This window comes from Medicago truncatula, chromosome 8 (genome assembly GCF_003473485.1).
Source record: "Medicago truncatula cultivar Jemalong A17 chromosome 8, MtrunA17r5.0-ANR, whole genome shotgun sequence".
Lineage (NCBI taxonomy): Eukaryota > Viridiplantae > Streptophyta > Magnoliopsida > Fabales > Fabaceae > Medicago > Medicago truncatula.
This window is the reverse complement of record NC_053049.1, coordinates 39,954,634-40,072,765: the sequence shown is the minus strand read 5'-3', so window position 1 is coordinate 40,072,765 and position 118,132 is coordinate 39,954,634. Positions and strand designations below refer to the sequence as shown.

Sequence of the window (118,132 nt, the reverse complement as noted above, 5' to 3'; positions counted from 1 at the left end):
TTAGATTCATTATCAAGTTCTTAAAAAATTATAATTGTATAATTCAATCAGTGTTTGGATGTATTTATTAAGTACACCAACAAGTAATTAAGTTCCAGAGATACAGACGTCTAGTATAAAAATATATCCATAGTTTATGCAGAAACTCTTGTTTGATAAAGCTATAATTCTTTATTAAAAGGAAAGAGTAAGATTTGTGCAGGATTGCTCACTAATAAACAGTACATTATAGAAATTCTAATTGCTAGATAAAGCTTCAGTGTTTTGGTTAACTTCATCACTGAAATTTCAATATAGTGCATTCTTCTTATGGCTTCGTTGGACAATCTTTTGGCTCTTCAGTCTGCATATGACACACAATCTTCAAAATATCTATGTGCAATGTCATGAAGGGAAAGCCATTAGTAACAAAGTAGAAAGAAACTAAATGAAGTTAATTATATCTGGATGCCACAAGTAAGGGACGCGCGTGTCACGGACCGGAAATGGAAAACAAAAAGAAAGTAATTAATATGATGTGTTAGTCTTAATCAAAAGCTGTCAAAAATGGCAGGGCAAATCTCCTTTGGCAAACCAGAAGCATGCATGTCCAAGCTTTCTACTTCGTTCTGCTAATAGAGATTTGCTCTATCATTCCTTAACAGCAGCACGAATATATCACACTTGAAGCTCTATATCTGTTTGAACAAAATGCATGTCTTATATATTGATAGCTCTGAGCACCTAACTTGGATATGCCACTTAAAAGGAGTAGCATGCAGCAGCATATGCTACCACAATTCCAATGTGAGAGGTTCTTGTTATTTACTTTTTTGTCAATTCCTTTCAAAAAAACCAAGGACTTGTCTACATCGTGATTTCTTTTTTCCTAGTAAATCAAATTCTTTTTCCTTTTGGTAGAGGGTGGGAAGCATGGTCATAAAGATAATACTTTTTGCTATAGACATGCATGAAATATAACTATTTCTTTGTAGTTTTTGTACGTAGAAGTAGAATTCCTTTTCATGATATACATGTAAATTACTCTAAAAGAAATTTCTTAGTGAACCTTTTTATCGCTAGAATTTAACGAGTAACGAATATTGCATAGAAACTCAAGTCACACATTGGTTAGAGTCTTACAGATAGTGTTTTAATAGAGCTTATAAAGTTTTGCAATCTTCATCTTACAAACTGATTTCAATTCACAACATCACTATAACAACCAAATGAAAATTTTGTTGCTGTTAATTTTTTTTAAGGTTCTTTGACATTCTTGATGGCTTTATTTTTCTATGAAACTTATCTGTCACCATAGATAGAATTAAGAAATGAATTGATTGCTAATTTACTATAGGTATGGCTATGAACATTAAATTAACAATTAGCAACATTTCTCTATCAATGTTGTCAAAATCACATGGTGAAACATAAAGACACCCGATTTTACATTTCTAGGTGTGAATTTCGTGTTAAATCGGTGGTAAAATAAATTTGAGTGAGGAATTCAACCTGATTTTGAGCGATTTAACTAGTGGTGAAATCGGTAATATTGAGTTAATTTATTTCGATTTTACTCGATTTCACCCAAATTGTCATTTAAAATTTGAAAGCATATTTCTTGTGAAATCAAGAAGAGGAGTTTGAAAGTTCAACTATTATTTTAAAGGAATTGACCACATGTTAAGGCCAGCCCAACATATATACGTGGAGACTCAAAGCTAACTAAAAAATAAAACAATTAAATTTGTGTCCCTTTAGTAAAATTTGAGCCATGACTGAAATGGAGAAGACACTAGTAGTATCCACCAGCATATTCTTGCATGCATGAGATCAAACAGAGGAAACTAGAAAAGGAATGGAAAAGAATTATGCCTTCCATATGAATGGAATTTACTTTTGTTATAAACCCTTTTGTAGAAAGTTGCAAGGATTCTCAAAGTAAATATATATAAAAGTACTAAAAGTGAAAGCGGTAAGAGGGATACCAAAGGCACAAGATGGACCACTTTATTTGTAAGAATTACTAGTTGCTCAACGTAGGATGTGCTTGGAATATCCCTTGGCTTATTATGCATATGTGTGCATGCATGTCTGTGTAAGTTTTTAGTTATAATCACATCACCAAAAAATATTATATATACACATATGGACACCCAGAAATTGTTCATCATCAATCAATCAACTAATCAAGCTTGTTAAGGATTTGTGATACTCATGTGTAGGTGCATTACTGGGCAATGACTTCTTTGGCAGTAGTTGACTTGATCATTCAGATGATGCAAACAAACTCACCGCCAAAGAAGATTTGCCCCGCAATTCACTCCTTCATCTATTTTAGCAACAAATTAAGGTATATATGTGTGCGCTTATTATTAATTAACATTAATTCTGGGCGTTAAGAGTCTCACATTGAAAGTGATATGAGTTGAACAAGTGTTTATAATTTCAACTCATATGTTTTTTGACCTACAAAACTTTGTTTTTCATCCTTATAAAAAAAATTGCATTTTTAAGTTGTCAAAACTATTATCTTCTACATGGTGTCTGCTCTGAGGTCAATGTTATTTCAACTTTTAAATTTTAAATGATTTTTTGCTTGGTAAATTCTTAGGTATCTTAGAGTTTGATCATATATTAGTATTTTGTCAGCAAAATTATTCCAAAAAAAACAAATTCTTTTTAAAATAAACTAGATTAAAATCAGGGGTGGATCTAGACATTAGATACATGTGGAACTAAAATTTCAAATGAAATAATAATATAAACTATTTTGTATTAATCGACAAATATTGTTTGATACAATACATAACAATGAAAATCGTCTCCTATCTATTTGTTAAATATATTTTTTGGATTTCGTCCTTGTAATTTGATGCTTTTTAGTTTTGGATCTTCATGAATTTTGACAGTACAAAATCGAAAATATGATAGGGGGTAAACCGAAATTTGCTCAAATTAACAGGGGGTAAACCGAAATTTTCTCAAATTACAAGGAGTGAAATTTTCCATGAAGGTCCAAAACCAAAAAATCTTTCAAATTACAAGCATGAAATTAAAAAAAAAAAAAAAATTACAAGGAAACCGAAAATGACCTATATTATATTACAGGGTAAAGCACTGTTATCCCTATTTTTTACAAGTTGGTTTAAAAGATGTGTCGCCTTCCTCTTGGAGGTGGTGACGGTTTAGGTTGTTAAGTTATGTGAAATCGGTTGTGTTGGGGAATATTGATATTTGACTCTTTGATGTTTTAACCGGTTGAGATCTGTACATTTGAAGAGAGTTTTTCCTTCACTTTGGTACTGTTTGTCAGCTATGATGTTGTCTCCTCATATGGTGCCATCGAACTGTTTTGGGAGCTCATATTTATCGTTTCATCCATCCCTCGATCTAGATTTACGATTGTTTCTAGGTTCGGGGCTTCATTGTCGATCTAGTGCATATGTTTGATTCTAGACTGTAACGCTCAAAAGGGCTTGAAGGTTTGTTGTCGTTGTGGCAGGAAGTTGATGGTATGTGGATCAAATTATATGTTGGTGGTCGGTCCATTCGCCAGCTTTTGAACCCTGTTTGAGACTCTCAAATGATCGCTCTTCATCTTTTTTTGCATCTTGGTTTCATGTCTGTACGCGGGTGCGCTAGGCTGCGCTTGTGTAGAGTGTTTGTTTCTTATGATTAACCATGGTTGAGTCTATTCGTGTTGTTTCATCACTTGTATTACCCGTTTGGATTGATTACAATTTTTTTTAGGGACTAACTGGGTCAGGTATGATACCACCCAATCTTTGTACTTCTCTGTTTTTTATTTAATACAACTTCTGTTTGCTTTAAAAAAAAACTACACATCATAGGATCATTTTGTTCAGTTCATTCCTAAAATATCTCCAAAGTTATCTACACAATATGATTTAATTGGAAGTATGTGTAAACAAGTTTTATATTGTGGGTGTCTCCAAACTTTTTTTTATGCTAAAGGAAATATAATAAATAAAAAAAGAAAGTACAAAGGAGTTGGGGGAGATAAACCTGACCCCAGCAAACATAGTTCAACCCTAAACGGGTAATACAACAATGAATAACAAAAGTGGTATATTAGAAACCAACTGGACAAAAATCCAGTTAAGAACCAAATGCTTAGTAGATAGATACACACCTAAGCACAACCCGGTCAACCCAATGCGGGGTTCGAAACCAGATTGCAAAAGAAACGTACCTAAAAAGCCGCAAGCATTCTAAATAAAAGAGACGGGATTGAATAAGCATACCAGTCTTGTTGATTTTGAGGGTTTGAATTCTCAACAATTCTCAACAAGCGAACTCACAACAAGGTTATTTCCAGTTTAGTTCTATTCTGTCACCAAGCAAACCTTGTGAAAATGTGTTTTCAAATTTATTTTTTTTGTGAGCACTTTATCAAATAATTATTATCACTTAACTCATTATTAACCAATGTGAAACTTTATCACTTCATACTTGCACTTCCAAACTACTTGCAAGGTTATATAAGGACCATTTAAGATTTTGGATGAAAATGTGTTTTCAGTTCTTTGTTAATATTAATTATGTCCTAAATAGTGCCTGCTTATCAATATCGTAATAGTCCGTGCTTATTATCTTCAGCAAGTCTACGCCAGTGAATTAATGTTCTAAATATTTGCTTCCCTTGCTTTGAAACTACATTCATTATGTATCAAGTGCTTGAAATATTTTAATTACATAATTCGGTTTTCGCGTTTGGATGTATTTATTAATTACACCAGAAAGTAATTAAGTTCCAGAGATGCAAATCTGTGATATCAGATCAGGCAAGCCTTTGTTTGAGATTATTTGATTTCGTCACTTTTACAGCATATATAATTGAACAGAAATACATACTAGTACAAATTATATGCATTGTTTATGCAGCATCATAAATCTAGAATTCTTTATGAATAGGTAATAATCAAATTTGTGCACTAATAAACAGTATATTACCAATTCTGGCTTACTGCAAACAGAATTGCTAGATTAAGCTTCAGTATATTATGGTTTCCTGACCCTGATGAATGATGCTAAATAATCTGTACAGATTCTTTTTACGGAATGACAATTAGTCTTGAACAATCTTTTTGCTCTTCAGTCTTCATATGATATATGACAAAATTAACATTCTTCAAAATATCCATCTGCAATGTATTGAAAGGAAAACTATTAGTAAACCAGAAAGAAACTAGCTAAAAAACAAAAAGAAAAAGAGATTAATATGATGTTTTAGTGTTAAGTTAATTAAAAGCTGTCAAAAATGGCAGGGCAAATCTTCTTTGGCAAACTAGAAGCAAGCATGTTCAAGCTCTCTAGCTACTCCTCTCTGCCAAAAGAGATTTCCCCTATCATTCCTCAACAGCAGCACAAATATCACACTTTCAGCTCTAATTCTGTTTGAACAAAATGTGTGTCTTATATATTGATAGCTTTGAGCACCTAACTTGGATATGCCATTCAAAAGGAGTAGCATGCAGCAGCATATGCTAGCACAATTCCAATTTCAGGTTCTTAATTGTTATTTACTTCAATGTCAATTCCTATCAAAAATATCAAGGACTTGTCTACATCATGATTTCCTCTTTCCTAGTAAATCTGATTCTTTTTCCTTTTTGATGGAGGTGGGAAGCATGGTCATAAAGACATACTTTTTACTATATACATGCATGAAATATCAATATTTATGTGTAGTTTTTGCATGTAAAACATTCATGCATGTAGAAGTAGACTTCCTTTCAAGTCCATATAACTCTCCATTGTCATGATGTTGTTACATGCTGATTTCAATTTACAACATTATTATAGCAACCAAATAAACTTTTTCGAACTGTTATAATTTTTTAAGTTTGTTACTAGCTTTCTTTTTCTATGAAACTTCTCTATCACCATAGACTTAAGAAATGAATTGATTACTAAATTCTTTTTTCTATGAACATTGAATTTACAGATAGCAACAAGACAGAAAATTACTATATCTACCAAAATTAATATATGTATACATCTAATAGCAACTACTTTTTTTGAAAGGAGCAACTACTTGAAAAGCTATATATATTCCTCTATTATCTCTTTCTATCCCAGGACCATACTAATTATCTTCCTACTGGTGATCCACATCGTAGCTTATCATTTAAGATCAACTGAATTTCCTTAGACAACCAAAATTTCCCAAGAAAACACGGTATGAGTAAAGAATATCAGGGAGAAAATTATTTAAAAAAAGAAAGCTAAGAGAGATGAATGATTAGATTGATTGAAATGGTTATTATAAAAGGAATGTCAATATTTGGTTTGGTATGATTTCAGAAATACAACCAAGTTTCAACTTTACTGTCATTCAGTAATACACAATCCATATGATATATATCAGTAACCACTGATCCTCTAACCCAAAATCTTAAGACATTGGTTATGGATCACCTCACTAGTATATTGTTCAACATCAACTTTTCCACCTAATTTAGGACTTCTAACTACTAACTATTAAAAAAATTATACACTGCTTTTGTCAAGTAAGTCTAAAATTAAATAAACTTAAATTAATTAAAGTGAAAAAACACCAGTTACCTTTGAGCTTCCTGATTTATGAACTATTGAGATCACCATTTAATTTTATCTTTCTGTACAAGGTTTGGTGAAACGAATATCCTCCATGCAACTCTTTTGTTTGAATACATGGATTCCACTGTCTATAAGGATTGAGTTCTTGTCTTTACCATTATATGTAATCTCAACGTGGTTCCATTCATTTTCTACAAGTTCTTCATCCAAATTAGCTTTGAATTTCACTTTATGTAGATAAAAATATATGTATGATCCGGTTCCATCCAGAAACTGGGAGCATATCTACAATGAAGGAAATTTATATAGCAATTGATGATCACATTGGGTGTGATTGTTGATTCCTTTAACATTGATCTAGCAGCAAAGCAAAGAGCAATAGCTGGAAATTTGTTACGAAACCAAAGAGAAATTGACTGTCCACTACTACGATGTTCGAACCAATTCAAGATTCTTGCACCTGGCAAATAGAACATTGTATTTCTATTACCATGCAATTCCTGTTACAAATTAACAATGTGATCACAACGAGTAGGATATCTGTCATTTATCAAACTTTATTAAATAATAGAAGGATTTAATTGATTTGGACCGACAGTGTAACTTTTTTTACACTGTTACTCAATTAAAATTATTCGTATCTACTTTAAGAGTTATACAAATGATGATGATTTGCCTTAAAAAAAATAATGATGATTTGTGATTGATTGATGGTGTAAGAAATTTTATACTAACAGTGCATCAAAATTAAACTTGGTAGAAAAAACAAAACCTGATTCAGTAACATGTCTATACAAGTCCAAGATCTGCAATGGCTGGCGGAAAAAATTTCCAAGTTTGGTACAATTCCTCTAACTTCTTGAAGATATTGGCAATAATCCAAATTAAGGTCTGTCAAAAAATGACATTCTTGGATGCATTCCGGAAGAATTGTGAAATTATTATGCGCCAAGCTTAATTCTTTCACGTTTCTAAACCATGTTAGTCCTGATGGAAAAAAGTCATCTGATAGGATGCAAAATATGAGATGAAGACGTTCTACATTTGAAGACACGATTGAAATATCTCTTTGTTCACCCTCGTCCTGTTTTGGCAATATCCACCCTTGCGACTTCCAAGCAGTAATGTTAACCAAATTTGGCATCATGAAAATGTTATTTGGTAACCTAAACGTTCCACAATAATGTAGTTGTAATGTTTGAAGACGAGTAAGACTTTGAAATGAACATGGAAATTCTTTTATTGGAGTTTCTTCTAACCCAAGCTCTGTTATATTTTCCTTCTTCCATAATATTTGTGGAAAATTTTTGAGACTTTTGCAAAATGAAAGATTAAGTTGCTCAAGGGATTTCAATTTGATAGGCGGAAACCTTCTAAGCTTACTACAACCTTTGGCACTCAAGACTTTAAGTTTATCCAAGAATCCAACTGACTCATGAATTGTAATTAATTTCTCACAATATTCAAATGAGAATGTTTCTAAATTTAAGAGAGAAGACACGTCAGGTATTTCTGTCAAACAATCTGCATCATCAAAATTCAATATCTTCATATTTATGAACTTTTGCAAAATAAATAAAGAAATGAGAACCAAATGGATAATGTGAAAAATGAAGTTATGGTTAACTTGCATTGCATACCAAGGCAACGAAGATTAGACTAATTACCTTCAATAAATCGGTCAACTTGAGTGACGTTAAGCAACTTTTTGGTAACTTGATTATGGCAGGTTTCTTTGGATGAAAATCATATGGCAAATATTCTGAAGGATATCTCCACCATTCAACCGCTCTTAAACTATTTGGAAGATGTTTGGGTCCTTTGGAAAAATGGCCACCTTTGATTGTAAGAGTTTTTAGGGTTTTCATCTTCTTGAAGACCATTTCATCCAATTCTACCTCATCTTCACACATCAGGTATATGGTTTTGATCGCACTAGTTCCCTTTTAACATAAAGAACGAATGATCAATTACATATAATATTTAACACGTAAATTCAAAATAAATGTACATAATATATAGGAAAAAGATAAAAAAAAAAAAAAAAAAAAAACAAATATGAGGCAAGCTTTTAATAGTTTAAAAAGAACATTTTAAGGTTGTAGAAGAAAAATAAATTATCCACATGAATCATACTCACTGTATTCTCTTCTAAAACTTGAATTATATCTTCATGAGACCATAACCGACTACGCTTTCCAGGTTCTTCTGGTGATTCCAGTCGAACAATTTCCTTACCCATGTCCTCTATCAAGGCATGTAGAGTCAATTTACTATGCGAACTAATCTTTATGAGAGATTTTTCAACCAATACTCCAATATGATATTTCATGCAAGCATCATAATGAGCATGAAGCATATTTTCTACATCTGCCAATTTATCATTTGTTCCTCCGTAGAAACAAGCAATGTCAAGAAAAACACTTTGCTCATCTTCCTCTAAAGCATCAAAACTTACTTTAAGTATCTTTTGGATGTCTTTATTAGGAATGGTTTCATACCGGTGTAATGCAGATTCCCACTCTTGTACTGTCTTTCCAAATAAATTGGAACCTATTACTATCAAAGCCAATGGAAGTCCAGAAGCATATGCTACTGCACGCTTCAAGACATTCAAGTAACTAGGATGAAATTTTTCTGTTTTAAAAGATTTCCAAGTAAGCAATTGAAGAGCGTATTTCTAATTTAAAACCTGTAATTCATATGTTATATTAACCCCATGACTTTCCAACAAATGTTTGTCCCGAGTTGTAATGATAACTCTGCTGCCAGAACCAAGCCAATCAAACCCTCCAACCAAGGCCTCTAGCTGTTCTATTTTGTCAACATCATCTAGAATCAAAAGAACTTTTTTTTGCTGGAGTCTATGCTTTATCACTGAAATTCCTTGTTTGACATTTGTTAACTTAATTTTCTTCTCTCCAAGTGTTTCTGAGAGAAGAATCTTTTGGAGATGTTGTAACCCGTGTTTGTCTGAATTTTCTCTCACGTTTTCAAGAAAACATAAACCTTCAAAGCTGTCTGCAATCAAATTATAAACAGCCAGATCAAGTGTTGTTTTACCTATCCCGCCGATTCCATGGATCCCAATCATGCTGACCTCATCATTCGACCCAACATCAAGAAGTGAATTTATTTCCGGTGAAACCATAGCTAGTGTCTAGACCTTGAAAGCTAAGGAAAACATCGTAGGTGAATCCATAACTGAAGGATGAAGAGGATGTAGACACAGCCATTAGCAGATTAAGGTCAGAACAAAGTGGAAATGGAGTTTTTGGTTTCCAATTCCAAAGTCAAAGAATAGAAATAGTTGAAATATGGTGAGTGAGAAAGAGTAAGTGCATTATTGAAATTAAAAAGGAAAATATTTTTTTTTTATTTTCAAGTGGTGTTGTCTGAAGTTATCCAATCAATTTTTAAGGATAAAAAAAGTCAACCAACCATGTCTAAATTCATGTGGATTTGGATCATCTACTGCGTCTGTATCCCTTAAATAATTTATATTTATAGGACTAGTTGTAGTTTTTTATTCAAAAATATATAGATATAATGGAATAGCAATACAAGAGTGATTTATCTATATGTTGTAGTCACATCTCGGTGGTCCTTCGATCAAGAGAAACATAGAACCCTTAAAATTGCAGTTCGGAAAAATATCAAATTTGACTAGTGCTTCTTTAATTTAAAGGATTAAAATGTTGATTTATTCATGACATACCACCAAAAATAGTATGTTGAAAATACATGTGTGAAGTGAGAAAGTTTCACATTGGTTAATAATGATGTAAGTGATAATAATATAAATGTAAAGACTTGCATAGTTGTCGTCATAGATTTCTATAGATTGCTTTAAGACTCGGAGTCAGAATATGTTGTAAGTCCGTCAATGGACTACAACAGCAACCACAACCGATCCTTATCTCGCTAAGTGAGGTCGGCATATCTGTCAAAGGACTAATGTTCTAAATAGTGTCTGCTTATCCTAAATTTTTTTGGCTTATTATCTTCAGCATGTCTTTGTCAGTGGATTAATGTTCTAAATATTTACATCCTTTGGTCTGAAATTAGATTCATTATTAAGTGCTTAAAAGATTATAACTGTATTATTTGGTTTCAGTGTTGGATATATTTATTAAGTATACCAACAAGTATGCAAATGCTTGATGTGAGCCTCTGTGTTCAGAGATTATTTGCTGTAATTGAACAGAAATACATACTAGTATAAAACTACATGCATAGTTTATCAATGCATCACTTTTTTGATAAAGCTAGAATTCTTTATTGATAGCAAAGAATAAGATTCGTGCAGTGATGATCACAAAGTACATTAGCAATTCTGGCATACAGTAAACAGAAATTTTGTTAACTTCTTCAGTCACCACAAGATGGTGCATTTTTCTTTTGGCTCTTCAGTCTTCATATAACACACAATTAGCATTCCTCAAAATATCTATCTGGAATGTCATGAAAGGAAAACCATCATTAATAAAAAAGAAAGAAACTAAATAAAGTTAATTAACTATATCAGGATACCACAAGAATCGAACTTGTTTCGCCGATAGAAGATGGAAAACAAAAAGTGAGTAAATAACATGAATTGTTATTGTTAACCAATAGCTGTCAAAAATGGCAGGGCAAATCTCCTTTGGCAAACCAGAAACATTCCTGTTTAAGATTTTTACTCCTCTCTGCCAAAAGAGATTTTCCCTATCATTCCTCAACAGCAGAACAAATACCACACTTTCAAGCTCCAAGTATGTTTGAACAAAACGTAGGTCTTATATATTGATAGCTCTAAGCACCTAACTTGGATATGCCACTCAAAAGAAGCAGTATGAAGCAGCATATGCTAGCACAATTCCAATTTCAGGTTTTTGTTATTTACTTCATTGTCAATTCCTTTCAAAAAAATCAAGGACTTGTCTACATCATGATTTCCTCTTTCCTAGTAAATCAGATTCTTTTTCCTTTTTGGTGGAGTGTGAGAAGCATGGTCATAAAGACAAATACTTTTTGCTAAATAGTACTGTGTGCAGTTTTTGCATAATATTGGTTAGAGTCTTGGAGATATTTTCTAAATATAGCTTATAAACTTTCGTCAATCCTCGACTTACAAGCTGGTTTAAATTCGCAGCATTATTGTAACAATCAAATGAAAATTTTCTAGCTGTTATAATAATTTTTTTTAAGAAACTTCTGTGTCACCGCAGATAAATGAAATGAATGGATTACTAACTAATTCACTATAGGTATGACTATGAACATTAAATTAACAGATAGCAACATTTATCTATAATCATTTAGTAGCAACTCGGTTGAAAAGCTTTATTCCTCAACTAACTCTTTCTTTCCAGGACCATACTTATTAAAAAAGGGAGAGAGAATAAAAACAAATTCTCTGTAGAACCTTGGTCTTTCAACTACAAAAAAGTTAGTAATGCCTCAACCCGCGGAATACTAATCATGTTCGTTATAGTGATTAGTGTCAAATTTCGTAGTAATACATAACATAGTTTGACGCTTATGGACATTTTACATTATAACTGTCCTCAAATAAACATACACGGGGAGACAAAATGTGGTGACCCGGGTTTGAACCCGAGATTCCATATAAAATGTCTTCACAGCCAAACCACTAGACTATAACGGACTGTGCTGGTCATTCAGTAATACACAATCTATATGATATCAGTAGCTAATATACTTAATCACTTGAATGGAAAGATCATGATTTTCTTTTTCAATTTTAAAGCAGAAAAATATCACTAGTCTTTTCATTTAAAATTTGGAAGGATTACTTGTGAAATAAGGAAAAGGGGTTTGAAAATTCAACCATTTAGGAATTGACCACAAGTTAAGCTAACTAAAAAATAAAACAATTAAATGTGTGTCCCTTTCAAGATGAGGAGTGAGGTATAGAACAAGGACTTAAGTGACTTCATGCCATTTCATAAGTATAAGAGCCGTGACTGAAATGGAAAAGATACTATTATTCAACTATTAAATCTAGAATAGGTTTTAACCATTAATTAGCATATTCTTCTATGAAGAAACTAGAAGAGGAACGGAAAAGAATTATGCCTTCCATGTGAGTGGAATTAACTTTTTCCACAAACCATTTATGTAGAAAACTTCAATCCAAGGATTCTCAAAATAAATATATAACAGTAAAAGATGGACCACTTAGTTTGTAAGAATTACTAGTTGCTCAACATAGGATGTACTTGGAATATCCTTTGGCTTAATATGTGCTAGTTGCTGCATGCATGTCTGTGTTTTTATTTATCAATCACATCACCAACAAATACTATAAATACACATAAGAACACCGTGAAATTGTTCATCATCAACCAATCAATAAAGCTTGTTAAGGAGTATAGTACTCATGTGTAAGTGCATTACTGGGCAATGACTTTTTTGGCAGTAGTTCACTTGATCTTTCAGATGATGCAAACAAACTCACTGCCAAAGAAGATTTGCCCCGCAATTCACTCTTGTGCACATTCATATACTTTATCAAGAAGAAATTAAGGTATATATATATATCATATATGTGCTTGTAAATATTACATGGGGGGTATAGTATAGTGGCCATGTAACATGTCCATAGAGGCGCGCAGACACATAATGAATGAAAGCATGATAATTTCTCAATCCGTTCCTCTATATTGTTCAAATCTATCAAAAATACACTATTGAAAACGTGTTTTCGATCGATAACATGAGAGGGTGGAATGAGAAATTATCATGAAGCTTTTTATGTGGTCATTGTTGTGGTGTGGTCTGTGGAGTATATACAGTACCTTCAAGCACCTCAATATGTGTACAAGAGAAGTTTGTACATGATTTTGGTAATCTGATTTCTGTTTGTTCACGATTAATTTTTAACGTTCTTTCATAAAATTACTATATTATACTAAATTTAATTTTTAATATGATGACATTTTACTTTTTTCTTTCCAGATTTTGATTGTTTTCGAAAATAATCTGAAGAAACTTGTCTTATTTTAATAAATCTGAAAATAATTTATAATCTAGATTTGATTGGGATGAAATATGGGAATTTGTTTTGAATTTCTAATTCCACCTATGTATTTATGGTTACATCCTAAAATGACAAAATTACTCTTAAATAAAATTTAATTTTCATATTCACCTCTTCCAAAATCATACTTCTCCAAAACCCAGGAAACTCTTCCTTCTTTCCTCTTCCAAAATCATACTTCTCCAAGCAAGATGTCTCCTTTTGATGGAGAAGACTTGATTCTACTTTAATTGAAATTGAGTGAAACGAAATCTAAAGGAAAAAAGGACTTGCTTTAACAATGGAGTAGACTTGATTCTATTGTAATTTAATTTTAAATTCATTTTAAGTAGATCATGTAAACTTAGTTTAAGTAGGTCATGTAAACGGGGTTTAAGTGTACATACTAAAAGTTAAATTTTGCTTTAAACACTTCAACCTTATTTAATGATTCTACATAATTTTATTAACGTTAAGGCATGCGTGTTGCACCATCAAATAGCCTTGATTGTAGAGTTCATAACATATCAACGTTGAACAACAAGAAAAAAAAATAGAAATTATCATTGAACAAAAAGAAGAAATTCACTTACTTATATGCAACATAGTATGGATGAAAGATATTTTGATTCAGTCTTTAATCTTTTTTAGAGATTGATTGAACATCCATGATTATTTGTGGGTGTAAAAGGGTGAAATTTTAGAGCAACAATGAATGAAATCAAGGTTTTAAAAAAATTTATATAAAAGAATAATTTTAGTATTATTGTAAAATTTAAGTAAATTTTGGGTTTTCTCAAAAAAAAAAAAAAGTAAATTTTAGGTGTAACCATAAATATGTGAGTAAAAAAATTCATTTGTTTTTAATAAACTAACACAAAATGAAAATAATATAGGATGGTGATATATAAAATTCAAGAGAGTTTAATACATTTTTCCACTAAAATAACTAAATTTTGATTTTTTTTTTCCTAATTTCATGTTACACCCCTGTTACGAAAATACCTTTGGGTGTGTTTGGATGGAGGAATGTTTTGAGGGAATGTAATCTTAAGAGGGAATTCAAATACTTTGAGGTGAATTCCATTGTTTGGATAATAATTTGAAATTTTAAAATGATGGGAATTTATGAAGTATTTTGTTCAAGTTAAATTCTTCATTGTTATAATCTTTCAAATTTTACATTTTGATCCTTAATTTTTTCAAAATTTTCAATTTGACCCCAATAAATTTCCAATATATTATAAATTGACCCCTCAATTTTTTCAAAAATTATAATTTGACCCCCCAAAAATTTTGAAATTTACAAATTGATCCCTAATTTCAATTTTCAAATTTGGCCAAAAATTTATAAAATTTCCCCAAAAATGGTGACATTGAAATTTTTTATTACTCCACCCAAACAAAAGTATTGAGAAATGAAAGGAATTTAATTGAATCATTTAAATTGACTAGAATTTTAAATTCTTTAAAATTTCTCAATTGCCTCATCCAAACACACTCTTAATCTTTCTTCAAATTTTCAACTATTACCATTGTACTCTTCGCTGCTATTTCTTCCTTCTCTACCATAGTCTTCATCTTTCTCTCATTTTTCTTTTCATTTGACTTTCTCTTCCTCGCATTTTCTTTCTCTTCCTCTCATTGTTGCATATTTTCAAAATAATGAGAATCTGAAAAGAAAATAAAAGTTTAAAAACCACTGGGAAGTTGCTTTGAGTAAGTTCTCCATAAAAAAAATAGTTTTCATTATATATTTTTTATATGAGAAAGTTTAGATGAGTTGGACTCTTGGGATCATTAAGATGAGTGTAGGTCTTAAGGTTCAAAGAGCACATACAAAGGTACTTACAAATCATCCATCAAAGAGGTTATTGTACGGGCAGTGGATTTAAACTCATGATCTTAAGGATGAGTCAACTCCTTACCAACCGAGTGAACCTTAATTGGCAATGATTTTCATTATATTAAACAAACATAAAACAACCGCCGCTTCTTTTAAAAATCTCTAAAATTTATTCTTTAAACTATTGAATATCAAAATCACTTTTTTAAATAATTCGTAACAAATAAGACCTTGGAGCAATTTCAGAAGAGATTTTGAAGATTGCTTTTTCACCAAAAACCTCAACACATATGGAACTTATATGTTGATAAACGTCTCATTTTTTATCAAATATGTGACTCTTTCTCATACTTGATATATCAACAATTTTTTATACGTCTCACGTGGGGGTCCATTCAACCATCTAGGTATACTCTATCTCAAACGAAAGTTTTTTCATCAACATACACATGCAATGATGTTGGCATACAACATCAACAAAACATGTTGCCTGACCACAATTGTTATAACAACATCCGATACAAGAATTTGTCGTATTTTGTCAAACATCTTTGATAACAATGTTTGGACATGAGAAAACCTAAAACATACATTGAAAGATTATCACACTCGACTAAGAACAATCACACAAATGAATTTGAACATCACATCTTCATCCAAAATTTTAAGACATTTGATATATAAATTATTTTTTTTATATATTACTCAACACCCATTTTTTTAATCCTATATAAGTTTTTGCTTGCATTTAACATACCATCGATCGATAATACTATGAAAGAGTGGCCTTTTTTAAATAAATAAAACCATTAAGTAGATTGTATTGATAGCTGCATTGGCCCTTGAGGTACTCAGGCACAGGTGTTGCGGACAATTTTGCAAACCATTGTCGATTTGCTTATAAGGGAAGAGTGAACAAATTCACAGAGAAATGTTCCGTGGACATCAATATTGATGTCTAATGTACCATATTTTTGTACAACTTTTGCTTTTTACATAATTCTTACTCTCATCTCGAGTCCAACATTAACAATTATTTCATGTGTATTTTCAGTTCCTTCTACTGCATTAAAATTTCATATGTGTAGGGCTGAAAATGAGTCGAGTCGAGTCGAATGCCCTTCTGAACTTTGTTTAGGAATGTTTAGCAAGTATTATAATTTGAATTTGACTAGTTGACTACCCATCCGCGTCTGAATTACGGGTGGCAAAATGGATGGATTTGGATCCTACTGGATGGATCAAAAAAGGTTCATTAGTTCATTACAATCCACTATTATTTTTTTTAAATAAAAATTATCCGGTCCATCCATTTAGAATAAAGTCCATCCAATCCATCCATTGTTAGATTTTAATGGATGGATAATCCATCCGATCCATAAATCAAAGTGTATAATTTTTTTTAAAGTGTATTTTTTTTTTATAGGTGAATTATTTTTTTTAAAGTGTATTATTTTTTTTGATAGGTGTATTATCAAAAAAATTTATCTTATACAAAAAAACTTATTACGATCTCTTTTTAAAAAAACAGCTTATTTATGCAAAACAACTTATTAGGATCTCTTTTGAAAAACAGATTATTCATGCAAAACAACTTATTTATGCAAACAACTTATTATGATGTCATTTTCAAAAACAGCTTATTCAAAACAGCTCATTTAAGCAAAACAACTTATTCTGATCTCATTTTCAAAAACAGCTTATTCAAAACAGCTTATTTATGCAAAATAGATTATTTCGATCTCATTTTCAGAAACAGCTTATTCAAAACAGCTTATTTATTAAAAATTGCTTATTATGATCTCATTTTCAAAAATAGCTTATTCATGCAAAACAACTTATTTATGCAAAATAGCTTATTTCGATCTCATTTTCAGTAACAGCTTATTCAAAACAGCTTAATTGTGCAAAATAGCTTATTATGATCTCATTTTCAAAAACAGCTTATTTATGCAAAACAACTTATTTTGATCTCATTTCAGAAACAGCTTATTCAAAACACCTTATTTATGCAAAATAGCTTATTATGATCTCATTTTCAAAAACTGCTTATTCAAAACAGCTTAATTATGCAAAACAGCTTATTATGATCTCATTTTCAAAAACAGCTTATTCAAAGCAACTTATTTATGCAAAACAGCTTATTTCGATCTCATTTTCAGAAACAGCTTATTCAAAACAGCTTATTTATGCAAAATATCTTATTATGATCTCATTTTCAAAAACAGCTTATTCAAAACAGCTTATTTATGCAAAACAGCTTATTATAAGTTGTTTCGAATAAGCTGTTTTTGAAAATGAGATCGTAATAAGATGTTTTTTATAAATAAGTTGTTTTGAAAATGAGATCGTAATAAGCTGTTTTGCATAAATAAGCTGTTTTGAATAAGCTGTTTTTGAAAATGAGATCATAATAAGCTATTTTGCATAAATAAGCTGTTTTGAATAAGCTGTTTCTGAAAATGAGATCTTAATAAGTTGTTTTGAATAAGCTGTTTTTGAAAATGAGATCATAATAAGCTATTTTGCATAATTAAGCTGTTTTGAATAAGATGTTACTGAAAATGATATCGAAATAAGTTATTTTGCATAAATAAGTTGTTTTTGAAAATGAGATATTAATAAGCTGTTTTGCATAAATAAGTTGTTTCGAATAAGTTGTTTTTGAAAATGAGATCATACTAAGCTGTTTTGCATAAATAAGCTGTTTTGCATGAATAAATTGTTTTTGAAAATGAGATCATACTAAGCTGTTTTGCATAAATAAGCTGTTTTGCATGAATAAATTGTTTTTGAAAATAAGATCATACTAAGCTGTTTTGCATGAATAAACTGTTTTTGAAAATAAGATCATAATAAGCTGTTTTTCATAAATAAGTTGTTTTGAAAATGAGATCGTAATAAGCTGTTTGCATAAATAAGTTGTTTTTGAAAATGAGATATTAATAAACTGTTTTGCATAAATAAGCTTTTTTATTTAAATTGTTTAGTTAAAAAAAATAAGATGATAATCAAAAATATAATTATTTAAATAAAAAAGATTAATATTTTTTGAAGATATTCATTGGACTTTTTTTAATTTAAAGAGGTGATTCATTGGATTTTTAAAATAAGGTGGATGGATCAAATTCATCCATAGTTTTTAATTGATGGATCAAATCCAATCCATTAACAAATTTTTTTGTTTGATAGATGGATTTTGTAGTGGATGGATTGGATAGATATGGATCTCATGGATGATATTGTCACCCCTAATCTGAATGAATAATATTTTACTATATTATGACTATTTGGCAAACGTTTATTTCACAAAGAGAAAGAAAGTAGAATGGATAGTAACGTCATTATAATTATATCTAACCTAATATATATAATAAACAAATGAGGCACGTGACTGAAAACTAACAATAAAAAAGATAGGCATGTGACATGCAAGACGAGTTTATTTACTTATAAAAATCGCAAACATTCTTCCTTCAAAAGAAAATCGCAATATTCTTTTATTCTTGTTCCTATACTAACGTGTCATTTCTAAATATATACAAGTTCTTTTTGACTTGGAAAATATTAATAATGTTTGTATTTTTCTCAAAGTTTGAACACACTTTTTTTATTTCTCAATCTCTTTTAACTTTTAGCAGAAACTAATTCCTTACCCAACCTCGTTGTTTAATAAAAAAACCAACCTCATTGTAAGTATAAGTAAAACATGTTTATGAAAACGAAAATAAGTAAAACATGTGCGCAATCAAAATCTTTTCAACATTGATCACATATTTAGTTATATTTATCCATTTATAATTTCAATAATATGAGTTTATAATACATAGACTAAAATAAATTTCTATGTATCTGTGTTTAGTTTTTTCTGACACATCTTATACTGAAAGGATCTAGTGTGTTTGATAAATATAGTATAATTTTGGTTTCTTTAAAAAAATCTAAAATAAATTTGTTTCATTCCAAATATCAAAACAGATTATTAGTCAAACTGCTTGTTTTAAATATGATGAAGTCACCAGACCAAATAGTGTCAAAAAGCCACCAAACTAGATGTGTTATCATCGATCTTTATTCAGTTGTTCACACGTGAGGTAACTAAAAACTATAAAAAATAATTCAGTGGACACGTTATTTTATTTTTATTGTGCTTTCATTAGTAAGGCGTGGCTTAGTTTTTCAAAAATTTGACAAAGCGTCGCTTGATTTATTGGGTTAGGCTAACGAGTGTTTTAAGGGTATTTGTTAATGAAACCAAAAATAATAAGTTTGTATGAAATTCAACAATATTTTATCTTTTAAAAAATTAAATTTATCATTTTTCAATGTAACATTGATATTTGTATCTTCTTAATCAATGTTCTTAAGGCACTCTTTAGCATTTCTCTGATTTATTATACGAGAATAAATTGAATTCTAGTTTAGTCATTCTCAACCTAATAATTTATTTGTTTTTTTTTCAATTAGTCTAGTGTAATCAGTGATTAGACTCTCACACTATCGTCCTCGTGAGCTTAAATCAGTTGATAGATACAATTTTCAATATATGTAAGGCACGGAGTTCAAACCCCGAACACCAACAAGCAAACAAAAAAGACTCTCACACTGTCACTACCAAAAGTAAAATAAAAAGACTCACACTATAAGATCATCTTCAATGGTGAGGTTTTAACTTTTTAAGACCTTCATTGGGGAGAAAAAAATTGTTCCCAGTTCTTAGGTGGGACCTACACTTTTTTAATATTAAAAAATTGATATATAATGATATAATGTTATTGATAATTGATTAGTAGATCTCATTTAAGAAATGTGTGTGAGATATTGAGTTGGATGGATTAAGTGTTTATTAGGTACAACTATTAAAAAATTATAAATAAGTAATCTGTACACATGAAACTTATTTAAATGTGAAGAAACGAAAAATTTGATGTTCGAACTCCGACTGTTACATATTAATTCTTACGGAACTATCAATCAAATTATCCTTGCAGGATATCATCCAAATTATTAATTGATCAAGTGGTTGAACCGGATATGTGGTTAATGAACTTGCAGAAAAAACTTATTAATAAATTTTTAATTCGGGATTCAAACTCCGACTTCTGCATATTATTGTCCTTCGTCAACGATGTTCTCTTGTTTTGAGTAGCAATGTTGTGGAAAGAAACTAGAACCTTACTTACTTACTTTGCTTCTTTGCTTGCTCTATTATTTGGTTTTTTTTGTTAAAAAGTATGTTTTAGAATTTGAAATTTTTATGTTAATATTTGCTTTTCTTTGTTAAAGTATATGTTATCGAGTTTGAAATTAAAAATTTTATGTTAATTGGTGTTTTATTATGTGTGTGTTCTATAATGCTCTTCTCGCATCAATTCGCATAGAAAATTCACATTTACGTGCAGAAACTCATTTGCAAATATTTGTGGTCTCCCTCGACTCTCAAAAGTGAAGGGAATTAGATGCCAATATCTGCTGTATACATGCATGAGAGATCTTGAATTCAAAAGCTTTATATTTGAAAAGGAAAATGCCAACCAAAATGACACACGCAATTCAACTTTGTGTAGTTTGGAAGCAACAAACAATTATTGATATTGTTAGAACCATTGATTTTACGTAAAATTGTTCGGTTTAATTAATCATTAACCAAACAAGAAGAGATGTGTAGGTATCTATGAGTTAAGATAGACATTAGTGACCAATCCCCAAGGACCATTGAATCTAGCAAAATAGATTAAACTCTTATAATGTATTCCCTCCGATCCTAAATATAGGCAAATTTAGTTTTTCAGATTTATTCAATTAATGATGTAGGTGGACTATATCATTAATTGAATGAATCTAAAAAGTCAAATTTATTTATATTTAGAATCGGAGGGAGTAGTATGTTAAAGTTTGAATTTTTGTTGAAAGACATCTCTACATTTATAGTGTACGGCGGCAATGACTCGAATAAATTATTTTGGATGGAGAAAATTTATCAAAACTCAAAAAATTAAGATAGACATTTGTGGTCATTCCTTTTTTTTATTTTTTAAAAACACAATTGTTCTCGTCTAAATGTTAATAATCTATAAATAAAATATTTTTGCACATATATAAAAAAAAAAAAATGGTATAATCTAAGATCGCTTGAATAAAATGGTGAGGTGATAAGAAATCTCTTGCAGTTAAATCTGACGTCATAAGTTCGAACTTCAACATGGAAGTTAGCTATTTTTTGTGGGCGCCGTTTATGGTAGGAGACTTGAATAGGTCTCCTACGGTAGGAGACATTAAAAAAGACTGTTTTTTTTTTTTTGTAACAAAAATGACATGTGTTGCGGTTAGATTGACAAAGAACACTAATCTTTCCATAATCCCTCTACACTAGATTTTTTTTTTTTTTTCATTTGGTAGATTTAAGAGAGAGACATGTACTGTAGCAACTCCATTGTTGTTGCTGCACTTTCTGTTGATTGTTATACCTCCAACACAATAAATTATCCTTCATCGATCTTCAACATCAAATCGTTGTTTTTTTTCAACACCAACATGTCTTTTTTTGTTCTCTTTATTCTATTTTCATTCGTAATTTTCCATTGACCAGCTTGTGTTCACATCTGAACTTAAACACCATCCCTCTTCAGATCTGAGTTCTGTGAGATTTTCCATTCCGATTTTGATTGTTTTGTTGTGTAACATTTGGTCTGGCGACAGATTTAATCACTTTCATCTGAGTTTAGTGATGAATATGTGAACTTTGGGTTGAATGAATTGAATAATTGAGAAATCAATATTTTCTGCAATTTTGTTTTCAGGTGAATTAGATTAAATGAAATTTGAGTTTAATGAATGTTGTTTTCTGTAACTTTGGATTGAATGGATTGGATTAAGATTTCCAAAATTCGTCGTTGTTGTTGTGATTTTCCGGCGGCGGTGCATCGCATTGTTGTTGTTGTTGGGCGAGTAAGAGATATGGAGAGGGAAAGAGAAAGATGATGGAACATAGTGTGAAAATAATCTAATGTTTAAAAAGTATGATAATACTATGGTCTTCAAAAGTTTTCAAGCACATCCAATGGTTGACATCAATTTTATTAAAAATAAAAATAAAAAATCAAGTCATCTATGGTATGAGACCCATTGAGGTCATGTACCGTAGCCTGAGCCTTTTTTATGTTACGAAATAATGTAAGGAGATGTTTCCCGTAGGTAACCTTCTTAGGTCTCTTACGGTAGGAGAGGCTTGCATTTTTTTTTTGTTTGGAATAAAGGCTTGTATCGTAAATAGATGCCATTAGATATATCTATATTTAATTAAACGGTACATACTAAAAATTTCTAGCATCATTATAAAAAGGTTGATTTTGTAATTGAACCAAAATATATTTCAACCTAGGAAAAAGGTTAATAGGAGGAAAAACAAATGAATTAGTCTAAAATGATAGAATTTTTTTTGTTAGCCAGAATAATATTTTTAATTAAAGGAAAATAGAAGTTAAAAAAATCTGGTTAGTTTTTCAAATATCAATTAGTGTATCAATACACTCAAATTTTTGGATGTACTATATAATTTGTCATATATTACTTCATCTGTTCCTTTTTAAGTTTTGTTTTAGAATATTATTAACACCAAATTAACGAAGCGTATTTTAGTATATTTTCTTCCTATCATACCCTCGTTTTAATCCACCAATATATTCCTTTTTTTCCGCACACTTTCTTTTTTAATAAATTTAATATGTTATCTTTCTCTCATAACAAATATTTGTTAGTTACTATCTTTTACTTCAATAAATTTATTTATTTTTTGCACACTTTCTCCCCCATAACAAACAATTGTCAATTTTTTAAAAATTGCATATCTCTTTAATTATTTTAAGTCAATATAAAAATTATTCCAATTTCACATTAATCAAAAGCTAAAAAAAAATTACTTTCCTCCAACTCCTTCAATCAAAATTAACTTTTCTTTTGATTCAGAGTGTGTCACTTATCTTCCACTCTTTCTTCCTATTGAACAAATATTTGTTTTGAGAGAATGATAACATATTAAATTTATTGGAAAAAGAAAGCGTGTGAAAAAAATAGGAATATATTGGTGGATTAAAACGAGGGTATGATAGGAAGAAAATGTGCAAAAATACACTTTGCTAATTTGGTGTTAATATTCTAAAACGATAGTTAAAAAGGAACGGATGAAGTATTATATACACAAATTTTTTGTCATCCTTAATTATATGTCTAACTCAGACAACGTCCGGTAAATACATTAATTGATATTGAAAACTAATCAGATTTTTTTAACTCCTATTCTCGTTTAATTAAAAATATTATTCTAACTAGCAAAAAAAATTATATCATTTTAGACTAATTCATTTGTTTTCCCTCCTATTAACATTTTTCATACGTTGAAATATATTTTGTCACTCTGCTTTCAGTCCGTTTAATTAAATATAGATACTCCCTCCGTATCTAAATATAAGTAAATTTTACTTTTTAGGTTCATTCAATTAATAATGTATGTAGTTTATATTATAAACCATATACATCATTAATTGAATGAACCTAAAAATTAAAATTTGTTTATATTTAGAAATCGAGGTGTATATCTAATGGCATCTATTTACTATGAAAGCCTTTTTTCCAAAAAAAAAAATTGCAAGCCTCCGTAAGAGACCTAAGAATGTTGCCTACGGGAGACAGCAGCATATATGTTAGTTATAACTTTTCAAAATAAAATAAAAAATAGCTATATACACGCCTTGAAAAAGAAATTCACAGATTCAAAACGAGTGAAGTGTGGACAATTAGTTTTGACTCCTTTGTAATTGGAGGCTAACACAAAGGGCAATACAGTCATAAAATAATGTATATATACTTAATTATCATCATTGTTCAAGTAACTAATTATTTCTGCTAAGCCTAACAACAATACTCACAAAGTTTTTCATTCTTCTGATTTTCCAAAGCCGCCGCCAAACATATGGAACATGAATCTATCTTGAAGCTCTTTGATTCTTTCTGGTTTCAGTTTAACATTTTGAACAGAAACACAACTTCATCAGTAACATCAACGTGTTCTGAACAAAATCTTAAAGATTCTCAGAACAATGAAACATCATATGAAGGACCAAAACTCACACGGATCCGAACTGTTCATAACAGATCCATGAGTGACCAATCTATTGCATGTTTTAACCATGATTCTCTTTCACCAGACTCTGTTCTTAATATCATTCCTTCAAAGCTTCAAACTATTCTTTCAGGTAAAGAAGTAACAGACTCAGAAGATGAAAACAACCTAGTACAAACACAAACTTTGTTACCTAAGAAGAACAACAATATCAACAAGGTTGTTAAGAAGAAAAGAGAAAGTAAGAGTTTATCTGACCTTGAATTTGAGGAGCTAAAAGGTTTTATGGATCTGGGTTTTGTTTTCTCAGAGGAAGATAAAGATTCAAGCTTGGTTGAAATTATTCCTGGGTTACAAAGACTTGGGAAGAAAAATGAAGAAGAAGAAGAAGAAGAAGAAGATGTTTATGATGAATCTGTGGTTCAAAGACCTTATCTTTCCGAAGCTTGGGAGGTTTATGATTGGAGAAAAAAAGAGAAACCTTTGGTGAATTGGAAAGTTCCTGCAATGAACAATGAAATTGACATGAAAAATAGTCTCAGATTGTGGGCACAAACTGTTGCTTCTACTGTTAGATGATGAGATGATGCAGTTCATGTTTCATAAATCTAATTTTTTTTTTCTTCTTTCTCAAATATACATTTTTGCTAAATAATATCCTTGAAATTGTTTGGTTTATACTTTTAGTTTTAGGATAATGTAACATTTTTTCTGTGTAGTTATTTCCCTGTCAATTTTTTCTGGAATTTGACATTCCATTGTAATGTGTAATTTTTGACAAGAGAGGAATGAAATTTAATTCAGTATTTGAAATCTACTAGCTCAAATAGGCCTGATAATAATCTATGTTGTGGTTAAATTGATGGCAGGTAATACTTCTACTCCAAAGTATTTGGTTGATACTTGATTGGAGAAAAATAAACTTGGTTTTCTCTATGTTGAATTGCTCACAGATGATAATAGCTTGAGATACTAAATACAGAAACTTGGTTTAGTTAGCTAAAAGAATTTGTCATGAGACAGTTTGAATAAAAAATTCCTAAAACCCTGAAAAATATATAATTGAAGTGGTACTCTTTTAGCACCTATTTGGATTCACGGCCGCAATGCATTATTAACTTGAAAACAGAGAAGCTATACAATACAGCTTCCGCGTTGCCGCAATTTTTCTTAAAGTGTTGCCGTACCAAACACCCTTTGGAATTGCCTTCGGCCATGGTTTCCCACGTCCCAAAACAAAATTACTAGCATCAGCTAAACGAGCCATCGTGAACACAAGTTTTATATCATGATTTTCTTTATCATTATCGAAAAAATTATGTGAAATAATCAAATACGACGGTTGTTATTGCGAGATGAATGGAGGAATAGAGATGTGAAATGAAAATTAAAATTATAAGGTATCTTAAATGTGTGGCAACTACTTAAATTAGTGGTCATTTTCAACCATTAATAGAGGGATAGAAATCCCCTCCCGTCACTATTTTTCCAGTATATGTATGTAAGAGAGAGAAGGAATTTTGTTGTGTTTGAAAAATATTGTGACAGAAGAGAAGATGCAACCACAACCAGACTGATGTGCTACTTTTCTCAAACATAAAGTTTTTATTATAATAAACTCTAATTGCAATTTGTCACGTGACTCTATTGGCAAAGCATATATTTATAGAGAAATGATATTTGTACAACTTTTTGACAACTTTCTCTCTCATATTCATATTATCTTCTTTTCATCTCTCTTCCTTTTTCTCTCTCCATTGTTTTTGACCAATAAAAAATGAGAAAAATAAGGTTGTCTTCAGATGGATGTTCATATACCCCTACTCATATTTATATGCAAGTTAAACAGAGATGCACGTGGAAAATGTTGAATGATCAATCAATAAACACACATTCCAAAACTACAGCCTTTCGCTTTCAGCTTTGTATTCTTTTTCTTGTGTTATAACTTATAATACCTGTTTATATAGATTCTTTAATCTTTATAGGTTAACGTTTCTTTTTTGTGCATAGATTTTACAATTTTTATCATTTACGGTGAGTTTGACGGAATTATGATTTTCTATCCTACTTAAATTAACGGTGAGTTTGACGGAATTATGATATTTTTCTATAATTTTTTGACAAAACTAACATTTCAACTTAATCAAATTATCGCTTTAATCTCTTTCGTCAATTATATTATATTTTAAACATTTTGACATGTCAAATTTTTTTGGGTATGAAATGTGCTCCTTTTGTAAGAGAATTGTTGTTCCCATATTTGATAAGGTTGTGTCACACTAGTAAAATACAATTTTGCCCCCTCGGCAGTTAACTGCCGAGGAATTTGAAATCCGACTGCAGTTAATTGTCGAAGAAATCCTCGGTAGTTAACTGTAGAGGAAATGTTTCATCAGATGAAACAGCCACCTGCTCCCCCTACATACTATTTTCATCATCAACTTCATTTTCACCTCCATTCAATTCCAAAATCCAATATTTTTTTTATCAATTCTTGATCCAAAATCATTCAAGCATCAAGCATAGGAGGTATCAACACACTTTTAACGTAAAAAAACAGGTATTGTGCATTTTATTCGATTGATTTTTTGGTTATGTTATGGGTTTCTACGTCAGTTACGTAGAACCCTGTCATGAAAATCCTCGGCAGTTAACTGCCGTGAAAAACTTTGGTAGTAAGGTACCGAGGAAAACCTCGGTAGTAAGGTGCCGAGGAACTCTTGTGAAAAATTTTCACAACGAAAAAATGGCAGCTACTGCTATTTTTTCTAAAAAAAATTTTTTGTTTTTTTTTTGTTGTTAATTCATTATGGTATTGATGTTTATGCATTAGTTAGTTGTTAATTCATATTTATGTGTTGTATAATTATAGTAATGGTAGAGAACGCGGAAGATGTTTCGGGAGAGACAAAATAAAATTTTGTCGAAATTTTCGGAGATGTCAAACCGCCTAAGGTTGAAGCGAAACCAAACATTGATGGAGCTTCCGTCCATGTTGAAGCTTCAAAGTATGTTGGCGGCTCCGATGTCCTCCCACTTCAAGCCCACGAGGTCGACACGGCTAGGTTTTTTTTCAGACGACGTTAAGTCGAAAGATAGAGATGAATTGCTTGAGTGGGCGCGTCGTCAATCAAATAAGGCGGGATTTACAATTATTACACAAAGATCAAGCTTGATCAATCCAATGTCTCGCCTAGTGTGTGAAAGGAGTGGAGCTCACAAAGTTTCGAGAAAAAAAAACTGAAGCATGCGAGAACGGGCTCAAGAAAATGTGGATGCTTGTTCATGATTAGTGGATATCAAAGTAAGCAAACAAAGGAATGGGGATTGAACATTCTTAATGGAGTTCACAACCATGCGATGGAGCCGGCTTTAGAAGGACACATTCTTGCCGGTAGATTAAAGGAGGACGACAAGAAGATTGTACGTGACTTGACCAAGAGCAAGATGCTTCCAAGAAATATTTTGATACATTTGAAGAACAAAAGACCACATTGCATGACAAATGTGAAGCAAGTGTACAATGAACGTCAACAAATATGGAAGGCAAATAGAGGTGACAAGAAGCCGTTGCAATATCTAATCTCGAAGTTGGAGGAGCACAACTATACTTATTACTCAAGAACACAAAGTGAAAGTACTACAGTTGAAGATATCTTTTGGGCTCATCCAACATCCGTTAAGTTGTTTAACAATTTTCCAACGGTTTTGGTTATGGACTCCACCTACAAAACCAACATGTACAGGATGCCAATATTTGAGGTAGTTGGGGTCCCTTCGACCGATTTGACATATTCGATTGGGTTTGGATTTGTGACACATGAGAAAGAGGAAAACTTTGTTTGGGTTTTAAAAATGTTGCGTAAACTTCTTTCGTCAAATATGAATATGCCTAAGGTGATTGTTACTGACAAGGATATGTCTTTGATGAAAGCGGTTGCAAATGTTTTTCCCGAAAGTTATGCAATGAATTGTTACTTTCATGTGCAAGCAAATGTTAAACAAAGGTGTGTCTTAGATTGTAAATATCTTTTGGAAAAAAAGGATGGGAAAGAGGTGAGTAATCACGATGCTGTCAAGAAGATAATGAGGGCATGAAAAGCTATGGTTGAATCGTCCACTCAACAATTATATGCAAATGCATTAGTGGAGTTCCAAGATTCATGTAGTGATTTTCCAATTTTCAAAAATTATGTCATGATCACCTTGAATGAAGTGAAGGACAAAATTGTGAGGGCATGGACAAACCATGTGTTGCATCTTGATTTCAGGACCACGAACAGGTCGAATCAGCTCATGCTTTATTGAAGAAATACTTTGACAATAGTGTGGGTGATTTGGGTACTTGTTGGGAGAAAATACATGACATGTTGTTGCTTCAGTTCACTGCTATACAAACATTATTTGGTCACAGCGTTAGCGTGTTGGAACATAGATTCAAAGATGTCACTTTGTACTCAGGGTTAGGTGGTCATGTGTCTAGATATGTTTTGGACAACATTGCTTTGGAAGAGACACGTTGTAGGGAAACATTGTGCATGGACAATGACATTTGTGGTTGTGTTCAAAGGACATCTTACGGGCTACCATGTGCATGCGAAATTGCTACTAAACTCCTTGAAGAGAAACCAATTTTATTGGATGAGATATACCACCATTGGCTTAGGTTATGTATGGGCGAAGAAAGTAACGAAGTTGGTTTTTATGTCGAGGTTGAGTTGAAGGCTATTGTAGAACGTCTAAAGAAACTCCATTTCCAAATGAAGCTTGAGGTCAAAGAGGGTTTGCGTCAGTTGGCATTTCCTGAAACCACCATGATGTCTCCACCACCAAGAAAAGTACCAACCAAGGGAGCAAAGAAAAAGTCGACATTGTGAGGTCTAAAGGAAAAATTACATCGACTTGTCGGATCCCTTCTTCGTGGGAGGTTGTTGATTCCCAAAATCTGGATAGCCAACCGTCACCATCACCAACAACATCATCATATAAAAGGAAAAAAGGTGCTCGTCTTGGTAAAACATCATTTTCCCCACTTCCACCACCTACTCGGTATCCAAAGCCTAAGGCTATCCCGGTTATGAGTCCTATTGATTATATGTCACGCTTCATGCTTCCATTTATTGAAAAAGTGGTGGATGTTATCGGCGATGGACATTGTGGATTCCGGGCTATAGCCAAGTTCTTGGGCTTGACCGAAAAAAAATCATCTCATGATTCATACACATCTTATTCAAGAGTTGATAGATCATAGAGATGATTATGTTGAAGTATTTGCGGGTGAGGATCGTTATAACTACATTTTAAACGGCTTACATCCTCCTGCAAATACAAAAAGTTGTGCACATCTTGTTGATAAGTGGTTGACTTTTCCGGACATGGGACACATTGTTGCTAATTATTACAAAAATGTGTTTGGCCGTGTTGACAAATCTTGAAGTTGGAAACTCGGAATCTTTTTTCCCACTAAGAGGGCCACCACCGCCGGGTAATCAAAAAACTCCCATCTTGTGCCTTGGGGCAATTCCGAATCATTTCGTGCTTATTTATTTGAAGAATGGTTGTCCACTACCTCCATCATCTACGGAGTGGCACAATCACAAGAAAGAAGATGCGGTGACTTGGGAAGATGAGTATTTGGATCAACGTGAGTTGTTCCGAAAGCTCATGGCTATTGAAAGTGGAAACAAACCGTCGAAACCACAAAAGGAGTCAAACAAATCGGCGCCTATTTTGTTGGACACTCCCGAAAAACCAAAGCAACAATTTGAAGTTATTGCGGAAGATGAGGAAGATTCTATGTCACTTGATCTTCTCCAATCACTTGCCTTTTAATGAGTGACTTTTTTGTCGGTGTTAGTCCTTTTTTTTTTGGTAGAAATTACACCGACGTATACTTTGGGGTCGAAATTGTAACGCCAATTTTTTGTGGCCAATATATAAGTAACATTATGTAATTTATATTGATATATATATGTGATAATATGAATTTTATGTGGTGAAACTAGTGCAATACTTATTTATATAGCTTATTAATGTTTACGCATTTGATTTATTCCTTATTACATTCCATTTAATTTTGTTCTAATCTATGATTCTTTTCTTAAAACTTTTTTCAAGTGAGACATGTATGACAAATTGAAGGGCGTGTTAGGTGCTCCGCGTTTAAAAAGACGGTTAAGGTTATGATAACGCCGACGGACTCTCTTGACGATTTGAAAGCACAACTTAACACTTATTTTGAGCATCTTGGTGAAAATCAATATACACGTCACTTGTTTGGTCAAATGTCATGCATAGACCTAGGAGAATATAGAGATGAATACGCATGGAAAACGACAAGCTATATGCCTTGGCTTATTCGCGACGATAGCGACGTCGGATTTATGTTTCGGAATATGGTGGAAGATAATATATTATATACGTATGTTCGTTCCATATGCAATTGCGTTGAATGTAAGTAGGAATTTAATTTAATGATGTGCAATGAGTTGTTTAATTATGCACACTTTGTAACGTTTTGATGAATTTCAAACGTTTGTGTAATTTGAACCAAATTTCGGTTTAATTTAATTATGGACAATTGTAAAAGATATTGTATTTATCTTGTTTATATCCGAGTTTTAATGTTGTATGAATTATTTTGCCTTTTGTAATACTCTGGTATAATTACACGTAAAAATTGGCCGAAAAAATGGCTTGAAAATGTTTAGAATTATGCAGAACCCACTGCCTGCATAATCAGTTTTCCTCGGCAGTTAACTCCCGAGGTTTTCCTCGGCAGTTAACTGTAGCCGGATTTCAAATTCCTCGACAGTTAACTGCCGAGAGGGCAAAATCGTATTTTACTAATGTGGCACAGCCTTATTAAACGTGGGAAAAGCAATTCTCCTTTTGTAATACCAATGTGTTGTTAATAACAAAGTTGGAATTGGCTTGATATCAAAGTCACGGTTAAATACTTAAATTGATTTGATTCAACATAGTTGAATTACACGTCTAACAATAAAGATATTGTTGCTTAAGCCAAAAACAATTCAATCAACTAAACCAAAATTGGAGCAGACGTTGTCAACTGCTCTCTTTGAACCGTCTACCGTGGTTAAAAGGATCATTCGGTTTTAAAATCAAATCGTTTAGTCATCAATTATCACATTCATTCAAATCATTAAATCTGATTCCCTAGATCACAGAAACCTAATCTAAGCCTTCTTAGGAGACTTTTTAGCCTTAGAAGGAGATTTAGGCTCCTTAACAGGTTTTTCACTTTTCTTAGGTAAAAGAACAGGGTTAATATTAGGAAGAACACCACCATGAGCAATGGTAACACCAGCAAGCAATTTCCCAAGCTCTTCATCATTCCTCACAGCCAACAACACATGCCTTGGAATAATCCTATTCTTCTTGTTATCACGAGCAGCATTACCAGCCAATTCAAGAACTTCAGCAGCAAGATATTCAAGAACAGCGGCTAAGTAAACAGGAGCACCGGTGCCGACACGTTGAGCATATCGACCTTTCTTCAAGTAACGGCCGATTCTTCCCACTGGGAATTGAAGTCCGGCTCTGATTGATCTTGTTACCGACTTCTTCCTTGGTCCTCCGCCTTTTCTTCCTCCTGCTCCTTTCTTCGTTGCCTTTGTGCTTGCGTCCATTTTCGAACCCTAGATTTGTTGCTGTGAATTTGGTGTGAAAGTGGGAAATGGAAGATTTTGAATTGCGATGAAGTGAGAATAGATGAAAAATCGTTGGAATGATTATATACTAGATTGAAGGAGATTCTGAGCGTTGGATTGAATCTTATCGACGGTTGAGGATTGTAGTTATGGACACCGTGGCGATCCGCGTGAAGATTTTAAATTGAACAAGATTGGAATTTGGAATCCTTTGGCGATCTGTGTGTTTTTGCCAATTTTGACAAAGCAACTCAATTCATTATATGTTGCTTAATGCTTTTTCATTTTTTAACTAAATGATGTTGCTTGATGGTAAAAAAGAAAAAAATTACCACCAAAATTCATTTTTGTAATTTAGTTTCAGCTTCTATTGTCAATATTGTAATTTAAGTATGTATTATTTAATTTATTGTTTTCATACATGGATAAATATATTTCTACTTGGATTTTGCTAAATCATCATTTTTCATGCCAATTCGGTTTAAAATGTGCCACATCATTGCTTCTTGTATTGAAAATATGGATTAATTGAGACCAAAATTACAATAAAGTGTGATAATTGAAGGATCAAATTGTTCGAATTTAAAATGGAAAGACCATTTTTCATGAGTGTCAATAGAGGAACTAAAAATGCAATTAAATATTTTTTATAGAATGAAGGGGTCATGTCTGCAAAAACATCCCTATTAGCCATCGATGCTAAGAAGTCAAAACCAGAAATGACATCAAAAAAATTATTTGAAAGAGTCATCCATAAATCATACTTGACGAACTTGTCCACCACTTTGTTAGCTTCACGACAAATGTGATATAAGAATAAATGATTCAACTAAAGCAAGATACCAAAGATCAGATTCACTAATAGAACAAGAATGTCTAGCACCACAACTGATCTAAAACACCTTTAAAGTCTTGCATTGTTTGAGAATCGAGGTCAATGGTAGCTTATAATCATCACCAACACTATTTAATCCAATGAGTCTCCTTTTATAAAGGACAAAACCGTTAAAGGCTTACGCATGAAGCAGATAATACCTCATAAGGTTGTGTGGCATACTTGAATCTGAAGAGAAATACTCCTTTTGGCGCAAAAAATCACCTTTTTGGGGACAAAAAAATCACCCTTGTAGTACCGTATGGGTTTGACTTTGATTATAAAAAACTAAGCAAAAGATATTTAGACAATGTTTTACCAATTATCAATACAAATGAATTCCAAAGATAGCTGTGAGGCCTAGCTGTAACTAAAAGAATACATCCTGATTTACTAGAAAATCCTAAACATGAACTTATTCATGTTACAATTGCATCTGCTCTCTTAGATTTCTAAGTGGGCCAAAGCTTTCTTCTTTTACTTCCTCTTTGCTACAGCTGCAATTGCCGGTGTTAAAGTTTTGACCACATTTCAGGCACACACCTTTGCACCCAGAATCACATACTGAATTCATGGTAATCTCAAGATGCACCCTGTCTCTTATGTTTTTTGAAATGTCAATTTGTTTCTCTTCAGGAGGAAAATATAATTGATCATCCAGATCGATTAGTGCATCTTCATCGTCATCGCCACTTTTTCCAAGGGTTGGAATTTTGTCTTCCCCAAAAATAACACCGAAATCCATAGTCTCTGGTTCATTAACAGGTGGTTCTTCAGTGAGTAAAAGGGAGAACTCAGAGAATATGCTCTCAGCAGATGGCATGCAACACCTTCAACAGAAAATCACATTGAAACATGGTATTTTGATTGAAAAGAAAGTAGAAGAAATAATCTGTAATGTGGAATAAGACAATATAGAACATGCAAGGAACTATGTGTGTATATTCTCTTTTATTTTCACATGGAACAACCAATATCATTTTTCAGGCTTGACAGGCACACCTTTTGGTTTGTTACTTTATTCAACAAGTGCTTGCATGAAACTGCACATTTACACTTTTTAGTACCCCATACTCTCAATATTCTCATAGAATGATAGAACAATAAAATAAATATCCAGGAAAATACTCTACAACTAAGCAATAGATAAGACTGTAGTTGTGATGCATTGCATCTAGACGCTAAAGGGAATTAATCTGTTAGAAATTGTTGTAAACATAAATGAGATACCATGTCACTACAACTGCCAAAGAATTACATGCTATTATCACACCAAAATCAGGTTTGGCATTGTGTAAGCTTTAATAAACTGAGATTGATAATGGAATACTATTGTTCCAGAAAAAAAACAGACCAATCATACAAGGAAAAGCAACAGTCATTGAACAATTACAACTTGGGGGGGAGGGGGGGACAACCAGTGGCGGATCTGCTTGGAGACCTGCAGATGCCACTGCACCCCCCAACTTCTCTATAAATATGATATTAGTCATAGCATGACACATGAGTAATGGCTGGTGCAGTGGTTAGACAACCCCCTAACTATCTTGAGGGCGTGTGTTTGAATCTCCCACACCCTCTTTTTTATATTTCAACTGTATTTTTAATGTTTTATATTCAAAAAAATCACTCCTGGCAAGACTTGAACCAGCGTCTTCCAAGTATCATTCAAGCTAACAAACCACCATACCACATCATAATCCTTGAAAGCGTTTGAAACTGTTTATTATATATTCTATCGATATTTGGCACCCCCAACAAAATTACTCAAGATCCGCCACTGGGGACAACATTGGGAGGAAATCATCCGTAATTAACTGGACCAGCATTTAAGTCCAGTTACACCATACATTCTGAAACGTCGTGTTTCCCTCTATAAGGTCTATTGACCATCACCCAACCTCAGACTCTACAATACAAATAAACAACAGAACATCCACTAGTAACCTCCACTTTGCTCTCTCTCTCTCACATTCTAGTTATAGCTCAATATATGAAGCATGGAGAGTGGACAGAGAAAGAAGTACGTGCTACATTCTGTTTGTGTAAGTTATGCGGAAGAGAATATGGAAGCGAGAGTTGTATCATGTCATACACATAGGTTTATTTCGACAGGTTTAGCAGGAATATAATATTAAGAGGTGTTTGGTACAAGGTTTCAAATATGATGGAATCCTTGTGGTAAGAGATCAGGGGCGGAGCCAGAAATTTAAAGTTAGGGGGGCCGAGTACAACTTGATTAAAAAAATAATTTTTTAAATGCAAAAGATGTATAAGAAATCCTAAAGGCCTAAACTAATATTTTTTTGTTTTTTAAAGAAATTTATAACTATATTCAATATGAGAGACATTAATAGGTAAGTAAAATATATAAAACTAATGATATTAGTTGTCAATTAACCTAATAATATGATGAACATTTTAATTAGATTAATTGGGAGAACCATAACCTAACATATATTTTATGAAACATTATATAGTTTAATTTTAACATATAAAAAAATTATTAAAAATATAGGGGGGGGGACCATACCATGGCCTCTAAAGCCCCCCCCCCCGCCACTGAAAGAGATAACTTCCATTGTTAAAACTGCATCTTGCCCTTTACTCCAACACAGTATATAATAGATATGCAACATGTAATATAATATGATATAACAGGGAAATCTAACACAGTATAGAATAAATATGCAACATTCCATGTAAAGAGGACACCGACAACTAATTGCTTGGTTCTTGCATCCTTGCTTTCAGTGTCATACAACAAATGCAGTCAATTACTCCAAATTTTAATAAAGCAGTATGAACTTTATCATTTCCATGTAGTGCAAAGTAGAAACAAAACAATCATCAAATCAACAAAAGAACCATCAAATGCAAACTCAACTTCCGGTTAAAAATGTAGGAGTATGTCCGTTTATAGGCGAATCTCATCAATGATTACATAACATTATTGACAAAATCACTTGTACTGTTTTCTCAACAGCAATGAATCAATCGCAGATCAGCAATAAAGCTAAGGACTGAATGTAAAACAGAGAATTTAGATATATTGTACCAGTTTTGTCCCTAAATATAAGACCCTCTTGAAAAATTTTGTTGACTCCTTTTAAAGGGACTCTTTCAAATTTTCAACTGCATTAATTATTACTTTATCAAAATACCCTTAATTATTATCATTTTTTCTTCTAATCAATGAGCAAGCAGTAACAAATACAATAAAGGATAAACTTCATGGAGGTAGTAGATACTAGGTGAGCAGACTCCATTAAATTGAAGTTTCACATTCGCAAAAGCAACAAAGGAATGCACACAATACACGTACCATCCTATATCTTTCCATTTAATTCTTAAGCTGACTGGTAAAATAAGAGACATGTTCCCACCAAACTCACTGGCAGGCTAAATATTGTCTTCAAAATGATGTGGGACATGAAACCATTCATTGCAACACAGGCAGGTACAAGAATGTTAGCACGACTATTTAAATATGCGGGAAAAATTTTCCTCACATCAAATAAACTCATGCTTTCAGTGGTTCAGCCTTCATAATAGCTTGGTAAGTGGGTTGTGATAAAATTTAGACACAGAGTACGCAGCAAACAGACAAGGAACGGTGTCTGTAACTGGTTACAAAGTTGCAAATTTCAATTTTGTCAAATCAAGCAAGCACTTTAGTAGTCTTAGCTTTAGATGTTAAAAATCAGACCGAGTAGAAATAAAAGGCACTCATGTCACCATTATAATCACAAGCTATAACTTTCTTTAAGGGATGCTGTCAATGCAGAGAGAAAGAAATAATATCTTTTACACTGATGTTTTTACAGAGGAACAGCAATCATCCAAAGTAACTGAAGACGTCGAGTTTATGCTCTTATCATCAACTAGTTTTAAATCGGATGTAAAGAATAGAGAGTGATTAAGAAAGTTTCAACTAGAGAGAAAAAGAATACTCCAAAAAATGTATTTCATTGTAGTAGGCAGGATTTTTTTCTTAACGCTGTTTGAAATGGAGCAGACACTCCTGGCTAGTTTGGTGTGTAACTTTTTCCTAATTAAACTAAAAACAAGTCAGCTACTCCATGTTTTGAGACACATACAACAACTCACCCTATTCCTGATCAGCATGATTCCTACATGGTGTCAAGGGGTTCTTATCCAGCATTTTTTGGGATATTAGATATAGTCACATTCAAGATACATAAACGAACATAAAGACAGCAAATGCAATTTAACCACGTAAATTTTATCATTTGGGGCAAAACAAATATAAAAGCAGTGTCTAATCAATGGCACATGAAGGGAGAGGAGTCCAATTCCGGGCTATGAAGCATGACCGGCACTGGACATGACACTACAGTTACACGTAGACACCAGAAATAATTTGCGAAAATAAAAGTAATTGAATGTGACCACATGCGACAGTGTCGTGTTGGTGCCCTAAACCAACACATATGAACACTGGAGACACCTTCAATTTGAAGTGTTGATTCTTCATGGATTCCAGGTGTCGAGGGGTTATTTCTTTCTTTCTTACTTATCACATTTTTGGGATATTAGATATATTTGCAGATGATGCGTAAACAAACATAAAGAAAGCAAATGCAATCTCACCATAGATATTTGAACATTTGGGGCCTGAAGGATTAATCTATGGCAACAAACACAAATGTAAAACAGCGTAAAATCATGAAAGAAAACAACACATAAGCTAAAGATGATAGGGAAATACCTATTACACACAAGCGTGAGGACGGTTTTTATGATCCCATCAAGCCTCAATTTCTTCTTCTTCCTGGTCACATCAATAGAAATCTGAATCGGAGTCCCATTCGGAAAATCCTTCACTGCTTTGGTAATTCGCAATCCCATAACAGAAGCCTTATTTTTGGAAACATCAGTTGAAAGGTTTCCTAGACCTAATCTCTCCAAAGTAGTGCAATACTCCAAATGTAAGATTGAAGCATTTCTCTTGTATATAACAGCACCTTCCCAAGGCAACCCTTCATCTTCATCAATTTCTTCTTCTTCTTCATCGCCCCAGTCAAAGGATGTCGTGCCTTCTTCGGTGTATAAATCACGACCACTCTCCTTACATTTTGATACATACTTGTGTAACACATTTGATTCAGTTCTAAAGTAAACACCGCCTATATGTCTTGCTTTACAAATGGGAACAGTTCTATGTAGAAAAGGGGTGAAGGAATTACAGGAAAATGTTGTTAAGGAATTGTTCCATTGAGAAAAACACAAAGGGGCTGAAGGGGATAAAAGTGGCATTTTCAGGTTTTAGTATGAAAGAAAAGGGTATAGTATACTCAATTAAGAGAGCAAAGAAAAAGTGAAAGTGCTTACAGTGACGTAAGAGAGTAGATGGAGAAGATTAGAAGCGTTGTTTTTTCTACCGGTGCTTCGGAAGCGGCAGACTCAAAAGGTTGGAAGTTCTTCCATACGAGAGAAGACCCGTGATTCCCTCTGCTTGCGGACTGTGCTGCTAAAGTGCTAAGATGATGATGAGTTGAGGATGTAGTCAAATGGATAGAAACGTCAATGTGAAGTATATATAAATTTGGGTTTCAGTCTCTATAAATATTCAGAATTTTATTTTTAGTTCCTATACAATAAAATCACATTTTTTAGTCCTATAAAAAATTTTATCAGCATTTTATTCTCTATCAAAATTTTCCATCAACATTTAGTCTTATCAATCAATATTTTTTATCCCTAAAATACATAAGAAAAATGTCACAGGGACTAAAATGTGTGATTTTATTTTGTAGAGACTAAAAGCAAAACTATAAATATTTATAGGGAATAAAAATTTAATTAACCCTATAATTTTTTTCCTTTTTTAAATCTAATATTTAGTTAATTTTAAGCACTTTTGGATATTTTTAAGAAAAATTAAGTTTTGATATCACTATTTTAAAAAATTATTTTTTGGTCTCCTTACGGGTACTTATCCTAGTCGTAATTTGAATTTGATTCACAACATTGTGAGATATCCATCACTTTTGATCGGCTTTTTTTATTACATTAATGCATTTAAAAATTCAACCCAAAAATGTTATTTTCTTTATACAATGGTATAGAAATGAGATTTAACTTTTTTAATTAATAATTTTAATAATATTAATAAAACGATAAAAGAGCGAATAAAATAGTTTAAATGAAAGGTAAATCATGAATAAAAAAATTTAGCTAAAAATCATATGTTTTTCGGAATCCTCAATTACAATGTGAAAGACATTTATTTCAAATTGAACATTGTATTAACTAATGACACATTTGTTAAATGTTGCCTTCCTCTCATTTTGATCAATCTTGAGCCGCCGGATTCGCTTGCTCTTACTGGCCCCTTTGATTCCACCCAAAGATCTACAATACACACATTTATTATAGATGTGTGCATTGCACTAGCTCGTGACACATTTTGTAGATTTCGCCTTTCTCCCATTTTGATCACTCTTCGGCCACCGACTTTGTTTGCTCTTATTGGTCCCCCCCTTCATTCCCCCTAGGATCTACACTCATCACATTTATTATAGATTGTCTCATGATACTTTTTTGTAAATGTCGTCTTCCTCCCATTTATTACGGATTATGTGTCGCATTGTGTGTCAAATTGACTCATGTAGCTTTCTCTATATTTCGCCTTCTTTCCATTTTGATCAATCTTTGGCCACCAACTTTGCCTACTCATGTGGTCCCATTGACACCGCCCTAAGATCTACAATCCACACATTTATGGATTATGCATCACATTGACTCATGACACTTACTATAAATGTCACCTTCATCCCATTTTGATCAATCTTCGGTCATCAACCCAAGCTAGTCCACTTATTTATGCCCTAAGATCTCTATACATTTATTACACATTGACTCGTAACTCTTTGTAAATGTCGCCTTCCTCCCATTTATATCAATCATCAGCTACTGACTTCACCTTCTCATGTTGGCCTCTTTGAGTTCGCCCTAAGATTTTCACACATAAATTAGAACTTCCCTAAATTTTCATACTTAAACTGCAATGAAATCTATACTTCTTTTGGCATCTTGATCCACCATTTCCTCTTTAAATGCATGTGGATGTCTATCTGAGTCTTGTTTCGCATGAATGGTCGCCTTAAATCCTTTATTGGATCATATTGTACAAATTCTGCAACGACATTACCCTTATAATTCACAGTGCTTTCTGATATAAGATATGTCAACAATCCTTAGACATGAACTCTTAATTAACACAAACGAATGATCATCCTTGAATTACTCTTTTACCGTGTACATCAAAATATTAAAAGAAGAACACCTCCCTATGATACTTCACTTGTAGAAACACCTTTATTTGATCGCCATAAGCTTCATCATCGTGTAAATTTTAGTGGCACAACCAGTAACAAACCTCACGACCATGCAAACTTCAGTTCGTCAGTACATGACTTCTTATCCACATTTTATGTCATGTCATCAACATCTTCTGTGATCAACACGAAAACCCTAAGAATTCACCTCGATAAATACTACTCATTACTAACTAACCAATCGACAAATCTTCTCAAATATAGATAGAAGATACTTTACATTCTTATCTGAAACGAGAGATAGCTAAATACGGTTATTATTTTTTTATTTTTTTTTGGTCAGGCTAAATACAATTATTTAATTATATATGATATATGTTTATTGAGAACAATATTGAGTTTTTTTTTAAGAACATTATTTTTTGACAAGTTTTTAAGAACATTATTGATTATTGTTACTTCGTAATTCTAATTTTTATATATTATATATGCTATATGTTAATGTATTAAATATCAGTATGCATTTATGCATTTGTAAAACTTAAATAAATCGATCTATAAAATATCAGTAAGTATTTATGCATTTGTAAAAATAAATCGATCTGAACCAAACTACAATTAATCGTATCACATCCCATATTTTCCATGTAAGCAATGTAATCTAAGTAAATTGAACTAAATTACACCACATTTCTCTTGAGATATTTGGATCCAATGACATATTTTCTCAAATAACGTGAAGAAGACATTTGATTGTTTTGGGTGATTTGATACGAAAACCAGAAGTAACAAAGTTGCTGATGTAAAGTTGCAACAAATTTGCGGCAGCTAGTAGTTTTGGTGATGAGAGCACTTTTTTTTGTTTGCTTCCCAAACACAACTCAGATTTCCAAGGGCAGTTTGGACCACGAGTAACAAAAACAACCAGCCAGAAATTTTTGTCATTTTTTAGACACTAGGAAACATCCAAATTGGGAACGAAAACCGTACTTATTACACAGCCTTATAGTATCAAATAAATACTAAAACTAACTCGTACTATGTTATATGGTTCTTGATTACATCATTTCTTTCACTAACAAATAGAATCATGGATGGTTCAAGTGTGACAGAGAGTCTAGACTCTGTCTGGTTCTACACTAACATCTTGACCAACTCCACATATGAACCTTCTTTGACTCATCCATTTTCACCTTCAAGCCCTCCCAAAACTGACTTGCAAAGTGAGTCGCAGAATATCCATAACAAGACCGCGGCGTGCCAAAAATCTTCATCATCAGCAGTTGAAGAAGAAGTGGTGAAAAAATCTGAGAGGGAAACAAAGAAGAGAGAGAGGAGAATCAGGAAGTTTAAGAAGAAGGGGTCATCATCATCAAATAATAATAAGCATGAAATTGTTCAGATGCTTGAAACTGGGCAGCAAAATGAAATGCCTCCATTGGATGATGATGTGGCAATGAAGAAACATCTCAAGGCATGGGCTTATGCAGTTGCAATCTCAAATGAACCTATTTCTAAGGTTCACTTGATGAACTCTCAAGTTTAACTCCAGTCCTTTTGTCAAATTAATTAATGCATCCTAATGCTATATATGTTACACCATTCCATAAGTACTATTCTCTCTATGTAAGGGATATAACTATTTTACATTATATCATCAATCTATTAGTACCCCATTCCATAAGTACTTTTCTCAATTATTGTCGTTGTGTATAAATTTCAGCTATGTCTGTATAATTATTGTTCATGTTATGCCATGATGATGAGTAGTATTAATGAACTTGGGTTTTGTGGTGATAAAAATTGATTTTAAATAATTCGTTTTACTTTAAAACTTAGTTGAATAAATTAATTTATGTTTGGATACGTTTATTGAGCTTGACAAAAAATCCAGTGTAAAAGTCACATTTTAGACTCAAAATCTACAAAACTAGCTTCAAATTAGATTTAGGAATCAATTCTGAAGATAAAATCATTTGTATTCAAGAACAATTAAACATGTCAACATCAATTTTACAGCTCCAGAATCAATTTTGCTTGCTATAAACGTGAAACAAAAAAGTAGGCTTAATTAATTATATTAAGACCATAAGTATAGTGATTCTTATTCAAATAAATTTATTAGTATATTGTTAGAGATAGAACCCAAAAAATGGGTACTGTACAAAGCTGGTTATTAAATTAAATATTTTGTACCCATTGCATTGCATGCCAATCTATTGCGCCTTTATATGATCTCCCATGAAATGCAGTTCAATTCAAGCAAATCTATATCATGCAATTGCCTCACGACATCGTGTAATAATATTCAAGCAAAATTTAACATATAAAAGCATCATTTTTTTTCACTGGAATTCATGAGATATCACAAAATTTGTAAGAAAACTGAAAATAATTCAATGGTGGACATTTTGTAGGACAGGGTCATAACATATGAAAGCAAGTTGATTCCTGGTATTTTCCACGAAAGGAAAGCATATGTTAATACTTAGATGTTGAAATTGAATGGTCTTGTTATCATGCATACGTCACAATGAATTATTAAATGGAAGTGCGTCATATAGTTGCATATTAGCCGGAGAAGGAACCTTCGGAGACATCTTTATCATGTACTTTGATGTAGATTTTGTTTACACTCATGTTGAGCATGTATTTTTTGCGATCTTAAAAAATTGTGGTATCGTTAAAGAGTTGATTGTGGTATCCGAAATGTTGTTGGGTGTTGGAGGGTCTTTTAGCGTGTTTTTACACCTTTTAGATTTATTTTTTTTGACGGAACACCTTTTAGATTATATAATCTTGAATGTTGTTGGAGGGGCGAAGTGAGATAATGAATTCTCTAAAGAGTTTGGAGTGTTTGTTTGATGTAATTTGGAGTTTATATAATCAATTTAATTATCATACAAAATAGGGTCCTTACTTTTGAGGTTAACATCCGTTAATCGTGATTGAGCCAATGATACATTTAGACCTCGTACGAGTGGAATTTCAGCTGTTGGACTAGTCCAAAACAACACTTTTTCTCTTGTTAGTTTTAGTCTAGTCCACCCAATTGTTTGTTTCCGTGTGTTTCTTTTATTTTAATAAAAAATATATTAGGGTGCTTCAAATGATATTTTTTAATTAAAAAAGACAATTACAGATAATTACTAAAACTAATTGAATAAAAAAATCATTTCTTAAAAATAAAAAAAATATTCCTTAAAAAAAATACTACCAGTATCACAGATAACACTACACCATTTTTTTTCAAAACTACACAATATTCCATAAGATTAATAAAAAAGAGTAATGGTGATGCACCAACGGTATAAAATAGGTTTACATCCATCATTTTGTCGTATAAACTTATTTTTTAAAGATAACTATATCAAATACATAAATTATTTTGAAAGTCCGTGTAAAACTAATTTACACGATGCATATTGTTTTTTTCTAAAAAAAAAAATTATTTTTTCACATTGGAATTTTAAGAAGGTATACCCTTTTAGTGTGTAATCTTCTTCTTTTTTTTTTGTAGAAGATTAACACACTAAGAGGGATTAAACTTCTTAAAATTCCAATGTGTAATCTTTTTACACATGCATCTAAATAAGGGTGTAACGGTTCGGTTTGGATTGGTTTTCAATCAAAAAATGTCTGAACCGATGAAACCTTCATCATTTTGAATTGGTTCGGTTTTCACAGTTTTTTAGAAAAGAAATCGAATCAAACTAATCGGTTTGGATTGGTTTGGTTGATTGGTTTATTTAAAAATACAATTAAAAAAATTCATATTCTCACAAAATCTTTCACAGAGAACTTTGTATAATTGTATTTCATATTTTGTTTTTTCATGTTCTCTATTCTTCAAACAACCTTTTATAATTAATCTTACTCAATATTTCATACATATGATCCAAGATTCATTCATCCATCATTCTTCAAAAATAACTTCATCAAACTCAAATATTTCAATCATGATCCAAACATGCATCATTCATCAACAAAATAACATAGTCAAAACATAGTCAAAATAACAAATCCATGCAAACTAAAATTAAAACATCATGAAATTTAAACATCATGAAATTGAATAATCTCAGCGGTGACCGGTGGCGATGAACAATTGGTTTGGTGTGGTTGACGGTTATGGTTTCTTTTCTAGTAGAAATGAAAGAGTCTGACTGATAAGATGGATTAAAAAGTATTTTATGTTTAATTTTGGGCCTAACCATAAGTTTGTGAGGTAGGATAATATTAGTAAAATAAGGAATGTTGTTATCATCGGATTGGTTCATCGGTTTCATGGATCTCGAAATGAAAAACCATGAATCAAACCAAACTAGATCGATTTTGAATGATTCGGATCGGTTTCAAACCGAACCAAACAAAGTCGGATATTTTTTTGTTTTGGTTCAATTTGGACTTTCGTTTTCGTTGGTTTTGTCCGAAACACTTACACCCCTACATCTAAAGATGTGTTCCTACATCAATTAGTTCTTGTTTTTTTTTTTAAGGATACATCAATTAGTGAATATGACAATTCATATGTTTTTATATTTATTAATTGACATGACAACCCATCCATATATAGTAATTTTTTTCGAGGAACATTGGTAAAATAATTGTATTGACATAATATACTAATTAAGTTCATTTTAAAATTCCTTCAGAAAAAAAAAAAAAAAGTTAATTTTAATTTTAAAATAAACAATAAAGCATTATCACCTGTTCAATGCACGCCTCTTGTGTCTATAAATAAAAAGATTCATGAATTCTAAAAAGGAAAAGAAAATCCCATATAATTAGCATAAAATCCCATATGATTAGCATAAAAAAGAAATATCGTGCCAATGGAGGAAAAAGAAAAGCATATATATAGATAGGTCTTGCTTGCTATTGCTATTCGTTTCTAAACAAAGCAATGGCAGGAAGAATCCACAAAAAATATGGCTCCGACGAAAGCATGGGAACCCTTTCTTCTTCCCAGCGATCACCACTCTACTATGTCGAGAGCCCCCAAAGCCTTGACGTTGAGAAACTCTCAATCCATTCAAATTCGGTGGATTTTACTCCTAGCCACTCTCGTGGTGAATCTTCCACCTCACGATACTCTACCACTTGGAAGAAACTTGACGAAAAAAATGATGAAAATGACGAGGATGATGAGGATGTTCATGATTCGACTCACAAGTACATTTGTTGCTTCTTTGGTTTTCTTCTTCTCTTCGCTCTGGTTTGTTTTATTCTTTGGGCTGTTGGTAGAAGCTTCAAACCTCGTGCAAACCTTGAGGTAGCATTTTCTATACTTTCATGACTAGGTTACGTTGCTTATAAATTTTAATTTTAATTTTAATTTAATTCTATGATGATCATGAGGATGATTTTTAGTTGTATTGTTATTATTATCATCGTATTTCAAAATAATTTTAATTTTATTGTCATTGAAAATGTACCCTTTTTCGATTTTGCTTTGTAGTCATTAATTGCAAATAGTTTTATGCCATATGTATGTAATACCACTTCGATTTTTAATTATATAGATCAAACGTAATTTTTTTGTAGAGGAATTGCAAATCGAATGACGACCACCGAAAATAAAGAGGTGCATCCTGATTTATGAGTTATTTTTATTTGTCTAATATTTGTTTTAACTTACGAAAAATAACTGAACAGAACATCGTGTTTAAGAAATTGGATGTACAATTTGGCAACGATCGGACGGAAGTACCAACCTATTTGTTGTCATTGAACTCGACAATTACCATGATGTACACAAATCCGGCAACTTACTTTGGTGTACATGTAACATCAACTCTTCTCCAGCTTCGCTATTACGACCTCACACTAGCTTCTGGTCAGGTACACCCACTCCTATCCCTTGTGACAATCAATCTCTTCGTTCTTCGATGCATGAGAATGCATCAATAAATAATTTGTCAACTAAGTAGTAGGTGAAACACACACACACACACATATACATATATATATATATATATATATATATATATATATGTATGTATGTATGCCATTGGTCCCTACACTGGTCCTTACGTTTTATTTTTGTTTGAAATTGGTCCCTGCACATTGTAAATTTTTTGGCTTTGGTCCTTCTATTAAGTCCAGCTTAGAAAAATAAATAAAACTAACGGTGTGCCATGTGGACCACTCATTCCACACCACATGGCACACTAAAAGAAATTTTTTTAGAATTAAAATAGTCCAAAGTTTTGGTATTACTCCATGCACTTCAGCACTTTTTGATATTGATCCGTGCACTTCGACATTTTTTGATATTGATCCATGCACTTTTGTATTGGTCCCAGAACCATTTATTTTTATTTTTTTTAATTTCTCAATATCTTCCGATGATATTATTATGTTTATTGTTGTTTTGTTCATTATTTTTATTGAGAATAATTCTAAAAAACACTCCCCTAACAAAATTATAAAAATATATTTTTTTAAGTTTAAATCACCAATATGGATTCTTCAATAATGGTGAATCACCTTTAAAGTTTAAATCATCATTATTTATGCAATATGACAGTGGTCGGTCGCATGGTTAAAAGGCAAACACAACAATACAAAAAGGGAAGAAAAAAAAAATACATCGTGAGAGTGGTTAGCCGTTAAACATGTAAATTTAAAATGATGGTCATGTTGTATTTTTGAGTTATTATTAAATATTTAAGAATTTATTTATTAATATGAATCATATTTAGAGTAAATTACACTTTTCTCCTACAAGAGAACCTTAATTTATCATCCCTTTTCATCTTATGTTAAAATATACATTATCTTCCCTTGCAAAGAAATATATATGAAAAAATATATACTCCTAGTTAAAGTTAAATATTTTGTTATTAACTTGAAGATTTTGGAATATATATATATAAAATATAATTTTAATTAGCTTATTTCATAATTTCAATAATTTGTCTAATATTTCCCGTGAACATAAGTCAATTGGCAGCAGAGACATCACATTTAGAGAAAAAAGACGATGCAATAAGATTAAAGCTTAATCTTTTATTAAAAATGATTTTTTATTATATTTTTTTAGAATTATTCTAAATAAAAATAATGAGCAAAATAATTAAAAAAAAAAATATATCATTGAAATATTTAAAAAACGAAACAAAACAAAAAAGTGCAAGGACTAATAATGAATTAAATCCTTGGAATATTTTAATTTTTAAAATTGTCTTTTAGTGTGCTACATGGCGTGGATTGATTGGTCCACATAGCAAACTGTCTGTTTTTTTTTTTACTTGGACTTAACACAAGGACCAATGACATATTTAAGTCAGATACACAATACATATATCTTCACTCCAATTAAGTTCTTCATGCTTTCATTGCCCTAAACAAGTAACAAAATCGGTTTTTGCATCAAGAACTTGTTAATCTAATTATTTGATTGATTTCTTTATTATAATAGATGCAGGAGTTTCATCAGTCAAGCAAGAGTCAACAAAAGCTAGTTGTGTTTGTGTCTGCAGATCAAGTTCCGCTCTACGGTGGGATATCAATTCTTGGAAATGATACCATAGAAAACATGAACAATGTTGCAATGGCAATGAACATAACATTTGAGCTAAAATCAAAGGCTGACATTTTAGGAGTTTTGTCTACATTCTATCAGACAATTGGATGTCCAATCACTTTCCATGTCAACCAACTTGGAAAACCTCTTAGTTTGATAGATTCATGTGTCTACAAGTAATTTATGGCTTAATACATTATTTGGTCCCTTAACTTATTTTTTGTTTTCATTTTAGTCCCTTAACTATAAAATGTCTCACTTTGGTCCCATATATCTTCTGCAGTTTACTATTTTGGTCCCCTGGATTAGTTTTTTAATGTTTAATATTTTTGATGTGATTTCAACCATTCGATTGCAGGTCCATTATATTTACAGTGTACCGTCAACACCTAATTTTTTCTTTCTTCCTTCATCTTATTCCTTCCACCACTTCTTCATATTCCTTCCACCACTTCTTCATATTCATGCCAAATTCAACAACATTCATACAATAACTAGAAAAAAATCCAGAAAAAAAAAAAAATCAATATTTAATCAAAAAAAGGGGATATAAATTTCTTCAAAAAAACAAAAAGGGGATAAATTTCTTAAAAAAAACAAAAAGGGGATATAAATTGTAACGGACCAGCCATTCGATGCACTATTCATTCGTTCATAAATCAATATTTTTATTTAACCAACAAAAATCAATATTTTTTTACTGGTTGTTGCGATTTGTATGACTTCAAATTTAATTTAATATAATTAATTAAAAATCTAAGAACTCATATCAACACCAACACACCTATCTAAGAACAGATTCATATTCTTCATCATATCTATGCGGTGCTTCTTTCTCCCATGCCTTGATCAATACATCCTTAGTGTGTTTAAAGACCCGTCAATTCTATTTGTTCTAGTTACAAACCTAATTATTATTCATCGTTTTCTTTCTAAAATTCTACTGAACTTTTTTCAGTTCTACCTAATTGATACCAAATACCACAGAATCACTTCATAAATCATTTTTTTTTAATATTGATTTTGAATGGATTCTGATGTTTCAGACTTTATGGATGGAGAAGACAAAGGTATTGAATAGAAGAAGATATTTGTTGCCATAAACACATTTCAAATCTGTAATTCGAAGCTTCAAAGGTGTTGTTCCAGATTCATAACACCGCACCATTTTCTTTCCCTTTGTCCAGATCTGTAATTTGAAGCTTCAAGATTGATTTTGATTTCTAGATTTTAAGAAAATGCATGGGGAATCTCAGTTTCACAATCACAGATCGAGAATCGTAGAGGATTAATCAACGATTCTCAGATGCAATGAAGAGGAAGAACAATCTTTTAACGAAGAGGAAGTTTGGTTTATGTTTCTGTACTCTCCAACCTTCTGCACTTCTTGTTGTTATTGCTTGGGGAAGGAAGAATTGAAAGAAGGGGGAAGATACAATTGGTGTTGTTATTGTTCTAAATTGAAGGAAGAGGTTGTGATATCTTGAGATGGTTGAATGAATAGATGAATGAGTGTTTTTATCTGGGAATGAAGAAGAAGAAGATGGAGGAAAAAAAATTAGTTGTTAGCGGTTCATTATAAGTTACAATAGACCCCTTCATGATCCAACGATTTCCATTTAAAATAAAGATCAAACAGTTAAAAATAAAAGATTTAATAAGATCTATGGTGGATCACCTATAAAGTTGGTTCACCTTAGACATTTAAAGTTAAAAACTAACGGAGATGACCAAAATAGTAAACTGCATAAGATTTATGGGACCAAATTGAGACATTTTTATAATTAAGGGACCAAAATGAAAACCAAAAATAAGTTAAGGGACCAAACGATGTATTAAGCCGTAATTTATTGTTGGGTGGGGTTTAGCATGGGAAAGGAGAATTGTTTCCCACTATGGAAAAGTTTTTCTTGTCCCTTGGATCAAATGAGAAACACAATCTTATCATGGTTTATCAACACTTAATTATTTTTTTACTTTATCTTTCACTACAATTCTCTCTCCACCATTGTTAAAAGGAAAGCCCAGCAACAAGAACAATAGAGCAGCCCAGTAGCATAAGCTGGACGCTAGAGAGCCTAAAAATCAAATGCCACCGTTCCATTCCATCATGATTTAATTTGTTTTGGGTATTGCTCTCTGCTTCTATATCCATCCATCAAGATTTAATTTTTTCCCCCCTTTGTCAAACCTAGATTCCACAACCCACCACAATAAAGAAAGAACAATGAAGGAACAAAAACTCCAGAAAGAAAAACAAAAATGATTATAAGAAAAGCAGTAATGGTAATCGATATACAAAAATAAATTAAAGAACAACACTTGCTATTGATTGTTAATATAATTCCATCACTACCTTTCATATTTTTTTTTTTTTAGTTTTTGCTTTCGATTTAATGAATGAAAGAAAGAACTTTCGTAGTGAGTCAAGTGAAAGGAACTTTATGATGGTAAGTCATTCATGGATTTTATTTTATGCTTGATGTTGTTGGTGGGTGATTGAGGTATGCTGGAGACTAGAGAGAGAGAGTTGGAGTGAAAGACAAAGTGAAAAAATAATCAAGTGTTGATAGACCATGATAAGATTGTGTTTCTCATTTGATTCAATGGACAAAAAAAACTTCCCCATGGTGGGAAACAACTTCCCTTTCCCATGCTAAACCCCACCTTATTGTTGTTCTTTGGGTCTTCGTGTCAAACTTAGTTTGTCCAATCACCTTGTCTCAAGCTTGTAAAAAGAGCATGTATTTTTTTCGCTTGACATTAATTTCCAGTGTTTGGATGGACCGTTGGTTAATAAGTTTCGTTGCTTATTGGATTTGGATTGGAATATTGATCTTTCTCATTCATATCGAGATGTTAATTGGTGTGTAGATGTTATAATAAACGAGTAAATAGTCAATATCCCTTCTGAAATTGTAAGTTTCATCAATTACCCCTCTGAAATTTCACAACGTTAGTTAATTTACCTCCTCCGTCAAATTTTTCTGTCAGTGAACATGACGTTTTGCAAATACCCCCCCTGAAGTTTTGCACTTATGTGCAAAATGTCCCCCAAACTTAAAAATTTATATTATTTTTTTCTTAAAAACAAACAATTAATAGTTAAATATTAAAGCTAACTATTAATTTTGGAGTTTGGAAAAACTACATACATATATACATCAAAATAGGGAAAAATGTGTATTTTTAAAGTGACAATAATGGTTATTTCTAATAGACAAATTATTATTTTTAGAGGTTTATAAACAAATTAATAATCATATTTAAATTTATATTTTCTCCTTCACCATCTTAGTCTTTTAACTCCTCCAGCTCCTTCAACAATTTGCTCAAACCATTTAAACTACACAACCCCCAATATTAATCCACAAATCATCCCATTATTGTCACTTTTAAAAAATACATATTTTTCCTCTTTTTGGAGCCGATTTTGATGTATATATGCATGTAGTTTTCCTAAATTCCAAAATTAATAGTTAGTTTTAATATTTAACTATTAATTGTTTGTTTTTAAGAAAAAAATAATATAAATTTTTAAATTTGGGGGGCATTTTGCACATAAGTGCAAAACTTCAGGAGGTATTAATTGCGTGATCTTTGAATTACAATCTCAAGATATACTAGAAATGTTTAACTCAAATTTAACATTTATTGTTAGTTGATATTATGATTACGAGTATTTCTACCTCTCACTTAATTTCTTTGTAGTTTTTCCTTGTTTACGGACTTAGACCCTATTTTTTATACATAAATATAAATAATGAAATACAAATGAATAAATTTGATTTATATTAAGGGTGCGTTTGGCCCTACTTTTTTGAGGTCTAAAAGTTACTTTAATAATAAAGTTGAAAATTTAAACTTTAAAGTTAAAGTACATTTTTTTTTCCATCTTAATTAGTAAAACTTTTTTGGGTTGTCTAATATAGACCTCTCAAAAATTGTCCCAAGATGGACATTTACAATTTGTAGTTGTTTTAAAAAAAAAATTATGGTAAAGCATACATTTTATAATAATAAAAAATTAAACTGAAAAGAAAAATAACATTTTATTAAAGTTTACTGAAAATATGATGGTCTATTGTTGGACCGGATACATATTAGACAAACTCTCTGTTTTTTTTTAGTCTTGACCGTAATTGATAAATAAGGAAAATATATGAATTTTGTATGTGTGATAAATAAAAGTTCATAAATACTTTTATTAAAGAAAAAGGATTTGATCGGGCCTCAGGCCCTCTTTTGTAAAAAAAAAAAAAAAGAATTTGACTTAATTTATCCTTATGAATTATAATTGGTTTAAGTGTGTAATTGGTTCCTATACTTTCACCCTTTTTTGGCTTTGATCCTTGCATTTTTTTTTGTTTGACTTTAATCCTTGTAGTTTGTAAAAAATTTGTCAAATTTGTCATTGGTCCTTATGTTAACTTCCAAGTTCAAAAAAATGTTAAAACAAACGGTGTGCCGCGTGGATCAGTTATTTCACGCCACGTGGCACACAAAAAGACAATTTTCATAATTAGAATTAATGTCATTGATTTTTAAATAGATTTTATATAAAGAAAAGAAATGAAACAAGGCTTTGAGAAAGAAAGAAAGAAATCAAAGGGGGGAGAAATATAGAAAGAAGGAACGAAATGAAACACAGAAGCTTAAATGATGAAAAACAAATGCTTTTAGGGAAAAATGGCTTTTAGGGTTTCAATTTGAACCAGCTTAAAACAAAAGCAAAGGCTTCCAAAAAAAAATGCAGCTCATCATGAACATAAATTCAATGAAAATGTGAATGGAAACTAAAATAAGAATGCAAAATCGAACTGATAAATGATGACGAATGTCGAAATCGAAATTGAGACGCAAGGCAAGATAAAGAATCAGATTGGTTCAAGTTGAAACCGTACAAGCCATTTTCCCCCTTTTATCAGAGCTTATGCGTTTCTGAATTTCATTTCTTCTTTGTTTCTTTTTGATATCTTTTGTTTTTTAAAATTTTTATTTCTAATTATATAATAAGTAATATAAAAACTATTAAAAATCAATTGTTTTATTTTATTTATTCTAATTTTGAAAATTGTCTTTTAGTGTGCCACATGTCATGAAATAATTGATCCACGTGGCACACAGTTAATTTTAACATTTTTTTTAACTTGAAGTTAGATAAATTTTTTACAAACTGGAGAGAACGAAGCCAAAAAAAAAAAAGTGGAGGGACCAAAACCAAAAAATGGTGAAAGTTGACTGCCGAGAAATTCCTCGGCAGTTAACTGCAGCTGATTATTGAATTCCTCAGCACTTAGCTGTCGAAGAGGCAAAAATGTATTTTATTTATGTGCTTCATCGCAACAACAATTCTCTTATAATATTATTGGTTGGTAAAAAAGAGAGTAAAATATTAGCGGTAAGAAATGGAGCAGTCTGTGTTTAGCAATGTCCGGTGCGAGTGCGGCGTTGCGCGGTTTCAATATCACATTCCAAACCCAACAACACTTTTGTTCCTTCCATTTCCTCTTAAAACCTATAGATACATACATACACACGCCGCGAATTTAGGTTTCAAAGAAGCATAAATGGCATCGGTGCCGGTGGAGGCAGAGGCTGAGCGTACGCTTAATCTCCAACCTCCCGAAACTAAGCTGAAGGCTCGACGATTGAAAGGTCACAAAGACAGCGTTAATTGCTGCATTGCCTCTCCTCAAAACCCTCGCATCATCGTCACTTCCGGCGAGGTCACTTCCATTATCTCTTAATTAGGGTTTATTATCCTTCATCATTGCTTCCTTTCATATCAATTTCATTCTCTATATCAAATAGGATGGTCGTGTTTGCTGGTTTGATTTACGATGCAATGACGAACCGCAGATCGCTATGGATGTTAGCGACGACCCAATTCTTTCCTTGTGTTTTAAGTCAGGTCTGTTTATCATTGCTTACCAAAATCTACTTTTGATTGAAAGTCTCTGTCATGCAGATACTTGCAAAATTTCACATTAATACAAAAATGATTTGTGCTTCATTGTTATATATGTATGTATGAAGATTAATATTCTTTTAGCTGACACATGATCAATGTGATGGATAGTTATAACACAATAATTGAATTTTATATAAAGTTTTTTTTTTTTTTTTTTGGTCAAGTAGCTTAGTGGCTAGAACTCACACAATTTAATTGTGGTGAAGTGGGGTGTCCACGGTTTGAACCCCGGCCCCTGCATATAATATGCAATATCCCTACCAACTGAGCTAAGCTCACGGGGATGAATTTTATATAAAGTTAATGGGTGGTTTAATGTGTTAAACCTTAGAAAATTAACTCACGTGTATATGCAATAAAAATTTCTCTGATACTATGTTTTTGTCCATAACTATGTGATATTCGTAACTTCGTATCCTGGAGAAGTGAGTTATTGAGTACCGCCAACAGTATAATTTTTTTCTTTTGATGCTATTCCCATTTGGGCATTTATACAATAACTCTTTCTTGCGTTATCCCTCCCCAGTTGACAGTATGATGGATCATTGGATGATTGTAAAATGAATCTTTTTTACAGAATCCAGTGATCAATAGTGAAAGGGCGTGAGAATTTAAATTACATAGAAAGTTCCTTATTTTGAAAGGTGTGATTCATTTTATTCATGGAATGCACACATGACCATTTTGTATGCCGTTTTCCTAGCGGCATATATACGTTGAGGGGTTGAATGTTCTGCTCCACCAATACTCTCTCTCTCTCTCTCTCTCACTCTCTCTCTCTCTCTCTCTCTGTTTGTGTTTTTTTCTTTGAGGGGACTCTCTGTTTGTGTTTTGTTCTTATGTTAAGGACAATTACTTCTTCCCTCTCTTCTGAGATTTTTTTCTTTTCATAATAAATTTCTTATTTTTATATAAAACAAAGAACTATCGTATGCAAATTGGAGGCATCCAATTTGTGTCCAGTGGATAAGTTTACTTATATCTTTTGCAAACATTTGTCCCTTGAATCAGGGAATGAAGATAATATCTATGTCTCGTCAGGAAAGGAAATCAAATGTTTTGATGTGCGTCTGGTAAGCATTTTATAGGCTCCAAAGATGTTTGATTTCAGTACTTTTTATTTTCATTTACGGGAAACCCCTCTCTCCTTATATTACCTGAGTGCACCTGCCATCACATTTATTGAATTATTCATTTTCATATCAAGGATGTATGTATGTATGTATGTATGCACATTACATTGTTTAGAAAGATCATTCTTTATATTACTGATTTTCTGTATACTGTGTTCTGTTTTGAAGGCCACCACTAAATGGGAGCCACTGGAGAATTATAATTATAACAAAGAGGAGATAAACAAGGTAGATAGTAGGACTTGTATTCAATTTTAATGTTATTATGCATTTACTTGATATTGTTGAATGTTCCTACTGCCATCTGAATTTACAGCAAGGTAAAAGTAGACACCAAATAAAGGTCACAAACCAGCAGCAAAGTAGTGCTTAATTAGGTCATTGAGTCTGAGTTCAGCACTGCTTTGGTACCGTGGTTAAACAGAGTTTGAGATAAATTTTATGTGTGGCTGCGTGTTTGATGTCTTATTTATAGCTTGATTACAATAACAATCAATCAATTGAGTTATCAAGAGGTTATTTATGCATGTGGTCTTGTTTCATAAAGGACATTGGGATCGTGAATCTAGATTACTGCATTATACCCGAAGTTGTAGTCACTTGTACACGCCTCTTTTATATTACAATTATGTGTGTGATTTTTCAGGTTACATGCAACTCAAAGTCCTCATTTCTTGCTGCAGCAGATGATAGTGGCGAGGTGAAGGTATGTCTCGCATTTATTATTGTTGTGCGTTGTAATTTTCTCTTGTGTAATACTAATACCACATTTATCGACTCATATGAATATATCTTTTTTCCACTTATAACATGTAAGAGATCTAAAAGCCATTCATGAATTCACTCCTAATACCATAGCTTAAGTTTTGAGATAATTAGTTGATCCTTCATTTGGTACCGGAGTTTATGTAACCAATGTCACGAGTTCGATCTAAAATGAAGTCAAATTGCATACCAGGTATAATGAGTTTGTTTATTGTTCATACTTCAAGTTGTCTTCAACAGTTCAACCCAGAGGGCTCTTGCATGGGGTGAGTGGGTTAGAGTTGGATGAGAAATGATATTTGTACAACCATTTTGTAACAACTTTTGGACAACTTTCTCTCTCATGCTCACATTGTGTTATCCCTCTCTCTCTTCCTTTTTCTCTCTTTGTTATTTTTGACCAATAAGAAGAGAGAAAAAGAAGGTTGTCACAAAATGGTTGTGCAAATATCAAATGATAGAAATTAGAAATTAGAAATTAGAAATAGGCAGTCATTTCTAATTAGAAATAGATAGTTGTCACAAAAGTTGCACAAAATGGGAACTTGATCAGAATAACAAGAAAAATATGATAGAAATTAGAAATAGGTAGTTATTTCCTATCTGATATGATATCTAAGTAACACTATGATCAATAGAGTTTCTGATTTCCGAAATAGGAAAAAAATTATGTCAACTCAGTAAAAGAATATGGAGATTATCGAGGTAGTTTGTCAGTGTTGGTCTTACCCTCCAACCCTCTCACTCATTTCTTTCCCTGTGTTTTCCTCCTTCCTCCTCTTTCTAACAGACTATGTCTTTCCTCTGCTATGCTGCCACATGTGCAGGTGGTTGCATGAAGTTAGTGTTTCTTCTGCTCACGTGTACGTCCTTCATTTGCTCCATTTCAAATTTTTATTGTCCATCTTGCCATCTTGGTAATAGTAGGTATGCTAACATAAGACCATTCACGGGCCTTCTCCTAGTGCATTAAGCTTATGGGGTAAACGGTCCTTGATATCATGCTCAAATATATTTAATCTCCTTTGGGCACCATAAATCTTTTGGATACATCTTGTTATTTGCTATTGACGAAGAGTCTTGATGTAAAGGTTGGAGTTGTTGCAATGAGATTAGATAGTCACAGGTTCAAGTTGTGAAACCAGTCTCTTACAAATGGCAGGACTATCTATAATAGACTTACAACGGGCGCAACTCTTCCCTAGGCCCACTATGGCTAGAGATTTGTAGCACTAGGTTGCCCTTTTTATCTTGAAATGGTGACATCAAACTAAAAGCTCTAACTATTGATCTTTTCTCAAAATAACCATATAAGTGTGCGTGATATTGTCAAGAGATTCCCAGTTTCCTGATAATGTTAATTTATTCTCTCAAAAGATACCATATTTGCATTGTATTCTAAAAGAATCAAAACATGCCACAAAACATGGTAACATACAGTTTTTTATATATTATTTAGAAATTTTGTTTTTTCTTTTCCTCTGTACCGTGGTTTATTTTTTATGCACTTTTCCTTTTCTTATTTCTTTTGATTTCAGAAAACCTGAGTTATTGTTGCATTCTTCATCTTTATTTTCTTCATAATTATTGATTGTAATTTCTTTTGACAGATAATTGACATCAGGCAGCACTGCCTTTACAAAACATTACGAGCCGAAACTGGTCATACAAGTGTATCCTTATTGTTTTTTTAGCTATTCTTTACTACATGGCTGCCAATTCATTAAATCACAAGTTTTATTTCAACCCACTAATATTTCATCTTTCCACGTGCGATTTTTCCTCCTACTATTGTTTTGTTCATCTAAAGTTAATGAGTAATTTGATATCTTAATATTGTTCATTTCACCTTGACCTTGTAATGTAGATATGTAGCACTGTGGAATTCCTTCCTTGGAGATCTTGGGAAGGTAGTCAAATAAAGTTTTGCTTATTTTTCCCAGATAAATCTCTCTCTCTCTCTCTCCCCCTCCTACCCCTCATAGTAAAATTTATGGTTTCCAATGAAAATAAGATATGACTGTCATGTTTGAGATAGACTTTTGTAAGTTGTTGCAGTTTTTCTGTGAATTATTTATAGTACACTTTAAGAAAAAAAATTCATTCAAAATATTTAAATGAAGAAAGAAACTGACATGGATGTTACAACATTTTCTTCTTGAGTTGGTATTGTTCTAACACTGATTTATAGAGGTTTTCTGTATTTAAACAGAAGCAGTCACACAGAAATCGATATATCCATGTCATAATCATTGATTGTAGCAAACTGACTGTAACTCCTGGCTGTTATTGCTTCTGTCATTGTCACCTCGCTGATAATCAGACTATAAAGCCAATGTAGAATACACAAAGCAAAGTGTTCTTGCTTCTGTCGTTGTCACCGATAATCAGACTATTGTGCCAATGTAGAACAACACAAAACAAAGTACTTTAACTCCCGAGTTAGGTTGTTGTGATTTTCTTGTTTCTACAAGTGCTCATATTGCAGTTTCATGCGCAGACCTGGCAGGCCAGTTTATTTAATCAAAAGTCACTTGTAGACTTTTTAGGGTTGATTTCGATTCCTTTTGCAAATGTTATGATGTTCAAATTTGCACTGTTGTGTCACCTTAAATAACCTAGTTTGTGTGCTTAAAAACTGTATAATGTACATGCATAAACAAGAGATGTGAGCTACTCACGGTTAAAAGTTATAGAAAATAGTATATAGGAAAGTTCTAACAAAAATACATCAAAGATATTTAGGAAAGTTTTAACAAATATTACATAGAGACTTAATCAAAAGAATTTGCATGCGCATAGGTTTTTATTTATAATTAAATTTCACAAAACTTTTTGGTCTTAGGTTTATGCTAGTCTTCTAGAAACTTGTGTTCATTATGTATAGAATGTTGACTCCTATGTTTGTTTTTTCCCAGTAATTAGTGGAGGTCTTGATTCAACGCTTGTGCTGTGGGAATTCTCCAAAGCGCGCCCCTACAAAGTACTTAATTTTGGTATATTTTTTTGTAAATGTCTGTCTTTATTAATGTATTTCTGAATGAGACAACTAGAATTATCTAAATAATAGCCTTCATTTGTTTTTGTATTTTGATTTTTGCAATAATACAACTGTTCACATCTCTACCTACTTATTTTGTTGTTCGCAAGTAGCAAAAGAAAACTTTTTAGTATGATAATTGTTTTAGATTCTTGTTGAAGGCTTGTGCAACCGGTTATCCTTCACCATGATTCTAGAAGAGATAGATTGAAAAGCTTTGACTGGTTAAAAATATTACCAATGCAATTTAAAACACAAAAATGGTGGTTTATTACTAGTGACTTGGTGTGCAAGTTACATGCAGTTAGCAGGTACATCTTTGAAAAAAAAATATAGTTGTTATTAAAATTGGAGTTTTGGATACATATAGACATGCGGCTTGCATGCATGTTCTTTGTTAATAACCGTACTTGCGGCTGATACTTAATGCAACGTAAATTAATGATCTTTTTGCTAATTTTGTTTTCAAAGTTGAATTTTACATTTTTTTTATGGTGGTGTTTTCTTTTCTTTGTTCGGATACATTTATACATGAGTCATACGTGTATGTACTTTGATAATAACTAAACTTTCGGCTGGTGCATAATACAATGTAAGTTAGTGATCCCTTTTTTAATTTGGTTTTTATAGTTGAATTCTACATTTTATAGGTTGGAACAGATGCATACACTTAACACTGGTAATAGTAATATATATGCAGTAAAAATAAGTGAGTGGCAACAAATGTGAAAAGAAAACTACCCAGTTTGCTAATGCTGTCCTTTCTTCACTGCAGGTAATGTGAGTAATAGCGGTGCTGGGCAGTGTTTCAATCCTTCCTTGATTCATGCAATAGCTGTCCCCGAAATCGACATGGTAGATAAATTAGGCAAGATATGTGCTGTTGCAGGGGGTGATGTTATCAATGTGATTGATATTGAATCAGAAATCGCTGCTGTAAGGTCAAAAAGCTCTTCGAATACACGAAAAGGATCACAATCAAGATTAAAAGGTGGTAGTTCGTCTAACAATACAGATGCAGATGATAATGTAAAAAAGAGATTGCAGTTTGATTACACTATAGGTGGTCATACTTCAGCTGTTTCTAGCCTGTGAGTTCAATTGATCTCTAATTTATTAACTGTTAGACTAATTTCAACTTGGCCCCTAACTTGATATGGGTGACACAGGGCATTTTCGATGTTTGGGGAAAGAGGGAAATTCTTAATATCTGGGGGAAACGATAAGTTGGTGAAGGTATGGAATTGGTCCAGATATACTGATGCTGGGTCAAGTGACGGCAACAATGATATCCTACATTTGAACATTGGTGTACCCCAAAAGGTGAGTTTTGTACATTTCATTGGAACTTCTGTTTGCTAGTAACTTGTTCCTCTTGTGTCAAATTTGTCTATTCCATGATCATTTATACATTTTATTTTGCAGGTCAATTGGCTATGTACCACCTCAGCTGATACAGACAACCTTGTTGTGTGTGACACATCTAAAACCGTAAAGGTCCATTCTTTAACATAGTTTCAAGCTGAGAGTAATCAAAACGTTTTTATGTTGTACTTGAGAGATCATGCTCAACAACTTAAAAGCACATGGGGTTTTAGTCTAGATATACCTGCTTAAATTGAAGAGCATTAGTCAATTATTATTATTATTATTTTTTTATTTATTTTTTTTATTAATGTAGCACCACAATTTTGAAGGTTTTATGTGTGTTTTGATGCACCATGAAACGATTTTAATGTTATATGTAGGTCTTTCATGAATTTGATTGATTGTTTTAAAAGATAATTTGGTAGATTGAATAATTGAATGGTGTTCTTTAATATAAGTGTTTGAATTACCATATTGCAAATTAAAGAAATTAAATTGTCTTGACTTTTACAATTTTGAAGTTCAAAATGCTGGTGAAATGTGTTATTTGTGAGGCTTTCCCGAGGGGTATTAAGTGGTAATCCCCCTTGAATCAAGCCGGTTTTTTCTCCAGCCGATATCCTACCGGAACTTCCGTTAACAGTTTTTTTCTGTCAAGTTTTGAGCTCTGCGGTGGAGGAGAATTTCCCTTTGTATGGATGTATACTAACGTCATTGGCTGTTCGAGATCAAGAACCTGTAATTGCTTAGAGTAGGGTGTTGTTTTTCATCGTGTATTTAGTGATTTAGTGTTGTCAGTTGTCACAACAGTTTAGTACCTCTAAGACCATGTACAATGGCCTATTGAATCTGAAATTCAATAGGTTGAAACCATTGCAATGCCTTATTGAATTTGAGGGAAGAGGAGAGAGGTGATTAATTGATTCAACATGTTTAAGATCTGACGGGGAAGCCACGCGGCGCGTTTTGGTTTGCCAGGCAGAGCGCGTGTAACACACGCGCCGACAAGGCGCGTCGCGCAAAGGAAGACGCGGAGAGAGAAGAGATTTTGGATAAAAGGCTGACACGTGTTGAATTGTGATTGGCTGGCTGAATTTTTATCTTCTTAATACTTTGGACTCAATTATTTCATTGCAAATAATTTTTATTTTTATTTTTTTTCACCAAAATTCGTGATTTTTTTTTCTCTATAAATAGAGACTTAAATCATTTGATTTGGACACAGAAAAAAAATTAAGTTTTTCACTCTCTTAATCTTATTATTAGCTTTGTATTAGCCTTTCTTTTGAAGTTTTAGTGTTTATTTAGTTTGTTGTATTGCATTTTATTTATGTTAAGAAAATAAAAATAAATTATTTAAATAAATTGTTTTTTTTTAAAAAAAAATTGTTAAGTGTTTCTTCATTTTAATTTAATTATAATCGATAATTGTAATTTTATGTAATTATAAAAACAAAAATATAAAATTAAATAAGAATAAGAAATAAAATGTGGTGGGGTAGGGTGTTGAATGAAAAACTATTGGAGAGGTAAAAATTGAAAGGGTGTTGAATTAAGAGAGAGAAAATGATGTGGAGTGTTGGAAATTGAAAAAGTGGATGTTGAAGGTTGTTGAATTTGTTTTACCATTGTAAATGGTCTAACCAACAATTGTTTGATCTTCTATCATATACCTCAAATTGTTTTTTTTTTTTAAAGAATACCTCAAATTGTTCTGTAAGCTAAATATACATATTTTGATGAGCGTATATCGTTTGCCCAATATGCATTGTTTGGAGGTTGCATGCTATCTATCATTGCAGAGAGCACTGCATTTTTATGATAATATTAATGACTGTGGACAAACTTTTTTTTTTTTTTTTATGGAAAGAGAAACATTTTGTTTTGATAAAGGTAAAGAAACATTATTTTTTTATGGAAAATTTTTTAGGGTGAGGGGATGATGTCCTAGTATATAATAGGAAAAATTTTAGGGTAACTTAAGAGTGTTAGTGGGGCTCAAACTCAAATCTTTAAGGTTTAAGATATGTCTTTTTATCACTATACCAAACTTTTACAATTGTTTTTTTATGATAAAGTTTACAAATATTAACTTATTAAAAAAAAATTAAAAGATATCCCCATTTACATATGTTGAAAGTGATTGTGAGAAATTTTGTGTGTTGGCTGCACACTTGGTCAGTTATAACTTGATCAGCAAATTGTGCAGGTTGGATGTCAACCCAGCTTTTTCCCAATGATTTGGTGTTGTCGGCGGTCGCAACAATTTGGTACCTTCAACCAACAATTGTTTGATTCTCTATCATATACTCAAATAGTTTTGTTTGATAGGTGCAGATCATTCATAAGGGTGTGTTTTGTAAGCTGAATATACATATTTTGATGAACGTAATTGTTTTCCTTCATATGCATTGTTTGGAGGTTGTGTGTTATCTGTCAACTTTGCATCATATCAGTGAAACATATTTTTATGACAATGACAGCAGACAAACAAAACATTTTTTGTGTGCAACATACATGGTCTTATAGGCGCATTTATTGATATCATCATCATAATATAAAAAATCTTAATATTTTAAAACAAGAATACTAGACAAGCATTTAATCTAAAAGTGACTAACGGTAGATCTATTTTGTAATCTCTTTTAATTTTTTCTGTTGCTGAATTCTCTTTTAAAATAACCAATACATACTTAATTTTTATTGAATATCAGTGTAAAAATAGTTTATGTTGATGGTGCATATCTTTTTTCTATTATATTTTAGGAAATACTAATTTCTAGTTTTAAACTTTGATTGCTTCTGCAGGCACACCTTGTGCCGAGGAAGCGATTCCGTTGTTGGTATATAATTTCATTTTTGCCTTTTCAAAAAAAAAAATTCATAGCCTTTTTAGTTAAAGTTTTATAATTTCTGACTATCTTGTGAAATATTTTCAAAATTCATGAATAATATATTAAACTAACTAAAATTATATATGTATAAATTGTGAAAAATTAAGACTTTTTGTTTTAAAAAGATCGATGATTAACTTACACACATAAAGTGCTAAAAAAATGAAGAATTGCAGGTTCGAAAACATCTTACCATTTGAGTTGTACATGTGCGACATAAATATGAAGACTTTAAATGAGCTGATCCTTAAAATTGAATACCAATTGGACTATTTGTATGAAGATCATAATATAATATAGGAGAATGATAACCATTGCCCTTGGAGCATTGGATAAGAAGATAAAAATAAAAATATAGTATTGAAAAATGATGAAAAATAATAAATTTAACTTTTTAAAAAGTGATAAAAATAAAACATTGTTCGTTTCATCATGAGAAAAAATTGACGTTGCTTCTCAACTCTCTATCTCTTTCAGCTGGTGCCTTTTTGTGTCGCTTAAAACCATGACACTAACAACTCAACCTCAAAAAAATAACTCACCACCACTTTACACAGTACTAAAAAAATTGCAATATCAAACCACTCCAACAGGCTAATTATATTTGATATAAATGCCATATGAGCATAGATTGAGAATCAAATAGTCAGAGGGACATATTGCTGAACCAAAAATGATGCCATCTGGTGCTTCCCTCTGCAACATTTGTGGGGAACAACTAGTGCTTAGTGAGAATGGGGAATTGTTTGTGGCTTGTCATGAGTGTAGCTACCCAATTTGTAAGGCCTGTTTTGAACATGAAATCAATGAGGGACATAAGGTCTGTCTTAAGTGTGGCACTCCCTATGAAGGTAATCTTTTTTATGTGTGCATTACTATATTTCAACGCAAACGTTTATTATTTGTGTATTTATATATGTGGGTTTGTAACTCTTTCTATACTCCTAATTTCAATCTACATGTTACGGTTTCTCGTTTATGTTTACTATATGAAATGATAGTTTTTGTTCTTTCTTTCTATGAAAATACCAATATGAAAATTTTTCAAGAAAAAACTAATGTTAATATGACCATCTTATATTCATTAAATTTTTAACCACAAATAAGAAAAAGTCCTTGTTAATCATGCATTTTTTTTAGGGTATTGTACTGCTGCTGTTCTCAACATACTTCGTATGGGTCCCAACAGAAAAAAGAAACGGGCCCACCCGATCATAGAAATAATTAAAAAATTAAATAAAAAAAAATAACGCCGTTGCCGGGGATCGAACCCGGGTCACCCGCGTGACAGGCGGGAATACTTACCACTATACTACAACGACTCAATTATGATAATGAATATATTTTAAGATACAAATCCCTGTGACTGTTCTCTCACATTTCATTCTTATGCGTTTCGCGCTCTCACCTTGCACGATAATTTAATCGTGTTGAAATCGAAAATCTGCGAAAGTTTGTTACTTCAATTGATTTACTCATTGTGTTAAAGAACCGTATATTTGTGTAGGGAGAACAAATAATGATAATGTTGATGATGAGCGCGAAGACGACGACGATGACATCATGGTTCATGAAAATCCATCTACAATGGCTTCCCAGATCAATAACTCTGAGGTAATGTGTTACTGTGAATTATTGGAATTTTGAGGGAAATGAGAAATCTGAAATTAGGCAATGTTTGGATAACAACTTATTTTTCAACTTACACCTATAGCTTAAACACTTGTAATTTAAGCGCTTATGAATAAACTATATTTCTATTACACATGATAACATAAAGTCAATTTGTTTTTTGTGTAAGTTATAAGTTGTTTTCATTAGCTATCGTCGTGAATTTATGTACATAAGCTGAAAACAGCTTAACAACACGTCATAAGTGCTTATGTCAGTAGATAAGCTAAAATAAGACAATCCAAACAGACTCTTAGTATGTTTATTATTTTGGAATATTGTTAACTTGTTGGAATATATAGTGACAACCACATCTCGAATTTTGTAGGATGGTGGGGGACTTCATGCTAGACATATCAGTACAGTGTCCTCACTTGATATTGGTAAATGAGAGAGACTCTAGATCATATATTTTGGTAAAATTTATTTAGAAATAATCATTGATTTTAACAATATGGTTTTTCTTGTAGAAGAAGTAAATGAAGAATCTGGGAATTCAAAATGGAAAAATAGAATGAAAGGCTGGAAAGGGAAAGGGAAGGGGAAAGGGAAGGGGAAAGACAAAAAGAACAAGACTAAAAAGGATGCACCTACAGCTGAAAATGAGGCTGCAGTTCCACCGGAGCAGCAGATGGAAGAAATTCGGTAAGTTCATTGAGAAATGAAATAGAGTTCCTCAAATGGACAACAGATTGTGTATTACAATAGTAGTTTTAATAAGTTGACAAAAAATTTCAGACCTTAATTAGGTTAGCATTAAGAGAAGCTACATGATAGATATCCCCCTTGTGTGGAGCTCAAGTAGTAAATCGAGGCACGGTTATGGTTTGGTTTGATACATTGAGTGGAATGAAAAACAAAACAAAAAGATTTATTAATTTACAAAATCTGTGACCATTCTTACATACTTATAAGCTGGAATCAGAATAATAACATTTTATTCTCCTACCAAGAGATGAAAAAGCAGTCCAGACATTTTCTTTTTCACAAATGCAATTGTCAGAAGCTGATGGATAGAAAAAGATCACTTTAACCTTCAGTCTTTATGTGTGCCAAAAATGAACTTCTACTATTTATTTTATGACCATCTTCCACAGTATAGAGAATTGCAAACAGAAGTTGCTGAAATGTTCAATTTTTTATCTACTTGCACATATTAATAATTAGTAGTTCATCAAATTGTTTTAAACCATCAGGTTGCACCTGAAAGACTATCAATTTTATTCGGAATATGTAGTTCATCAAATGCTTATTGATTCTGAATCTGTAAAAAACAACATATATTCATTCTGTAATTTGCATGATCTGCTTTGCAGGTCCACAGATGCTGCTGCTCTGCCACTTTCAGTACTTATGCCAATAGTAAAGTCCAAACTCGCACCATACAGAACTGTGATAATTGTGCGGCTAGTAATCTTGGGTCTTTTCTTCCATTATCGAGTTACAAATCCTGTTGAAAGTGCTTTTCCTCTGTGGTTGACATCTATTATATGTGAGATTTGGTTTGCATTTTCCTGGGTGTTGGATCAGTTCCCTAAATGGTCTCCAGTTAATCGACACACTTATATTGAGAACCTCTCTGCAAGGTAAACACACAAAGTTTTAAAATATTTGGATCCTTATGCCTTGTTCTTTAAGCATGACTTGAACATAATATATTGTATAATAAGTGAAGGTTAACATGGTAAACTATACTTAAAATAAATGTCAGAGTTGAAACTGAGCATGCACTTCGGATTCTGATGTACACTTCTATATTTATGCCATGACAGGTTTGAAAGAGAGGGTGAACCCTCTGGACTTGCTTCTGTTGATTTTTTTGTCAGTACAGTCGATCCTTTGAAAGAACCACCACTGATTACAGCTAATACAGTGCTTTCTATCCTTGCGGTTGACTATCCAGTAGATAAAGTATCTTGTTATGTGTCAGATGATGGAGCAGCAATGCTCACATTTGAATCTCTTGTGGAGACAGCTGAATTTGCAAAGAAGTGGGTGCCATTTTGCAAAAAGTTTTCAATTGAACCTAGAGCACCTGAGTATTACTTCTCACAAAAAATTGACTACCTTAAAGATAAAGTGCAACCTTCTTTTGTAAAAGAACGTAGAGCAATGAAGGTAATAAACATGTGAAGCTTCCTCTTTTCATTTGTAACTTAACTAATTGGTTGACCAAACTGAAGTAGTTATTAGTTTTTCATGAATTGAGTATCTTAGTGAAACATCTCCGTTATTACCTTTCAATTATGTCAGAGAGAATATGAAGAGTATAAAGTACGTGTTAATGCTATGGTAGCTAAGGCCCAGAAAACACCAGAAGAAGGATGGACGATGCAAGATGGAACACCTTGGCCTGGCAATAACTCACGTGATCACCCTGGAATGATTCAGGTATGTCCATTATTTCTGTATGCAATCAATTCTCAAAGCTAAATTGTTGATCATGATGGGCATAAATTACTTTGAGTGGTTTTGTATCAAAGATTAAAATCAGATGGAAAACTTTTATGCTCACAAGATTGATTGATTGGTATTACTCAACTATTGTCACATTTACACACTCATTTTATGCACTTCTCGTAGACTGCCTCATTCTTTGCAAAATCTGAGTTTTCAAGCAAAATATCTTCCAGGTTTTCCTCGGACACAGTGGTGCTCGTGATATCGAAGGAAATGAACTTCCTAGGCTAGTTTATGTTTCTAGAGAGAAAAGACCAGGATACCAACATCACAAGAAAGCAGGTGCTGAAAATGCACTGGTATGTATAGATACCTCAATAATGTTTCATATAAGGTCGTTATGATTTTATAATGCTTGATGTTTGTATTGATTTATCCAGGTGAGGGTGTCTGCAGTTCTCACAAATGCTCCCTTCATTCTCAATCTTGACTGTGATCATTATGTTAACAACAGCAAGGCTGTCCGAGAAGCAATGTGTTTTCTCATGGATCCAGAAGTTGGTAGAGACGTTTGTTATGTACAATTCCCCCAAAGATTTGATGGTATTGATCGCAGTGATCGATATGCCAACCGCAATACAGTTTTCTTTGATGTAAGTTTATGGCAAAGCATCATTTTCTTATGTGACAAAATTCATCTCATCAAACAAGTATTTTGCATAAATGCTCTTCCTAGTTTCAAGGCAAAGAAACTTTTCTTTTCTGTGTTTTGTGATCAAGAGTCCAATTCTATTGCATTTCATATGTTTCTATGTCACATTATCTCATTGTAAGCAATACTAATTCAGTGATTTTGTTCGCGCACGTTTGTGTTGTATTTTATGTATGAAGTGAAAATCATGGCCACAGTCTTCTATCTTCCAATCTTCCCTATTTTGTAGTCTTTTAATCATACACATTTCAGGTAAACATGAGAGGACTTGATGGCATTCAAGGACCAATGTATGTGGGGACTGGATGTGTTTTCAACCGACAAGCACTTTATGGCTATAGCCCACCTTCTATGGTCAATTCACCAATATCATCATGCTGTTGCTGCCCCTCCAGCAAAGAAGTGTCAAGGGTTTCTAGAGATGGAAAGAGGGCAGAACTTGATGCTGCAATTTATAATCTCAGGGAGATTGACAGTAAGCACAGTTAATTTTTCCTATCATTTTTAGAGAAGCATGAAGCAGAATCTTCTAACTGTAACATTCTTCTGGTTTCTTTTCTTCCTGCAGATTATGATGAGAATGAGAGGTCAATGCTAATTTCACAAATGAGCTTTGAAAAAACTTTTGGCTTGTCTACTGTTTTCATTGAATCTGCATTAATGGAGAACGGAGGAGGGGTACCAGAATCTGCAGATCCTTCAATGCTGATCAAGGAGGCCATTCATGTAATTAGCTGTGGGTATGAAGAGAAGACTGAATGGGGGAAAGAGGTTTGGCTTAAATGTTAATGTTCTAGCATAAAGTCCATCTTTAGATTATGGTTTCCTTTTCTCTTTTCTAATGATATTTTTGTTAATGTACTTATAACTGTTAAAATTCCACTCGAGCTAGACACATAATGTTTCACTTTTTAACTAATCTATAGTTTAGTTTTTTTATCAATGAACCTATTTTCTTGTCTTTTCAGATTGGTTGGATTTATGGTTCAGTTACTGAGGATATCTTAACAGGATTCAAGATGCAGTGCCGAGGATGGAGGTCGATCTACTGCATGCCCTTAAGGCCTGCATTCAAAGGGTCAGCACCTATCAACTTGTCTGATCGGTTGCACCAAGTCCTTCGATGGGCGCTTGGATCAGTTGAAATTTTCTTAAGTAGACATTGCCCCCTTTGGTATGCAGTTGGAGGAGGCCGTCTCAAATGGCTGCAGAGATTGGCTTATATAAACACTATTGTTTATCCTTTTACATCCCTTCCTCTAGTTGCTTATTGTACTTTGCCAGCAATTTGCCTTCTCACAGGAAAATTTATCATACCAACGGTAATCTCTTAATCTTTACTTTTTGGTCTAGCATACATAATTATAGAGAAAGTTGTTAAATTTCAGTTCAGTCCCCATGGATTATCTAATAATTGTCTTGTAAAATATAATTTAGTTTGTAAAATTGAAATTACAACCAAGAAAATCATTTATAGGCTTATAGAAACAATTCAATATATAACGAACAGTTTATATTGTACTAATACTTTGTTCTTTAAAAATGCATACAGCTTACCAACGTTGCAAGTATTCTCTTTCTTGGACTTTTCCTCTCCATTATAGTGACAAGTGTGCTTGAGCTGCGTTGGAGTGGTGTTTGTATTGAAGATTTATGGCGTAATGAGCAGTTTTGGGTGATTGGAGGTTCTTCAGCTCATCTGTTTGCTGTGTTCCAAGGATTTCTTAAGATGTTGGCTGGTGTTGATACCAACTTCACTGTCACTGCCAAGGCTGCTGAGGATACCGAGTTTGGTGAACTTTATATTATCAAGTGGACTACTCTCTTGATTCCACCTACAACTCTTATCATTATTAACATGGTTGGTGTTGTTGCTGGATTTTCTGATGCACTTAATGGAGGATATGAGTCTTGGGGACCTCTCTTTGGGAAGGTTTTCTTTGCCTTCTGGGTGATTTTTCATCTCTATCCATTCCTCAAGGGTCTCATGGGGCGCCAAAACCGCACTCCTACCATTGTTATTCTGTGGTCAGTGTTGTTAGCCTCTGTCTTTTCTATTATTTGGGTCAAGATAGACCCATTTGTGAACAAAGTTGACAGTGAGACCATAGCTGAAACTTGTGTTGCTATAGATTGTTAAGTCACTCAAAGGATGCTTACCAAGAGTTTTTGTAAATATATATGTGAAAAGATGCATAAATGGGTAATGATTTGATTCATTGCTTGTGTGAGTCATAACTCATGAGGATTAGCTCTTTGCTGAAATGTGTAACCATATTGAACTAAGATTGGAAATATATGTCATAACTTATAAGCTTTGGACAAACTATACCTGACCTATTTTTTTAAAAATTGAAGCATGTCAGCATTCCTTGAGTCTGTAAATTGTTTTGTGAATGTTTAAACCTTTATTACATAAAAGATTTTAAACAGAATGACCAAACTCATTTTACATTTCATGTAAAAAAAAGGTACTTAAAAAATATTTGAATTCATCTATATACTACTATCATTTTGAGATATTTTTTAATAGGATTGTAAATTTTTAACTGCATTAATTATTATTTTTCTTAACATGTTTTTAATTATTATATACATTTTTTCAACCAACAATAAATAATGGGAAGATAAATGAATTATTGACTAAAACATGACCACTTCATTTCATTTGAAACAAATGTTGAAACACAATTTGGCAAAGATCCATAAGAATATAATCTAGACTTATTGTAAGCTTGAAGATTCATGATGAAAAACTACTTCACATAGTTTTAAGTAAACATTCTTCTAGTGACAAAACGGGAGAGACATTGTGGTTAGTGATATTGATCAACTACAATATCATAAGTGGTTTTTTTCTCTCTCTTTTACAAAGTTTTTTTGTTTTTGTTTTGTACACTTATGACATTATGATTGACCAATGTCACTCAAGTATTATCCAAGACAAGATACAGATGTTTCAGTACGATATAACCACACTTATAAGAGTATATACTATATTAATTTGTCTTCCAATAAACTCTTGAAGATAAATATAGAAAAATAATATTAATTTTTAAAAAATTTAATACTATTGATTGTTTAGCATAGTTTACTAGTTTAGAATTAGAACTGTCTTGGATCAAAAGGAACAAACAAAGCTAAGCCATGAAGTAATCCCAATCCCAAGTCCCAACTGTCACAGACCTGTGCAATGCAAAGGCTTCTCTCTCTCTTCTAAATATGTGCCCCATCTCTCTATTTTACACTTTCCCATACTAATCTTTGTACTCACTCTAACATCTCACTTTTTCAACCATTGCTTCCATACTTCTTTCTCTTTATCCCACACTCTCTCTATCCCTCTTCCATCCTTCAGTTTCTCAGTTCTGCTTGTGCACCTGTTACCTATCATCAAGCTATGAAACCATCACCACCACCTCCATTACTTCCTATTCTCCTCTTCACCATCTTCTTCCTCTTCCCCACCATTATCACCTCAGTTTCTCTACCTCTTCCACCTAAATCATCACCTTCTTCACCTTCCACTTCCACTTCCACTCTTGAGCCAAACCAACTCAAAGCCCTTCAATCCCTCAACATCCCCACATCAAAGAACCCTTGCATCCAACCATCTTTCCACAATGCCACACAATGTGACTCTTCAAAACCCTTTAGCCACCTCATTTCCCTTACCCTTTCAAACTGTTCAACCTCCCTATCTCTCTCCTACAATGCCCTCAAATCCCTCTCTACCCTCCAATCCCTTCACTTCCTTAACTGCCCCATTGCTCCAATTCACTTCCCTCCTCAACTCACATCCTCTCTTCTCTCCTTCACCTCCATCAACAGTCTCCACAAGATCTCAGGTGTATGGCTCTCTCACCTAGCAAACCTCACTGATCTCACTGTCTCAAATACCCCAATCAAAGCTTCTGGACCTTATGTTATCCTTGCTCACATGAAAAAGCTCAAAACTTTAACCATTTCCAATTCCAATCTCACTGGTTTTCTACCAAAATACATCCATTCCAACCTGACCCACATAGATTTTTCATCCAACAATCTCAAAGGAAACATACCCTTTTCCATTACCATGCTTGATGGCCTTGAAAGTTTGAATCTTTCTTCAAATGGGCTGAAGGGTGAGATACCCTCTTCATTAGGGGACTTAATTTCCCTTAAAAATCTTTCTTTGGCTTCAAATTCATTTTCAGGGTCTATCCCAGATTCAATTTCTGCAATTCCAGGTTTGGTTCACATGGATCTGAGTTCAAACCAGCTCAATGGAACAATTCCAAAGTTCATTTCAGAAATGAAGAACCTCAAGTACTTGAATCTTGCTAACAATAATCTTCATGGGGTTGTTCCATTCAACTTGAGTTTTATCAAAAGTTTGACAATGTTTAAGGTTGTTGGGAACAGTAACTTGTGTTATAATCATTCAGTTTTGTCTTCAAAATTGAAGCTTGAGATTGCTGCTTGTGATAAGTATGGGAGGCCAATGTCTCCACCACCTGCTAAAGATTCTTCTGGAGATGATAGTAATGATTCAGATTATGATGAAGAGGATGATGAAAGTAGCATCCATAAAAGAGAGCATCATCATGGTCCAAACAAATTTGTTCTTGGTGTGGCAATTGCTCTTTCTTCCATTGTCTTTTTGATTGTGTTCTTAATCCTATGTTCAAAGTGCTGTCGCTGAAGAAACTTTTTTATTATTTTTTTCACTTTATAGAATTTGGATGGATTAGGAAATTGATAATTTAAGGCAATTGGTGCTTATTTAATTAATTAATTTATTATATAATGGTTAGCAAAAGAGAAATGGGAGGTGATTGCAAAAGAGAAAATGAAAAGAAAAAAAATGCTCTTTTTTGTTTTGGTTGGGTGATATAGTATATGAAAGGCACCCATTAGAAATAGGAGAATGGAAAAAACAATGAATTGGAATTTTATTTTAGCTTCTTTTACTATTATAATGTAGTAATCAGATGCTTTCTGCAGTGCAATAAGTTACAAAATTTGCATGGAATGCTTGGCTAGCATACTTCTCTTTAGTCTTCAGTACTGTTAAACTATTTTAATCAGTTGCTTGTGCATGCTTCTATTGTTCTCCTTTGGTACATTGTATATTGATGCTATAAGTGGTTACTAATATTAAGTACTATTGTCTAATTATGCATAGTGATTGTGTTAAAGTTGTCAATGAGTTTCACCAAAGAACAAATCGTTTAAAAAAATTGGAGTTAGATTTCAGAGTGAAACAATTTTTGATCAAACTATATTTATCCCACGGTTAAACTCCGAATTGGCAGAGCTCATTCCTCAAGAAACATATAGGTTAACAAAAAAAAATTATGCATACAGTAGTAGAAACAAAATCATTGAGTATATTAATTTCTATAAGAAAATTAATGTAGTAGTTATATAGATTGAAAAATACAATACAATGAAGATATGTGTGAAAAACATAATTAACATTTCAAAATGACAAAAAGTAAAATACAGTATAGTTCTTTTTTGTTATTAGAACTGTACTATGTGCTTCCCAAAATAAGAACGAACTTGTGAGAGACATAGTAATGTAACTGTTGTATTATATACGGCTAAAAGGTAGAGGTGGTATCCAGCAATATGTAATTAACTTGTGCTATAAGCTTTTATTTTTAAACTTTTCCTTGATTCCGCCGTCTGGTTGACCCCCAATGACCCTTATTTTAGACTTTTGATTATTGCACCACATCGCAGTCAATCATTTCCTTTATTTTTTCCCTTGCTTTAATATTCACTCTTTTATTGAGTAAAATTCATATAAATCTCGTCACTTTATGTATGAGCTATGTGTGGATTCTACATAAGTTTCATCAAATAAAAGAATAAATGTTAGAGTAAATGTTGAAAAGAGAATGTTGTCACTACTTATTAATTTATATTAAAAAAGATAAAAGCGATCTTCTGTAAACAAAAAAGGTAAAAGTGATTTTAGTAATAAAATTAATTTTAACATGTTAAAATATACTTATGTCTGTGTGTGTTCATTTATCTAATTAAGAATAAAATAAATATATTTTACTTTTAACTATATGGTAAGATAATGTTCATATGCACCCAATTTTAATTAAATTAGATTTTTTTTCTTAAAAAAAAAATGAATTAGATATTTTGAAATATATAATTTTATAATCAATATATTTATTCATTTTCCTAAATTATATATAATATATTAGAGTTAAATGTGATTTTCTTCGTCTCATGAACAAATTATGAATATGGTGCCACCGGTGACTCTTGACACTCATCGCTTTCATCATTATACCAAAATGTTAGAGATTATTAGTGATTATATTAAAAAGGTTTAAATATGTAAAAAAATCCATGTAAGTTGGCGTGAAGAAGGTCTAGTTTTTAAATTTTAAAATTCAAAATTGAGGTTGAAGATGAAGAAGAAAAAATAGAGGAATTATAGTAGAAATTGGGGTTGGAGATGAAGAAGAAAAAATAGAGGGATGAAGAAGGTTTAGTTTTTAAATTTTAAAATTCGATGATTACGTTGTTTAATTACATCTTGCAAATGATTGATTCCTACTTCAGTTGTATATTGCAAGCACATTACATAATGATAGCAAGTTTCCATGTGCCTAAGCGTCGACATTAAGGGTATAAGCTATCATGACAGAGAACCTTCACAACAGGATTGGTGGGTGGGGGTGGGGGTGGATTAGCCATTGCATGTGCAATGAATGTTAAAGGAAAGCACATGCATATATATTTCCCAGCGGCGTTCGAAGTACTGCTTGAAATTATTGCAATTAAGCCTAAATGAAACACTATGTTGAAGGAAAAGGGAGAATACAAGTCCCTCCCTCCCTCCATCCATGAAGAAGTTATTGTCATGTTGATGAGTATATATGAAAATGACATGATAATCAATAAGTATGTCTAAGGTTATTACTAAGGAACTAATTAATTTATTGAAAATACAGCTAAAATTATTTGTAACTTTCAAGGGTTGCTGCGTTTGTGACTTTATTATGAGAAGTGGAGCACATCATATTCCTTTATTTTATTTATAATAAAAAGAGCAATGTGAAAAATGTTTTGGCTGAATCGGATTCTAATGTTAATGGAGAACCATTTGAATATACCATAGTACTACCTAGGACAACACAAAACATGTCAGTCATCAGCATTCAGTACTCGTACTCTAATACATTCTGTAAGCGGCACTCAATTTCTCAATTTAAATTCTAAATACATTTTTGTGTCCATTCACATTTTGAGTTGTTGGCATTGTCAGAAATGACAGTTGAAATATACTAGTTTAGCATAACGAAATATAAGCAAAAATGGGCCCCATAAATTAAGTATTTAGTCCAAGATTTAGATTGTGATTCTTTGGATTCATTGAACCCATCGACGTTGCAATGATCAACATGTCTCTACCATTGAATATTGAAGATCGAATGGCTTGTATGGCGGTTCACATATTCATAACTCTACATGTATTTAGAGTTATGAATATTCTACATGTACTTGCCCCGCAAGGGAAACGTGATTGGAAGATATGTGTTAGGGGAGTCTGGGTCGGGAGCGGTAATAGATTAAACGTCCATAACCACTAAGATAAGACATCAGGTATATGTAGAGATGTCAAATGGGCCGGTCCGATCCAGCCCGGTTCGGGCCAGACTATAGAAATGGACCACCGTTTATGATTGGGCCGTGAATTCTAGAGCCCGGCCCGGATGGGCCATGAGCCAGCCCGGCTGACCCGTTTATGTTTTATTTTTAAAATTTTAAAATTGTAAGCTAAATTTATCCATATTTATTAATTTTATTTATTTAAATATTTTTTTGTTAATAAATTTTAAATTAGTTGATAATTTTTTAAAAAATTATGTTGTTTTTTAACAAAAATAAAATGAAATATGGGCTAATAGGCCGTCTCAAAGTCCGATGGGCCAGCCCGCCCCAACTTTGTATGGCCCATATGGGCTTGGGCTGAAAAAACCCGAGTGCATTTTTGGGCTAGTTTTTTAGGCCCGACCTAAAAATATGGGCCAATGGGCCAGCCCATTTTTGACAGCTCTAGGTATATGATCCCCTCTCTTGTATATCCAACATTTCCTCCATCTTTAGTCAACGTGACACTTGATTCCCAACAATGTGCCTCTCACATGCAATGCAACTATCGTCGTACTTGGAAACTTCTGTCAGCATTAAATTTCTCAATTTAAATTCTAAATACAATTTTCGTGTCCATTTACATTTTGAGTAGCGAACATTGTCAGAAATGACGGTTGAAATCTACTAATCTATTATAACGAAATATAAATAAAATTGAATTAAAAAAAGTTAATATATTTAATCCAAAATTTAAATCTGGTATTTTTTATTCATCGAAGCCCATCAACGTTGCAATCAACATATCTTTACCATTGAAAAGTGAAGATTGAATGGCTTGTATGGCAGTTCAACGTGTACATAGATAATGTAGAATAAATTGATAATGGATAACTTTCACACTCCATTGATTTTTCTAATGATTTACCAGAAACCATTGCAAGAACATAAACCATATCCTTGAAATGGTGAAACCAGTTTGAATCTCTCAAGAACATAAACCTCTTTTTCGCATCTTTTCTCGCAACTTTTTCACTTCTTACGGTGCCTCTACGTAAACATTCGTTACAAAAATTCTCTTTCTTCAACCTCACAAATATACACACATTACCGTTTAGAGTAATATTTTATGTCCGTATGTCTGTTTTTTTTTTGTTACGCTAATGCGTATAATTTTTTTAGTGTTGCGTAATGCGTACAATTATTATTTTTATAAAATTTTGATTTTAATTAAAAGTACAAGTATAGATGCCTAAAAAAATTATACTTATATATATTTTACACATTTATATTGTAACAAACCATGCATATCTTTTTCTTATTAAAAAAACTAAACATATATTTTTCAATGACACCAACAATGTAACAAATATAATACCATATAATACAAATTCTTATGTTTTTAAATGACACCAAAAATATGATAACAAAATTTGTTATACAGTATAATTGGAAAAGAAAAAACAAATTATTCTCTAGCTTAGCTCAGTTGATATAGACAATATATAAATATATGCAAGGTCGCGGGTTCGAATCCCAGACACCACAAAAAAAAAAAAAAATCCAATATTTTGTACAATATTTTGCCAAACAACTTTTAATTTAAAAACAAACTTTTAACTTAAAAAAATAAAGAAACCAAACAGTTTTTTGCTTAAAGAGCTTTATTTTAACTTTGTTTTAAAGCAGTTTTCAGACCAAAAAAAGCCGGGCCAAACGGTACCGTAATACCTTGCATTTAAGCCATATAATATTCTATATTTTAATAATACTGACCAATTTTTAATAGAATTCCATGAGCGGAAAAAAAAAATGAAACAGAACAAGAAAAAGCTAGTTTCCGTTGCCGGGACTTGAACCCGGGTCTCTCGGGTGAGAGCCGAGTATCCTGACCAACTAGACTACAACGGATGATGTTAAATATCTTAATTATATCCTATTTAAATAAATAAAATTAATGTTGATGCCAAAGCTAGCGTTATATTGCTCCTATAACTATCTAAATTATCGAAGAAAGAAGATAATCCAAAACAACTCCTTTAAAGTATTTTTTTTAAAAAAAAAATTGGTAAAGAAGAAAAATTATTATTAATTAAAGTGACACATACCTATTCTCTTGGGGATTTGAATTACATCCTTTGATGTTATTGGTTAGACTCTTACCACTAAACTGACACCTTATGGATTAAAATATACCGAGTAATAGTATTGTTATAAAAAATATGAAGATTATACATCAATAAAAGAATGCAATGTCATTGTACCAAAAAAAATGCAATCCCAAGAGGTGTTTTATCTAGAAATCATTCCTAAAAGGATTATTAAGTAATGAGAACATAAAGAAAATACACCCCATTACACTTTTTTTTCAAACGCTTTTACAAAAAATAGTGAAATATATAAATTTAAGAAAAAAGGAAAGAAAGTGAAACTATTGCCAAGATGTCACTTTTATAATTTTTCGTTAAAACAAAAACATGGAAACCAATTGTTTTATCAAACCAAATAGGTTCTAAGAATGCTTACAAATATCCCTATGGCATTGTGGATTCAAAATATACACATCTTAAACAGATATAAGCAAAAGAAAAAGTTATTTGTTTCCTTTAATCTTGAACCATGCCTCAGCGCAATGACTTCGTGCAATTCCTAGTTCATCTTTACATGCACAACCACCAAGCATAATCAAATCTGTATTTTTATTAGCACTGTGTGGAGTGCCAACAGCAGTTGCTTGACTTGCTTCTAACGGTTGCTCAGAGTCCAGATGAGAAATCTCTACAAATCATTTCATCATCCAAATTTTCACAATTCAAATCAATCACGCATGAGTTTGTATTTAGACACCCCTTTTGGTTCTTTAATCAATAACTTGTGCAGTCCTGGTTCATTAGTTTTAGCTTCCAATTTTCTATTATCTCCACCATTGCCAAACACTCAACCTGAGCAGGAGAATCTATTATATCACAGGTCTCAAGTGCTTCCTTATTACCTGAATTACTTAGATGATTATAACTAGCCCCTTGATCACCACCAATGTTCTGACCCCTCACTTCTAAGTGTTTCTCCTTTAACTCCTCATTCAATACAAGATCATTGCAGTTCTCTTCTGAATTCCGGTCTTGAAGCATACACTAACCTTATAACCCAGCTATATCCAGCTCCTGCATCAGTTGCAACTCCTTCAACCAAATGACTCAAATCATCATGAACCCGATCCAACATCTCACCACTACCTTTGTTTGTTGCCTGATCCATGACACCATTTCAAAATTTCCAATTCCTTCCACACAATATTTACAAACCTGAAAAGAAATTTCTATAATACATGCACCCTATAGTGGTTTGGGCACGTAGAGAGAAGACCTATAGATTTTATAGCAAGGAGAGTAGGTCAGATGGAGGATAGTCAGATCCCTAGAGACAGAGGAAGACATAGAAAAACTATAAGAGAAACTATTAGGAAAGACTTGAAGATTAATGAGTTGGACCAAAATATGGTTTATGATAGAACATTATGGCGTAATTTGATCCATGTAGCTGACCCCACTTAGTGAGATAAGACTTGGTTGTTGTTGTATGCATCCCACACTGATAAACTCAACAAAAAGAAAGAAAAAACTAACTTTTTAATTCTTATTTACAAGGATGAAAAATGTGATTAAATGAAAGGCAAACAAATTCATATATCTCAACGACCCATTTCATAATTTGAGAGAGAATCTTCAGATATTGTTACAAAATCATAAATAAAAAAATTTCTGCATGCAGCACTGAATTCCTCAATTTATATTTTAAATAGCATTTACGAGTCCATTCTCATTATGAGTGGCAAGCATTGACAGAAATGGAATTTGGAATCCAAAAAGCAACCGATACTGGATGCAGATTCTCTGGATTCGTCAAACCCCGCCATTGCGGCAATAAACGCATCTGTATCATTGAATTGAGATTGAATTGCATAATCATATGGTCGATTTGCATAGTCGAAAGTCTAAACCACTGATTCTGCAGATACTTTCATCTCACCCTATACTATATATACTAATCTACAAGGCATCTTACACCAGTAAGAAAAATGTGATTGGAAAGTATGTACTATCCTAGAATAGGAGAATAAATTGATAATGGAAGACTTCCACACTATTGATTTTTTCTAATGATTTACCAGAAACCTCTGCAAGAACACAAACCATCCTTGAAATGGTGAAACCGGTTTGAATCTCTCAATACAATTTCCATCTTTGTTGTCTTGGACATGAACTTCCCCATCTCATGACAGTCCCCACATACTCTTCGATTCTTCGATACCCTAACAGTCCTCCCAGGCGGTAAATTTAATATACCGAACGCCATTGCTGACTTTTCACTGTGTCCACATTGAATCATTTCCTTCTCCATATCATCTTCATTAATCAATACATACCTGAACATACTAGAGTAATCTTCATTCTGCATTTGCATTGTCAATTTACTCAGCAACACGTCTATCTTTTTCGCTTGAGGGTGCTTACTGTTCCCAGCGACAAAGATATTAAACTTTCCTCCGACTTCGATCCAACTACAACCTGGATTCTGTTTAAATCCCCTTTTTTGCATCCTTTTTCGCAACTTTTTCACTTCTTCCCATTTTTCTGCTTCTGCATATACATTAGCTAGAACAACATAATACCTTGTGTTGTCTGGCTCTAGCTCAAAAATATGTTCTGCCACTTTTTCTGCTAGCTTCACGTCATGATGGATCCTACACCCAGAAAGCAAGACACCCCAAATTGTAGTATCTGGTTTAATTGGCATCGACTCAATGAACTTGTAAGCCTTTGATAGATTTCCCATCCGGGCAAGGAGATCCACCACGCAGGCATAGTGTTCTAACTTTGGTTCGACGCCGCATTCATTTCTCATGGAGTTAAAGAATTTCCAACCCTCATTAAGTAATCCAGAATGACTGCAAGCATTAAGTATCGCGGAAAAGGAGGACTCGTCGGGCTCGATACCTGCAATCCTCATCTCGTTGAAAGTGGAAATTGCCTCGTTTCCAAATCCATGCATGCCATATCCAGCTATCATAACAGTCCATGAAATCAAATCTTTTTTAGGAATCATATCGAAAAGTAGTTGTGCTAGAACAAGTAGCCCACATTTGGCATACATATCAACAAGTGCACATGCTACATGCAAATCTGAAAAGTACCCTCTTCTTAATATGTGACCATGTATCTCTCTGCCTTTGTCTAGAGCTGCTAATCCTGCACAAGCTGGAAGTACACAAGCCATTGTAATGTCATCTGGCTTAAATTGTTTTTGCATGTCCAAAAAAAGTTCTAGAGCTTCATTGGGAAGTAAATTTTGTGAATAACCTCCGATCATTGTATTCCATGAGACAATGTCCTTAACTGGAATTTTAGAGAAAACTAAACGAGCTTCTTCCACGCTTCCACATTTTGCATACATGTTGATGAGAGCGTTAGTGACAGGCAAATTCGACCCCATGCCATTCTTTATAACATAACTGTGTACATCCCTTCCTTTATCCAAAGAGCTGCTACAAGCACAAGCATGAACAATGCTTGTGACAGTATAAATATCTGGCCTAACACCCTTGCTTTGCATTTCATCGAATAATCCAATAGCATCACTGTATAGACCTTCTCGTACATAAGCAGCAATAATTGAAGTCCAAGAAACAATAGTTGTGTCACCCATCTTCACAAAAACTTCAGTTGCGCCATTTAAATTACCACATTTTGAATACATGTCTAGTAAAGTATTGCTAAACACAACTTCCTCACTAAAACAAGCTTTCACTCCAAAACCATGAAGAGCTCTACCAAGTGAAAGATTCCCAATATTTGCACAAGCCACAAGAACACTAACCAAAGTGGTCAAATCCACCTCAACCCCCAAAATCAGCATCTGAATGAAAATTTCAAGTCCATTTCCAGAAAAGCCATTCACAACACAACCATTTATCATAGAATTCCACGAAACAACATCTGGTTCACTCAATTCATCAAACAGATTATGTGCACTCTCAACTCCACCAAATTTGAAATAAGCAGCAATCAAAGAGTTAACAACAGCAGTATTAGACCCAAATCCTAATTTCAAAACATACCCATGAACCCTTTTACACTCCTTTACTTTTCCCAATGCAGCAAAACACTTCAACACACAGGTAAATGTATAACAATTCCCTACAACTCCCAACTTCTGCATTTTCTTAAAAAGACTCACACTTTCTCTAAAATTACCAATCTTTGCATATTCAGACATCAAAAGATTCCAAAGAAAAACCTTATCATTCATAATCTTATCAAATATTTTTCTCCCTTGAACCAAATCACCGCAATTCACATACATAAACACTAGTTTAGCTCCTAAAGCCTCGTCAACTGAAATTCCATTAGAAATAATAACAGAATGAACCCTTTTTCCATCTTCCAAAGATTTCTTCTCAGCACAAAGCTGCAAAACGGAACAGTAACTATTCAACCCAAGTTCATAGCTTTTTGACTTTGTGAGTAATTCAATAGCATTTCTAAGATCACCCATTTCGCAGAATTTGTTAATTTTTGCATTTTGGTTTTGGGTTACGCTGTGAGTGGTGTTGGTGAAAGATGGAGAGACACAGACAGTGGAATGTAGAAGACATGTTCTACGAGGTTGTTTGAAGAAGATGAAGCGGTTATGAGATTTTTTTGCGTAATTTGAAGTGGTTTTATGAGTGTGATAAGGTGAAGAGATTGGTATAGTTTTCGACACAGATGACATTGTTGTCTATCCAAAGACCAAGACAGTGACGAGAATGATGCTACACTACGCGACATAAATATATGAAAGAGAACCTTTTTAAAAAAAATAAATATATATACGAAAGAGAACAGGAGAAAAAAAAATTGATGAAACAAAAAAGAAAATTCCGTTGCCGGGACTTGAACCCGGGTCTCTCGGGTGAGAGCCGAGTATCCTGACCAACTAGACTACAACGGACTTGTGCTATATCTTTGCTGCTTCTATTATCTATATAAGTATTACGCTTTTGCTTTCAATCCTTCCTTACTTGATGGTTCGTCGGTTGACAAATATGTCCAATTGGGGACAGCAACAAGTTCCATAAGTATGTTGTGCTTATTCAAGACGTTAAGAATTTGCTTCATCAAAATCCACTTTTCAGTCTTTCACACGCTGCGATAAGGCAATCATTATGATGATTTGATGCCTAAGCTTAGTGCTTATGACCAATTCCACATCTTTGTCCTTGCTTTTCTATGTGGACTTGTTGACTTGCTTCATGTTGATGATTTGGGGACCTTTTTCTTGAGAGTTTTGTATCTCTTTTTCTTCTTTTACAAGTCACACTTAAATTTTAAGAATTCAGCTAGATTCGACTCGTTTGCACCGCTTCTGCCAACATAGTTTTTTATCGCTAAGAATCAAATTTCGTATTCGAAGTTAATAACACTCACGAAAAATACCTGAGGGACTTTGACATTTGGTGACTTCGTTGTATTTTAGATGAGAGAGTGATAAATGAATGATTAAAATAAATCATTTTGATGAGAGGGAATTATTGGTTAGGAGAGAGAGATAAAGACAAAGTCATCAAACACAAAGTCACTTGTATAACCCCACTCACACTCACGCAACACATCAACTAGTTGCGCTACACTGGATGGTTATTATTGTTCAATTAAATAAAATACTGTTGAAGTGTACTTTAATTGTGAGTGACTTGTACTTTAATTTTTTACATAAATGACCACATTTTTTTTATTTACCAAAAAAAAAAGTCAAGACATAATTTAAAAAAAAAAAAAAACTCAATATCCAATCAAATCATCCACTAATCGAAATGGCCACTTTAAAATGAGCACACTTCAAGATCTCTTAAGCCTGCAAGACCAAACCAACTTATGTGGATTCAAGACATTAATATTAATTTTTCTTCTTCTTCAAAAAAAAAAGACATCAATATTAATTTCTTTTTTTTTTTTACCAAAAAAACATATATATTAATATTAATTAGCTGAAGACGAATAACAATTTATTTTCTTTTCAAAGTGTAACCTTGTATTCTAATTGTTATCCGCATTACATATGTAGTTAAAGTTTAGTGTAAGTTCAATTAAATCAATCTTGAGCAACTTCAGCTCACAGAGAAATGCTGACAGGACCAACTTTCCTAACGCAGGAGTGGGTTAAAACATTTGCAATTTTTGAAAATAAAAAGAAGGAAATATTAACATTGATGACAACCATATGACATTGGATTCTCCTTGAACTTTAGCTGACAAGTCAACCAAAAAAAAATTGAAAAGAGAAAAGAAAGAACTTGAAGATTCTCTCTGTTTGCTTGTTTTACACCAAATTATGCATCGTTTCTATACAACACCTGTGTCACAAGCAAAATATCTTATTTTTCTCTTATCCCTAAGAGAAAAGGTAATCCTATTGTATCAATCTATACTCAGAACACATTAAGCACTCCAATCCAAAGAATTTTTCAATAAGGAAACAATATGGCCGTAACTTGCCAAGCCTGTTAATTTTCTTGCACATGGTTAATTAAGCAATGCCACCTCTTTAAATAAAAGTATGTACCATGAACCAATAATGTATTCATCATATAGACAAGGCAGGATAGTTTTTGAATCCATAGCTAGAACATCTTCACACGAAAGAACCATGGCAGAACAAAAGCTATTACCAGACACACCATCAAGAAGTTACAGAATGGCTGCCCGCGCCAGCATCCAACCAACCTACGGGGTGATGTACTATCATTGTTGATGAATCCACTTTCACACCATTCTTCCATGAATGCATTAGCAGTAACATCAGACACGTTTTTGGCAGTCTCGCCACATATTTCGCACAACCTGTATGATCAGAAAAGATACTAACAGAACTAAGGAACCTCAGGTTTATTCAGCCAAAAATATAGCATAAGCATATTTATCACATGATCAGAGAAATAGAAGATTCAAAGAATCATGGAGATAAGAATAATGCTTTTTTTTTATCAACCACGAACACGTCAACATGAAAAATACATGCAACCATATGTTAGATACCAAACAAGAATCCATATCATCATTTGGATGTCATTTAACAGCAGTCCACAAACAACATAATCAATTGCTAATCATGCTTATATCTAATCCAAATTCATCCATCTCATAAGGAACACCAATGGGAGTCGATATGCATTTTCCCAACTCGCTCTTCATTAAGTCCATTACCAATAGATATTCAGAAAGTCAGGGTGCAAAAAATGAAACAAAACAACAACGGAAATTACAATTTTTAAAACCGGCTTGTATGGTGAGGAGTGCATGATGCAGAAAGCCCAACGATGGACCCGATAGGCTCTGATACCATGTAACGAATATCGAGGCCTAACTCATCCTTACAAAACCGGCTTGTACGGTGAGGAGTGCCTTCTCTTTATAAACTCTTCTCAAGTATCCTATCTACCCGATGTGGGACTAAATCCCACCGAGTGTTGGCCGCTAACAGTTAGTACATTGTTAGAGGGGAGGGGGAAATGTTAGTTTCTGGGAATCCAACTGTTTTGTTCTCATTCTAATGCTACATTTATAAGTATGCTGCTAAACTGAAGATTTCACAAGGCAAGTCATTGTGCAAAGAAGAAAAGATAAAATCTACTCTCTCCGTTTCAAAATGAGTGTCTCTTTATCAAAATGAATGTCATGTTCACTTTTCAATGCAAGCTTTTACAATTGTGCCCTCTAATTAATGGTGTGTACACTATTTTCAAATTAATATGTTCTACTTTTATGGGAAACACACCAATAGTTATTAAGGGTAGTTTAGTAAAAGGATTATATCTTTAGACAACTATATTGCATTTCTTAATATGTGTACAAAAACCATAAAAGACGCTCATTTTGAAACGGAGGGAGTACCAAGTATTATTACAGAATATATAGAGATTATACATAAAAAAAATAATGCAATGCTAATAGGTTTATTTTCTTTCTAGATATCATTCCTAGTCGGATTATTAAGTAATGAGAACTTAAAGGTCTGTTTAGTCCCTATAGCATTGTTCAAAATACACAATGTCAACATTGTAAGCATTATTGCAGAACTCAAATGCACACATAAATAAATAAATATTATTCTAAGAACTAGTAATGAACAGACATTAACAAAAGAAAAAGTTACCTGTTTCCTTTAATCTTGAACCATGCCTCAGCGCAATGGCTGTGTGCGATTCCTAGCTCATCTTTACATGCACAACCAAGCATAATCAAACCTGTACTTTTATCAGCAATATTTGGAGTGCCAACAGCAGTTGCTTCTAACGGTTGCCCAGAGGCCAGATGGCAAATCCTACAAATCATTTCGTCATCCAAATTTTCACCAAAACCTTCACATGTGCCACAGTTCATATCAATCACACATGAATTTTTATCGGTCTCAGACACCCCTTTTGGTGCTTTTATCGATAACTTGCGCAGCCCTGATTCATTAGTTTTAGCTTCCAATTTTCTATTATCTCCATTGACAGTGACACGTTCAACTTGAGCAGAAGAATCTATTACAACACAGGTCTCTAGTGTTTCCCGATTAAGCGAATTATAACTAGTCCCTTGATCAACACTATGCAATTCATTGTCAATTTTTTCAGGATCACCACCAATGTTCTGACTCCTAACTTCTAAAGCTTTCTCCTCTAACTCCTCATTCAATACAAGATCATTGCACGTCTCTTCTGAATTCCGATCTTCACCGCATACACTAACCCTGACACCCAAACTATGTCCAGCTCCTGCATCAGTTGCAACGCCTTCAACCAAATTAATCAAATTCTTATCAACCCCTTTATCAACATGATCCAACATTTCACCACTACCTTTACTTGTTCCCTGATCCATAACTCAAGTACCAATTCCTTCCACTCAATTCCAAACCTGAAATGAAATTCCTATAAATAACACATTCATCCCACAGTGATAAACTCAAAAACAAAAAAAAAACAAAAACAAAAAAAAAAACTTTTTATTTCTAATTTACATGGGATGAACAATGTGATCAAATGAAAGTTAAAAAATCCATAAATCTCAACGACCCATTTCATAATTTGAGCCAAAATCTTCAAATATTGTTACAAAATCATAAATAAAAATTGGGTTATGACCAAGACAAGAAATTACCTCAAATATAAAATTCTAGGAAGAAAAATCCATCTGGGTATGTTTGAAACCGACAAGAACAAGTTAAAGTTTTGTGCTTTGTCGCTTGTTCTAGATGTTGTTGGAAGAATGCGTGAAAATATAAATTTTGATGTATATGAAAAAGAGTGGCAAGGTTAGGTGAGGAAAGTAAGAAAGAAAATGGTGAGAAAAATAGAAGAAAAGATTGAGTGCATTTGAATTATTTGATGAAAGTGTATAAAAGCAAAGGATAAGAAATTAATTATTTGAGGGTTTGTCTTTATTCCATTCTTTTACATAAAACCCTTTTACTTTTACGGCATGCTAATGTTTAATACAGAATCATATCATAAAAGGAAAATTACAAGATATATATATTCCATGCTTTTGCACAAATCAAGGCTAAATGACAAAAACTAATCAACTGGAGGAAATTATTACTGTCATTATAGATAAAGACAAGTGAATAGTTATTGATTTGTGAGTATTAATTTTAATTAATGATAACGGATTATATTGATGATATTGTAGTTTAACAGCCTTGATTATGTAGGAAAATATTTTAGGGTTTAATGCCTGTTATTTTCTTTTTTTCTTTCTCTTAAAAAAAAGGAAGTTATTTATTTATTTTTTTTTACCTCTTAAAAATATGTTATTTTCTTTGAGTGAAACAGATTAGGTGGCATGAAACGCATGACAACAGATTTGCCGTGGTAAAGTTGTCGTGATTTTTAAAAACTATAAAACGAGGATTGTTTTGTGGCGGATTTTCGTTTTTTTTTTTATATATATAAATGTGTCAGACATTTAAATGTTTTATTTCCCACTTTTTGGTTAGGAAAGAATTATATATGGACATTATATGATATATCTCATTTTAAATAAAGAAAAACTTAATTATAACATCTGTCAAAAAAAACTTAATTATAACAGACTATAATAAAATATCAGTCAAAAAATGAAATTATATTTTCTTTTCCCTTTTACTTTTTATTCTAAAAACAATTCAAACATATGTGGTATGTGATAAGACTTGAAAAAGGAAGCCACGTAGAGAAAGGCAGTGTATGTGTATGGATAATTGCGGATCAAATTGCATTAAGTGAAAGGTAAAATATACAATGAAGGTAAGATAAGAACAAGATATCCGTGTGAATTAATTATGTCAAAGAAAAACATATCCGTGTGAAAACCTACCAAGTCAAACAAAATGGATTTATTCCAATAGGAGAATGAGTAACTAACTCTGCGATTTGATTTTCTCAATCTCCCATTTTTAGTGTTGGATTAGAACGATCAAAAGATAAGCTTTTAGCAATACTTTTGCTAACAATTTATTTGTATTAAATATTTTGTTTAACTTTTTATTTTATAATATTATAAAAATAAGGGAGCCTGGACCCCTTTTATTAAGGTCAACCCATGGTCCTTGATAAATTATTAGTTATAGTGGGTGAATACATTTTCCTTTCATTTAATTTAATTATTTATATTTAATTGTTTATTGAGCACAACCTTTAAATGACAAAACTGCCCCAAATTATTGTCTTAAGGTGCTATCCTTTTATTCATGATGAATCTATTTAACAAGTAAGGATAAGATCAATGATTGCAGGTCTTGTTTTACGAAATAGCAAGGATCGAGTTTCTAAATATGGTTTTACATCAACTACTAAGGTGTATGTATTCGTTCTACTAAAGCAAAATGAATACATCGTAAAGTTACAAATTACAAAAACAGTAGCAACTTGTTCTTTAATCTCCATGGATGACTATTTCTCTTTAATCTCTACTCACGAGCTCTTTAAAGAGGACATTTTCTAGAACAAGCAAATCTAAGCTGCAAAAACATGCTAAATTTGCCTAACCTCAACACAAAGGAAATTACAAATAGTTGTTTAAACTAAGCAACTTTAGTTTAAAATTTATGGAAGAGTGGATCTCAATAAAACTCTGCCAATGGAAAAAGTTGGATATGGTTTGGGACTTTGGGCATCCAGTTGCATACGTTGTCCATGAAAATTAAAGGTGGGTTTTTCTTAAGTTTGATTAAAGATTTAAGGACCATTTGAGTTGAAAAAAGATGATTTTTATATTCAAGAATTGAAGCAGCACTTGCGTAAACAATGGTGGAAGGAGAGAGAAAACGAAGACATTGAATAATGGCATGTCCTGCTTTATTTTTTTATTTTTTTTGTGTTATATTAATGTCCATGTAAACCGGAAATGAAGTGATTTTATCCATTAAAACCGGTCATTTATTAAGGACCATGGGTGGACCTTGATAAAAAGGGTCCATATTAGGGGCTCCCTAAAAATAAAATTGTCACATTTAACTCGGTTAATAGAGACAATGCATTATATATACGAGTTAGAGTTTGAATCTCAAACACCTTATTTATTTATTTTTAAAAGGTAAATTTATACCATTAAAAAAAAAGAAAGATAAATTTAGAGTCATGAGATGAGACTATTTGACAAAAAAAATAAAAATATATCCACCGTTGTCTAGTGTTAACTTATTTAAGATGTCTAAATCTCTTACAATTCCCACCAATCACATGTTGGTTATGATGGATTAAAAAAACAAAATAAATAAGTAATACGTGGAGTAGAAATTGCTATGGGTTTGTTTATACTACTAAAAATCCATTTTAAATTCCTATAGATACCACGAATTCAAATAGTTATTTTATGGGTCACATTATTGTTTTAAATTGACTAATGTATAATTATATCCGAATCATATAATCTCTTTCACGTACAAAGATCTATCTAGTGAAGTCTCACAGCTAAAACCACACCACGATCTCTAGCCTCCTTCTCTCATATAGAAGAAGTGCACAACCAAACATTATAGGCATCCAAGAGCAATGAGTCATCTTTTGATATAAGAAAATGGTTCAAGGTTCCTGCAAGCTAAGTGATGTATCCCTCGGTTAAAAATGTATCACATTGGGGCTTTCGGTTTAAGAAACATGTGTAATTTGAGCTAACTAGTTAAATTTGTTGAAGGGGGATTGAGTAGCTCAATTGATTTGAATTAAGAGATTAAAGGAGTTGAACAAAGAGATAAATGTCCATCACTTTTAAACATGTTTACAAATCTTATTTCGTCGATGTGGAACTCTTAACATGAACAAAGATTATTTTTCAAATGATTGAAATTAATATAGAAATGGAGCCTAACGTTGATACATATGATTTATAAAACAACAAAACTCACCCATCCAGCTTTGGTATGAGCAGGGCCATGAAGGGCCCTAATAGTGTACTCTCTGAAATGTTCAGGAATAGACAAGCCTAAGAAAAGGGCAACACCAGTAATAAAGAGGCCCCTCATTGAATTCTTGTTGGTGAATTTCAAAAATGAAAGCCATACAGAAGCCGAAAAAAATATAACAATTATCATAAGACCATACAGTGAAGATAGCCAATAGATGCTGAAGTAAATTCAAAGGGTTAGTTGTACTTCTTACCTACAAGACCAAACAAAACACAGTATATAGCAGCAAAAATAGGGAATGGTATTGATGCAAATAAAGCTCCAAATTTACCTGAAACAAGGAACCAAGTTATGAACTTTAAAGTGAAATTATGAAATTCGAATCAGAACTAATTCATTTACGCATTTTCATCACCCTATAATTTGCCACTCACCTAACATTGCGAAGAATATCATAAATCCACCAGAAACTTGAATAACCCTTCGGCTGCCAACACGGTTGCTTCCTAGAAGTCCTACATTCTCTCTGTCTTGATACTAAAAGAATCAATTTCTGTCCCTCAAAAAATGAAAACTATATGAATGATAATAAGATAACACGTACACAGAAACTGTTGAACCAGTTAGTGTTCTGAAAAGGCCATTCAGCAAAGTTCCAATTCCCTGCCAACCAATATCGCGGCTCAGGACGTGAGCAGAAGGTGGTGTGGCACTTGCTAGATACCACGCGGCTTTGAATGCTCCAGTTGACTGTCAAAAAAGTGTTTGTTTAACTAATAAATCAGGTTTGTATGTTATTTAAACATACCAGTGTTATTTTTCAAATGATAAAGGAAATGCATCACTAATATGACAATCATTTTTGCGTATTTGAAAATACTTCAATTAATGAGACTAAAACAGCAGCAATCATTCCAAAAGAATGACCAGCATCAAATGTAGAAGCACCCCATTCAAGAGGGTATGGACTATGGAATCTTTATCCTGCAACATGTTAAAGAGTCAATGCCAATAGCTCAACATTTTGTTTGCTAGATTGATACATAATAAAATGCAAATATTCAACTATGCCACAAATCAAATATTGAATCACAAATATGCTATTGGTACCAACCAAAATATGCTATTGGTACCAACCAATGAGCAGAAGAAATGAGGTTAGCCCTGTCTCTTCTGCAATTATGTTGAGTTAATTCTGGCCCGTGTTTGTATGCTCCACTTGCTGTTAAGAGTTATGTGCATATGCCCTTACCACCGTGGTTATTATGAGTAGTGTGAATCACGCTAGTATCGGTACTTGTCTTGTCTGAAATTTTTCAAGTACTGCATAAAACTTTCATATATATGGTTGAAGACTTGAAGTAGTATATTAACAAGTCGTGTCAATGAATTCCATTGAATATACAGAGTAGTGAATAAAAGGAGGTCGCACATTAAAAAGAAAACCAAAGATGCATAAACTTTGAAAAATAGCCGAGGGAAGAAGTCCCACATCGAAATTTCTGGAGAATAGATAGAGGAGGATTTAGCTATATATTTGAACGCCGGTGCAGTTTAAATTATTATATGTTCAATAGGTTTCAATTTGAACTGAAATTATTTAAATCCAGTGAAAAGCAGGAGGAATGTGTTACTGTGTTAGTATACATTACTATTCCTGCTTTATTGTTAAAACAAGTTAAAATTTATTACAAGCGAAATGTTAACGAGTGTCTCATGTATTTTTTAAGCATTTTAAATAATAAGTTTTTAATGAAAAGTTCTGTATTGAATGCATTGGAAATTGTAATAATTGACTTTTTAAAAAAATAATTATTAAATATAAATGCTTAAGGAGTGCCTGGGGGCGGGCGTTTGTTAACAAGACCCTTATATTATAAGATCCTAATCCATTTGATTCCATTTCGATAGACAAATCTATTCGATTTCCTCTGATGTCAATTTCGGTGGACAAATCTATACATGTTTTAGATGGAGTTTCCGCAAGTGGGAGGTGGAATTTGTTAATGAAAAATAGATTTGTAATAATTGTGAAAAATTCTATTAATATTAATATTACATATATATACGGAAAAATAATACATTTACCGTAAAATATAATATAAAATGTGTTAAAAATTTAACATTCCTAAATGAAAATAATTGATGATATTTGAAACATGACTTTGAGCCTCTCACTTTTAGCCTTTGTCTATTTTATAGAATATGGAGAATGTTAACCGGTGCCAAAGGGTATTGGTTAAGCATCCAAAACAAGTAAGTTTTTATGAAAAAGTTGTGCAATCATTATTTAATTAAAAGTAACATCTTACATTTTCAAAACAAAATTTCTATTTGTAGATTCCTTAACCATTACTGTGAAGACACTAGTTAGCAAGACCTAGTAATATTAATCATTTATATTTACGATGATTCTTTAGAATCCATTTAAATGCCTATAAGCATTTGGCAGATACGGTTGAAGAATTGAAGTTGTATTCTAACAAGTCGTGTATAGTAAATATACTTGTCATGTCTTGCTTGAGATTCCACACCATGAGTTGGATTATGGCCAATTAAAATGTTCACATTCCCATTGTCATAATATGTCAATACCATTGAAGGTACAGAGTACTTCATCCGTCCTAAAATATAAGCAAAAATAGGTCAACAAAAGTTAATGTATTGGGCTCAAAATTTGTACTAATTACATCAACTTATGTTGACTCATTTTTGCTTATATTTTGGAACAGAAAAAGTAGTGAATAAATGGAAGTCCTACGTCGAAAAAAGAAAACCAAAAGTGTGAATAAACGTCTCACATCAAAGTTTATGAAAAATAAAGAGAGCAGCACTAAACTTAGCCATGTCATTCCTCTATATTTGGCACTGTCCTTATAGTCAAGAGTATTGTCCAAGAACACAGCAATAATCAATGCAACAGTTGGTGAAGAATAGAAGATGGTATTCAGGAAGTCATTGAACTGCAAAATCAAAGGAAAAACATATGTTTTTATCAATAAAACTTAGTTAAGAAAAATATTGTATATCAAGCTCCATCATAGGAAAGTTTTTCACACTTCGGTTTCGCGCTTTTTATCCCTTGATCCGTGGAAAAACATGAGACAAAATATTTGATAGTGAAGCAATATAAAACAAGATACTCACTCATCCAGCTTTGGTATGAGCAGGACCATGAATGGCCTTGATAGTGTATTCTCTGAAATATTCAGGAATAGACAAGCCTAAGAAAAGGGCAAAAATGATAGCCCTACAGAAGCTGAAAAAAATATAACAATTATCATAAGAACATACATACTAAGGACCATGCCGTTTGAATTTCCTTTTTCATTAGGAATTATCTTGTAAATTTTTTAACATGTCCTACAACTAGTTTAGTTTTTTCTTTAAACAAACACACACAAATGTTGGCATCTTAATCCTTTTAAAAACACATATTTATTGGTTTTATTTCTAAGGGGTATTCTCTAGAGTTTGGCTGTAGTTCGTTTTAGACGAACTTTGAGTCTAAAAATCATCCGATTCAATATAAAATTATGTTTCAATGACACTTTAAAAAAATATGATCTTATCTAATTTTAATGAAGTTTAATTTGAATTGGTTTATGAATATCAAAAATAGAATTGTAAAACATTATATTAATATCAATATTACACATGCATTGGAAACTAATATATTTAATGCAAAATATAACATAAAATATATTAAAAATTAACATTGTCAAATGAAAATAATCGACCATGTTTGAAACATGCATAATAGTAAAAATATAGATTAAATTAAATTAATAAGTATTATTTTAAAAAATCAAAACAAAAAAATTATAGAATAATGGAATACATCTTACTAATAAAAAAAAATATGTATTAAAAATTTTACATATTTGATTTACTCTCTTAATCGCTCTGCATTTCGGTTCCTATCTTCGTTATGTTTTTTCATAATTTCAATTGCATTTCTACTTACTTAATGAACTATGAGTCAATGAATCTAAAGTGAATCACTTCATGCATTGCAGGGTCTACTAGCTATATGCATTTCTCGCTGCTCTACTTGCAACTTTGATGTGAGTGGTCAAAATGACATTATTCATTAATTACTATTGGATATGGATTCACTTCAATTACCTTATGCTGCAATTTCTTTTATCAGGTTTTAATGTTTTTTAGAAACTGGACAATTAATGTGATTGTGCCTGATGTTGGAGTGGATCTACCACTTTGGCAACATACTGTCGTTAACATAGCAAGCTGGATGGTAATGACTGACAGCATCTTATCGCCCAAGTGTTGACTTCTTTAAGGATGCTGTTGGTATTCACCTTTTATTGTGTGCTTGTGTTCCTATTAGTGCTCTTTCAATCTGTCTCTTGAACTTTGTCCTGTGCTTTTTGTTTCAATTTATTTGTATTCCAAGTTGTGATTCTAGATATTTGATAAGCTTATAGAATTCATATCAACACTTAATTGAATTTCTTTTTCAGGTGCATTTAGTGTATCTCTACTTTTTGCAGCAGCTTGCAGTTTTCCTTTTGAATATATGATGGCTCAGATTCAGAAGAAGGAACCTAAGAGTGAAGAAAAACATCCATGCACCTGCTCTTGTCACTGTGCTGCCAAGACATTCAAAGCAGGAGGACCCTTCAAATTTATTGTGTCAGGATTTCTCTTCATCTCATGGTATTATTCTTTTGTCTTTGATTTTTATTATTAATTTTTATTTGAGAGTATTCTCAAGTTTATATATCGCTCGTTGTTTATGGATGTTCAACCACCTTCTGAAATCGATGAATTGTAATTGTTGATGATGTTGATGGCGAATCATTTTTTTTTTTTTTTTTTTTTAATTCAAGCTTTGAAGTGTTAGTATTCCTTTTGGTTTATTAAACACCAATCGTTCTGATCTATAGAACGTGGTTGGAACCATCAAAAGATTAGCTCTTAGCAATACTTTTGAATGTCTAGCCATGTTTATTTGTTTATAATAGTGGAAAATCAAATTTTAATTCATATGGATACAATGAGTTCAAAATGAAGTTATTTAAGAGTCACGTTAAATGTTTTTCTCGACTTTACTTGAATGACCATCCATATTATTGTTCAAATTTGATTTATAGTTGATCATTTTAAACATGGCTAGACATTCACATTATTGTTTAAATTTGAGTATGCAATTAAAATCCATGATTTTTATTAAATGTTTGTATATACCACTTTGGAATCGACTTGACACATTTAAAGTTCTACATCAATAAATAAATAAAAATTTATACCATTCCAAACCCAAATAAAAATTCTCAGTGTTTGCTCATTCACCATAAACATATATTGAACCTTTCCAATGCAGCAATTGGGTGGACAATGAATTTGGAAAACTAAATAAAACCACTAAAAGTGTTAAAAATGAATAAAAAGAATAATAAATATGTTTGAAAGTAAAAGAACAAAATGACCTTTTGTTCTATTATTACATGAAAATAATCAAATTCACTCTCAAACCGATCATCATATAATACAAGCTTTTCCTCTAACTCTACCATCTCTCTTATGTTAGAATTTTCTATGATGGAGGAAAGAAGCGGTTGAGATTGAAAGGTAGGGAGTAGAACTCTTCATTTCTGCTATCAGCTTTAAATGTTCTAAACTTAGCCCACCATGGCATTCCTCTATCTTTGGCACTGTCCTTATAGTCAAGAGTATTGTCCAAGAACACAGCAATAATCAATGCAACAGTTGGTGAAGAATAGAAGATGGTATTCAGGAAGTCATTGAACTGCAAAATCAAAGGAAAAACATATATTTTCATCAATAAAAGTTATTTACCATATGTTAAGAAAAATATTGGATCATTGGAAAGCTCAGTTGCAACTTGCATGTAACATAATCTACTTATTTATTCTTCAAGAAATTCTTCTCTTAATGAGTAATGACACGTGTTGAAAGTTCACACTTCTTTTTCCCGCATTCTATCCCCTGAGACGAGATATGACAGTGAAGCTGAAGCAGTATAAATAAAACAAGAAACTCACCCATCCAGCTTTGGTATGAGCAGGACCATGAAGGGCCCTGATAGTGTATTCTCTGAAATATTCAGGAATAGACAAGCCTAAGAAAAGGGCAACACCAGTGATAAAGAGGTTCCTCATTGAATTCATGTTGGTGAATTGCAAAAATGATAGCCCTACAGAAGCTGAAAAAAATATAACAATTAACATTAGACCATACATACAGTGAAGAAAGCCGATAGATGCTAAAGTAAATACAAAGGTTTAGTTGTACTTACCTACAAGACCAAACAAAACACAGTATATAGCAGCAAAAATAGGGAATGGTATTGATGCAAATAAAGCTCCAAATTTACCTGAAACAAGGAACCAAGTTATGAACTTTAAAGTGAAACTATGAAATTCGAATCAGAACTAATTAATTTACACATTTATATCATCCTATAGTTTGCCACTCACCTAACATTGCGAAGAATATCATAAATCCAGCAGAAACTTGAATAACCCTTCGGCTGCCAACACGGTTGCTTCCTAGAAGCCCTACATTCTCCCTGTCATGATACTAAAAGAATCAATCTCTGTCCCTCAAAAAATGAAAACTATATGAACGATAATAAGAATAGCACGCACACAGAAACTGTTGAACCGGTTAGTGTTCCGAAAAGGCCATTCAGCAAAATTCCAATTCCCTGCCAACCGATACCACGGCTCAGGACATGAGCAGGCGGTGGTGTGGCACTTGCTAGACGCGATGCAGCTTTGAATGCTCCAGTTGACTGTCAAAATAATAAACGGCGATAAGTGTTAGTCGAAAATGTAAACGAGTTTGTGTGTTACATAAGCATACCGGTATAATTTCTCAATGATAGTCATTTTATGAAGTTGAAATTACCTCAACTAATGAGACTAAAACAGCAGCCATCATTCCAAAAGAGTGGCCAGCATCAAATGTAGGAGCACCCCACTCAAGAGGGTATGGAATCTTTATCCTGCACCGACATGTTTCAAGAGTCAATGCCAATATAGCTCAATATTTTCTTTGCTACATTGATATGCAAATATTCAACAACGATGCTATTGTTACCAACCAAGGAGCAGAAGAAATGAGATTAGCCCTGTCTGTCCTACAACTATGTTGAGTTACATCCGGCCGGTGTTTGTATGCTCCACTCGCTGTCAATAGATGTGCATATGCCCATATGACCGTGGTTGTTATGAGAAGAGCAAATCTCTCTAGTATCGGTACTTGTCTTGTCTGAAAATTTTTCAAGTACTACACACAACACATCATAATACATTAAGGTCATTCATTCAAACCTATTCAGGTGTAACAAATTGAACAGAAACAGGTGAAACAATTAAAATACAATTTCCTCCTTTCTTGCTAAACACTAGGCTTTCAAAATCATCAAGCTTCATAATTTTCTATATTTGATTGACAAAACAAATTTTACAATGCCACATTCCACAAGCTAATTTAAACATAAACTTTGTAATCCAATTATTTGACATATACCTGAGAGAAGACTACAAACAAGATTAGCATGGGAATTCCAATTTCAACACAAGTCCCCACCTGAGAAAGGACAGAACAGCATGTTGAGCAATATGATCCAATAAAAATATATATTTAGATATTCTGAATACAAGTACAAGTCACGTGGTTTCAGTGTTGTACAATACATACCATAGGGAAACCTCTGTCAAATAATCCAAAACCAACTAATGTAATTACTGGAACCATTCCAAGTGGGCTGAAAAATCTGCATTAAAGGAAAAGGACATACATTATTTGATATTTGATACTATATAGATTTATATAATCTTCACTCTTTGACTTACAAAAGTATATATGCATTTCACATAAAAATAAGGCTTACCTAGAACAAATAGCCCATATTTGACTAAATCCCAAAATAATTTGTATGCTGGATCCTACAATTAGTGCACCTTGAACTGCTCTCATTGTGCTAAGAAACCTCTGGAGATACACCAACATGGAAGAGGCATTAGCTTAAACTATAATAAGTGAAATTCAAACATGTTAAAGCAAATATGAATGTCATTTTGTAAATTAATTCAGTACAATATCTATGAAAGAGAGATTAGAGAAATGTACAAACCAATTGTGGGTCATCTATCATTGCAAAAGAAGGGTCACGAATAATGGATACAATGGGGACCATGAATGCATATGATCCTCCTATCACTGTTGGTAACCGGGTTCCAAACAGTGTTTGCAAAAGTGTATTAATTCCTTCAACAAAAAGTAGAGTTTGTACCACCCTTACTTTATCATCCTGCAACAATAAGCCAATAATGCAATATCAATCCTCTATCTTGGTAAGTTTGAGGCAAATTCATTTCACTGCCATCAAATTCCAGTACACAAGACAAAAAAAAAAGTCCAAACATGATAAAAAGAAAATAAGAAACTTTACCTTTTGCATCTTATAAAAAACAATTCACCAGTATCATCAATCAAAATCAAATCAAAGTAGCTACTCACAATAAATTTTGTTGCATTTGATCAAATTATTTTCTTTTTTCAATCATATACTTAACTATTTATAGTTATTGGTATTTGAGACACAACAATACTCTCTTGGTCTCATTTGAAGTGTCCTCCTTGCTACTAGTTTTCTTTGTCGCAAATAATTTGTCTATTTTATAATGTCAATACAACATTTATTATTGGTTTTCACTAATATAGTCTTATTTATTATATTTCAATCATATAATTATGTTACTAACTACTAGTATAACTAATAAGGGTGTTTTGGTAAATGAAACACATTTTAACATTAAAATCAACATTATTAATTACTTCTTCAGATATTAGAGAAACACTTAATTTGAGACAGATAATTAAAACTGATCAACCACTATTGTACCTGATTCAACTAGAATGTTATACCACCATGATTAAACCAATAGACAAACTAGTAGGTTACCGTAACAACATGTTAATGTTAAACATACCCCAGTTTCCAATTCAACCAGTTGAACTGACTGGTTCGTTCGACTCGTTCGGTCCGATTGTAAAAATATTGATCCAAACACAATAAAAGGGAAATAAGAAAAATTTCCTAAGTAGAGATTTGCATAGAGTACATCAAATAATTTCATTTTCATCAATCAATCAATTGTAGTAGTTAAAAGAATTGAAGTTAGGAAATGGCTTACATCATTTCCACCCATTGAAGGAACAAGAAATGAAGGAATCATAACTGCAGTTCCTAATGCCAAAATATAATGTTGAAAACCAAGTAGTATTGTCTCCACTGTTAACAATTCAAAACACAAACATATCATTCACATAACAGAATCATTCACAATAAAGATTGAAGCTATATATGCATGCAAACATACCCCAAGATGGATTTGAATCTATACAATACTCTAAACCCTGAAGTTGATCCATTGGTGAATGACTTATATCTTCTGGCTTTATAGCTGCCATAATCACTTCCCACTTTGCAACTTATGATTATTGTTTTACCTTCCAAATCAACTTCCTTGAAGAAATATTGTGTTTTTGAGAGATTAGTGGGGTGAGAATTGAGCAAGAGAAAACGTACTTTGTTTCTTCCCACTACTGTGACACTTAGTTCTCTTGTGTTAGAACTTCTCTTTTTATGTGTGCTTTTGAGTTAGAAATGATGATATTAAAATAGTAAAGTTACAGTATTGTATTATTATTATTATTATATAGTATTATAAACTAATGTGAAAGGTTCCGTTAACTTTTGAAAATTCCATGAATGCCCCTTAAGGAAGTGCCAAAAAAACTGAAACTCAAATGTTACCGTTGCTTGGGTTTCATTCCATTAAACATGGCTACCTTTTTTGGTGATGGAACTAGTTCTAAAGTGTGATATTGACCTAAGGTTATTAATGATACTTGTTGAATATTGACTTTGCTTTGAAGGTAAAAAGAGAGGTGAAATATAAGTTTGTAGGAACGTAATATTGAGGGTATGAAAATGGATTTCTACTTTTAAGGCGGACAAAGTTTCTCACTTTAATGTGTTCTTTTTCTTTGGTGAAAACTTTAATGTGTTTTAAGAGAGTAAAATGAGAAAAATAAGAGAAGAAAACTATAAAGTGTCTTATACACTATCTTTTTTTTTTTTTTTTTTTTTTTTTTTTTTTTATTGAGAGTCTTATACACTTTCTTAAAACATCAACAATGGAGAAACTCATATTTAGATACTTAAATGATCACATGTGTACACATTATTTCTTTATAATTTTTTAATAGTAGTATTTAATAAGCAGTCAATTTCTTCAACCCACCGCTTCAGACAAATTTTTTAAACAAAACACATTAGTCATCTATCAATAATTTTATATCATTATATTTCAAAATTTTAATCTTTAAAATGAGGGTCACCCGCAGATATAGATGATATTTATTTGAGACGTTATTTCTATCAAGTATTTGTCATCTTTTGTCCACAATGGGAGTACCTTTTTTTAAAAAAAGAATACCTAGGTATTGATGTTTATGGAGTTAGATACTATCATTTTGGATGGTCTTAAGGACGTCATTTTTTTTTTTTAAATAAAATAATTGTTGTATAAGGTCTTTTGTATACTAATAAAAGAAATGATAATTGCACAATTCTTTTATGCCAACATTTGTGACAATTTTCTCTCTTATACTCATGTTGTGTTTCTACTCTCTCTCCATTTCTATCTCTTTATTGTTTTTGTTCCAAAAGAAGATGGAAGAAATTGTTATCCCGAAAATTGTACAAAAAATTGTTTACAAATATCATTCTTATGTTAATAAAGAGTGTTAACCCAAGATCACTTGGATGAGACGATAACACACCTCTTTCACCTTAACAAGATGTTATGAATTCGAATTCGGTCATGTGAGTGGATCAATATTAAAACTCGTGGGAAAGAGTTTTGTCATCCATTGCGGTCCCACCTAGCTCAGATGATTAGTTTCTTACAGTTTTGTGCAGAGGATACATTATTCACACAAACAAACAAAAAAAATGAATGATGTTATTTGGATACATGATTGTGACATCACATGTTAACATTGTACTCGATACAATTCCAAGCTACAGTGTTTTCATTTGAGGTGAGATAACGCAGTGATAAAAAAAATGTAAAAGTTGTTTACAACTAAAAATAATTATTCTCATAGCCAAAATTGACAAATAGAGCGATTTATAGAAAGACGAGTTTTCCCTTAATCGATGAAAGGTTAGACGAACAATATTGCAGCCGAATAAAGGTTAGTCGATTCTTTCTTGAATCTACTAAAGAATATGTAGGTCTTGAAGACATCAAACTTAGTCAAAACTTGGTATAACTAGACAATGATACACTCAAGTCATGCTTCATGTTCGTATGGTCACTAACTACAAAGAGCGATGTACAAAGACGCATGTTTTAACGGCGGTTGTGTACAGATTTGACGACAAAAATTAGTCATTGTTAAACAAAAACGAAAGCTCCATATTTATAGCATGGCAATCAAAATAAGTAGTGTAATGTTCATATTATAACGGTTTGTATAACCAGAAACTACATAAGCTTGTCTTCTTAAAAAAGAAAGAAAAGAATCTATCACCTTTTTATATAGTTGTTCTTTATTTTTTCAAGTGTTGGGTCATTTTCTTATGCAGAAGCTTTTTAAATTTCACAGTTAGTTTGGGACAAGTAATAAAGAAAAGAAAAAGGTGATATTATGACTTGGTTCCAACGTGTGAAGGAACAGAATACCAATCTCCAACGTCTCTCTATCAGACGCCAAGACAAAGCAGCATTGATACTGGAGCTCAGTCTCAGATAGTAGTATCTCCATTCATTAAAAATAGTACTAGTTCTATGTATTCCACGGGTGCATTATTATTTAGAAATTAATGCACCTGAATCAATGTCCCTCATTTTTCATGGTTAATTTTCAAATTTAGTATATACATATTTCCACCATGTTTGTCCTTATCATGATTTTACTAGAAACTGTTGAACAAGTGGCCAAGCCACTCAAACATTAAAAGAAAAAAATGGTTATATATATTTTTTTAGTAGTCTATGCTAAAAATTAATCTTTTTTTAATAAATAAGTAGGGTGTTTGCAATTCAAACTTCAACCCTCACTGTTATACTTATATCATGTTGATTTTTTTTCTACATATATTCCCTTCATGCAAGGTTGTCTTATTTTGGATATGGTTGGATAGTGCACATTAAATACAAATATGTATCTTTTTTTTTTGGTAATACAAATATGGATCTTTTACTATTAATTTAAATCTTGATTCGTCACATTGTGAGATATTAATCATTTCGGATGGACCAACTCCTCTTAGTTCATGTCGGAAGGTTTCTTCTTCCTGCAACATTTCATTAACCTAAAACTAGTTAAGGTAGATTGCATTTAAAATTATGGAATATATATATATATATATATATATATATATATATATATATATATATATATATATATATATATATACAGTGGCGGATCTACTTGGAGACCCATGGGAGTCATGGTACCCCCCAAGTTTCCTTTATATATAGTATTATGCATATCAAATTATAGAATTTCCAGTTGTTACAGTGGTTAGGGGGTGCTTTTACAATCCAGAGGTCGTGTGTTTGATCCATCGTTAGTGTGTTTCCATATATATTTTTTATATTTTATAATTTTTATCAAAAAAAACATTCCTAATAGGACTCAAACCCACAACATCCACACCCATTTAAAGCAAATCTAACCACCAGAACCCTTAACACGTTTTACTAATACTTGAATCATTTTAATATATATTCCATAATAGTTCGGCACCCCCAAGAAAATAAGTCAAGATCCACCACTGTATGTATATATATATAAACAATTTTATAATATCATGTTTTGACAAATCCTTAAAAAACGAAAAAATTCGACAATAATTTTTATAAATTAATAATTTCGACAATAATTTTGAAATTAATAATCTTTTTTTACCAAGGAATTAATAATGTTAAAAATATGAATAAACAAATCATCAAAAAATCTTATAAGAAATTGCTAGCACGCATGTTTTGATTATTGGTAGCCCGCATGCGAATGCAAACAAACACAAGAAAGTTTGAACATCAAATAAATAAATATTGCTCCAAATAAAAGAAACCAAAAAAATGTTTGAACATATTTACTTCTTTTATCATCTATTATTTGAAAGGATAAAATAAAGACTCGGGGTCGAGGAAAATTGAAAAACATATAAATTGTTATTATTTTGGGTATAGATGTTCTTCCATTTAGACCTGACTTTTACAAAATATAAATATTTTGATTTGAAATTGTTTCAAAATACTCATTTAAAAGATATTATATCATCGTCGAAGTTTGAAGATCCAACTCAATCTCCTATCTTTAGACATCATGTTAAGTGTTTTTGCTTTGTTTAAGGAACATCTTTAACCACGAGAAGACATTACGGTAAGTGTTTTCGATTTGTTTAAGGAACATCTTTAACACCACGAGAAGAATATATATGACTAATCAATCTAGCTTAAGAAAGCTAGGGCACAATTATAATGCCTTAATATGTGCTTGAAGAGATAAAGCTAATTTTAGGAACATTAAGGAAGCTAGACATCATATCCCAGCAACTATAATGCACAATTATAATGCATTAATATGTGTCAGATTTTGAAAATGAAAAGTGAAATCTGGAAAAAGTATAGCAACCCTTCTTTAAGGGACTAAGAAAAAGAAGCAAAGTGATACTCCTAAGTTATCTCTAAAGGCACAATTCCTACGTATATTCCATTAACAACCAGGAATCATTAGTTAGTCAATCCGAGGAATCTAGTGGTGGCATATATGTGCAATAAACAAAATCGTTGATAACAAAAAAATGGGTTTCCCACTTTCACTTATGATGGGTCTAGACAAAAAAAAGGAAGTTGATCAAAGAATGACTAGATTTGTGGAGTTGCTGTAGATGCTGACTAACTAGGATGTATTTGAAGAATGTTATGAAACATGTTTTGCACTTTTTTTTTTGGTGGCTAATGTTCGAACCGTAGACCTTATGTATATTATGCATTGTCCGTACCAATTGAATTATGCTCATGAGGACACATGTTGTGCACTTTAAATACGATCAAATGATATATCAATTTTTTTTTTTAAATCAAGGTATTCCCTCCCGCAACAAATGTTTACCCATGCATACACATCAACCAGATAGCTATTGACCAAATAGCTAAGCGACTCAAGTAATAATATACTCCCTTTATCTTTAATTATAAGATCATTAAAAAAATATCCTTAAATATAATACCAAAGTTATGTAAGAAAACTAATCTACGAAAATCAAAATAAATAAATAGAGCTATAAAAATTAGTGCAAGAAAATTTTTGTCAAATAAAAAATAGTGAAAGAAAATTAAAATAAATAGTATTATATATGAACAAAAGTTTAATCCGATGAAATCTATTTGAATCAAATCCTCTCTCCGATCTTAAATATAAACATAAAATAGAATGTGTTGGAGGAGTGTGTTAGAGGATGTGACCCTAGTATTTCTCTAATAGTTTATGATTCAAGGGAAATCTATTTGAACCAAATCCCCTCCAATAGCTTATATTAACAAATTACCAAAATTTAATCCGATGAAATCGATTTGAACCAATGTTTATGCATGTTTTTAAATTAAAACTGCATACATTTTTATTGGAGGAAGTATGAATTTTGACCTTCAAAAATTTGCTTGTCTTTTGAACTAATACGTGGAGTAAAAGATAATACATGATTTTGACATGTGCTCCCTACAAAAACAAGAAAATAGGCAAAGCCACTTATTTCCATGTCATCACTTACTTTTCATTTTTAGAAACCGCAAAGCAAAAGGAAAGGATTCCATGTAAGTGGACTACTGCTTTTTCACATCTGTTTGTGTTTGCTGGTAAAATTTGAATAAAAGTAAATTTGGTTGCATACACTATCTCTCATTCTTTCCAATTCATGTTGGGTTACAAATTTGATGAATTAATAATAACTTATTAGTTACTTATTATATGTTTATAGTTTATGAACGAATTAGCGGAGATAATGATAGTTTGCAGGATCAAGGTTTACTCGTAAAACTTGTTCACCGTAGTTTAATGGCTAGATGAGCATGTTTTTTTCAAGATCTTACAAACTCTAGTAGACATATTGAAATATTTGTATAGTCATTGTGTGTCTCAAAGTACAAGTATGTGATCCAATTTATGTTAGGATTAGAGACAAAGAAACATAAAAAGCAGTTACATATAAAGACTAAGAACTCTTAACATAATTAAAATATCAATTAAATAAATGGAGAATCATAATAAACATTATTTCAAAATTTTATTCAAAACAACTTATATTAGTATGTCACAAATCAAAATAATCATACATCTTTATTTGATAAGGATATTGCATATTATATATGCAGGGATCTCGAGTTCGAACATTAGACACCCCACTTCTACACATTTAAATGTATGAGCTGAAGCTCTAGTCACAAGGCTACTTGACAAAAAAAAACTATTACACTTTTGGCCAATTAAAAATGGCAAATTTACCTCTTTTTCATTCGAATCCGCCCCTTCAAAATATTTCTGATTTGTAAAAAAAAAAATCGGAAATTGAATAATTTCTGGAAAACTTGAGTTAAGTTTTATGACAGTCAAATTTGCAAACTAGAAAACTTTCTATAACTTGATTGTGGAACTGAAAACTCACTCACAAGCATCAACACCATACACAATGGACTGAAAAGTCAAGTTCTTCGTATCTTGTGTTTTAAAAGTTTTATGGTTCATCAATCTGGCTACCATAAAACATGGCTAAAGTCTTTCAAAAATGATTAAATTTTAGAAAAGTTTTGAAAGCCAGAAATATTTTGTGAAGGTGAAGTGAAATGAAGGGTCAAATTGCCTTTTTTTTTTTTTTTTTTTTACAACTAATAGGGGTGAATGACGTTTTTTTGCAGGGGAGGGGGTGTAATTGCAGGGATACCGGGTATCTTATTATATAATCTTCCATGATGAGCTTGGTGCTATGTAACCAAACTATCTACATTTTTGGGTTTCGAAAAATCGGGTCAAATCCGTTAGCTAATCCCTTCTTAATTTTTATTTTTGCATTAATTTATTAAGTGATTTAAAATGGAATTCTTTTTTATGGATTGGAAAATAAAATATTTGTCTTTTTTAACAATAAAATATTTTTTATGTTATTAATATTTTATAATTCTTTAGGTTCTTTTTCAAATTTGGGCGGAAGGGAAGGGGGGAAAAAGATAGAAATTATTCATATCATTTCAAGGTGTTTTTGTTGAGAATAAGAAGAGGATATTTATGATTGGCGAATTTATCTAAACTCTCTAAAATTTTCGGTTGGCATACTCTTTAGTGTCCATATTAAGAGATTTTTTGTGAAGAAAAATAAATCTTCCAATTATATTAAGACATCAACTCTGACTGCAATATCAATCAAATCCATAATTAAATGGTCACCCACTACGAGTTAAGTTCTTCCAATTATATTATTTGAAAATTTCCAATTATAGAACTCATATTTTAAACTTATCGTGCAAGAAACCTTCTTCCTCAACATTATGTGGCCCTCTTCCAACTCAAAGCTACAATAAGTGATTGAATTGAATTCACATTACTCACAAATCCAAATAGTTCGGTTTTTTCTACATTATTTTTGCGCCAAAAGCTTTACTTTGATTTGATGAGCTTAAAAATTTGACTTGGTTAGCTTAAAAGCAACCATTTCTTACCATTCATCAAGATAATGAAATTTTCTTTCCCGTAAAAAAACATGTGATTTTTTTTTTTACTTCAGAATGGAGTCAGATTGTGTTGTATATATTTGGTGACATAAATGCATAAAGCAAAAAAGAAGAGATAAAAAAACGATTTCGCTTTGACGTGTTAGCTAATGGTGGGACTAGGATTTTCTAGAACTTTGGTAATTTTGTATCTTCTTTTAATCAATCATTTTCTTTCATCTAAATAATTTATTTATCTTTTAAATACACTAAAATCATCAAGTTATTGAATAGTAAAGTCACTCCTTGTTCAAAGATATTTACAAGTATTGTTGTATCTTTTCCAAGCATAAAATCTTAGTTTGTGTTTGATTCTCTTGTGATAAAAATTGATACCGTAAAATTGATTTTGGTTAAAAGTTAATTGAAGAGAAAATGTTTATATTTTAATACATTCATATGAAAGGAAGTTAAACAGTAAATTTGAACGTCAAAATCAATTATAGAATTGAAAACTCTATTTCTTTTTGAACATTAAAATCAATTTTTGAAGCAGAATAAATTCAATTCAAGAGTAATCAAGATTTTCAAAATCAATTCTACACATTCCAATTCACCGTAAACAAGTTAACTCTAACTAGTAGAGAAAGTGTATTAGATTTAGAGGGAGTGAAGGTGAATCCTTGTCCTTAAGGATGAATTACTCACCATCCAGGAAACTTCTTCAAAGGGCCAAATGTTCAAGTCACACTCGTGGTCCCTAATAAATCATCTATTTTGATCTTGTCGTGTCTAATATTTTTTTGAGAGGGTGTTTAATATTAGGTGGCATTTAGGGTAGGAATAGGAAAGAGTTTCCCACCGTAAGAAAATAGTTTTTGACCATTAGATTTAAGATCTTATCATGCTCTCTCCACACTGTATTTTTTTTTTTCCATTTCTTCAACCTCTCGACCTGCAATTAAATTGTTATCACGTCTCATCTCCATGGCCATGGCTATTAAATTGTTGGCTCAAAATCATGAGTTAGACCAAGGGAAAATGCTATTAAATTTCAGATTTTCATTTTCTAAATTTTGTAGGTTGAGTTTGAATGGAAAACCCGAAATTTGATGAAATGAGTTTGTATGTTGAGAGCTTATTCATTCCTTTTTTAATTAATTTCAAACAAGAGGTTATGTGCATCTTTAAAAGTGAAACTACAAAAAAATAACAAAGAGGTGAAACAAGAGGTTGTGCTTTGCAGCGGAGATGAGGGATCTGTCAGAAGGGCAGAGGTGAGAGCTTGTTTCAAGGAAGCAAGTTTTTGCTTTGATTTCATGGCTTTGATTCTTGGGTTGCTGGAATTGAATGTTGAATTTGCTTTGATATTTGCTTCTGATTTATGTATGAAGTAAAGATATTAAATTTGGGTAGACCCGTGAGTTGATTTTTAAGATACCAATAGTACTTATGCTACAACAAGATTTTTGCTTAAAAAGTAAGTTTTTTTCTGGGTTGCTTTCACAGTTGAGAGATTGAAGATAAAAGGAAAAAAATCTACTGTATAGAGAACATAATAAGATTAGTGTTACTCTTTAATCTAATGGTCAATAAAGACTTTTCTATGGTGGGAAACTCTTTTCCATTCCCACCCTAAATGCCACCTTAATATTATACTAACTTGTTACATAATTTTTTTTCTTATTGTCTCTCTTTTTATATAATATTTTTCACTTTCTGCTTCGTATTTGAATTCTAGCTATTTTTTCTCTCTCTACATCTGTTGTTTCCAGTGGCATGCGAGACAATCTATAACACGTAACATGTGAATAAGCATGCATTAGAGGACACAGTTAACCAACAAAGATAAAAAAAAAATGAACAAAGAATAAAGCAAAAAGAAAAGAAACAGAGAAAGAGGGTAAAACAAAATAAAAAAGTCGAACATGATTTATCTTTTTAACTAAAGTGAAGAAAACATATAAAAGAAAAAGAGTAGGTAATAAAATATGGAAGCTTCTTCCCCAGTAAGATTCTCAACCCTATGCTTTACCCAAAAATAAAATAACCTATTAGCCTCGCCCATCCATTATGTCCATCTTTTTGTTCTTCTGATCACCTTTCTCTTTCACCCACATTGACAAGAAAATACCATTGATGATGCCACATTTCCAAAAACTTATGTGGTTTAACAATGATGTCGATTGACGATGTGGATTGAGGCCTCAACTTCCTTATTTAATTATTTTGTAAATCTTATTTTTCAATACAAAGAATATAAATATTTTATTATAAACATCTCAAAAAGAAAACATCTTAACTATATAGTTTTAAGTTTCAAAAGTCTCAAACAAGTCCTTTTAGTTTTTGAATCGTTTCAAACAAGTCCTTTTAGAGGATGATGGTGATGATTCAGATGATAGCAATAAATAGCATTATCCTCCATTTGCCATGCCTAAAAAGATGACTAATTTTAAGTGGGTGTTACGAGCCAGATTTGGTACCAAAGATGAGTTCAAGGAAGCAATTACCAACTATGTTATCTACAATAAGACTTGTTTGAAACGATTCAAAAACTAAAAGGACTTGTTTGGGACCTTTGAAACTCTAAGGACCACTCTAGGAAAAATGAAAAACTTAAAGGACCTTTAGATGCATTTGACCATCTAAATATGTTTTGAATTTCTAAAGCTAAAATAATGCAAATTAAGGCATGTATACATCTACTATACTAACATTAACAACAATCAACTTAAAACAAGTAATTAATGAGTATGAATATCTTTGAGTAAGCCTAAAACCTGTTGCATGGTAGGTCTCTTAGAAGGTGATTCAGCCATGCACAAGACAGCGACTACGAGGCTCTCCACCATCTCGCTCACGGCTGAATCACCTCCAAGTAGCAACCTCTCATCAAGGACTCTAACATGTTGTCCCTCTCTCGCTGCCTTTCTAACCGCAATGATTGTTGTCATTGTGCCAATCCTCCCAGTTAGAAGTTCCATCAACACCACGCCAAAGCAGAACACATCATCCTCAGTGCCACCATTAAGACTCGAGTGGATCCGCAATCCAAAATCAGATATTCGCGGCTCAAAATTATCGGTGAGTAAAATGTTGGAGGTGACAAGGTGGCCGTGTACAACCGGTTTGGAACCTGCATGGTGGAGATATGCGAGGCCACGTGCTATCCCTACCGCGATACGGTGGCGTGTTAGCCAACCCATCTTCTCCGAGGATGATTCGACGACGCTATTTTGGAACTCCCACGTGTCACCTGTCCAATCCTCGATGTTGGTATCCCCAGTTGGAAGCTCGTGTAGCCATCTACCTAAGTCACCGTTTGCCATAAACTCGTATAACACTAGCTTCTCTTTTCCTGAAAAATTTAACCAAATATTCTAAAAGAACATTTAAATAATAATATATTGTCCTACATTAACAATAATTGGATTATCGATTATGATTTGATTTTATGTAATTTCCAATATAACATATGAAAATAAAATTATGGATTGTGTTGAAAGGTACCAACAATAGACGAATCCAAAAAACCATCTAAATTGTACTAATAAAACGATACATTTTATTAAATTTTAATCATATACTGATTAATGCCTTGATGGAATGCAGTGCTATAGAGTAATGTAATGTTCCTTTCTTCAACAAAACCAAACAAAGATTCCATATGAACCATTTGTACATGAATTCAACCTACGAATATCAAAATTGTCTGGCAAGTTGAGACTTGAGACGGGACCAGGTTGATAAAAAAAATATCAAAATATACTACCCAACCCCAATGTCTCCTTCATTTAAGAAAAAAATGTGCAAGAACATTATGTTATATTTTTGCCCATAATGGCCACTAAAAAAGTACGTAATGACTGCGGAAAGTACAGAGCAAAGACACAAATACCCAAACGCAATCATATCCAGGAACCATAGATTTTGTATTTTATTTTCCACATAACATGAAATTGTGACACACCACCACACAACCATGTTATGGAACAGAGAATAGGACATTAGAAAATTAAAAACCCGTGAAAGCCATTAATGAATGATAGTTGCAGTAAGGTAACTACTCGAAAGAAATCAAAATTCAAAACATTGAATCATTTTTTTTCTGTACGGTACACACATACATACCTGCAATACAGTAACCAGAAAGAGGCAACAAGTTTGGATGTTTCAGTTTCGATAAGTCAACAAACATAGCCACAGAGTCATCATAATCAACGTCTCTGACATGTTCAAGAACCTTGATTGCCACGTGTATTTCACCGGGCAACACGGCCCAATACACTGGTCCACACCTTCCTTCTGCTAGCTGTGACTCTTTCCCGAAATGTGACGTGGCAATGATGAGATCTTTGAATGTGAAGTTCATCAATGGTTTCTCAAACATCACCACTGCTGCAGATGTTGGTTCTTTCACATCTGCAACCCATGTTGTTCCTGATTCTGTTTCAAACTCAAATGGTCCTGTTTTCTCTACCTTTGTGTTTGTTTTGTTCATCATAACTGGTAATGAGATAGCCCATTTCTTCATCTTGGAACGTTGTTTCATCTTTTTGTTTATAATAAAGATGACCCAAATGGAAATAATAGCTATAACAAATACTGTTGATGATACAGAACACACTATAAGTATCAATGTTTTGGATGTTGGTTTGGTTTGTTTTCTATGAATGATGTTTTGTTTTGTATTGTGATAGGTGAAGTTGTTTTGTGAAATGTTGAGAAATTTAAGATTGTGAAGTGGAGGAAAATCAGAAGGGAAATTACCAGTTAAAGTGTTGTTTGATAAATCTAAGTAGTGAAGATTGTGTAAAGAAGAAATGGGTTTTATGTTATCTTTGAGATTGCAGCTTGAAAGATCAAGGTGTTGTAGTTTGGTAAGGTTTTGAAAACCTAAGGGAAGTGCTCTTAAGTTGTTGTGAGAAAGGTCGAGGATTTTAAGGTTTTGGAAGCTAGAGAGTTGAGCAACGTTGGTGAACCTGTTGTGTGAGAGATTAAGGTTTTGAATGGTTGAGGTTTTATTGTTCAACTCAATGGTGATGCTTCCTCCGAATTTGTTTCTTGAGAGGTTTATTTCTAATAAGGATGAAAAACTAGACCAAAACCAGCTTGGTACATGGCCTTGTAGAGAATTTCCAGAGAGATCAAGAATTTGTAAGTTTGAGATGTTTTTGAGATAACCCCATGAAATTGTTCCGGTTAGATTTTTGGAGGGAAGAACTATTTTGGTGATATGAGAGTTTGAAATTCTTGTTTGGAATAAGGTGGAAGAGTTGAAGCCAGAAACAAATTTGAAAGCTTTTGAAATTAACAAGATTTGGTGTTTACTGTTGCATGAAGATTCTACTATAGAGAAGAAGGTTAGGAGAATCAAGAATCTGTAAAAAGGTTTCATTTTGAAATACGTGTCTCAGCTTATTGAGCTAGAACTAGAAAGAAAATATTTAAAACAGGGATTGCTCTGTTTTACTATTGTTGTTCGTGTTGCTAAGGTTAAAGATTATAGACAAAAAACAAGGGTTACTCTTCCAACAGTTGAACATGCAATTTAATGGAAGATGGGAAAATAGTGAAGGTGTTGTGTTGAGCTTTGAATTTATTTTGTCCGCCACGTCAAGGATCACAAAATTTTGAAATTTAACTAAAACAATATAAATAAAAGTTTTGTTATTTAAATATCTATTTATTTGACGACCTAACCGAGAATATTTTTTACAATGAAAAATAGTATGTGTTAACATGAAAACAAAAACAATATATAATATGAGTAAGAGAGAGAAAGTTGTACAAATTTCATTTCTCTATAAATAAATTAAAGCAGAAAGACGAATTAAATATCGAAGCTACATATTATTACAATTCCCATTCCCCAACCTTAATTATCAAATAGTACTTTTTTTAATGAAAATGTAATTAGTGCAAGAAAATTATAAAAATTCGATTTAGAAATAGTTTTTTGTCAATGCAAATATCATATATTTAGTGCTTAAACTTATTTATTTATTCCTTTATTTGTCAAGTAGTTTAGTGGCCAGAGCTCACACATTTTAAATATGGAGAAACGGGTGCCCGTGGTTTGAACCCCAACCCCTACATATAATATACAATATCCCTACCAACTGAGTTGTTTATGAGGATTTTTATTTTTTATCTACTTTCTGATTCTTGGAAAAATATAGCTTATAAATCAGAGTTTCATTACAAGGTAAATAAAATTAACGTAAAAATTGTTTTAATCAAGATTAAACATGAGTGATTATGAACGATTCATCTAAATTTCGCTAGCCTCTTGACTTGAGTCCAACCGCTCAAATATACAAGCTCACTTGGAATGAGATAACATAGCCATGAGAAAAGATTGACGATGTTTTCCTAATTAAGCTGCCCCTTAATATGAGCTTCAGTTTGGAGAAAAACGCATCGCATGCGACCTTGACTTGATAATGCCCCGGTCTTCCACTTATCTCTAAGTCACGGGCACGAAAAGCCTTTCTAATCCCCCTCGATTACTTACCTTCAATCATGAAACTTTACCATATATACATCAAATATGAACAACGGATTTGGATTACAAAGTAGCCTACATCACACGGTTAACATGTTTGATCCGAAATTGACGTCCTAGATCGATTATAGTTCATTTTGTTAATTTCAAATTACAGATTGTGATACAAAATAGTGTGCAATTTTTTAATTTTTTTTGACTGATCTAATCGCAAAAAGGTATGTTTAAAAAAACTAGAGAAAAACTACAAAATCTAGACAATGTAAATTAGTAATTGTAGTTGATAAATAGGATTGATTAGGAGTTTGAAAAAAGCAAGCAAGGTTTTACGATTAGAGAGTTTAGCTCAACTCGTTTTGCTTAGTTAAACTCGACTTGAGAACTCGTACGAGTTTATCTAAAATTAAAATTAAATAAAATTTATTATTTACATGACATATGTAAACTACTGTAATATTGAAAATAGTTCAATAGTGCATAATATGACTAAATTATAAAAGTTTTCAACCACCATAATAAAGCATTATGTTCAATTAAACATCAAAATACAAAATAAACTTGTAAAATCATAAGTCTCTTAAGTCTTAACCATCCAAAAAGGCAAGTTTCACACGTTCCTAACGTTGTTAATAAAACTATATAAAAAATTTTAGACTTACATTCCGATTTTACTCGAGTTTAACCAAGTTTACCCGAGTTAACTCGAGTCAAACTCGTCAAACATTCCAATTTTACCGGAAATCGAGTTTAGTTGACACGATTTTGATACCTAAAACTGTAGATTCAATAAATTCGACGAGTTAACATTCGATTGGTGGAAGATTGGAAACAAGGCAAGGAAATTTATGAAGAATCATAATTCAAATCTTCTGTCTAAAAAAGACAAATTAACTAGAAGCCAATGGTATTGGACTATTGGTACATAAGCAAGTAAGCAACGAAACCTCATGTATACATACACGGTGGTAAAAAATTCATAGATGACTTTGGAAGCTTGCTGATACGGCATCTCACCTGCCCTGGCACGTGGTAACGTTGTCTTCTTTCTTTTGCCATCATATTACTAGTGTTTGGTTCCAAGTTTGAAAATCATGGCAACCTTACAAATAAATTGAAGCAGTTCCTACTTCTATACCAATTCTTTTAGTTAACAAATATATAAATATAAGCCTGCAAGTCAAATGATAAAATTACTGCAAAAATATTTGATGTGTCAAGGCCGAGATTGAATTTTCAATACTCTTTTTCTCCGCATTTTTTGTGTGTTAGAGTCTCACCTTTGACAATGTTTTTTTTGGATATTGTTGGATAACTATGTTTAATGGGAGCTATTATCAAATCCTTACCTGTTTAATTTAAGGGTAATGTTAACTTTAACTTGTGCCATGTTTAAAAATAAAAAATATGAAATATTCTCTTAAATTTTATGCATTCAAATCATTGAAAAGTTAAAGATTAAATTTAATGCACATATTTCAATAACTCATTCATATATTTGATTTATTAACTTGTGTTTTAAAATACAAGTTAGCATTACCCTTAATTTAATCCAAAACTTTTCAAGGGAATGCCAACACGGTAAAACTTCCATAACACCAGTACACCACATCTACACTCATATATATAATTTAACATTTATTTATTTTTTGATTTTCATTCGGTATGAGAATGCTTACTTGCACATGATTCACTAACAAAAATGTTCACGAAAGTGACTCTCACTTGTAGAAAAGTAGGACCAACAAGAATTGTTACATGCCATAACAAATCCGAATTTGAAATTATAGATTAATAATGTTTTTCAAGAGTAGCTTAACTTAGTTTAGTGTCAATTTACTAGTATATAGTAAGTTGTATATGCTAGTTTTGCAACTAATTTTCACGTCTTGTGCTAGTTTGCTCATTTGCAAGAAAATTTAGCTAAAAAAATATGATTTAATAAAATATACTTATGAAAGAGATAGTAAATGGTAACTCATAGAAATGCCACCATTATTTTATATATATTATGAGAAGTAGTACTAGTGGTGCATACATAAAGGGGCATAAAATTAAGTTGTTAACATGCCCTAAAGTCTATGATAGCACTACAATATGGCGTTGCTTAGAGAAGAGAAACCTATAGGTCTCAAGGATTAGTACTTGGTAGTATTATTTTTTGCTCTAACTAACCACTACATGGCTGAAGATAAAACCTATAGGTCTCAAAAGTTTAGGTGCTTAAGTAAATCAAATTCTTTAGGTAACATCATGAATAAAGTAGATCATGACAAAGGACAAAAGGATGAAAAGCTACAAAATTTGGAAGAGGATGACGATGACGACAATGAAGATGATGCCTTTTCAGATGCCTTAGAAACACTGTCTTCAACAGAATCATTATGTGTAAGTGGCTTGGATAATTTGGATGCAAACAAGTGTAAAACCTCTTTCTACTGATGATAAACAGGCTCAAGACTTCATGATGAACCGGTTTTTACCTGCAGCAAAGGATATGACTTTGCAACCACATCAACATGCTCCAAGAAAACAATCTGTTATGTTACACCAACCTAGCACCAAATTGGTTAATGACGATCTTTGAGACCTTCGTGGTAATGCTAATGGCAATCCTTTGAGGATCATAGTGTTGGAGCGGGTGCTTGGGTGGGTGGGGGAGTGTTTTTGCAGCTTTGCTGCAAGATCCTTATTATGGCCAATTATGGGACAAGATACAAAATCAGGATATGGAGAACGTAAAAAGAATGACAGTGTCTTAAGTCCCACATCGATAAATATGGTAAGAGTACTAAAATGCTTTGCTTATAAATATGAACTAAGATTTAAGTTTGACTTAGTACACCATCAAGAGTATGATTATTGGCCCCAAAAGGCTTTACTTATAATTTTCCCGCTCTGTGGTTAGTGGCACACATAATCTACTTGCCATTAACCACATTTTTGGAAATTTATAGGGTAAATGATAACCAAGTATTTTGCCTAATTTTAAACATAATAGACATGGATTATGTATTGTTGGCTCACCATACATATTTTTAGTGTTGTTGGTCTACTTTATCTTATAATGAACCAACAACACTTAGTTTTGTTTACCCTTAGTTTGCTCATTTTCAAGAAACCTATAGATAGGTCTCAAAAGGATTAGTACCAAATGATATAATAAAATATACTATGAAAGGGAAACCAAATGATAACTCATAGAAATGCCACCATTATTTAATATATTATGAGAAGTAGTACTAGTACATACATAAAGGGGCATATAATTAAGTCGTAAACATGCCCCAAATTCCATGCTAGCACTACAATAATATGGCGTTGCTTAGAGAAACCTATAGATAGGTCTCAAAAGGATTAGTACTTAGTAGTATTATTCTTTGCTCTAAGTAACCACTACATGGCTGAAGATAAAACAGTTTTGACAGGGTAACCAACCGCAGCATTGATTGCACATACCCCAAAAGGCCAATCTTCAAACACATTCCTCTTTATAAACAAGTAACCTTTCTCTCCCCAATCTTTTCCCCATGAGTTTTTCACAATCCAATAGTCTTCACCATTCACCGAATCATAACCCACGATTAGACCAACAAGATTTGCATTCCTTGATTCTTTTTTGCAGTTCTCACCACCATACACTCCCTATTTTAGTCAAAACAACAATTTCATTAAATAAATATTGAAATAATTAGTCTCACATTAGATAGATTACACATTGATTTAACTATATGGTTGAATCTGATTAATAAAATAAGAAAAAAAAATTGTACAAAAACACTAGTCTTGTCAATTAATACATCAACACATATTAATACAGTATACTTACACCAGCATAGAATTGAAGGCCAGTTGCATCCAAACTCACACTAACAGGTTGTTTACTAGTACGACACAAAAGTGCTTCTTCTGTTCCATCCAAAACTAGAAGGTTGTCAATACTAACAACCTTGTTGGCATTTTCCTTCAAGAAAAAAACATATAATTTGATGGTTCAACAAACTAAGATGTTAGATTGTGACTAAAGTTTCTTATTAATTAGAAAAGACAAATAGTGAATGAGAAAATGAACAATTGCAAATCATACCTTGCAAGTACCATTTTTAGCTAAATAAGGATAGTTAGCTTCTGTATCAATCCCACCATTTTCAATAACATAACCAAATGCATTAAAGTAAAAACCTCCAGCACAACCCTTGCTAGCAGGGTCACAGTCCACAAGTTCTTGTGCAGATAGGTTGATAAGATTTCCCGTGACTATTTTGTTTAGTCCTTCAATTGCCCCAGTGACAGAGAATGCCCAATGGCTCTCTAGAAAATTACAAATTTACTTGAATAAGTCCAAGAAAATATATGGATTATTAGCTAATCTTTCATAAATAAACACATTTTCATTTTCACTTTTTAAAGTACCTTAAAAATTCACTTATATATTTTGTAGTTAACTTTTTTCATCATAATAACATCTAAAATAACTTCAAAATCTATATTCCTATACTGTCTAAGGGTATAAAATTATTAAATTCATAAACATAGATGAGATGAAATGCAAAAATGAAAATTAGTAATAAAGAATGATATAATTAATAAAATCTTACGACAATCTCCTTGGTCCCTAACTTCAGTCACAGCTCCTTTTTCCCTCCAATCTACAGAAGTGGGAAGGTTTTCACAATCATCATCATCTTTAAGCTTTGCGTTGTCCCGATTGGACGGTACCTGCATCTCTATCTTTGGTAAGTAGGTTTTACTAAACTCCTCAGGACTCATATCAGCAAACTTGTTGAGACTCAAACGATGTTGCGTTTGTGATTTTCTCTTTGCATTCATCTCATTGATATACTTAAAATTGGTTTTAAATATCTCAAATCTCTTGGCATTTTCCTCCTCCGAATTGGCATAGTCTCGCCCGTGCTCCTTCTTCCACATTTG

The 118,132-nt window shown here is 32.4% G+C and overlaps 12 protein-coding genes, 3 non-coding genes and 2 pseudogenes across 16 annotated transcripts in view; 5 read left to right on the top strand and 12 right to left on the bottom strand.

Moving 5' to 3' along the window:
- Positions 1-4,754: 4,754 nt before the first annotated feature.
- On the bottom strand, positions 4,755-9,897 carry LOC11415870 (TMV resistance protein N-like; annotated as a pseudogene).
- A 14,415-nt stretch (positions 9,898-24,312) lies between these two features.
- Positions 24,313-25,356, top strand: LOC11417998 (uncharacterized). Its single transcript, XM_003629758.4, has one exon. It carries the CDS (start codon positions 24,403-24,405, stop codon positions 25,129-25,131), a length of 729 nt encoding a protein of 242 aa, XP_003629806.3. The 5' UTR covers positions 24,313-24,402; the 3' UTR covers positions 25,132-25,356.
- A 6,155-nt stretch (positions 25,357-31,511) lies between these two features.
- Positions 31,512-32,340, bottom strand: LOC11411375 (probable histone H2A.1). Its single transcript, XM_003629749.2, has one exon. The coding sequence runs from the start codon at positions 32,205-32,207 to the stop codon at positions 31,755-31,757; it is 453 nt and encodes a 150-aa protein (XP_003629797.1). The 5' UTR covers positions 32,208-32,340; the 3' UTR covers positions 31,512-31,754.
- Positions 32,341-33,308: 968 nt separating this feature from the next.
- On the bottom strand, positions 33,309-38,653 carry LOC11406154 (large ribosomal RNA subunit accumulation protein YCED homolog 1, chloroplastic). Its single transcript, XM_003629748.4, has 2 exons — positions 37,835-38,653; positions 33,309-33,932 (listed from the first exon to the last, which is right to left on the bottom strand). The coding sequence occupies exons 1-2, from the start codon at positions 38,380-38,382 to the stop codon at positions 33,527-33,529; spliced, it is 954 nt and encodes a 317-aa protein (XP_003629796.1). The 5' UTR covers positions 38,383-38,653; the 3' UTR covers positions 33,309-33,526.
- A 6,659-nt stretch (positions 38,654-45,312) lies between these two features.
- Positions 45,313-48,117, top strand: LOC11416755 (uncharacterized). The gene is made up of 3 exons (XM_003629746.1): positions 45,313-45,681; positions 46,065-46,250; positions 47,833-48,117. The coding sequence occupies exons 1-3, from the start codon at positions 45,313-45,315 to the stop codon at positions 48,115-48,117; spliced, it is 840 nt and encodes a 279-aa protein (XP_003629794.1).
- A 5,220-nt stretch (positions 48,118-53,337) lies between these two features.
- LOC120577613 (WD repeat-containing protein 53) lies at positions 53,338-60,609 on the top strand. The gene is made up of 11 exons (XM_039829263.1): positions 53,338-53,666; positions 53,752-53,851; positions 54,923-54,984; positions 55,213-55,272; positions 55,691-55,750; positions 57,420-57,482; positions 57,677-57,719; positions 58,728-58,805; positions 59,625-59,940; positions 60,019-60,172; positions 60,275-60,609. Exons 1-11 carry the CDS (start codon positions 53,508-53,510, stop codon positions 60,362-60,364), a joined length of 1,185 nt encoding a protein of 394 aa, XP_039685197.1. The 5' UTR covers positions 53,338-53,507; the 3' UTR covers positions 60,365-60,609.
- Positions 60,610-63,728: 3,119 nt separating this feature from the next.
- LOC11406771 (cellulose synthase A catalytic subunit 8 [UDP-forming]) lies at positions 63,729-70,246 on the top strand. Its single transcript, XM_003629745.4, has 13 exons — positions 63,729-63,962; positions 64,619-64,725; positions 65,111-65,165; positions 65,253-65,427; positions 66,099-66,368; positions 66,555-66,900; positions 67,036-67,173; positions 67,416-67,541; positions 67,623-67,835; positions 68,147-68,369; positions 68,463-68,665; positions 68,863-69,216; positions 69,447-70,246. Exons 1-13 carry the CDS (start codon positions 63,785-63,787, stop codon positions 70,032-70,034), a joined length of 2,976 nt encoding a protein of 991 aa, XP_003629793.4. The 5' UTR covers positions 63,729-63,784; the 3' UTR covers positions 70,035-70,246.
- Positions 64,362-64,433, bottom strand: TRNAD-GUC (transfer RNA aspartic acid (anticodon GUC)). The gene has a single exon. It is a non-coding gene; the product is annotated as a tRNA-Asp (tRNA).
- A 789-nt stretch (positions 70,247-71,035) lies between the features above and the next one.
- On the top strand, positions 71,036-72,960 carry LOC11412907 (receptor-like protein 51). Its single transcript, XM_003629744.4, has one exon. The coding sequence runs from the start codon at positions 71,295-71,297 to the stop codon at positions 72,576-72,578; it is 1,284 nt and encodes a 427-aa protein (XP_003629792.1). The 5' UTR covers positions 71,036-71,294; the 3' UTR covers positions 72,579-72,960.
- A 4,377-nt stretch (positions 72,961-77,337) lies between these two features.
- TRNAE-CUC (transfer RNA glutamic acid (anticodon CUC)) lies at positions 77,338-77,410 on the bottom strand. The gene has a single exon. It is a non-coding gene; the product is annotated as a tRNA-Glu (tRNA).
- Positions 77,411-79,186: 1,776 nt separating this feature from the next.
- Positions 79,187-82,316, bottom strand: LOC11412407 (pentatricopeptide repeat-containing protein DOT4, chloroplastic). Its single transcript, XM_024771748.2, has one exon. It carries the CDS (start codon positions 82,271-82,273, stop codon positions 79,664-79,666), a length of 2,610 nt encoding a protein of 869 aa, XP_024627516.1. The 5' UTR covers positions 82,274-82,316; the 3' UTR covers positions 79,187-79,663.
- Positions 82,317-82,419: 103 nt separating this feature from the next.
- On the bottom strand, positions 82,420-82,492 carry TRNAE-CUC (transfer RNA glutamic acid (anticodon CUC)). The gene has a single exon. It is a non-coding gene; the product is annotated as a tRNA-Glu (tRNA).
- Positions 82,493-83,747: 1,255 nt separating this feature from the next.
- Positions 83,748-86,913, bottom strand: LOC11415862 (uncharacterized). 2 transcript variants are annotated; one of them, XM_003629741.4, is made up of 3 exons: positions 86,686-86,913; positions 85,694-86,456; positions 83,748-84,381 (listed from the first exon to the last, which is right to left on the bottom strand). In XM_003629741.4, the coding sequence occupies exons 2-3, from the start codon at positions 86,404-86,406 to the stop codon at positions 84,162-84,164; spliced, it is 933 nt and encodes a 310-aa protein (XP_003629789.1). In that variant the 5' UTR covers positions 86,407-86,456; positions 86,686-86,913; the 3' UTR covers positions 83,748-84,161. The 2 variants fall into 2 exon arrangements, with proteins under 2 accessions (XP_003629789.1, XP_024629654.1); XM_024773886.2 differs by having other exon boundaries at positions 85,694-86,442; positions 86,686-86,912.
- Positions 86,914-89,890: 2,977 nt separating this feature from the next.
- Positions 89,891-95,451, bottom strand: LOC25501797 (nucleobase-ascorbate transporter 2-like; annotated as a pseudogene).
- On the bottom strand, positions 95,200-99,597 carry LOC11415893 (nucleobase-ascorbate transporter 2). Its single transcript, XM_003629737.4, has 13 exons — positions 99,289-99,597; positions 99,103-99,200; positions 98,040-98,216; positions 97,797-97,897; positions 97,604-97,679; positions 97,433-97,492; positions 97,005-97,189; positions 96,809-96,905; positions 96,547-96,692; positions 96,376-96,467; positions 96,195-96,272; positions 95,941-96,101; positions 95,200-95,684 (listed from the first exon to the last, which is right to left on the bottom strand). Exons 1-13 carry the CDS (start codon positions 99,377-99,379, stop codon positions 95,472-95,474), a joined length of 1,575 nt encoding a protein of 524 aa, XP_003629785.1. The 5' UTR covers positions 99,380-99,597; the 3' UTR covers positions 95,200-95,471.
- A 9,829-nt stretch (positions 99,598-109,426) lies between these two features.
- LOC11406153 (calmodulin-binding receptor kinase CaMRLK) lies at positions 109,427-112,297 on the bottom strand. Its single transcript, XM_003629734.3, has 2 exons — positions 110,827-112,297; positions 109,427-110,053 (listed from the first exon to the last, which is right to left on the bottom strand). Exons 1-2 carry the CDS (start codon positions 112,091-112,093, stop codon positions 109,440-109,442), a joined length of 1,881 nt encoding a protein of 626 aa, XP_003629782.1. The 5' UTR covers positions 112,094-112,297; the 3' UTR covers positions 109,427-109,439.
- A 4,094-nt stretch (positions 112,298-116,391) lies between these two features.
- The window catches only part of LOC25492576 (ervatamin-B), a 1,962-nt gene continuing 221 nt past the window's right edge, over positions 116,392-118,132 (bottom strand). The window contains exons 1-4 of the mRNA XM_013600739.3: positions 117,799-118,132; positions 117,288-117,511; positions 117,030-117,164; positions 116,392-116,845 (exon numbers count right to left, since the gene is read on the bottom strand). The exon at positions 117,799-118,132 is cut by the window's right edge and continues 221 nt beyond it. Of these exons, the coding sequence (XP_013456193.2) occupies positions 116,597-116,845; positions 117,030-117,164; positions 117,288-117,511; positions 117,799-118,132 (942 nt within the window). The 3' untranslated portion in view covers positions 116,392-116,596. The remainder of the gene's footprint in view (positions 116,846-117,029; positions 117,165-117,287; positions 117,512-117,798) is intronic.

Bases quoted from the DNA above. Each gene is read 5' to 3' on its own strand.
- LOC120577613 (XM_039829263.1), top strand. From the start codon at position 53,508: ATGGCATCGGTGCCGGTGGAGGCAGAGGCTGAGCGTACGCTTAATCTC. The intron at 54,985-55,212 runs GTAAGCATTTTA...TCTGTTTTGAAG, and splicing joins AATGTTTTGATGTGCGTCTG to GCCACCACTAAATGGGAGCC. The intron at 57,720-58,727 runs GTAGTCAAATAA...GTTTTTTCCCAG, and splicing joins TCCTTGGAGATCTTGGGAAG to TAATTAGTGGAGGTCTTGAT.
- LOC11406153 (XM_003629734.3), bottom strand. From the start codon at position 112,093: ATGAAACCTTTTTACAGATTCTTGATTCTCCTAACCTTCTTCTCTATA. The intron at 110,054-110,826 runs GTATGTATGTGT...TAAATTTTTCAG, and splicing joins TTCTGGTTACTGTATTGCAG to GAAAAGAGAAGCTAGTGTTA.
- LOC11411375 (XM_003629749.2), bottom strand. From the start codon at position 32,207: ATGGACGCAAGCACAAAGGCAACGAAGAAAGGAGCAGGAGGAAGAAAA.
- LOC11417998 (XM_003629758.4), top strand. From the start codon at position 24,403: ATGGAACATGAATCTATCTTGAAGCTCTTTGATTCTTTCTGGTTTCAG.
- LOC11406154 (XM_003629748.4), bottom strand. From the start codon at position 38,382: ATGCCACTTTTATCCCCTTCAGCCCCTTTGTGTTTTTCTCAATGGAAC. The intron at 33,933-37,834 runs GTATTTCCCTAT...TTTCTGTTGAAG, and splicing joins CTCACGCTTGTGTGTAATAG to GTGTTGCATGCCATCTGCTG.
- LOC11412907 (XM_003629744.4), top strand. From the start codon at position 71,295: ATGAAACCATCACCACCACCTCCATTACTTCCTATTCTCCTCTTCACC.
- LOC11406771 (XM_003629745.4), top strand. From the start codon at position 63,785: ATGATGCCATCTGGTGCTTCCCTCTGCAACATTTGTGGGGAACAACTA. The intron at 63,963-64,618 runs GTAATCTTTTTT...ATATTTGTGTAG, and splicing joins GTGTGGCACTCCCTATGAAG to GGAGAACAAATAATGATAAT. The intron at 65,166-65,252 runs GTAAATGAGAGA...TTTTTCTTGTAG, and splicing joins AGTGTCCTCACTTGATATTG to AAGAAGTAAATGAAGAATCT.
- LOC11415893 (XM_003629737.4), bottom strand. From the start codon at position 99,379: ATGGCAGCTATAAAGCCAGAAGATATAAGTCATTCACCAATGGATCAA. The intron at 97,898-98,039 runs GTTTGTACATTT...GTGTATCTCCAG, and splicing joins TGATAGATGACCCACAATTG to AGGTTTCTTAGCACAATGAG. The intron at 96,273-96,375 runs GTGAGTGGCAAA...TCCTTGTTTCAG, and splicing joins GATATTCTTCGCAATGTTAG to GTAAATTTGGAGCTTTATTT.
- LOC11412407 (XM_024771748.2), bottom strand. From the start codon at position 82,273: ATGTCATCTGTGTCGAAAACTATACCAATCTCTTCACCTTATCACACT.
- LOC11416755 (XM_003629746.1), top strand. From the start codon at position 45,313: ATGGCAGGAAGAATCCACAAAAAATATGGCTCCGACGAAAGCATGGGA. The intron at 45,682-46,064 runs GTAGCATTTTCT...ATAACTGAACAG, and splicing joins AACCTCGTGCAAACCTTGAG to AACATCGTGTTTAAGAAATT. The intron at 46,251-47,832 runs GTACACCCACTC...TTATTATAATAG, and splicing joins TCACACTAGCTTCTGGTCAG to ATGCAGGAGTTTCATCAGTC.
- LOC11415862 (XM_003629741.4), bottom strand. From the start codon at position 86,406: ATGGATCAGGGAACAAGTAAAGGTAGTGGTGAAATGTTGGATCATGTT. The intron at 84,382-85,693 runs GTAACTTTTTCT...CTGATCATACAG, and splicing joins TTCAAGATTAAAGGAAACAG to GTTGTGCGAAATATGTGGCG.